This window comes from Moschus berezovskii, chromosome 2 (genome assembly GCF_049115385.1).
Source record: "Moschus berezovskii isolate FMDL1 chromosome 2, NW_MosBer_1.0, whole genome shotgun sequence".
Classification (NCBI taxonomy): domain Eukaryota; kingdom Metazoa; phylum Chordata; class Mammalia; order Artiodactyla; family Moschidae; genus Moschus; species Moschus berezovskii.
In genome coordinates, this window is record NC_142461.1 from 7,158,649 (window position 1) to 7,298,895 (window position 140,247).

At 46.7% G+C, this 140,247-nt stretch overlaps 7 protein-coding genes across 16 annotated transcripts in view; 3 read left to right on the forward strand and 4 right to left on the reverse strand.

The window, feature by feature from the left end:
- The window catches only part of ELOA (elongin A), a 16,602-nt gene extending 15,479 nt beyond the window's left edge, over positions 1 to 1,123 (forward strand). Inside the window, exon 11 of the mRNA XM_088843473.1 lies at positions 1 to 1,123. This exon is cut by the window's left edge and continues 1,279 nt beyond it. The gene's annotated coding sequence lies outside the window, so the exon portion shown is untranslated.
- Positions 1,124 to 9,477: 8,354 nt separating this feature from the next.
- On the forward strand, positions 9,478 to 16,853 carry PITHD1 (PITH domain containing 1). Of its 2 annotated transcripts, XM_055398415.2 has the most exons (6): positions 9,478 to 9,793; positions 10,443 to 10,486; positions 11,148 to 11,225; positions 14,305 to 14,409; positions 15,051 to 15,159; positions 15,921 to 16,853. In XM_055398415.2, the coding sequence occupies exons 1-6, from the start codon at positions 9,596 to 9,598 to the stop codon at positions 16,020 to 16,022; spliced, it is 636 nt and encodes a 211-aa protein (XP_055254390.1). In that variant the 5' UTR covers positions 9,478 to 9,595; the 3' UTR covers positions 16,023 to 16,853. The 2 variants fall into 2 exon arrangements, with proteins under 2 accessions (XP_055254390.1, XP_088699603.1); XM_088843477.1 differs by lacking the exon at positions 11,148 to 11,225.
- Positions 16,854 to 18,863: 2,010 nt separating this feature from the next.
- Positions 18,864 to 23,350, forward strand: LYPLA2 (lysophospholipase 2). The gene is made up of 10 exons (XM_055397686.2): positions 18,864 to 19,022; positions 20,485 to 20,588; positions 20,843 to 20,874; positions 20,968 to 21,033; positions 21,510 to 21,557; positions 21,645 to 21,715; positions 21,858 to 21,931; positions 22,009 to 22,110; positions 22,216 to 22,389; positions 22,469 to 23,350. Exons 2-10 carry the CDS (start codon positions 20,511 to 20,513, stop codon positions 22,517 to 22,519), a joined length of 696 nt encoding a protein of 231 aa, XP_055253661.2. The 5' UTR covers positions 18,864 to 19,022; positions 20,485 to 20,510; the 3' UTR covers positions 22,520 to 23,350.
- A 53-nt stretch (positions 23,351 to 23,403) lies between these two features.
- Positions 23,404 to 27,930, reverse strand: GALE (UDP-galactose-4-epimerase). 2 transcript variants are annotated; one of them, XM_055397682.2, is made up of 11 exons: positions 27,824 to 27,930; positions 26,020 to 26,229; positions 25,746 to 25,861; positions 25,544 to 25,657; positions 25,159 to 25,335; positions 24,771 to 24,884; positions 24,627 to 24,693; positions 24,449 to 24,534; positions 24,259 to 24,336; positions 23,931 to 24,045; positions 23,404 to 23,768 (listed from the first exon to the last, which is right to left on the reverse strand). In XM_055397682.2, the coding sequence occupies exons 2-11, from the start codon at positions 26,138 to 26,140 to the stop codon at positions 23,710 to 23,712; spliced, it is 1,047 nt and encodes a 348-aa protein (XP_055253657.2). In that variant the 5' UTR covers positions 26,141 to 26,229; positions 27,824 to 27,930; the 3' UTR covers positions 23,404 to 23,709. The 2 variants fall into 2 exon arrangements, with proteins under 2 accessions (XP_055253657.2, XP_088699608.1); XM_088843482.1 differs by lacking the exon at positions 24,259 to 24,336.
- A 1,218-nt stretch (positions 27,931 to 29,148) lies between these two features.
- On the reverse strand, positions 29,149 to 47,264 carry HMGCL (3-hydroxy-3-methylglutaryl-CoA lyase). 6 transcript variants are annotated; one of them, XM_055397685.2, is made up of 10 exons: positions 47,110 to 47,125; positions 43,154 to 43,237; positions 41,132 to 41,221; positions 40,893 to 41,000; positions 40,135 to 40,230; positions 38,037 to 38,185; positions 35,489 to 35,552; positions 32,230 to 32,418; positions 30,792 to 30,917; positions 29,149 to 29,803 (listed from the first exon to the last, which is right to left on the reverse strand). In XM_055397685.2, exons 4-10 carry the CDS (start codon positions 40,959 to 40,961, stop codon positions 29,702 to 29,704), a joined length of 795 nt encoding a protein of 264 aa, XP_055253660.1. In that variant the 5' UTR covers positions 40,962 to 41,000; positions 41,132 to 41,221; positions 43,154 to 43,237; positions 47,110 to 47,125; the 3' UTR covers positions 29,149 to 29,701. The 6 variants fall into 6 exon arrangements, with proteins under 6 accessions (XP_055253660.1, XP_055253658.1, XP_088699611.1 ...); XM_055397683.2 differs by lacking the exon at positions 41,132 to 41,221 and having other exon boundaries at positions 47,110 to 47,264; XM_088843485.1 differs by lacking the exons at positions 41,132 to 41,221; positions 47,110 to 47,125 and adding an exon at positions 47,063 to 47,081.
- Positions 47,265 to 57,197: 9,933 nt separating this feature from the next.
- FUCA1 (alpha-L-fucosidase 1) lies at positions 57,198 to 77,274 on the reverse strand. Its single transcript, XM_055398117.2, has 8 exons — positions 76,821 to 77,274; positions 68,869 to 69,003; positions 66,772 to 66,909; positions 64,155 to 64,260; positions 61,252 to 61,452; positions 59,972 to 60,156; positions 58,148 to 58,247; positions 57,198 to 57,966 (listed from the first exon to the last, which is right to left on the reverse strand). Exons 1-8 carry the CDS (start codon positions 77,213 to 77,215, stop codon positions 57,826 to 57,828), a joined length of 1,401 nt encoding a protein of 466 aa, XP_055254092.2. The 5' UTR covers positions 77,216 to 77,274; the 3' UTR covers positions 57,198 to 57,825.
- Positions 77,275 to 83,546: 6,272 nt separating this feature from the next.
- Positions 83,547 to 121,142, reverse strand: CNR2 (cannabinoid receptor 2). Of its 3 annotated transcripts, none has more exons than XM_088841691.1 (3): positions 120,984 to 121,141; positions 105,446 to 105,590; positions 83,547 to 86,144 (listed from the first exon to the last, which is right to left on the reverse strand). In XM_088841691.1, the coding sequence occupies exons 2-3, from the start codon at positions 105,446 to 105,448 to the stop codon at positions 85,014 to 85,016; spliced, it is 1,134 nt and encodes a 377-aa protein (XP_088697817.1). In that variant the 5' UTR covers positions 105,449 to 105,590; positions 120,984 to 121,141; the 3' UTR covers positions 83,547 to 85,013. The 3 variants fall into 3 exon arrangements, with proteins under 3 accessions (XP_088697817.1, XP_088697815.1, XP_088697819.1); XM_088841689.1 differs by lacking the exon at positions 105,446 to 105,590 and adding an exon at positions 112,312 to 112,714; XM_088841693.1 differs by lacking the exon at positions 105,446 to 105,590 and having other exon boundaries at positions 120,984 to 121,142.
- Between the last annotated feature and the right edge of the window lie 19,105 nt (positions 121,143 to 140,247).

Here is a 140,247-nt window from a genome sequence, read left to right on the forward strand (position 1 = left end):
CCTGGTAGAAGTAGATACTATAAATCAGAGTTGCCCATCCTTTAGAAATCTGAGAAGCAGATTGAGGGTGTGGTTAGTGTGGCAGCCCACAGAGCTTGGCAGTTGCTAGTCCCTTTGACAAGGTCACTCAAAGCTCAGAGTATGGAGCCCACTGTTTTTAACCATCCTGTAGACCTCAGGCTAATTCTGAAGATTGCAGAGCAACACAGCAAGAAGTCTGTGCAGCAAAAGCTGCATTGTTCAGTGTGCATTGCTGTGCAAGGTGCCTGAGGGACGTAAGTATTGCTGTGTTTTGATTTGCTGTATTTTTGAACTGGGTAAAAGCATTCTTTCTCTTGATCATATGTATTACCATTCCACCAGTCCCCCAGCCCGCTCCCCAAATGTGATCTAGGAAGCCTCTTCTTTAAAACCACATGAGCCCCTGGGTCAGGTGCCAGACATCTGTTGCCTGGGATAGCTTCCTCTCGGTGTCCACACCTTGAATTTGTCTCTGTACCTGTGTGTTGAAGTCTCTGCCACTGAAACCAGTTTTCGATATTTGATTCAGTTGTGTGTGATTTAACTTCCTTCATCAGTAGTCTTTGGGCAGTGAGGGAATAAAAGACACACCCCAACATCACTCCCCATCTTTGGATCGCCCCTGTTTACATAGAGCCAGATCTTCCTCCCGCCCCCTCTAAGAGTGTCTACATCAGGGATATGATGGGAAGGGTGAGGGAAGGGGAGAGATTGAGTTTCCAAATGACCGCCTCTCCTGGGTTGTTGAAGTGGCTGCAGAGCAGACACAAGTTGATGTTGAACCTTTGGTCTCATTTGTGAAAACTTGTGCAATTCCTTTTTTCTGTGCTACACTACACACACATCACCAAATTGCAAATTAACCCATTGTGATCCTTGGTGTAATGAACAGTTTCTTTGGGGCTTTTTCTTTCTTTGCGGGAAGTGGGAGGGAAAGGAGCAAGGAATTATCTTGCTCTTCATTTGTATTTTGGTCCCAAAATGTAAATACAATTTTCTATGTTACTTTTTTGTGGTAACTACCAAGATGAATATTTTAATTAGATAAGTTATATGAAAAGAAAGGAAAATTCCATGTCTAAATAAAAAAAAACCACCCATGTTCTGTTGTCTGTCTTCGTTCTCCCTTACTGTGTCAGAACGGTAGCCGGTCACAGTGTCTGGCTCCTGGGCTGGAGGCAGAGATCTTAATCCCTGGGCTGGGCCATAAAGGAGGCTGGATTTCTGCCTGTACTGTAGCACAGCTGTTCTGGGAAACGGGGACTCCCAGCGAGGAGAACCCTGTGAGCAAAGCAAGGCAACTCAGATAAAAATGAGCACTTAGTTTCAAAGCTCTTCGCTGGGGTGGGGAACCTGCATATTCAGTCACACAGCAAATACTTGTGTTGCCCCCACTCTGTCATTGCGTAAGACAGACACGGCCCTGCCTTCATGCAGCATTCATCTAGTAGGGAAGACAGTAATGAAATAACAACACAAATAGTTTGTGTTTTTCTTTATTCTGGCCACACCACACAGCTTGTAGGATCCCAGTTTCCTAGCCAGGGATTGAACCCAGCCCTTCAGCAGTTAAAAGTGCAGAGTCCCAATCACTGGACTGCCAGGGAATTCCCAAAATAATTGTTTAAAATAAAGATTTCTGGGCCCCACTCCAGAAACCTGAATTGGTCAGAAGTGTGATCTGGAAAAAGGTACTTTTTCATAGGCCTCCCTCAATGAGTTGAATGAGTAGCCTGGTTTGGGAATGCCTAGTACAGTGGGAGGACAATGCATGAACTTCAGAATAAGTCAGATTCAGGTTTAAATCCTGGCTCCACCACTCTAGCTTTGTGAAGTCTCTCTGAGCCTCAGTTTCCTCATCTATGAAATGGGAATAATGACACCTCACAGGAATTCTTACAAGGATTAAATGAGAGAAGTAGAGCTCAATAAATTTTAGTGTCCTTCATTCTCTCTAAATGTGGAATGAAAGGCAAAGTTTTGTTTCCAATTGACAGGAATTAAAGCTTTAGGGTCACAAGCTAAGCACTATTCTGAGGTCAGTCAGTCCTTGCTGATAACTGAAATCTTAGCCCCTGCTGCCCCAGATAGATTAGTTCAACTTCTCTGTTTTAGACTCCTATCTTCCAGGTCCCTTAAACCATAGCCCCTGCTGCTGCTGCTAAGTCACTTCAGTCGTGTCCGACTCTCTGTGACCCCATAGATGGAAGAAGCCCACCAGGCTCCCCCGTCCCTGGGATTCTCCAGGCAAGAATACTGGAGTGGGTTGCCATTTCCTTCTCCAATGCGTGAAAGTGAAGTCGCTCAGTTGTGTCTGACCCTTAGCGACCTCACGGACTGCAGCCTACCAGGCTCCTCCATCCATGGGATTTTCTAGGCAGGAGTACTGGAGTGGCTTGCCATTGCCTACTAACAACCACCAAAAAGGCAGACACTACCTAATTTCTTGTTATCTCAGGAATCACAAATACCAGGAATTTGGTGTAAGACAGAAATGGTGGAAACAGAAGGAAAATGAGCTATTAACCCAGCTCCACTTGATTATTTCCAGGTAGAAGGCAGGGTCCAGTGTTGCCACATCTTAGGAGTCTTAAAGACAGAAATCTAGATGTCTGTGTAAAATGTCCCAGTTTCTAAAACCCTGTGTCACAACTATATGCAATACTTTAGAAAACCTATATATAAGGTGGATAATTCTCCAGAAATACAACTTATCAAAATTGACCCCTTATAGAAATGACAAATCTAAACAGATTAATTACTATAGAATCAATAGAGAAAGTGGTTGCAGTGCTTGCCCAAGATGTCATAGGGGAATTCTTTTAGCCTTAAAGATCAGATAATACCAAGGCCACTTAAACTACTGCAAAGCAAAGAAAGAGAAGAACTTGGGGAACCTGGGGCTTAGCTATACTGTAGTACAGTAACAACTAAAATCCAAGTGATTCAAAACAACTAAGCTTTGGGGACTTCCCTGGTGGTCTGGTGCTTAAGAATCCACCTTGCAATACAGGGGATGCTGGTTGGATCCCTGGTCCGGGAACTAAGATCCCACGTGCCCTGGGGCAACTAAGCCCATGTGCTGCAACTACTGAAGACCTCGTAGACCTGGGTAGAGTAGCCAGTACATGCACCACAATGAAAGATCTTGGATGACACAATGAAGGTCCTATGTGCTGAAACTAAGATCTGAGGCAGAAAAATAAATATTAAAAAAAAGGTTGTTACTCAGTGTCTCTTAGGGAGGCCTTTCAAAGTAAGGGAGGAATACTGCACTGGACCCTAAGCTGTGTCCAGAAGATACATCCATCATTTCCATCATATTTCACTGGCTGCACCAGAACTCAAGGGTACAGGGAAGTTCAATCCATCCATACACCTTGATGCAGAGCACTGGAAATATTTGCTGACTCCAAAGGCAATCATAGAAGCCTGGACTCTCGGGTAATCCACAAGCCCGCCCAACTTTGGATCCCACACTTCTGAGCTTCAGCAGGTCAGGTAAGCTCTCTGTGTCTCAATATTCTCATCCAAAAATGAGGAAAATACACCGACCTTATGGAGCTATTGTATAATGATTTAATGAGATAAAAACATGTCAAGTGCTTAGCATAGGGCCTGGCACATAAAAAGAGCTCAAAGCATGTCAGCCAGGACATTGATGATGAATTGGGGAAGTACCCAACATGGAAGGACTTCCCACGTGGCGCAGTGGTAAAAGAATCCTGCCAATGCAGGAGACCATCCCTGGGTCAGGAAGATCTTCTGGAGGAGGAAATGGCAACCCACTCCAGTATCCTGGAAAATTCCATGGACAGAGGAGCCTGGCAGGGTACAGTCCATGGGGTCAGAAAGAGTTGGACACAACTTAGCAACCGAGCACACACACGTACACACACACACAACCAGACTTTCAGCTCAGCGCCCCTGCCTGGTTCAATGGGAAATTGCAATTGCTAAGCAGGGTGGATTTGGAGGAAACCAGCTGTCGGACACGACTGAAGTGACTTAGCAGCAGCAGCAGCAGCTGTTGCAGGGGTAGCCTAGCTCTGAATTGCCTTTTGCTCTGGCAAGCAGATTCTTTACCACTGGGCGACTGGGAAGCCTGAAAGTCTGGTTAGCAATAAGTAATCAACGCTATTTAACCTTTTCCTACCTAGCAGATGTTGTTTTGAACCTTCCTCATACATCATTTTATAAAGCCCTCATAATAAAACACTATAAAGTAGGCACTCTTATTATTCCCATTTTATAGACGAGATTTAAAGAAGCTAAGCGACTTGCCCAGCAGGCCATACCCAATATTTGTAGGACTGGGGCAAGAGTACAAATAAGGAAGGTTTGCAGCAGAACAGCTTCACAGTCAATGGGGTAGAGTAGCCAGTACAGCAGTGTGTCTGAGGTGCTGGCTGTGGATTTCAGTGCGATCATTTGCCCTCACATGTTCATTGTCTGGCTTTTGCTTCTACAGATGCTGCTTTGTATCTGATTCAGACAGACTGTGAACATATCTTTTTAAAATACCTTTAATTCTTCGTAAGGTATGATTTTGATAGATGACTGCAGATTTTCCTGTAGTTTGTCAAATTAATAAAGACCATATGACTTCTCAAAAAAAAGTTATAAATGGAACCAATAAGCTGTTAAATAAAATACAGCCTAGGGAATTCCCTGGCAGTCCATTGGTTAAGGCTCCAAGCTTTTACTGCTGCAGGCCCGGGTTTGATCCTTGGAAGGGGAACTAAGATCCCACAGACTGCATTTCCTGGCCCCAAACAGTCAAACAAACCAAAAATACAGCCTGTTCTGCTACCTTGACAAATAAATACCTTCATGATGACCTGGGGCCACATTTAGATTTCTGAGCCTTTGGAGCTCTGCACTAGAAGGTCATGGAATGGGAAAAGGCAAGGCCCTAGCCCCACCCCTCTGCTCATACCCCTAAATATGTCCTAATCGGTATGCTCACATTCTATTGTAGGGTTTCTAAATCGAAAAGGTCCATCAGGTATCCAGCACAGTGAATGATGAAAGAGTCACAGCATCACATCTCAGAATACTAGGGACCAGGAGAAGATCTTAAAAGCCTCCAGGGAGGAAATGAGGGAAATCCACACAAAGAATTAGAATGACACTGTATTTCTCAAAGCTAGGAGAAAACAGAATAATAGCTTCAAAATCTTGAGATTCCATCCTCATCCAAACTACCAATTAAATGTAAGGGAAGTTTAAAGACGTTTTCAGGGCTCACTTCCGATGTACGGTAGGAAATGGCAACCCACTCCAGTGTTCTTGCCTGGAGAATCCCAGGGATGGTGGAGCCTGGTGGGCTGCCGTCTATGGGGTCGCACAGAGTTGGACACGACTGAAGCAACTTGGCAGCACCAGCAGCAGCATGGCAGCCACCTACGAGAGGACCTCTAATAGGTTCTACCTCTTGGCATTTCCTCTCACACGAAACATGGCTGACCGACAGAACCATGGAATATTGCAGAACCAACAATATGTGAATTCTAAGGTTAGGTCACAAAAGACATTCTATTTTCTGTTCTGCCCTCTCCTGGATCACTTTGCTGTGGTGAAAGCCAGTCACCATGTCAAGAGGACACTCAAGCAGTCCTATGGAGGGGTCCACAGGAGGAACTGAGGTCTCGTGCCAACAGCCTGCACCAACTTGCCAGCCCTGCAAGTGTATCCTCCAGTCCCAGCCAAGCCTCCAGAAGACTTGAGTTTCACCAGAGAAGAGACAGACCCCCGCCCCCCGCCCACACCAAGCAAAGCCACTCCCAAGTTCCTGACTTGCAGAAATTGTGAGATGAAGGTCAGTTGTTGCCTTAAGATGAAATCTGGCAGTGATTTGTTACATAACACAAGGTGAACAGGGGTATACTGGGGGCAGGAGAGCAGGGAGCCACAGAATTTTGCAGTTCTTCCAATGAAAAGGTAAAGTCTATATCTCAACTCTTGAATTTGGATTTGGCCAATAAAACTTGTTTTGGCTGATGGAACGTTAACAAAAATGATAGAAGCCAGAGGTTATTGAATGCTTGTGTAATTGGCCCTTCCCTCCTGTGCTCCTGGAATTCAGTAACTGAAGCAATGTGAGTGAGCTCAGGTAGCCTGATGACCCCTGGCCGTCACCTCCGCTAACAGCTCCTTTCAAACAAGACATGTGAGTGAGGCCATTCCAAACTAATCAGCCCAGCCAACTTGCCCAGAGAACAACTGCCCTGGTGATCTGCCAGAACCATGAGAAACAGTAAGTGTTGCTGTTTAAAGCTTTTAGGTTTTGGGGTGATTTGTTACATAGTATAAGCTAACTGATACAACATGTTTACTTTATGTATACCTTTTTGTTTCCAGAAATCTAAGGAAGCTCAAAGCCCAGTTTCATCTCAAACTTATCTGATCTTGGGCAAATTAATTCACCTCTTTCAGCCTCAATTTTCCTCACCTTCAAACTGCAGAAAATACTGGGCAACACTCCCTATCTCTTAAAGATCATGTGACAAATAATTAAGGTGAACCACATGAACTACCCTGGTTGCTCAGCTGGTAAAGAATCTGCCTGCAATGTGGGACACCTGGGTTCAATCCCTGGGCTGGGAAGATCCCCTGGAGAAGGGAAAGGCTACCACCTACTCCAGTATCCTGGCCTGGAGAATCCCATGAACTATAGAGTCCATGGAGTCGCAGAGTCAAACACGACAGACTGACTTTCATTTCACATGAACTACATGGGCTTCCCAGGGGGCGCGTGTGGTAAAGAACCCAATATTCACTGGAAGGACTGATGCTGAAGCTCCAATACTTTGGCCACCTGATTTGAAGAGCTGATTGCTTGGAAAAGACCCTGATGCTGGGAAAGATTAAAGGCAGGAGGAGAAGTGGACAACAGAGGATGAGATGGTTGGTTGGTATCACCGACTCAATGGACATGAGTTTGAACAATCTCAGGGAGATGGTGAAGAACAGGGAAGCCTGGCGTGCTGCAGTTCATGGGGTCGCAAAGAGTCGGACACGACTTAGCAACTGAAGAGCAGCCAAGGCAGGAGATGGAAGAGACCTGGGTTTGATCCTTAGATTGGGAAGATCCCCTGAAGAAGGGCATGGCAACCCACTCCAGTATTCTTGCCTGGAGAATCCCCATGGATGGAGGAGCCTGGCGGGCTACAGTCCATGGAGTCATAAAGTGTCTGACATGAATGAAGCGACTTGACATACATGCATACAAACTACATAATGTGCTTAGCATGGCACCGGGTGCAGGAAAAATCAGCAAAGGATGACAGTGATGCAAATGACAGGAAAGAAGACAAAAATGGGTAGAAGGGCAGGGTAAGGCCTGGGTTAGTCCTGAAGGGGGACACAGTCTTTCCAAAGAAGGACTACTGAGTGTATCATTCAATTAAACAAGTAATTTGCTAAGTGTTTAGCACATGCTGGGCCCGATCCCTGAAATTGTAATGTAAAAGCAGGAATAGGTCATGACATTGAGCTATTCAAATGAGAACCAAGCTTGCCTGCTTCACAAAGAATTGAACTAGGACATCAAAATATTTCTGAATGGAACTTGACGAGATGGATATTTTGTGGCTGCCCTCAGTCTCGTCTGGATACTTCGGAGCCAGAAGTGAAGGGCAGGGGATATTCACAGTATCCCTTAACTGTCCCTGCCTCCTATCTTTCCCCGTCTCCACCAAGAAATAAGAACGCATTCTACCCCAAAACCAGAGTGACTCCCGCTCTAAACAGTGCTTTCCACTCTCGACTTCAACCTGAAACAGAGCAGGACTACAGTCCTTGCCCCGTGGCCATGTCCTCAGCCTGCCTTTTTTCTGTGGAAATAAACTTTAGCCAAAGAATAAGTTTAATCAGAGAAGTGAGAAAATGCAGAAACAAAGAACAGTCAGAGGAGGCCAAATAATAATAATGCAGTTGTGAAGCATATTCAAGGACCTTTTACTTCCTTCTCAGGGGCTATAGACAGTATTCTGAGCCATATCCTGTGAGCTGTCTTACAGATACTGAAACCTCCACCAGGTGGAAGAAGTTGATGACATGATGCCATGACATAGGTGGCCATAATTCCAAGAACTGGCCTCAGGAAATGCAAACAAACTGACTTCAGAATTGAAGATTAACTGTACCTAAAACAATCAAGATGACACTAGTTGGACCACCAATGACCAATCTGAAGATGACTGTCAGAGCTGACTGTGCTGTTTCTGCATGTAGCCCCCTCCCTCAGTCTAGAAAAACTCTGGCCCCTTAAGTGTCAGGGGAGCCGGGGAGTCAGTCTTTGGATGGGCATTTGCTAAAACCCCTCTGCCTTTCATTTCAGGCATCCAAAATAAAGCAAACTTTCCTTTCCACCAACCTATATAATGACTTCTGAGCAGCAATCAGCCGGACCTGGGTTCAGTAACAAACGCACAAGATGAAAAACATTTTAACTTGCACCTGAGTATACAAATCTGAAGCTGAAACAAAAGTTCCATAAACTGAGACTAAAATGTGTAATACAGTCTGAGTTTTAAATTCTATTCTATTTAGTTTTTAAAATGCTGGTCACAATCCTCCTAAACGGATCTGAAGACATTAATGGGTCATAACTAGCAGTTTGAAAAAACTGCTCTGAAATGTCCTATGAGGAGGGGACTTAAAGGTCATCTAGTCCAATCCTTTTGCTTCACAGAGGGTAAACTGAGACTCAGAGAGGTTAAATTAATTGCCCCAGGCCCCACAGCTGGTAAGTGGTAGAGCTTGGATTTGAACCAAGATTTGACTGGACTACTGAATTCTTACCATGTGTCAGCAACTGCGCTGAGTTCCTGAAGTGCAGTATTTCATTTAATGCTCACTGTGATCGTATGAAACAGATATTACTATTGCCACTTTACAGACGAGGAACGAAGTCTCAGGATGGGGAACGTGGCTTACTCAGACTGTAACACGGTCAATAACAGACTCGGGACTTGTTTCAGATTCAACTGTCCATAAAGCCTGTGGTCTCCAACGCGAAGCCCACTGTGAGGAAAGTGATCAAGTAGGTTCGTGAGCTCTAAGCGCCTAAGCCTGCACATGTCAGACAGTGATAACGTTGTGTTCCCTACTCTTCAGGGCCTTATCACTGCCATCACCAGCTCCTCCAAAAAACGCTGGTGGGTAAAATGAAAAGAGAAAACATTGTAGTCTAAGGAGGAGGAGGATTCAAAACCCGGTCTCACCATTTACTCGGAACACCAGCGTAATCTCTCTGCTTTTTTTTTTTTTTCCCCCCTCAAGTTTCCACATCTGTGAAGTTGGGAGAGCAATAGCATCCATCTTCAGGACTGAAAGAGTCAACGTGAACTTTTCCCAAGCTTGGGAAGCGCTTTAAGCGAACGTCCATCCTCTCCGAGCCCCGCCCTCTCCAAGCCCCGCCCTCTTCTTCCCACGCGCATGCGCCGCACAGGAGCGCCTTTTACGACGCGGCGGCAGCGGCGCGCTTGGCGGCCAGAGCGAAAAGAGCGAGTCTCGGGGAGCGGCGGCGGCTGCGGGGCCGAGGGGACGCGCGGGCCGTGGCGTCGCCATGTCGCACGGCCACAGCCACGGCGGGGGCGGCTGCCGCTGCGCCGCCGAACGGGAGGAGCCGCCAGAGCAGCGCGGCCTGGCCTACGGCCTGTACCTACGCATCGACCTGGAGCGGCTGCAGTGCCTCAACGAGAGCCGCGAGGGTAGCGGCCGCGGCGTTTTCAAGCCGTGGGAGGAGCGGACGGACCGCTCCAAGGTGGGCCTTCGGGGGCCTGGGCGGGCGGCCGAGGCAAGGCAGGGACCTGCGCGGGGCCTCAGGCCACCCGGCTCCTCTGTCAGCCTAGTTCCTGAAGTTAAAAATAACCGCGGCCCGATTGCCAGGCGCTTTCCCGTGCCCGTCTCCTTCCAGCCCTTTGAGAGGCGAACAGGGTTGAATCTCCCCATCTTGCAGGTCGGGGAACTGAAGCCCAGAGACGGGAAGGGGCGCTTTGCTTTTACACGGCCAGCGTGCAGTTCCAGGGATTAGGAGGGGGTTAGTGAGGGAGCATGTCCACGAGGGCGTGTTCCCTACCGTTTGACCACTGGTCCCGATGGCTGCCTGGTCAACCTAACCACCTGATGAAGACCAAAGACCAGTCTTTGGGAGATGAAGCACGTGATCCTATCTAGAGCATTTACCATTGTGGGCTTGCAGAGCCGTTTGAAAGCTGTGGACCGCAGAGGTACAGATCTTTGCACACAATTTCAGGAGACTAATAGGCCGTGGAATTTAGTCTGTGCTGGAGAACAGAGGGAGGTTGACTGTTTATTTGCATTGCACGCCAGTTGTAGAACAGGGTGGAAGACGCCTGAAATTGTGGGCGCTCAGCAAATGTTTGTTGCTTTCTCCTCCCTCTCCCCTCCAGTTTGTTGAAAGTGATGCAGATGAAGAGCTTCTGTTTAATATTCCGTAAGTATCTCCTTTGGAGAAGGCAATGGCAAGCCACTCCAGTACTCTTGCCTGGAAAATCCCATGGATGGAGGAGCCTGGTGGGCTGCAGTCCTTGGGGTGGCTAGGGGTCGGACACGACTGAACGACTTCACTTTCACTTTTCACTTTCACACATTGGAGAAGGAAATGGCAACCCACTCCAGTGTTCTTGCCTGGAGAATCCCAGGGACGGGGGAGCCTGGTGGGCTGTCGTCTATGGGGTCGCACAGTCAGACACGACTGAAGTGACTTAGCAGCAGCAGCAGTAGCAAGTATCTCCTTGGTGCTTGCCTTAGGCTAAATAGGCTGAACCCAGTTGCCTTATCAGGATTCGTTCAGTGGTTATATCGAAAGCACACATCTGTTTCTAGAAATGGGCTAAATTACTGAGGTGGGTGTGTGAGTAGGAAAGGATCAGAACTTTTCCTAGTGCAAAAAAGACACATGTGTTAAAACATAACTGAGAGGTCAAGGTAAATTTCCTAGAACCACAGAATGCCAGAGGCAGATAGGATCTTAGAAAAAGTCTGACACGGGCGTAAACTGAAGCCCAGAAAGGGGAAGGGCCTTGCCCAGGGTCACACAGCTCAGCAGAGACTCTAACGCAGGTTGACAACCCTCTTTTTTTGCATTCTGGCAGATTTACAGGCAATGTCAAGCTAAAAGGCATCATTATAATGGGAGAAGATGATGACTCACACCCCTCTGAGATGAGACTGTAAGTGGCAAGGGTCTTGGCCCTCAAGAAGCTCCTGTCCCTTTTTCTCTGGTCTCTGATAGCACTTTATTCCAGATTGGCAAAATTTTTTCTTTTTACTGGGTTAAATATCCCCTCCTCCTTTTAAAAAAAGTCGTATATTTGTTCTGCATCAGAATACACTAATCTCTTCCTGAATTAATGGCATTTTTAGATTAGGTATCTTTTGGACCAGCAGCTTGTCTCTCATCAAAGTACTTGTTGCGGCACCATTCATTCCAAGAGTGTCCTCTAAATGCCAACTGTTGATGACTTTGCAGTTTTCTTAATAACCCAGCTGCAGATCTCAAATTATCTTTAAGGATTCTACTCTTGGGATTAGCTTCGTTTTCCCTTACTGTTTCAGACAGTTACAATCTTTCTGTGTTTTGTTGAGATGGAATAACTCCATCTGAGTTTGCATGGCCTTTAGTTAGCAAAATTCAATATGTCTCTTGTAGCAGCTTCCCATGTGGCCTAGTGGTAAAGAATCTGCCTGCCAGTGCAGCAGATGCATTGGTTCAATCCCTGGGTTGGGAGGATCCCCCTACAGTAGCAAATGGCATCCCACTCCAGTATTCTTGCCTGGGAAATTCCACGGACAGAGGAGCCTGGTGGGATACAGTCCCTGGCGTCGCAGAGTCATCCAGGACTGAGCAGATGAGGTATATACACACGCATACCTCGTTATGACGCTGCATCGGTTGATACCAGAGCTAGTGCTCCCTTTCTGATAAGCTGCCTCATTTCAGTGCAGCCTTTCTAGAAGAAGGGGGACACCACTTGTACTGGAGAAACAAGTCAGAAGAACATTATACGAAAAGTTCTTCTGGAAAATCGATCAATTTAAGGGAAAGATTTAAGAAATGGACCTTATTTTAAGGGAATGAAGTAGGTTTGAGTTGATGCTATCTGAGACTCATTTACTTGGGAGATGGATTGGCTGGACAAGACGACATCCGTGCTGCATTCTGGTTAAGAGTGGGCTCTAGAATAAACTGAAGTTCAGATTCTGGCTATACCACTTACTAGCTGCATGACTTTGGGCAGTATACTTTTCTATATCTTGATTTTTTTTCATATATAAAATGGTAATAATAGTCTGAACCTCTTAAGATTGTGGAGAGAAATGAGCTGTAACATATAAAGAGCTTAGAAGAAATCTGGAAGGTAGTGTGTGCCCAGTTTTGTTTCTGGTGTGTGTGTATGGGGGTATTTTGGGAGCTCCATCACACAGCTTGTGGGATCTTAGTTCCCAGACCAGGGATTGAACCCATGCCTTCGGCAGTGAAAGCGCAGAATCCTAACCACTGGACCACCAGAGAATTCCCTAGTATGTCCCCAGTTTTGCATCCCTGGTACAAATACTTACATAGTCCTCCATTCTAAGTACTTTGTACTTTATTACATCTAAGATGATATTGATTATAAAATGCACCATTATTTTGTGAACCAATGATAAAGAAATACATAGCATCTGTTCAACTATGACATGTCATTGACACATCTAGAAAAGTTAAATTCAGACTTAAATCAGTGAAATTTGAACACAGACTAGTTGTTAGATGATATTAAAGAATTATTGCTAATTATTAAACTGTTAATTGTAAAATAGTATCATAGTTTTTTTAAGAAGTTCTTACTCTGTTATAAAGATATATACAAAAATATTTATGAGTGAAATGATACGTTTGGGATTACTTTAAAATATGGAGCGTAGGCATTTTCTTGGTGGTACAGTGGTTAAGAATTGGTACTTCCACTGCATGGGGCATGGGTCTGATCCCTGGTCAGGGAACTAAGATGCCCCCATGCCACTTAGTGAAGCCAAAAATAGTTGGAAAAAACAACAATAAGAAAAAAGCCCCACCAAAAAAACAATCATTTGACAGTTTACCCCTCCCCCCCAAAAAAGGATCAAGCACACACAAAATGGGGGTGATAGGCAAAATTGGCATAATGTTGGTTATTGAAACTTAGTAATAAGTATATGGAGATTCATTATATTTTTCTCTTTATTTTTGTGTATGTTTGAAACTTTCAGTAATAAAAATTTTTAACAAATGTGTCTCTTAAAATTGGTTCAGTTTAACATCCACATCAGCTGTATGGGATATGTACTATCACTATTCCCATTTTACAGATGAGGAGCTAAGAGAGAGGTTAAATCACTTGCCCAAAATTACACAGCTGATCAGTGACTCAGGCTTTAAACTTAGGAAGTCTGGCTTCTGAGCATTGCCTCCCATAATGCTGCTCATAAATGCTTACTGTTGGTAGTTGTACTATGCTGTGCATCATTCTTAGAAACACTTTGAAGCAAACATTTGCTTTCTTATATTACATGCATTTTGCTATAGCTGATATCTAGACCCATCCCATGTGTGTATGTTAATAAAACACTCTAGAGATAGGGGTGTATGGCTCAGTCTTTTATAATTTGTGAGTTATAGAGGAGACTGGTCTTTCTTAGATATGTCTTTGAAAAAAATTTGTTTTTCCTCATTATCAGTTTTACTTGACTTTCAAAAGCCCATTGTGAGTTGGTGGCCTTTTATACCCTTTGCAGAATGAAAATCCCTGGTTGTATTTTTTTAAGAATTGTAAGGTAACTCGGTATATAGGATAATTTAGGACAGAGAGAAAAGATTGAATGTTGGGTTACCTGATCTTATCTCTTCACTGTATTTAATATGTTTCTGCCAAAGTATTTTTTTTCCCCGTGAGTAAGCTGTTTTATTTAATGTCCTCAGCTTGGTCCGAATGTGCTGAGTTGCTTATTTTCTTCATGCATTTGCTGCCTGTGACCAGTTTGAGCTGTCTCTTTGTGTTTTGCTTCTCATGTGATCCTAACCCACTCAAAGATGTTATTGGCTTGTGTTGCAGTTCTCAGCTCTTTTCTTGCTGGGTTAAAGATATTTGTGTATAAATGCCAGTAAAATGTCATTTCCAAAATTTTTTCTCCTTTTGATAGAACTGAGGGGAGTCAGTAGGAAGTTTTGAGAACCTGAAAAATGTGATAATGCACATTTCTTGATTTTTCTCCCCTTTCCTTTCTCAGGTACAAGAACATTCCACAGATGTCCTTTGATGATACAGACAGGGAGCCAGATCAGACCTTTAGTCTGAACCGGGATCTTACAGGGGAATTAGAGTATGCTACAAAGTAAGCACTGGGCCTCTCTTCCACTCTCTGGCTTCTCCTGAGAATAGCAGGCATTCCCTGGTTTGCAGTGAGCATCTGTGCATTAGCGCTTACTGGGCTTTCAATATGGTTTTGGCCAGTCTTCTGCTGTCTTAGTATCAGAAACAAGTTAAAACAGTGGAGAGTCCTGATCCTAGGCTTGGTCACATTTTGGCAGAGTTTCAGTGCAAGCCACAGACTTGTTAACCTGGAATCAATAGACAGATCTGAATGAGCTCCTAGTGTGGTCTTAGGAAAGATGTTTTCAGAATTGTTCTTTGCATAGTGGGCTTACAGCAGCCAAGTTGCATGTGACCACATATCTCTTCACTGATTTCTCTCTTTTTTGAGTTTGCTTTCAAATCCCTGTGTAGCCACACAGTGGGGGTAGTATTGATTATTTTTTGTCCCTATTGCCTTGGACAAGATCTGGCCGACTTCAGTAAATGTTCACTGTATTAACTGCTTGTCCAGAGGAGAAGAATGAGACGTAAGACCCCAAGATTATGCTCTGACATTTGCCTGGGTTTTACCACAAGATGGAGCTGGAATTGACATTTTTTAACATGGTGATGAGCAGGCTCACTGACCTCTAATTGTCTTCTCTCTCCTTCATCCTCTAGAATTTCTCGTTTTTCAAATGTCTATCATCTCTCAATTCATATTTCAAAAAACTTTGGAGCCGATACCACAAAGGTCTTTTATATTGGCCTGAGAGGGGAATGGACTGAGGTAAGATGGGGTTGGAAATGTTCTTGCCCTTCCATGACGTGCACATGTGTGTTTGCAGCTGTAGGCTGTGTTAGTAGGAGCTTGAAGGAAAGGAAAAAGAGCAGGTGAGACATTGGTTCCTTTGAGTCTCTATAATATTTCATGGTTTCATCACTAAACTATCTCATCTGACAGGCTATAGGAATTTTAAGGGGGTTGTAGTAATACAGTTGATATCAATTTGGTTTTTCACCTTAAAATTCTTTCCTTGATTTAACATTGTTAATAACTTTTCTTGTTCTAGGCACCAGAGATAGGGTGATAAACAATATAGACAAGTTCTTCTTCTCATGGTGCCTCCATTATAGTGGAGAAATGAATCTTCTAAGTTACAGGGTGAATCATTGATTTGATCTTACCCAGGCTTCTCACGGGCTTCCCAGGTGGCTCAGTGGTAAAGAATCCACCTGCCAATGTAGGAGCTTCAGGAGACGTGAGTTCAATCCTTGAGTCGGGAAGATCCTCTGGAGGAGGAAATGGCAACCCACTCCAATATTCTTGCCTGGGAAATCCCATGGACAGAGGAGCCTGGTGGGATACAGTCCATAGGGCCTCAAAGAGTCAGATGCAACTGAGCACACGGTGCAGGCTTCTCAGGATAAAAAGCATCAGAACGGGGAAGAAATTAGAAGAGGATATCTAGAAATGATCCTGAGTAAGGACTGCTCCAGCGTGTGGTCTGGGAAGTGGCCAGCTGACCCAGCCTCTTAATTTTCTTGCAGCTTCGCCGACATGAGGTGACCATCTGCAATTACGAAGCATCAGCCAACCCAGCTGACCACAAGGTCCATCAGGTTACCCCACAGACACACTTTATTTCCTAAGGGCTGGCCAAGACTCCCACAGAGGTGTTGTGTTGGTGAAGAAGTATGACATCCTGTTGGGAAGGACAAAGAGAGATGGGGCTCCAAAGAGAGTTGGCTGCCACAGCCTCTGCCAAGCTTTGTCTTTGGGGCTTGCTGCAGAAACCTGGCCTATGGAAGACACCGCACCCCCAGGAAGGGTTGTGTGGGTGCCAGGGGACAATCGTGGTTCTCTAGAGCCCTACAGAAATTGGGTCTTGGGCTGGTCAGTACCTGGCAGCCGTGGATAATGCCTGCCTTCCCAGTTTATGTGGCCGTGGGATCCCAAGTGTCTTGTTGCTTTGTGGCAGGATTATTGTGTGACTTGTTTTTAAAATGGAAATTATTCCTGGGCTGCAGTAAACTTTCTGAAGCCTCAGCATTGTGTTTGTATTAACCATCAGGAGGGTCTCCAGCTAGAAATACTTGTCCCTGCTTGCTCCTTCTCCCTGTCATCTTTCAACATTCTTGTCAAGTTGCCCAGCTTGGAGTTGTCTGTCATGCACCAGTGTCCCATGTTATAGGTTGAAGAGCAGAAATCTCCTGATGTTGCTTAATAGCTTGGGACGGTCTTTTTTTCCTATTGCCCAGGTAAGCGATCTCAGGAGAGCATTGTTTCTGTGTTTGTGGGTATCCTGGTCGGGGTAGGATTGGGACTTTGATATGCTTCTCTTTGGGACATCCTTAATGTTTATCAGCTTTTAACTAGTGTTGTAAGCCCAATGGCAGAATTTGGAGATCTCAGTTCTTCTGTTCGTGGCTTTTTATTCACTGTGACTAATAAGCTTCCTAATAAATCCTTGCCACACTTAATGTTTGTATATTCTTTTGAGTTCTTGGTAGTAATTATGAAACCTTTGTTGAGAACTATGAAAGTTTGAAATCTGTTGTTATTTTGGACTAGGTAGATCATAAGTGCCACAGTTGTATCAACACTAGATTAGTGTCTCCAGGAAAGGTCAGGCCGCATTCTGTATAGTAGGGTAAAAACACTTGTATACCCACTAACCCACATTTTGTAAAGAAGCTGAGGTTAAAACCCTTACATTTCATTTCTCACATAAGGAAGTAACTTGTGGGGTGAAGTTTACAGAAAAAAGAACAGATTCTCGAGCTCATCAGAAGAAATGAGGGTGAAGAAATTAAGTGAGCAGCAGATAGTCTGAAAGTGGACCCAAGACTTTGGACTTAAGTTTTGAAAGTCAGTACAGCAGTTGGACTTAAGTATCTTAAAAGAGATTTGAAATAGTATTTCCTCCCTTGCAGAAAATAGAAACACTTGATAATGGGAATTGGTGTTGAATTTGATCCTCTTGAGAGAATTCTTCTGAATCGGCCCACACAGTTGTTAGCTTATTTCTCCAGCCTGTCCTGGGGAAAGTCTGCCACCACCAAGCCTGTCAAGCCTCAGAATTTCTAAATATGCATTCTGCAAAAAACCAGAATGCAAACATTATTCTTGATGCACTAAGGGTAGTACTCCCTCTGCCACAGGCTGTCTATGTCACTTGGGTCATTTGGAGATGAAAAAGAATGACTGTTTAATTTCGAGTAGGGGGAAAATAAAGTTAGAAATGTTAGAGCAGACTAGCCCTTCATTAATCTCACTAATTGAAGCACTAGTCATAGGTAGCCTCTGGGGCACGGCCTCTGAATTGGAGCTTCCCTTTGAAGAGTTTGCTCTAATTGCCACAGTGTCTCAAGTGATTGGGGTGCAGGAGGAATTGTTTATTTTTCCACAAGCAGACCCAACCAGGAGTCTGGGTGAAGGGACAGGTGTGCTGTCTTCATCCACTCATTCCCCCTTCCAGTCCTGGGTCCTTGGCCTGCTGTGGACCTCTGGACCAAAAGTTTTCCTGTTCAGGAAAACTCTGACCTGCTGAGCGCTTAAGACCAAAGCCCCTCTTAACTTGGGGAAAAGTGCTTTGCTGAGCTTCCAGATACTGTTTTCTTTGAGTTCAAAGAAAAACCAGCATCGATTACACTGGGCAAGTGAGTCCTGAGCTGCTGAGGGCTGACTCATTTCCTGTGTGTGGATGTCCACAGGCTCTGTCAGGGACATGGTCCTTCAACTCGGCTTGCCTCCCCTTCCAGCCTTTATGTGGGCCCTGCGTCCCACTCCATTTTACCGGTGCAACAAGGAGCAAAGAGTGACCTCAGTGGTCCCTAACTGAAACCCTTTTTGTTAACAACTGGAGCTTACCGACGGTGGTAGTTTGTGCACTGTCTGCATGCCCTAGCTTGCCGAGGGCAGAGCTAAGAGAACATTTACGATGCCTGACCAGTTGCCCCGGACACCGCTGATGGCAGTGTTTTTTTCCCAGGGTCCTTTTTAGAGTTATTAAGTCCTCACACTGATTTTTACACTGTATAAGGCATTTCCACACGACCTCATTTGAGCCCTAACAGCAAAGCTGTGAAGCAAGCAGGGTGGTTATTACCGCCGTTTTATAGCTCAGGAAGCAGGTGCAGAGGCAGCATTAGAGTAATCCTGAGACTGCTGTTTACTTCCCTCCCCTGAGCCTGTTTCCTTATCTTTAAAAGTAAGACCGGAAGACCAGACAGTCTCAAAGGGTCTTGTGAGCTGGAGTGTATGAGTCCATGCTCCTGGAATAGGACCCGTGGTGGGTACCCCAAGACCATAATAGATGGGAAGGTGGGAAACGACGCTTGAGAATGTCTTGGGTGGTGGCAGCAAGTGGGAATCACGGGTGCCTCGTCTAGACCCTGAGGAAACGCCGTGGCCTAGTCACGGAAGTCGTCCCACCGTAGCCAACATGGCAGCCCGCTTCCGAAGAGCCCCTGGTGCCCACTTCCGGGTTCCGGACCGCCGGCCGGGCCGCTTCCGGCAGCGCGATGGCCGGGTTCCCGGGACTCGAGCGGAAGTTCCGGCGGGGGCGGCCGAGGGGGGAAGAGAGTGTGTCTGTGCCGGAGAGAGAGGAGAGGGTCGCCCAGAGGTCTTGAGACCCCCAGGGAGTGGAGGTACCCTGGCCCGGGGCCGGCAGGCGGGGGAGGGCGCTGGGCTGGCCTCGGCCTCGCCGCGAGGGTCCTGGCGGGAGAGGAGGGGCCGCCGCAGCTTGAGGGGTGGGGGTGGGGAGCGAGGTGCGGAGAGGCGCCGGCCGGGCTTGGGGAGGTTCGGGGCAGACACGGGCAAGAAGGTGGGGTCCGGCTGTGATGAGAGGGGCTTCCGAGTCGGAAGGTGGAGAACCCCACTGTGGGGCGCGGTGGGGGAGCTCTCCAGGGTCAGAAGTGGAACGCCCCTGTGTGGGCAGAAGCGGGTCCGGGATCAGGATGCAAAATGTCACTATGCGGCGGGCGACCCTCGGTCAGAACAGAAGCGCCCATTGTGGGGAGTGGGAGACCCTGAATCAGGGGGGAAGTTTTCATTGTGGGGAGGAAGACCCCGGGTCGCGGCGGTTGTGGGGAGGGGAGGCACCACTCAGAGAAAGGACCTCGGGTGAGAGGTGGAAGTTGCTCAGTGGGGGAAGGAAGGGAATCCCAGCTTGGGGCAAAAGATGAATTCCTGTGTGGGAAGAGGGACCCCGGGGTCAGAGGTGAGGAGGGATCCTCCTGTGAAGAGGGCACTCGGGGGTCCGAGGGGGAAGGTGGAAGCCCTTTGGTAGGGTGGGAGGGGTGGACACAGCCAGGAAGGGTAGGCACTTAGGCTCCGGTAGCGGAAGCTTCCGGGGAGTTTGGAGGATGCTAAGGATGGGGAGGAGCCCGCCAGCTTGACATTCTTTTGTGTGTTTGGGAATCCCGGAGCGTGGTCGAGCTGGGGGTGGGGGGACCTGTTTGAGAGTGGTGGGCAGCAGCAGGTAGCCTCTTGCAGGAGGGGCGTGGAGGGCGTCATTTAGCGAGTGGGTGGTGGATCAGAGTTCGTGTGCCTCCTGGGGACACGAGCAGCCCCAGCTCTCAGAACGGTTGTGGAGGACTGGATGGGAAGGGAGTTGGACAAAATTGTGTGTGGGGTTGTGGGTAGGGGCTGGAAGCCTCTTTCCCTGGCATTTTTCTCCCTTTCATTTCCCAGTAGGGCTGGGAAAAGGGGATCGAGGGCTCTAGAGAAGGGAGGTGACTGTAGAATAGGGAGAGGAGGCTGTCACCTGCTGAGGCTGTCACCTGCTGAGGCCCCCACCTGCTGAGGGCTGTCGGGTGGTGGGGGAGAAGGCTGCAGGGAGCCCCTGGCTCCCCTCCCACCAGGGCTCCTGAGCCCAGCCTCTGCCCACCTCCAGCCAAGGTGGCTGTCTCTGCTGTTTTGCCCTGGAACGAAGTCACACTTTCTCCCAACTTGGTCCCAGGATTTTTTTGCCTGCCTTTCCTTTGTGTCCAGGAGCTAGAACTTAGGGTGCTTCAGGGGCTCATGGCCTGGGTTTGCGTTTCTGCTCCTGGGTCAGGATGCTCTCTGCTGCCTGGCCTTGCCCTTGACCGCTGCCCGGCATTTGCACAGGCCCCAGCCGTGGAGCCCTGCAGTGTATGTGCGGTAACACCATGTCTGTGCCCCTGCTCACCGACGCTGCCACCGTGTCTGGAGCTGAGCGGGAAACAGCTGCGGTAAGGGTCCTCTCCTACCCCATGCAGCCCCAAGGCTGCCTGGGGAACTGGCTGGAGTGGGTGTGGGGAGAATGGAGGTGGCAGTGATGAGAGGGGAGCAGCCCTGCAGCCGGGAGGCAGGGGGCTGCTCCCTCAGTGTCACCCCGCCCCCAGATCCTCGGGGGGTGAGGGAGGGGTGACCAAAAGTTGGAGGACAGAGTGAGAGCGATAGCAGGATATGACTGCCCTCTTCCCCATCTCCGACTCTCTTCCAGGTTATTTTTTTACATGGACTTGGAGACACAGGGTGAGTGAGCTGGGGAGGGGGTGTTTCCGGGGAGGCCCGCGCCTTCCTCCTGCCCTCTCCACATCAGTGCCTTTTCTCCCTTCCCTCCTACAGGCACAGCTGGGCTGACGCCCTCTCCACCATCCGGCTCCCTCACGTCAAGTACATCTGTCCCCATGCGTGAGTGTCACTGCAGCAAGGGAGGGGCTAAGGAAGGAGGGTGGTCCTGTGGTCCCAGGCCTCTTCTCTGCTGCCGGCTGCATGCTGGGGCCTGGGGCCCAGTGTGGTCCGAAGGGCCCTTTTCAGCCTTCATTCCTGTGGAATCCCCCAGGAACGGGGTCCAGCCCCAGCCCCCAACCCAGGGCCTCCTAGACCCGAGACTCCTAGGACCAGGACCCCCTGCCCCCTTCCCCAAGTACTCACCCACTGAGCTGGAGCCGTCACGCCGAGTGCTGGGCTCTGCTCCTCCATCACTACTGCCGATGCCCCAACCACAGCCTCCAGCCCCACGTGGCAGGTTGCCTGGCAACACCTTAAACACAGGCCCTGCCCGCTGGGAGGGTCCCCCAGGGGCCGCCCTGCCCCCTCCCGGGCTGTCTGCTGCGGCTGCCTCCTCGCTCCTGCATGTGACGGTCCTCCTTGCTGTCCCTCTGCAGGCCTCGGATCCCTGTGACACTCAACATGAAGATGGTGATGCCCTCCTGGTGAGCCTGGGGATGGGAACAGGAGCCAAGGGAGCTGCCCCGGGGCCAGCCCAGGTCTCCCAGTGGCTGCCAACTCCTCTACTCCAGGTTTGACCTGATGGGGCTGAGTCCAGATGCACCAGAAGACGAGGCTGGCATCAAGAAAGCAGCAGAGAATAGTAAGGCCCCAGCCCCTCCTCGGCATCTTCCCTCTCCCCCTTGGCCCCCCAGGAAAGTGCTGGGCAGAACCTCTTGTCTGGCTCCCTTCCTGGAGTCCCTCCAGCAGCTTTCTCCCCATCCGGTTATGCCCCCTCCCCCCAGTCAAGGCCTTGATTGAGCATGAGATGAAGAACGGGATCCCTGCCAATCGGATCGTCCTGGGAGGCTTTTCACAGGTGAGGGGAGAGGGGTGGGGTGGGTAATGGGTGCTGAGTGGTGCCCTTCGTGACCCCTCATTCTCTTCTTTCTCCAGGGTGGAGCTCTGTCCCTCTACACAGCCCTCACCTGCCCCCACCCTCTGGCTGGCATCGTGGCATTGAGCTGTTGGCTACCTCTGCATCGGGCCTTCCCCCAGGTGAGCGTCTCCACGACCCTGCTCCTGCCCTCTGTCTCCTCAGGGCTGGGGGGGATTGTGCCCAAGCCCTGGGCTTTGCCCTCTTAAGTCCTGTCTGGCGCACAGGCAGCCAACGGCAGTGCCAAGGACCTGACCATCCTTCAGTGCCATGGGGAGCTGGACCCCATGGTTCCTGTACGGTTTGGAGCCCTGACAGCTGAGAAGCTGCGATCTGTTGTCACACCTGCCAGGGTCCAGTTCAAGACGTATCCAGGTGTCATGCACAGCTCCTGTCCCCAGGTCAGTATGCAGGGGCTCCTTCCTCTCCCCGCCCTTCTCCCTCTGGCCAGGCGCATCTCACAGTCCTCCTCACCCCCAGGAGATGGCAGCTGTGAAGGAGTTTCTCGAGAAGCTGCTGCCTCCTGTCTAACCAGAGTTGCTGTCCCCCAGCACAGTCCCCCCGCTCATGGGGCGGGGGGACTTGGCACGTGTGGCACCATCTTGGATCTGAGCCGGTCGAGCCCCTTTCTCACCCTCCTGGACCCATCCCCTCTTCCCACAGGCCTCTGGGGCAGACAGGCCAAAGCCTGACCAGGCCCTCCTTCCTGGCTTCAGCCCCCTGGCTGTCTGCCACAGAGGGTGGGCTGCTTTCTTATCCCATTTCCCTGGAGGTGGGGGCCACCCCCCCGGCAGCAGTATTGGAGGGGCTGTAGGCAGCGGGAGAAAGGGGCCCAGCCGCTGACCCACTCACTCAGGACCTCACTCACTAGCCCCGCTTTGGGCCCCCTCCGGTGACCTCAGGGTTTGGCCCATGGGGCCCTCCCAGGCCCCACCTCCTTCCACCTCCCCCCAACTGATTCTGCCCAGATAATCGTGTGTCTCCTGCCTCCACTCCAGCTGCTTCTCAATCATGAATGTGTCCATGGCCCGACCCCTGGCTGCTGTGGGCTCCCTACCCCTGCGCAGGAGTGTGGGTGACGGGGCCAAGTCTTTCGAGGGGGCCTCCCCTCAGCCGTTCCAGTGTGGGGGCTGGGCCCTGCCTCCCCATTACCCTCCGCCCCCCGCGGGCCTGGAGCCTGCCGGGCTGGACTGGGGCTCAAGGTCTCCCCAAGCCGCTTCTCCCCACGCTGTCCCCACACTAGGTCTGGGGGGAGCTGGGGAGGAGTCTCATGTCTTGTCTTCTGTCTCCATGTGGTCTCGGGTGTTTTTCTTGTCATGTCCTGGATTCCGATAAAATTAAAAGAGATTGCTTCAACTCTCAGGCCTGGCCAATTCTATCCAAGGGGTAGAGTGTGACCATGTGCAAGTATCTGCTCCAGTGTATGAAAACTGTTTATTTTAAATACTTTGGGACGCTCCTTCATAGCAGTATAAATTAGTGCCTGGGAGGAGGGGCTTCTGTCTTACTCAGCCTTGGTGGTCTGCATGGGTTCCTGGCCTCTGTGGCACACAGACCCCTGATACCTGGTCAGTTGAGACCTTGGCCTCGTGCCCGGCGGGCTCAGTGGGCCCAGCTGGGGTCCGAGGTAGTGGAGCCTCTGGGGCACCCGGGTTCCTGCCAGAGGCTGGAGAGCAGGCAGTTGCTTCTTTCCCTTTTCTGGTCTGTGGGAGGCCAGGGTCTCAGGCCTGCGTGCCAAAGCCTGAAGGATTCTGCTTCTGCCAGCGCCATAGATCTTCACCTGGAACGGGACGAGGACCGTGCTCAGGGGCCACACTGAGTGCAGGGCCCGCAGCGTCTTGGGCAGCCCAGGATGGGCTAGCTTGGACCCCTTTCCTGGCCCCTGAGTCTCTCCCAGCGGTCAGGTAAGCACCAAGGGTCAGGGGTTAGGGCGAGCACTCACACATCCGGTCCAGCCCTAGGGCTGCTGACCAGCCCAGCTCCTTGAGGGCCAGGCTGGGGTTGGCATAACAGGCAGCCACATCGCCTTCACGCCGGGCCACCACCTTGTACGGGATCTGCAGGAGAGGGGGCAGTTGTAGCCTAGCTGAACCAGTCCCAGCATCACCCACCAAGTTGCTGACTAGCCCTCCAGAAATGGAGGTGTGGAGTAGGGTCTCGCTCTTAGGCATCAAGGCCTCAGGCAGGCTCGAGTAGACAGCGGGACTCGTGCCCATCAGGTATGTCAGTGCGAGGGGCTGGGGGTGGGGCAGGATGGGCTGCCAGCCTACCTTCTTCCCGGAGGCCTTCTCCATGGCCTGGACCATCTGTAGCACTGAATAGCCTGTGCCAGTGCCCAGGTTGTAGATCTGCCCAGGAAAGGAGGGCAGAGATTGTGGCGGGGGTGGACCGACTTCCCTCTGGGCCCCGTTGGTCCTGGTCTCTGTTTCCGGCTCCCCCACTTCTCCCTTCTCCCCTTACCCGGCAGCCACACTGTTCCTTCAGCTTCCTCAAGGCTGCGATGTGGCCCTTGGCCAGATCCACGACGTGGATGTAATCCCGGACACCTGCAGAGGAGGAAGTGGTTGCAGGGAGGGGTCTGTTCCAGCCTCTGTCCCACCTCAGCCTCCCTCGTGGCTGCTCCGGCTCCTGGGCTCACCTGTGCCATCCTCAGTGTCATAGTCGTTGCCAAAGACGTTCAGTACCTCCCGTCGCCCAATCGCCACCTGGGGTGGAGGTCTGGTTAGCTCTTCCCAGGCCCTCACCTGTGGAGCCCACCCCTTTCCTTTCCCTTCTCCCTTACCTGGGAGACGTAGGGCATGAGGTTATTGGGGATGCCCTGCGGATCCTCGCCGATGCAGCCTGAAGCATGGGCGCCTATGGGGTTGAAATACCGCAGCAGCACTGCATTCCAGGCCTGTGGGATGCAGGTCAGACAGAGGGGATTGGGGTGCAAGCTGTATGGCCCACCTGAATCCAGAGCTGCCTTCCCACCCCCCCACCTTGCTCATTCTCTGTCCTTAGAAAGGAGCAGGGGATCCAGCCCTCCCTGAAAGGCCTGAAGTCACCACCACTTCCTGAGCCCCAGCTTTGGCCTCAGGGAGGGTGGCTCAGGACCCCATCCTCGGGCTCGGGGCAGGCTGTGAGGGGCCCAAGAGCGGGGCCCAGGCTGAGGCAGAAGGGGCCCTTACCTTGTCTGCCTGGCACAGGTCCCGGATCATTTCCTCGATGAAGAACTTGGACTTGCCATAGGGGTTGGTACAGCCACCTGTGGGGTGGGCTTCGTCCAGGGGCAGGTACTGGGGGTTCCCGTACACGGTGGCTGAGCTGCTGAACACCAGGTTCTTCACCCCATGGGCCCTCATGATCTGCCCGCGGAGGAGAGGCGTCAGTGGCCCCTGCCTGCCCCCAGGTGGAGGGGGCCGAGGTGTGAGCTCTCGTTTATAGAAGGGGAGACTGTGGCTGAGAGCGGAAGACGTGTCCAGTGTGTGAGCCAGCTTGGGCTCTGCCACCGTGTTTGGTACTGCCTGCCCGGCTCGGGGCCCTCCCGGGGTCTGTCCCCGGTCCAGGTCTCACCTCCAGAAGCTGGATGGTTCCCGTCAGGTTGACTCTGTAATAATCCAGGGGCTTCTGCACTGACTCACCCACAGCCTTGAGCCCCGCAAAGTGGATGACTGCCATGAAACTGTGCTGCGGGGTGGCAAAGCTGGGATCAGATGTGGCTTACAGGCCCGGCCCTTGGAAGTGCCCACTGCTTGCCTTCCTGCCAAGTGCCCACCTTCTTAAAGAGACGTTGTAGAGCTGCCTGGTCCAAGATGTCCATCTCCTCAAACTCCACAGAGCGGCCTGTCAGCTCCTGAACCCGCCGCAGGCTCTCGGGCATGGAGCCCCCTCCTGGTTGGGCACACAGAGGCCATCAAAATCAGAGGCAATGGGGAGATGGGTTCCCAAGGGACTAGCCAGGCATACACGCCTTGGAGGTGGGTGTAGAATCCAGGGTTTCCCTTCCATCCCCCCTGGAGTCCCAGGCCCCCTCTCCCTGCCCCACTCACCACGAATGGCGTTATGGAAGTTGTCAATGACCATGGGCGAATAGCCCGCCTCCAGCAGCTCAAGGACAGTGTGGCTGCCAATGTAGCCAGCCCCACCTGTTACCAGCACCTTCTCTGCCATTATGCCCGGCTCAGGACAGAGACTCTGAAGTGGCTGAGGCTGTCTGCTCAGAGCCTCCTGGAAGCTGGCGTCCAAGGCAGTGGTGTGTCCTAGTTAATAGGGTGGGTCTGGAGTCAGCCCTGGTCCAAGGTGGAAGAGCATCACTTTCTGGCCTTAGGCCTTGGAGACCAGTTCTCTCTTGGCCCTAGTTTCCGTCTCTATAACATGGAGTTTATAACTGTATGAGCATGAGGTCATGTAAGGGTCAGATGAGGTGATTCTAAAGGCCCGACACACGTTATAGGTGGAGACGTTCTAGCCCTAATTGACCGGGGGCTGGGAAGATGGAACCTGAGTTTCCACACTGCTTCCCTGAGGCGTCTGGGGACTGGACAATTCTGGACAGAAGGAGACAAGGCAGCAGCACTGGACTCTCAAGAGCCCCGGAAGAGTTCTGTCTGCTCAGACCCAGACCTTCCCAGTCCCTCTGCCATCACTGGATACAAACCGGCTCCTTGGTTCACTGACCAACACCTCCTGGGGTAAGCAGCTCTCCCCGCCCCCCGCCCCCTCTCCCACAAAGGTCAACTGGGAGAGGCAGGAAATACAGCAGATGGCTTCAGGGTGGGTCCTCTGCCCGGCGGTCTGAGCCCAGCTCTGGGGTTGCAGCACTGTAGTCCTGGAGTGGGCCCCACCCCCACCCAGGTCGGTCAGGCTGGTTCGGGCAGTGCGGATGCCACTCCTGGCCTGGCGGTAAGAATCCCGCCTCATTCTAGGCGGCGCTCAACAGGGTGGTGTAGACGTGGCTTTGGCCCCAGATTTCACTGCCAGGTGTGCACCGCCGCCCTGAACAAACTCCGCGGGCAGAGACGGCGGGGGGATTGGCGGGGGAGGAAGTCCAGACACTGAGGCCTTTCATTGGCGCAGCCTGGCCCGCAGCCGCCTTCCTCCAAGCAGCCTTAATCCTGTTCTGGGTTCATACAGCTCCTAACCCACTAGACTGAACGCCCGCTGAGTGCCAGGCTCTGTATTGGGCACTTTTGCATTATCTCCCTGAATTCCTCCAACGTCCTAATGAGGCAGGTGTTATTACTGCCAGTTTACAGAGGATACTAAGGTCAGAGAGGTTAAGTAATTTGCGTAAGTCACACAGCCAGTGACGGCGGGTTTAGAATCTGGATCTAGTCCCGCCCCTCCCCAAACAGTTCGCCCCTTGCCCCCACTGGTTCCCGCCGGACTTTGCCCTAGACGTTGAAGCCGCCCCCGCCCCACCGAGCACCAAACAGTGTGCAGGCACCCCGAAAATGGTGGCGGGGGACCCCAGGGAGGCAGGAAGGCCGGTAAGGTTGCCCTCCCTCCGACACGTGGGGTGATCTTCGGTCAGCTGTCGCCTCAGTCTTCCCCATCCGTAAAATGGAGGGGAGGGGGCGCAGGGCCGTGAGCGCTCGAGTGCCCTAGAGTCTCAAGCTGGGGATTCGGGCGGTGGCTGGATGGGGGCAGAACTAGGAGTCCCCCCGGCCGGGAATGAATGAATCCTGGCCGCCCCAGCCAAGGCAGCGGGAGCTGGGAGCCGCGGGGGCGAGCCCGCCTAGGCGGAACTCTGCCCAGAACGCAGCCCGGACCCCCGAGACTCCCGTTCGCTCCCAGCGGACCACCCGGCCCCTCTCAAACCCGCTCGGCCCCACCCCCATCAGCCTCCCAAACCTGCTCCGCAGCACGCGCCCCGCGCAGTCTCGAACGGCGCCGCCTCCCGTGCTCCGTGACCGGTCCCTTTAAGAGCCGACGCTCCGCCCTGGACCCGCCCCCCGCACGCCCCCAAGAAACTTGTCTGTCGGGAGCCGGCAGTACGGGGAGCCGGGCGGACCAAGAGCGCCGCGGCTCCAGGACGCTTGCGCGGCACCGTCCGCAGAGGGCGGTACGGACCGGTGCCGGGACGGTGGGCGGAGGAGCGCGCGGTCGGCACCCCGGGCCCGGGAGACCTGGCGTGCCCCCGCTTCCCGATCCCTGGAAGCAGGCGCTGCGCCCCGGGAGATGCGGCTCGTCGGTGGCGCCCGGCAGCCATCCTGCAGCGGGAGCCACAGCCGAGCGCGGCGCGCAAGACCGCGGCTCCCCGCTCGCCCCCAGGTTTCCCACCTTTTGTCAGTAAGCCTGGCGTGAAGTAGATGGCTGCCTGGAACGGAGAGGCAGGAGGGGCAGCGCCGATGGAAGGGAGTGGGTCGGGGTCTCTCATAGGCTGCCCTTCTGGGAAATCTAGTTTTAAAAACCCGCCAAAGGGCTGGAGGGAGCCCTGAGACTAAAACACGAATTACAGCGCCGACTGCGCTCAGCCTTCACGCACACCGTGGCCCCCAACCTCGCGGAACGGTTTGCACCTTGCCTACCATAGTAGGCTAGAAAAGTGTTCTGTTTCTCTTTAAAATAAAGGGAGGGCTAAGGAATGGTGTGTATAAAGGCGTGACATACTGAATGAGGAGCTTCCCTGATGGCTCAGATGGTAAAGAATCTGCTTGCAATTCAGGAGACCCCAGTTCCATCCCTGGGTGGGGAATATTCTCCTGGAAAAGGATATGGCAACCCACTCCAGTATTCTTTCATGGACAGAGGAACCTGGTGGGCTGCAGTCCGTGGGGTCGCGGAGTCGGACACTAACATACATACTGAATGAGGAAACCCGAGCAGAGGAAGAAATGCACACAGGCGTCCCACAGCCTGGAGCGCCCTGGGCCTGCTGGAGTCCAGCAGGGATGCTGACTGGCCCCCAGGGCGCCTAGAGCTGCGCCTGCCCTGGCCCAGAGGACCTTGTGCCACAAACAGTCCTGGTCACAGAGCCAACAGCCTCAGAAACAACCTCTCCAGGGTTCCCTGGTCATGGCTGAGTAAGTCATTACCACCAATTTCCCCAATTCTCAGAAGGAGGAGAAAATTCAGGGGTTAATAAACTGAAGCCTACGTTTTCCTCTCAGAGGAAATGTAAAGATGCTTCCCCCCCGCCCCATGTATACACACATTGGCACAAGAGAACACTGGAATGGTTGTCATTAAACCTTTAATTACATAATCTGTTTTCAACAATCATGTTCAAAGTGGAGATTTTGCAGAGGTGCTGGAGTTGGCAGGTGGCCACCACAGCTGCTCAGCACCCACCCCTTCACCAAATGCCCTCTGCCGGCTGAGGGAAAAATTCCTCCAGGCCCCTTTGCCCTACAGAGTCACAGAACGATGGCCCTCAAGAATATGGCAGCAACGAGTTGTGGAGAGTGGCCAGCTGGCAGGATTCACCCAGAGTCTGAGACTTGAGGATCAACCTAGGCCAGAGAATTGGGTTCCCAAGAGCCCTTTCAACTCCTGGGCCTTTGAGTCCAGGTGGATGGAGACCTCCAGCTGCCCAAACTGCTCATTCATACTCAGGTCAGGCAGGGAGGGCCTGAAGCCAGGCAGCTCCTGTCCACCTCCTTCCTTCCAGGAGAGCCCCATGTGCAGAGCTGATGGTTGACTGCCTTCCCATGTCCACATGCCCATCATGATTCACCCACAGGAGTCCCTATTCCCACACTGGCCCCAGGGCTTCGGGAAGCAAGTGGCTCACAGTTTACAGGTAGCCTGAGCCACTTTGGAGTTGGTGGTTCTGTTCAGGGCTTGACAGATGAAGGCTCCGGCTTCCAGGAGCTTCTGGAGGTTCACACCCTTTGAGAAATAAGTCAGAGGATGCAGTTAAGTCACAACCTGCCCTCAATACCCAGGGAAACATCTGACTGGACAGAAAACCATGATGCTGAGAAAGTGAAGGTGAAGACAACCATGCTCCTGTTACTCTGATGGCGGGACACCGGTTGTCTCTGAGGTGGTGTCCTCCTGGCATGTGGGGTTCCCCTCTGACTGCCCTCAGTGTGTGACATGGTTTGAGGTGCTGCCACCCTGGAAGGGAGCTCAACAGTCCTGTTAGGTAGTCCAGGGTCTAGCACAGGCCAGGCCCACAGTGGTCAAATGCTGCGTATGAAGTAAGGGTGATGAGGCAGAGAAGTAGGGTTAGAAACACCAACTAGAAAGGCCACACTGAAAACTCTTTATATTAACAACAGCAGCTCCTATTCACTGCTGTGTACTGTTTGCTTAGCTCTGGGCTACATTTTCTTACTTATCCTATTGAGACAGGTGCTATTATTTATTCCCATTTCTTAGGCCCAAAGTGCTGAAGTCATCTGTCAGGTCACACAGCCTGTGAGTGGCTGGGCTAGGTTTTTGTCTGATCTTCAAGCACAGATGCTGTGGTGCTTCCCTCACTGACTCTGGCAGAGTCCTGGCAGGGGGAGGGGAGAGGTGCACGCAATTCTATTGCTCTCACTTTTTCCAGAGGAGAAAACAAAGATCCAGAGAGAACTGACTCACTTCAGGCCATGGCCTTGCCCCTTCCAGGGCTCTTTCCTTGCACCCTGGCGCTGCCGCGGATGGAAATCTCAAACCCACACCAAGGGCCTGGCCTTCTCATGGCCCCCATCGACCATACTCTGTTATCTCAAATCGAATGACAGAAAGGCCCTAGTCCCTTGGCACCCTTCCCGTCTTAACTGCACCACCACCACCACAAAAACCCGGAACAAACCCAGCAGCTCTGGCTTCAGGCAGAGCTGCGGTCAGTTCGGGGCCGTCACCACCAGGGGGCAGGCGGGCTTACCGTGTGAATGCCCAGGCCAGCCAGCATGTAGACCAGGTCCTCGGTGGCCAAGTTTCCCGACGCCCCCTGGGCATAGGGACAGCCTCCCAGTCCTGCCACGGAAGAGTCCACGACACTCACTCCCATCTGAAAACAAGTATGGAGGAACATGGCTGTCACTGGGGGGGGTCTGAGCCTACCAAGCCGGTCCTGGTAAACCTCCCTCTCAGTGGCTGCCTGAAATTCCACTCAAATTATTCATTCCTTCAGTTTATGAAAATCCCACTGGAAGAAATTGTTCCTCGTTTTGGTTCCTAAAACAGTGAGTCTTTTTTGCTACAGTTTCCTCTGCCAGAATCTCTCCTGCTTCATGGTTGACTCAACTTTTCTTCTCAGCCTAAAATCCGCCTCCTCAGAGACGCCCTTCCTGATCGCTCACCTAAAGTAACTCCTCCCAACTGCTGAGGTTTCAGACCCCCGTTGTTTTCCTGTGCTCGTTCACCCCCCGCTGCCCTGCACCCCACGTCAGGCCTCTGACCCCAAGGTCACTTCTCTGGATTGATCCCACTTCTCTCCATCAGTTCTCCCACTTTCCTAGATGACTGTATCATTTTCTCTCTCCTTAAGCCTCAACTCTGAGAAAATAAGACCCAGAAAGTCATAGAATCATCTGGCTTAAAGACATGAGCCTCAAGGAGGTAACATGAGAGAGAAAAATAGGTAAAAAAAAAAAAAGGCGGCCCAGCATTGCTCTACTAACCTAAACACTGCACTAGACTTCCTGCAGCAAGGCAGCCTGTGTTCAGACATGCAGAACTGTCTTTCTAAGGGACTCTTGGGCCATGGCACCCTTGTTCTGGGCCAACCCACAGGAAGCTAATCTCATGAGAAACTCAGTCTGAGGTCTTGGTCCAGTCTCTGGGCAAAGAGCATCAAAGGCGCTCTCCAAAGTGACCTGTGTCTGCTCCGTCCACCCCCCACTGGTGCACGCATGCGTACTCACAGCCCTGCATGCCGTGGTGGGGCCAGGGCACCCCAGTCCTCCCGACCCTGCCTTAGTCTTGTTTACAATGCAGTGCTGCCTGGTCACCCTTCCGCTTCCCTTTTTCAACTGCTCAGCTTCATGTCCTTCAAGCCTCGCCGAGGCCTTCTCTGGCGAATCCTCTCTGCCCACCCCCACCCCCAGCTGGGATGGGGACGGTCCTCAGTCCCCATGGCATTGTCACAGTGTGTTAGGATTATCACCTAACTCTCCACTGTCTCTCCTGATAGACAGATGCAGGCACTTTCAGGGCAGGGTGGTATGTCCATATCCACTGTGGCCAGCCCAGGGCCTGGCACACAGGTGTGGGCGCGCAGTGAAGGCTTGCTGAAAGAATAAATGAAACACAGCTGTCCTGCCGCCCTGCCCTTTGGGAGAATGGAGGTGTGCCTTTATCTGAGGACATGCCCTGATTACCTGAAGAGCTGTCAAGGTGTTGGCCAGGGCCTGGCCATAGGTGTCATGGCAGTGGACGGCCAGGGCTGTCACTGGCACCTCATGCAGGACAGCGGATAGCATGTCCTTCATGGCCCCAGGGGTGCCCACGCCGATGGTGTCCCCCAGGGAGATCTCATAGCAGCCCATGGAGTACAGCTTCTTGGTGACCTGGGGAGACAAGCAGGCTCTTGGAGGACCCAGGATTCCTCAAGCCGGGGTCCTCATCCTATGCAGAACATGTCCATGTCCGAGGCACCAAGCTCTCTTGGACCAGAGACTCCTTACAACTAACTGTGAGTGGGATTGACAATCCTCACTCTGCTTATCAGGAGATGGATGTGAGGGGCAGCGCTGGCCATCGGTGCAGGCCCCGGGCTCTAACTCCTGCGGCTTTCCCCCGAGGCTCTCAAACTCCAGCTGGTCCTTCCCTTACCACCTTCACACGTGGCGTCAGACCCAGGGAGGGGGGTGGGGGGGAATCAGAAGAACTGATTCCCTTCACGTGGCTCTATCTTTGGTAAGATGTGTGAAGTCAGGGGTCTGAAGTGCTAGTTCTATAAGAGGAGGACCTGACTATGAAAAATTCAGAAGCCCATCCCGTAAACCGCTAACGTCATGGCAGAACCAGAGTGGGATCTGCTCCACGAGGAGATGCTGCCCTCCGCTGCTCTAGGGAGAAGGGGGAGGAAGGATGTGATAGGGCCGAGGACGGAAACGATACTCGATGGTCTGCAAGATAAAGGAAACGGCGGGCCCCCTCCTCCACTGCCCACGCAGGCAGAGTGACAAGGAGCCCGTGGCAGCCGGTGGGCGGGAGAGGATGCAGCAAAGGCGGCGGGCGGCGGAGTGACGTGATGCCGAAGTAATGCCCCAGTCCTGCTGCTCACTGGCTGGGGAACCTTGGCAGCGGACCTCACTTTCCTGAACTTAAATCTCTGCTCCTGAAAAACGAGGACGAGCCTTTGGGGAGGACTGGGGGAACAGGAGGCTGAGGTCTGGACTGCAGCGACCACTCTCAGGAAGCAGTGGCTCCTGTTAACCACTGCTCGTTTCTGGCTGCTACCTGGTGTGCAGGAAGAGCGGGAGGGCACTGGAGGCAAACAGACAGGGGCTGCTTTCTCCATATGCAACTTGCATGGCAGGTCAGTCAGTGTCCAGTTTCCTTAACCATAAAATGGAGTAACAACAGCTCCAGACATGCAGGGTGGTCTGTTTGTTTGGTTTTGGCCACCCTGTGCCGCAGGCAGGATCTTAGTTCCCCAACCAGGGATCGAACCCCGGGCCCGTGGCACTGAGAGCATGGAGTTCTAACCAAGCGATTTCCTGCAGGGTGGCTTTGAGGACAAAATGAGACAAGCTCTTGGGCTGCTCGAACTGATTTCCCACCCTGTGTTCTTCTCAGTTCAGTTGCTCAGTCGTGTCCCGACTCTTTGTGACCCCCATGGACTGCAAGATGCCAGGCCTCCCTGTCCATCACCAACTCCCAGAGCTTGCTCAAACTCATGTCCATCAAATCGGTGATGCTATCCAACCATCTCATCCTCTGTCATTCCCTTCTCCTCCTGCCTTCAATCTTTCCCAGCAGCAGGGTCTTTTCCATTGAGTAAGTTCTTTGCATCAGGTGGCCAAAGTATTGGAGTTTCAGCTTCAGCATCAGTCCTTCCAATGAATATTCAGGACTGATCTCCTTTAGGATGGACTGGTTGGATCTCCTTGCAGTCCAAGGGACTCTCAAGAGTCTTCTCCAACACCACAGTTCAAAAACATCAATTTTTTGGCACTCAGCTTTCTTTATAGTCCAACTGTCATATGCATACATGACCACTGGAAAAACCATAGCCTTGACTAGATGGACCTTTGTTGGCAAAGTAATGTCTCTGCTTTTTAATATGCTGTCTAGGTTGGTCATAACTTTTCTTCCAAGGAGAAAGCATCTTTTAATTTCATGGCTGCAGTCACCATCTGCAGTGATTTTGGAGCCCCCCAAAATAAAGTCTCTCACTGTTTCCACTGTTTTCCCATCTATTTGCCATGAAGTGATGGGACTGAATGCCATGATCTTAGTTTTCTGAATGTTGAGTTTTAAGCCAACTTTTTTACTCTCCTCTCTCACTTTCATCAAAAGGCTCTTTAGTTCATCTTAGGTTTCTGCCATAAGGGTGGTATCATCTGCATATCTGAGGTTATAAATATTTTTCCTGGCAATCTTGATTCCAGCTTATGCTTCATCCAGCCTGGCATTTCGCATGATGTACTCTGTGTATAAGTTAAATAAGCAGGGTGTCAATATACAGCCTTGCTGTACTCCTTTCCCAATTTGGAACGAGTCTGTTGTTCCATGTCCAGTTATAACTGTTGCTTCTTGACCTGCATACAGATTTGTCAGGAGGCAGGTCAGGTGGTCTGGTATTCACATCTCTTGAAGAATTTCCCACAGTTGGTGGTGAGCTACACAAAAGCTTTGGCATAATCAATAAAGCAAAAGTATATGTTTTTCTGGAACTCTCTCGCTTTTCCAATGATCCAACAGATGTTGGCAATTTGATCTCTGGTTCCTCTGCCTTTTCTAAATCCAGATTGAAGATCTAGAAGTTCACAGTTCATGTACTGCTGAAGCCTGGCTTGGATAATTTTGAGCATGGCTTTACTAGTGTGTGAGATGAGTGCAATTGTGAGGCAGTTTGAGCATTCTTTGACATTGCCTTTCTTTGGGATTGGAGTGAAAACTGACCTTTTCCTGTCCTGTGGCCACTGCTGAGTTTTCCAAATTTGCTGACATATTGAGTGCAGCACTTTCATGGCATCATCTTTTAGGATTTGAAATAGCTCAACTGGGATTCCATCACCTCCAGTAGCTTTGTTCGTAGTGATGCTTCCTAAGGCCCACTTGACTTCGCATTCCAGGATGTCTCTCCAAACACAAGAAAGAAGCCCTCTGCAGAGGATCCTCACCTCAGTCATCACCTTCCACTGACCAGACTGGAAACTGAGTCAGAGGCTTCTGCTCTGGGGTACAGGGCAGGGGCTTCAGAGACTCCCTGTCAGGCTAGGAGGTGGCCCCCACTCACTGGGGTGAGTGCAGGGCTGTGCTCTCAGAGGGTCTTAAAGAAGGAGCTGAGTGAACAAATGAAATCAGTGACCCACAAGGAAAGGGTGGCGAGAAAAACCTGCACACACAGGGGCAGGCATGGAAGCCAAGCCTCGTGAACCCGCCCTCCCCTGCTGGACACACACACACCTCAGCGACTTTAGCCGGGGAGATCTTCCCTTCGTAGGGACATCCGAGCACACAGGAGACGTACCTGTGGGAAAACAGGGAGGGATGGTGTGAGCCTGGGCCCTCCGGCTAACAGCGCTGGGGTAGGCTGGCTGTTTGACACATCGCCCTGGTCAGCCCCACCCAAACCTGAGGCTGGGCAGGAGGGCGAGGGCCTGGGGCAAAGGCTAATTCCACGCTGGTGAGCCAGACGATGGCAGTGCCGCTCAGCGCCAGGAGGGGGCAGTGCAGCGCCACGCAGGGAAGGGAAGAAGCCAACCGGCCTGCGGGAGGAGGCCGATGATGCCCGAGTCTCAGGGGAGGCAGCCAGAGACCAGCCACCGGGAAGAAGGTAGAGAGGCTCGACGAGCAGCCAGCTGACCACACAGGGTGAGGAGAGCAGAACGTGGGCCCGGGTGGGGCTCCCCTCAGGAGAGGACCGAGGGTGCCTGAAACCAAAGCGGGCACAAGAGCTGGGCCGGCCCAAGGCCCGAGGGGTCAGCGGCCCCGGTGAGCTGCCAGGGGGCGCGCACACTCATTTCTTCAGCTGAGGTTTACTGAGCTGCCACGGTGCGCCAGGCACTGGAGAAGTGCAGTGAGCAAGGCCGAGAAGGTCCCCCCCGCCACGGAGCATAAGGCTTCAAGTGAGGGAGACAGATGATAACTCAGTGATCTAGCAGGGGAAGGAGGTAACCTCAGAAAGTGATGTGCCGTGAAGGAGAGACAAGGGAAGCGTGGCAGGAGCACCAGAGGCGGCCGACCGCAGCCAGGATGGCCGAGGAAGACCTCGGCGAGGAGGCGACACTGGAGCTGAGACGGCGGAGAGCCACATTCCAGGCAAAGAACCAATGCAGAGGCCCCAGGATGGAAGAGTTGTTTAGTCCCTCAGTCGTGTCTGACTCCTTGCGACCCCATGGAGTGTAGCCCGCCAGGCCTCTGTCCTTGGGATTCTCCAGGCAAGAACACTGGAGTGGGTGGTCATTTCCTTCTCCAGGGGATCTCCCTGACCCAGAGATTGAACCTGCAGGCAGATTCTTTACCACGGAGCCACCGGGGAAGTCTGATGAAAGAGTAGGTGTGTTCAAAACATACAACAGAAGACAGGAAAACTGCGGTGTGCGGAGCAGGGGGCAAAGAGGCACAACAGGGGGCTGGAGAGGAGGCCACCGGCCTGATCACGGGGTCTTGTTGAGCTGTGGTGAGGAGTCTGGATCTTGAGTGTAGATGGCTTCTGAGCCCACTCATCTCACTGAGGGAGAGGCTCCATCAAAATCTTCTAGACTCTAACAAATGGTGCTGCATATAAAGAGGCAGGATAAATGTTTGCTGGATAATTTCAGACTCAAACAACTCAGTGTATTTTGCCATCTTCATTCTCCTTACTCTCCAATCACTGCTGAGCGTGGAAAAGCTAAAAGAAATGCTGAGCAAAGAGCACAGACTTGGGATTCAGGCAGAGCGGACACGTCCTTGCTTTCCCATCCATCCGTCCGCCCATCGGTTTCTGAGCACCTGCTCTGTGCTAGGCCCAGAGCTGGAAGACAGCACACGCCAGGGACTGACGGGAGATGTGTGCCTGCCTTCACAGAGCACAGAGTCTTGGGGGAGGTGGGAGGCAGTGGAGAATGCAACAAGCAGTAAACGCTATGTCAGAGGACGTCCAGGGCACTCAGGCTCCACCTGAAGGAAGAGAAGCAAGCTTCTTGGAGAAACTGGCACCAGGAGAGGACCTGAAGGGGAGCAGGAGTGAGCCCTGACAAGTAGGATGCAGAAGGAAGGGTGGTCTGAGTCTACGGAAAGCACGTGCAAAGGCCCAGGGGCAGGAGAGAACTGGCCCATGTGGCAAATGGAAAGAAGTTCCCACCGGCTGAATGCAGTGTGCAGAGGAAACGGGGCCAGAGGGGAGACGTGAGCTGCAGAGAGTGGCTGGGGCTGAACTGTGCAGGGGCTTGTAACCCAGCTGAAAAGTCTACAGCAGATGAGCACCGACAGACTTTCAACCAGGCAGTGACAGTGATGTGATCGGACGCGCATTTTGGCTGTAGTTGGTTGTGACCTTACAGCAGACTCTTCATCCTTTTGGAGCCTCAGTTTCGTCATCTGGAAGTGGGGAACGTGCCCTCCGTGCTGGGTGACTGAGAAGCCACCATCAGATAGTGTGTGGACAATACCTGGCACTACTGCCATTAAAGATGTGATGCTGGAGACACCTCAGAGGCCGAGGGGGTTCCTCAGGGACGTGTGACGAGCTGGTGGTGGAGCCAGGGTATGCTGACCTCCACAAGCCCTGTTTAAGACCCTGTCCCGCTGGACTCGTGGGGTGAAAGGATCCAAAAATCAGGTTGGGAGAAAGCACTTGCCGGGATTTCTTCTGACCCCGTTTACTCGGGAAAAGACATCTGGGTGTGAAGCTCTGGCTCCCTGCACCCAGGATAAGAAGCCTGTGACGGAGATCGCTGGAGTCAGAGGCTGGCCCTGTTCCAGAATGCTCTGAGGAAAGGAGAGGCAGCGCCAGTGTGGTCAGACTCACCCCCGCACAGAGATATTGGCTGCCCGAGCTGCCTTCAAGATTTCGTCAAACCGCTGCAAACTCTCATCTATGGAGCAGTTGATGTTCTTCTTGGTGAAGAGCTCAGAGGCGGCTCCAAAGATGGCCACTTCCTTGGCTCCGGCAGCAACCTGCCAACAGCCAGGTGAATTCCTTTCAGCATTTTTCTCTTGAGGGAAGACCCACCCAGAGTGAATTTTATGACATATGAGTACTACTATAAGTTGAATTGTGTCCTTCTAACCCCCAGTACTATCCTGGAAAAGGTCAATCCTCAACCCAATTCCCAAAAAGGGTAGTACTAAAAGAATGTGTTAACCACTGGACAATTGCACTCATCTCCCATGCGAGGAAGGTCATGCTTAAAATTTTAAAATAGGCAGGAGAAACATCAATAACCTCAGATATGCGGATGAGACCACTCTAATGGCAGAAAGCGAAAAGGAACTAAAGAGCCTCTTGATGAGCATGAACGATAGTGAAAGAGCCAGCTTAAAACTAAATTAAAAAAAACTAAGATCATGGCATCCAGCCCCATTACTGAATGGAAAATAGAAGGGGAAAAGGTGGAAGTAGTGACAGATTTCCTCTACTTGGGCTCTAAAGTCACTGCGGATGGTGACTGCAGCCATGAAGTCCGAAGACGATTGCTTCTTGGCAGGAAAGCGATGACAGACCTAGACAGTGTGTTCAAAAGCAGAGACATTATTCTGTCAACAGAGGTCCGTATAGTCAAGGCTATGGTCTTCCCAGTGGTCATGTAAGGTTGTGAGAGCTGAACTGTAAAGAAGGCAGAGTGCCAAAGAACTGATGCCTTCAAACTGTGGTGCTGGAGAAGACTCCTGAAAGTCCCTTGGACAGCAACAAGATCAACCTTGAATACTGGAAGGACTGATGCTGAAGCTGAAGCTCCAGTATTTTGGTCATTTGATGCGAACAGTGGACTCACTGGAAAAGTCCCTGATGCTTGGAAAGATTGAGGGCAGAAGGAGAAGAGGGTATCAGAGGATGAGATGGCTGGAAGGCATCGCCTATGCAACAGACATGAACTTGGACAAACTTTAGGAGATGGTGAGGGTCAGGGAGGCCTGGTGTGCTGCAGCCCATGGGGTCGCAAAGAGTTGGACACGACCGGGTGACTGAACAACAACAACCCCCAGTGCCTCAGAATGTGACCCTATTTGATAGTAGGATCACTGCAGATAGATGTATGGAGTTAAGATGAAGTCATATTGGTCTCCACTCCATAAGAAGAAGGCGCCTGTGTGAAGACAGAGGAAAGGCCCGCAAAGGTACAGGCGGATACTGAAGTGATGCGCCCACAAGCTGAGAACACCGAGGACTGCTAATCATCACCAGAAACTAGCAGAGAGGCAGGGAAAGATGCCCTCTCAGAGTCCTTGGGAGGAACCTACTGCCACCGTGTGCGGCCTTCCAGCCTGCTGATTGGGAAAGAAAACATTTGTTCTCTTTCACCGAGTTTTTGGTATTGTGTAATGGCAGCCGTAGGAAATTAACAGTGAATCATATCCCAATAACAAAGAAGTCTTGGCCTTCCCCCAAGGACCCACACTGCTGCTGCCAGCACCACCCCCGGAAGTCCCTTTTGGCCTAAATTCAGAATCAACATCTCCAAAGAAATTCTCATCTGAAATGATAAAAAAAGTTAGCTACTAGCAACTACCTCTAAATCTTGTGGAGGGCTTGCTTACCTCTAAAGAGGAGACGGGCAACAGGAACAAGAGTGAACATTTATTAAGCATTCACCTTCTACCAGGCTCCTACTAAGCAATTTATGTGCATCCTGTCCTCTGAAATCCTCACAATGGTAGGTACTACCATTAACCTTATTTCATGGGCAGAACCTGAGGCTCAAAGGTTTAGTAGCTTGTTGAATCAGAGAGCTGAGAGTGGCGGGGCCAGGACAGCCCCCGGGTCTGTCTGACAATGCCCACCACCACTGGAGACAAGTCGTTCGGACAGAATCCTGGGGCAGAGACTGAGGCCCAGGGACAAGACAGGGGCCCATGCCATCCATCTCATTTCAGGGGCACTCCCCAACCAAAAATGAGTCTCTTACCGCTGCCTGGAAGCCTTTGAAGTTTGGGGTCAGGACTGGGTAGCTGATGCCAGGAAATTTCTGGATGCCTTTCAAGACTTCAGCATGGTCAGCCATCTGGGAGCCAAAGGAGACATTGCCAACTCACCACCAAGGCGGCAGAGAGCTCAGGGAGAGAAAGCCTTTTTAGCACAAGATCTCTGTTCTCCAGAACCCTTGGAGGAAAGAGGCCTTTTGCAGAGCTGAGTCTCCCCAAGGCTTTCACTACTTGTTTGACGGCTGATGAGCCAGAAGGCTCCCTGGCACAGGTGAGAACCCCAGTTTCTCCATGTGGCTAACACTGTCGACTCTACGTGAGCAGCGCCAGCAGCAATGATACGTCTAGCCACTGGCTGAGAACGTGCTCTGAGCCCGATGCTGGGCTCAGCTCTGTCACCTAACGCTCAGCTGGACCAGGATCTTTCTTCCCGTTTGACTGTCTCTGTGACGCAGTTGTCCAGCTTCCCCTTTTGACAAACACAGAAGCCACATCTCTAGACAGGCCTAGAGATTCTAGACTTCTAGAGCTAGAGACGTCACCTTGAACCTGGGGAGGGGAAGGCCTCACCAGGCAAGGCGGGGCACAGCCAAGACCAAGTCTTCTTCCCAAGTCACCCTCCTTTGCTGCACATGTTACTATGAAGCACTGAGAGCTCACAAAAGCGGAGACCTGGAAACCTACATTCCTGACCTCCACTTACTTCCAATGCATCTGAGATATGCCTGCAGGCTGGGCTCACCTGGGGAACCCATTTGGGAGACACGAAGCTGGTGGCTTCTACGACAGGGAGTCCTGCTTCGGAAAGCATGTCTATTAGCTTGATTTTCACTGGAGTAGGTACAATATTCTGTAATGCAGAGAGAAAATACCAGAAAAAGACAGGCTGACCAAGTCAGTCATGAAATGGTCTCAGAATGCAGTCAGTTCAAAGCTTTTTCTGCAGCACCCGCTTCACTATCTCAACTTTCAGACACTAACCTGAATTCACGTGCAATCCTGCCAACAGGTGCAGTACAGGCTTGTCTTCCAGTTCTACAGACAGCATTTTGCAGTGGAAGCAGTTTCTCACTTGAAAAGGAGTTAATACTTACAATGGAAACAATATTTTCCCGTCATATGGGCTTTGAAACTAAGGCTTTGTTACTTTATGACCCCATCAAGATCAGACTGAGACCAATGAGCCATGGCCTGAAAGGGCAGTGATGACTCACTCTCTGGGTCCTATGAGACGTGGCCTCCAACGGGCCTCACCTTCCTCCATGCATCTCAGTAACACAGCGTCTCATCCTCACATGCTCCACTACTTCTCTCTTTCCCTCCCACGCCATGTCGAGCTGCTCACCAGACTCTGTGGATTCCTATTTTCAAATCTTCCATCATTATCCCATGTAGATTACGCCATGGTCTTCCTCTCCCAATTCATCCCACACAGGAATCCGTCTAAAACACAGTCTCCATTATCTCACTCTCCTGCTCAAAAGCTTCCCCTAATTGCCTAGTCCTTACAAGACTGGGTCCAAAATCCTAAAACTCCCAAGTCCTTCTCACCAGCCCCTCCACACCCAATTTCTCTCCTGCTGCTTTAATTTAATCCATTCCACAAGTAACTTTCGAGAGCTCACCCTGTTCCAAGCAATGTGCGAGGAGCTACAGATAGAGTGGTGAGCAGAACAGACACACTCCTGCCCTCAGAGGGCTTACAACTTACTTTTACAACCAGCATTCACTATTAAAGGTAGGCTAAGCCCCTTGGACTGCAAGGGGATCCAACCAGTCCATTCTAAAGGAGATCAGTCCTGGGTGTTTACTGGAAGGACTGATGCTAAAGCTGAAACTCCAATACTTTGGCCACCTTATTCGATGAGTTGACTCACTGGAAAAGACTCTGATGCTGGGAGGGGTTGGGCGCGGGAGGAGACGGGGATGACAGAGAATGAGATGGCTGGATGGCATCACCGACTCGATGGACATGAGTTTGAGTGAACTCTGGGAGTTGGTGATGGACAGGGAGGCCTGGCGTGCTGTGATTCATGGGGTCACAAAGAGTCGGACACGACTGAGCGACTGAACTGAACTGAAGCATGCTTTAAAACTTTTTAAAGTTTTTTAATTTAAAATATAATTAACACATGATTATTTCAGAAAAACACGCCAAAAACAAAAGAAAACCACCCTAACACCTGCCAGAGATAACACTCTTAATACCCTGGTATGTAACTTTTTAGATCTGTGCAGTCCAGTACATTAGACATGAGCCATATGTGGTTATTTAAATTTAAACTAACTGAAACTACATTTTAAAAATTCAATTCCCCATACAAGCCACAATGCAAGTCCCTAACAGCCACATGTATCTAGTGGCTACAGTATGGGACAGCTCAAGTCTACAACATTTCCATCTTCATAGAAAGTTATATCACACAGCATTATTCTAAGATCCTTTTCTTAGAAGATGCTTCCACATATACACAAACTTTTTTGTTTATATATAAGATTAAATGTATATTAATATATAAATATGTATGTAATTATATATATACAGTATTGTATAATCTGCTTACATCACTTAATATATTCCTATATCATTAGCAGCTTCACAGTATTCCATTTTATGAAGTCACTAATGTATTTGATCTAATTTTCCTCATACTGAACATGTTGGTTATTTGCAACTGTCCTGCTGTTACACCAGGGTTGTAAGGGACATCCTCAAGCTAAATCTTTGCATGTGACCTTCATAACTTCCTTTGGCCAAATCCCCTGACATGTCATTGCTGGATCAGGCACACCCTCACCTTTCCTCCACACTCCTGCAGCACTTACCATCCACCCTGCCCCACAGGGCCTTGAGATGGACCAAGGGTCACAACACTTGGGGCTGAACTGTCACAGGTGCCTGCCTGGTCTCCCAGACAGGTCCAAAGTCGGGTATAGCTCTGCCCCCATGACATGGAATGCTCAATACCTGTAAAAACTCTTTTGGTTGATTTCCATGTTTACCTTTTCATTTTGTAGTCCGTCTCGAGGACCAACTTCCACAATTTTCACTCGCTTTGGGAAAGTACCCAAAGATGAGGTGCTGACCTTTGGTTTAAAAGAGGAAACAAAAAGTAACAGGAAGAGAGTGTCACAATTCTCCAGGGGGACAAATCGGCAAGAATGTATCCATCCTCTCACTAACACTGAGACTAGAAGCAATATTTCTCACCCTTTAATCCACATTTGCTCTGCTGGGAAAGGTTGGGGGCGGGAGGAGAAGGGGACGACGGAGAATGAGATGGCTGGATGGCATCACTGACTCTGTGGACATGAGTTTGAGTGTACTCCGGGAGTTGGTGATGGACAGGGAGGCCTGGCGTGCTGTGATTCATGGGGTCGCGGAGAGTCGGACACGACTGAGCGACTGAACTGAACTGAACTGACAAAAAGAACATTTCACTTAGGAACAGAGTAAGAGATTCATGCTCCGGGTACAGGACCATTTCCAACTCCCCTGAAGTGCAGACTCATTTCCAACCACCTGACAACTGGACATTTAGACTATTCTTTAAACAAACCTATTTGTACCTCTTAAACTTAGAAGTCCCCAAACAGAACTGTCTGATTTCTCCTAAAGCCCAGTTTGACTTGAACCCTCCCAGGGGGCTGCTAAACCCTCCCAGTGGTAAAGAACCCTGCCAATGCAGGAGACCTAAAAGACGTGGGTTTGATCCCTAGGTCAGGAAGATCCGCTGGAGAAGGAAATGGCACCCCACTCCAGTGTTCTTGTCTGGAGAATCCCATGGACAGAGGAGCCTGGTGGGCTACGGCCCGTAGGGTCGCACAGAGTTGGCCACGACTGAAGTGACTTGGCACACACGCCTGGGGCACAGCTGCCCCAGAGGAGGACGATTACCAAGTGTGGACAGGAGCAGTCTTGGACTTGGTGGGGCGGCAGGGATGGAAGAGGCTCTGTTCTGTTATCATCACAGGGTGGGTGGCGACAAGCGGAGTGAGTCTGAGAGGAGATGACACCTTCAGCATTTGAAGATATTTAAAAAACGGCCCGGAGTTTCCTCTGCATAAAGTCTGCCCTATACATGGTCTTCTATAGAAAATCTTCCCCTCCTCACCACCCAGTAATACGAGGTTTTCTCCTCCCTTTCCTCTATTGTTCGTAGTACTACTTATTACTGTTTAAGTTAATTTCATTTCACCAGGTTGAATCTGGATAAACACACTGCAGTGGGGCAAGGGGACAGGAGTACAGGCAATCTACCCGCCGGTGGTGGTTCAGTCGCTAAGCTGTGTCCTCACTCTCGCGACCCCACGGACTGTAGCCCGCTTGGCTTCTCAGTCCATGGGATTTTTCAGGCATGAGTACTGGAGTGGGTTGCCATTTTCTTCTCCAGAGGATCTTCCTGACCCAGGAATTGAACTCAGGTCTCCTGCACTGCAGGCAGATTCTTTACTGACTGAGCTATGAGGGAAGGCCGTAGCAATCCGCTAAGGATCCCCATTCCCGAAACCCTTCAGGAAGGAAATATTCCTGGCTATCAATCAGTCGGAAACTTGCCCAAACTGGCCTTGGTTTTAGCCAACAAAGCTTCCTAAAGGCTAAGGTGACGAGCCACAGAATTTCATGAAGTCAACAGGCTAGGCTGGAAGGTCCCTGCAAACTGAATCTCCCTCCAGTAGGGATGTTGAGCCTCTGCTGGTACATTACCCTAAAAGGATCCCACTGGAATGTAAGCTCCAAGAGGCAGGAACTCTGTTTTATTAACTGTTATATTTCCCTGAGGCCCTGAGACCTAACAGGGACTCAATAAATAACTGGTAAATGTTGTTGAAAGAATGTTAAGCTTGTTTCAAGTTCCTTTTATGAGAAAAGAATCAACTTGATTCTATAACACTTCTTCATAATAATTCTTCATATACATTTCACATTTATGAAGCATTTACTATGTTTTAGACATATAAAAGAGCCTTTTACACATTGACCCATATGATCCTCTCAATACCTTATTAGGTAGGAACTATTGAAGTCCCCATTTTACCATGAGAGATATGAAGTTCAAGAAGATTAAGTAATTTTCCCAAGGTCACATGGTTAGCTAGTTACTGAGCCCATATCTGACCCCAGCAGTGTGGATCTACAGTGCACGCTCTTAACCCATAGGCCACATTATCTCTGCCACCCTCTGGTCCCCCCAGTTTTATCTTGCCTGGGTTAAGTGCTAGTTGCTCAGTTGTGTCTGACTCTTTGCGACCGCATGGACTGTAGCCCACCAGGCTCCTCTGTCCATGGAGTTCTCCAGGCAAGAATAGCGGAGTGGGTTGTTCTTCAGGGGATCTTCCCAACCCAGGGACCAAACCCAGGTCTCTCACTTTGCAGGCACATCCTTTACAGTTTGAGCTACCCTGGGTTGCCTGGGTTAAACACCTAGTTAATTCCCTTTGTACTGTTCTGCATAGAAATAATTCCCTCTAACCACACAAATACTGAGCCACAGCCTCCTGAGCTATGGTATCTATCTCAACAGCTAATAATGACTAAAGTCCAGTGCCACAGCCATCAGCACCTTACAGCCATCAGCACTTCATTTAGTCCCTATATGATGCTGCTACTGCTGCTAAGTCGCTTCAGTATGATGAGGGACTATCATATATCACTCTCCCAACTCCATAGAAGAAGAAATGACCTCAGAAAACCCCCAAATCACACAGCTAGGAAGTGAGGAAGTCTGGACTTAACTGTCTGGTTCTGACATCAAATCTATGCTAGTAACCCCATGGAATGGCTACCACTACCATCTCATTACAATAGGAATTTTTTCAAACAACACTGACATTCATCATCTCATTTAATTTTCTTAACTTTTCATGCTGGACTTCATGGATTTATTTGCAATGAACAATTGGTGGGCCAGGGTGGTCTAGTAGACACTGAAGTGGCTTTTTGAGAGCCCCCTACCCACTTCCCCACTGCCAAGACAATGTAATTTTTACCACTACACAGTTTTAACTCCTAAACTCCAAGGCAACAACTGACTGATCACTTACTAAGAGCTAGAAAAATGTCAAATGCTTTAGTTCCATTTTCCTGAACCTTCAAACCAACCCTGAGGATTTTTTTTTTTCCATGTTAAAGGTCAATATGACTGGAATTTAGAGATTTGTCACTCAACCTAAAAAGTAGCTTCAGAACCGCTAGGGCATCACATCTTGAGCTTTAACCAACACAATGTATTCAACTCTTTACCCAGTTAGGTCTCCTACACTTTCCCTCCACTCACTGAGCATGGGAGAGAAGGTGGAACATCAGGATCGAATTGGTCCAAAGTACAACTCCAGGGGAATCACATCCAGCAACACGCGATCCAACTCCTGCTCAGCTAGCTGGGACCAAGTGTCCCCAAAAGCAAAAAGAACTAGAAATGGAGACGGACAGAGGGTAATGACCTAGCTTTTTCCACTCGAACTGGCAGGGTATTCTTGAGTATTCATGACTTTCATTAAGGAGGAACTTGAAGAAGTCTGAAGCTCTATGTAAGAAAGCTCTATGTAAGAGAAAGATGCCAGGGTCACCAAGAAGAGCCCTAGCCAGGGAATCCCCATCTCTGAGGTTCAGTTTCCCAAGCCTCTCAAGGGATCTGGGCGAGTCAGAGAGTGGAGTGTCCAAGACTTCAAAGACCGCCCAACTCTGGCCTAAAGAGCTTTCCGGCTTCACCTCTCAGAGAAATGGTATTGATTTTTTAAAAAATCTTTTGGTTGCGCAGAACTGCCCGTGGGATCTCAGTTCCCCTACCAGGGATCAAACCTGTGCACCTGCACTGGCTGCGCAGAGTCTTAACCCGCTGAACTACCAGGGAAGTCCTAGGCTCTGCCTCTCCGGGAGCAGCTGCTAGGGGCCAAGTCCTAGACCCTGACCCTCACGGTGCCTTCAAGACCGCCCCTGGGCGTGCCGGGGCACTTACAGCCCGGAGGGTCGCCAAGCCCACCAGCCTCCGCGGGAGCGCCTTCCTCACTGTCGCCATCTCCGCCCAGCTTCCACTGCGGCCGCTTCAGCGGAGTCCCACGTGACCACTGACGGCCGGGTAGGCATGGCCCCGCCCACGGGCGGGGCCTCTGGAGCGCCGTGGTGACGCCGCGCGCTGGCTCCGCCCCGAGCTTGTAGGCGTTTCTGTTCCGTCTCGGCCTTTTCGTTAGCCCTGGTTTCTGAGCGCCTTTTGTGTGCGAGGGCCAAGTGAGGACTCTATAAAGATGAACAAAAATTAACCACAGTCTCTGACTTAATGAGTTTTTGTAATCTGGGAGGTGCGGAAAGACAGATGTGAACAACCACACGCACAGCTGTAGAATTACCATCTGCAATACTGAGACCAAGCACTACTATTTTCCCACGCGCTGTTCTGACTTATTTGCCTGTATTAACTCATTCATCACGATCTTAAGGACTTAAATGCAGGAGGTCGACATCCTTCGATTACATACCTTGAAGAATAAACTTTACCCAGGTAAAGAGGATACAGGAAAAGCTTTTCAGACAGAGCACAGTGTATGCAAAGGCCCCGAGGCAAAGAAACTGAATGCTTAAGAGCGGTGTTTTTCAAAATAATATCAATTTAGTGGGTACTTTTAAAAAGCAACAAAATATCAGAGTGCCTTGTATAAGCAGGAAAGCTAAGTAATGCTTTACAAAGCTTCTGTTTGTTATTACAAAACAAACTGGGTTGCACTATAAAATACATTTCTTACTGTACGCTGCAATTAGAAATGTTTGAAAAGATTGTTTTAGAAAGATGAAAAGAAGGTCAGAATGACTAGAGAGCAGAGAAGAGGTCTTCCTACTCGGATGGGAGGTATTGGCAGGGACTATACCACAGGGCTTTGGCGAACTCCTTAATAACAGCTATCTTAATAGCAATGCATTGGATTTTAAGCAGGAAGATACACATTGTGCAAATAGGCACTGAGGCTACTGGGTGGGTTCACTGACTGGCATTCTTGGGAGAGGCAGAGAAGTCACTGTCCTTGTTTTCAAGGGACTCAGATTTTAGCTAAGGAGAAAACAAGACATAATAAGTGTTTTGTTATGTGTCCGCAGCCCCCCAAATCTCCTCCATCATAGCAGTTAGAGAACTGACAGAATCCTCAAGCCTGCAGCTAGACAGCTGAAAGTGAAAAGTGTTAGTCACTCAGTCCTGTCTGACTCTTTTCAACCCCAAGGACTGTAGCCTGCCAGTCTCCTCTATCCATGGAATTCTCCAGTCAAGAATACTGGAGTGGGTAGCCATTCCCTTCTCCAGGGGATCTTCCCCACCCAGGGATCAAACCTGGGTCTTGCATTGCCGGCAGATTCTTTACTGTCTGAGACCCCAAAGTACTAGATGGCATTTAAAATAAATATAACTTTCAAGACCTGTACACTGAAAACTACAAACCACTGCTGAAGAAGACATAAATAAATGAAAAGATATCTGTGTTCATGAATTGGAAGATTTAATATTGTTAAGGTGTCAATACTACCCAAAGGTGATCCACAGATTCACTGCAATCCCTGTTTAAATCCCAGTGATGATTTTAGCAGAAATAGAAAAAAAAATTCTACAATTCATAATCTCCTTGGACAGCAAGGAGATCAAACCAGTCAATCCTAAAGGAAATTAACACTGAATAACAACCTAGATAGCATATTAAAAAGCAGAGACATTACTTTGCCAACAAAGGTCTGTGTAGTCAAGGCTATGGTTTTTCCCGTGGTCATGTATGGATGTGAGAGTTGGACTGTGAAGAAAGCTGATCGCCAAGGAATTGATGCTTTTGAATTGTGGTGCTGGAGAAGACTCTTGAGAGTCCCTTGGACTGCAAGGAGATCCAACCAGTCCATTCTAAAGATCAATCCTGGGTGTTCATTGGAAGGACTGATGCTAAAGCTGAAACTCCAATACTTCGGCCACCTCATGCGACGAGTTGACTCACTGGAAAAGACTGATGCTCAGAGTGATTGGGGGCGGGAGGAGACGGGGACGACAGAGAGTGAGATGGCTGGATGGCATCACCGACTCGAAGGACATGAGTTTGAGTGAACTCCAGGAGTTGGTGAAGGACAGGGAGGCCTGGCGCGCTGTGATTCATGGGGTCGCAAAGAGTCGGACATGACTGAGCGACTGAACTAACTGAACTATAGTTGATTTACAATGCTGTATTAGTTTCAGGTATACAGCAAAATGAATCAGTAATATAGATACATCTACCAACTCTTTTTTTAGATTCTTTTCCCACATAGGTCATTACAGAGTATTGAGTTCCCTGTGCTATACAGTAGATACTTATTATCTATTTTATATATAGTAGTTTCTATAGATTCCTTATCTATGGTACATAAGCCACAAGGCAATACCATGCTGTACTGTCAAATCTCTTATGGATTTTGTACTATTAAGCTATATTTCAAAAAGTCTCATTTCAACCAGGGTTCTAGAAGGAGTGTTTGTGGGACATGAGTGAGGAAGAATCTTATTTTAATTCAAGATGGGAGAAAAAGAACAACTGGAAAACTCTAAGTAGAATGAAGGACAAGATAGAAGGTGGAAATTTGAATGACATAGGAAAAATATTACAATTGAGAGAGGATCATCCAATTAAAAAAAACAGGACAAGAAAACTGGCTCTTTGAGACCAATAAAACGGACAACATTATGTGACCATGTTGGTCACACAATAAAAAGCATGAATAAAACAAGAGGACAGAATGAAAGACATTGCATTGTGTAATGTGCAAGCTTATGGACAATAAATCTGAAAACTTTGTTGAAATGGAGTCCCTAGACTATTATAGCTTTAAAAAGTAGCTTGAAAATAAAAGAATCTTTACACCCACTAGGACGGCTATCATAAAATGGACAGATAATAAGTGCTGGCAGGGGTGTGGGGAAACTGGAACCTTCATTACATAACTAGTGGCAATGTATTATAAAAGGTGCAGCTGCTATGGAAGACAGTTTGGCAGTTCTTCAAAAGCAAAACATAAAATTAACATATGATCCAGCAATTCCAATCTTAGGGATATACCCAAGAGAACTGAAAAGTAGGAACTCAAAGAGAAAACTTGTTCATCAATGTTCTTAGCTAAGTTATTTACAATATTCTGAAGGTGTAAACAATTCAAATGTCCATCAACTGATGGATGGATAGGACCTCCTGGTGGTCCAGCGGTTAAGAGTCCACCTGCCAATGCAGGTTCTATCCCTGGTCTGGGAAGATTCCAAATGCTGCGGGGTGGACCAGGACTACTGAAGGCCATGAGCACTGGAGTCTGTGCTCCTCAACAAGAGAAATCACCACAGTGAGAATCCACACACTGCAACTAGAGAGTAGCCCTCACTTGCTGCAACTAGAGAAAGCCTGCACACAGCAACAAAGACCCAGTGCAGCCAAAAATAGATAAAAGCTGACGGGTGGATAAAGAGAATGTGGTGTATACGTATAATAGAATGTTGTGTGTGCTGAATGAGTGCTAAGTAGCTTCAGTCGTGTCTGACTCTTTGCGACCCCATGGACTGTAGCTTACTAGGCTCCTACGTCCGTGGGATTCTCCAGGCAAGAGTACTGGAGTGGGTTGACATTTCCTTCTCCAGGAGCTCTTCCCAACCCAGGGATCGAACCCGAGTCTCCCGCATTGTAGGCAGACGCTTTACCATCTGAGCCACCAGGGAAGCCCTAATAGAACATTTTCTCTGCTCTGCTTAGTTGCTCAGTCATGTATGACTTTTTGCGACCCCATGGACTGTAGCCTGCCAGGCTCCTCTCTCCATGGAGATTTTCCAGGCAAGAATATTGGATTGAGTTGCCATGCCCTCCTCTGGAGGATCTTCCTAACCCAGGAATTGAAACCAGGTCTCCCATATTGCAGGTGGATTGTTTACAGTCTAGGTTATTCAAACTTAAAAAGGAATGAAATTTTTATACATGCTACAACATGGGTAAATCTTGTAAATATTATGCTAAGTGAAACAAATATGACACCAAAGGACAAATATTGTATGCTTCCAATTATATAAATATTTATTTTATCATTTTTGGTTGTGCAGCATGTGGGATCTTAGTTCCTTGACCAGCTGTACTGCATGTCCCTTGGTGGCCACCATGGCAGGATTACCTACCATCAGAATATTCCCAGCCCATTAACAGGCTATGGGAGTCACTTTTATCAGCCTTCTAAGATAAACACAGTGAAAAAATAATTTGTCAGTTTAGGACTAGATGGCAGATGGGAGAAACTGGCCTCCCAAAGGAGCTGGCCTCCAGACATGCCTTGGGTCACAATCTTGTACGGAGTTTAATTCATTCTCCGCTGCAAACTGTCATGGCCTGGCCTGGCCTGGCCTGGTAATCTCAGCACTGAATTATTTGAGATGTTTGAATTGAAGACAGAGCCAAGGAGTTCAACTTACTCCTCTCCACTGAGAAAGATCCTCCACAGTGGACTTATTAAGGACACCTGACACAATCTGGAAGGTTGAGTTGGGAACACACCTTGAGCCTCCATTTTGTAAGGGGGTCCATCCAGGTGGCTGAACAGCAAACCATCCTGGCCTGTGACACTCCCCTGAGCTCTTCCACTGAAAGGAAACAGCACACCTCAGATCTCTATTTTGTAAGAAGTCCAATCTACTCATCTCCGTTGTAACCATTTCTGAAATCTGGAATCCTGTCCTACAGTGTGGATTTACTCCAGACTTTAAGATTGATCTAGGGACTTCCCTGGTGGGTCCAGTGGCTAAGACTCCAAGTTTCCGATGCAGGGGGCCTGGTTTGATTCCTGGTCAGGGAACTAGATCCCATATTCTGTAGAGATCACATATGCTGCACAAAAAAAAAAAAAAAAAAAAAAAAACTGCATGCTGCAATTAAGATCCAGAGCATATTAAAAAAAAAAAATGGCGGGGTAAGGGGGAGATGTGATCTAGAGTTGGAGACATAGTCTGGAGCTCAAGTTGGTATGGAGTTGGATCTTCTGGTCTCCATTGGAACTATCCTGGAATCAAGTCCAACATCTCGCATTTACTCATCACATTGCATGTAATCCTGACGACAGAGTTGGAACCCTTCTTTGGGATGAAATTTTTAAGAATTTGGATCTATTCATCTTCATTAGAATCATCCTGGAATCATGCTCCCCCAAGCATTCCAGAGGTTCAGTATCTACTGGAAGATTTACAAGGTGAGGACACACCTGTGGCCGTGACTTTGCTAGGAATTGGATGTGGTCTCAGATTCTCCCATCATGGTTTACTGGGGACCTTCCATACCATCAGGGAGACCATGGTGCCAAAGAGTCCAAAAGTTCCCAGGGGTCACCTGGAGCCATCTTGCTGCCCCTCCATCGTCTTCTTGGGAAAATGGTGGTTGAAAACTTAAGAGGCCAAAGTTGGAGCTCCAGCTGTTGAGTCTCTTGCACAACTTTTGTACATTGTGTTTTGGGTAATATTTTATATCTGTTAAGATGAACAGGTATTTTTCATTGTTTTCTAGTTTTTGTACTGTAGATGTGCAATTGCTTTTTACTGATGGATCCAATGATCTACTGAAGTATCTTATTCATTCTAATAACTTTTTTTCAGCCACATCTCACAGCTTGGTTCCAAATCAGGAAAGGAGTACATCAAAACTGTATATTGTCACCCTGCTTATTTAACTTCTATGCAGAGTACATCATGGGAAAAGCTGGGCTGGATGAAGTACAAGCTGGAATCAAGATTGCCGGGAGAAATATCAATAATCTCAGATATGCAGATGACACCACCTTTATGGCAGAAAGCAAAGAAGAACTAAAAAGCCTCTTGATGAAAGTGAAAGAGGAAAGTAAAAAGTTGGCTTAAAGCTCAACATTCAGAAAACCAAGATCATGGCATCTGGTCCCATCACTTCATGGAAACTAGATGGGAAACAGTGAGAGACTTTATTTTTTTGGGCTCCAAAATCACTGCAGATGGTGACTGCAGCCATGAAATTAAAAGACGCTTGCTCCTTGGAAGAAAAGTTATGACCAACCTAGATAGCATATTAAAAAGCAGAGATGTTACTTTGCCAACAAAGCTCCGTCTAGTCAAAGCTATGGAAAACCAAAAACTGGAAAAATCCAGTAGTCATGTAGGATGTGATTAAAGAAAGCTGAGGGCCGAAGAATTGATGCTTTTGAACTGTGGTGTTGGAGAAGACTCTTGAGTCCCTTGGACTGCGAGGAGATCCAACCAGTCAATCCTAAAGGAAACCAGTCCTGAATATTCATTCGAAAGACTGATGCTAAAGCTGAAACTCCAATAATTTGGCCACCTGATGTGAAGAACTGACTCACTGGAAAAGACCCTGATGCTGGGAAAGATTGAAGGCAGGAGAAGAAGGGAATGACAGAGGATGAGATGGTTGGATGCCATCACCAACTCAACAGGACATGAGTTTGAGTAAACTCCAGGAGTCGGTGATGAACAGGGAGGCCTGGCATGCTGCAGTCCATGAGGTTGCAAAGAGTTGGACACGAATGAGCGACTGAACTGAACTGAACTGAACAGAGCTTGTGGGATATTAGTTCCCCTATCAGGGGTAGAACCTGGGTTCCTGCAGTGAAAGCAACAAGTCCTAATGACTGTATCACCAGGGAATTTACCTAATTCTAATGATTTATTTGTATATATTCTTTGAAGTTTGCTATGTGAACAATCACATCATCCAAGAACAATGATTGTGTGGTTTCATTTTTTTCTGATTCTCAGATCTCTGTGTTTTTTTTTAAACTTGTTTTACTGCATCTATCAGGACCTTCCAACCCAAACAACACCGAATATTAACAGTGATACTTGGCACCCCATCTCACTCCTGGTTTACAACTTAAAGGTTCGTATGGTATTCATATTTTTCTATTTCTTCATTATTTAGTCTTGGTAGATGTTTTGTTTCTAGGAATTTGTCCACATTCATCTAAGTTATCCTATTTGCTGGCATACAGTTGTTCATAGTTCTTATAATTCTTCTGTAGAATTGGTAGTAATGTCCCCACTTTCATTTCTAATTTTAGTAATTTGGGTCTTCACCAATTCTTAGTACACTTGGCTACAAGCTTGTTAGTTCGATTTCTTAAAAAATAATCAATTTTTGGTTTTGTTGATTTTCTGTATTGTTTTTATATTTTTTTATTTTGTTTCAGTTCAGTTCAGTTCAGTCGCTCAGTCATGTCCGACTCTTTGCGACCCCATGAATCACAGCACACCAGGCCTCCCTGTCCATCACCAACTCCCGGAGTTCACTCAAACTCATGTCCATCGAGTCGGTGATGCCATCCAGCCATCTCTTTATCTCTTTACTGCTCTCATCTTTGTTTCCTTCTTTCTACTAACTGATTTTAGTTTGTTGTTTTTCTAGTTCCTTCCGTTCTACAGTTAGGTTATTGATTTGAAATCTTTCTTTTTTTGGAATGTGTTTATACCAATAAATTTCCTACTCAGCACTGCTTTTTCTGGGTCCTGTAAGTTTTGCTTCGTTGTTTTTGTCTTCTTTCATCTCTAAGTATTTTCTAATTTTCTTTGTGACCTCTTTGATAGAGTTACATTGTTTAAGAGTGCATTGTTTAATTTCCACAATTTTGTGAATTTTCCAGTTTTTCCTGTTATTGATATTGAACTTCATTTGTGGGTATGCTTAGTGATCAGTCGTGTCCGACTCTTTGTGACTCTGTGGACTATGGCCCACCAGGCTCCTCTGTCCATGGAATTTTCCAGGCAAGAATACTGGGGTTGGTTGCCATTTCCTCCTTCAGGGGATCTTCCCCTCCCAGGGATCAAACCCGAGTCTCCTGTGGCTCCTGCATTGACCAACAGATTCTTTATCACTGAGCCACCTGGGAAGCCCTGCAACTTCATTTAGTCGTGGTCATAGAAGATACTCTGAAAAATATGTGTTTAAAAAATCTATCGAGACCAATTCATGGCCAAATAGATGGTATTTTTTTTTCTATCTTGTTTCTGGTCCTCAGACTCAATAATTTCCACTGTCCTATTGCTATTCTTTCTTCTGCCTGATCAAATCTGCCCGTGAATTCCTTTAGTGAAATTTTCATTTCAGTATGTTACTTTTCAGCTCCAGAATTTTTGTTACATGTTCCTTTTATTGATATATTCATTTCACACAGACATCATTTTCTTTACTTTTCTGCACTTTCCTTTAGTGATTTGAGCATTTTAAAAACAGTTTTTTAAGTCTTTGTCTGGTATATCTGCCATCAGGTCTTTTTCAGCAAGTTTCTGTTGGTTTACTTTTTTCCTTTGAATGGGTCATACTTTCATGTTTCTTTGCATGTCTTGTGATTTTTGTTGTTGTTGAAAACTGGACATTTGAATCTAATAATGTGGCCACTCTGGAAACCCAGATTCTCTTCCTTCCCCAGGGCTTGCTTTTTTGTTGTTGTTGTTAGTGTTTTTGTTCATTGTTTTCCCCCTTTTTGATTGTTGTAGGTTCTCTCCATGCCAAGGACACGTCAAAGGTGTAAACTTAAGGTCTTCTCAGGCCTTTCCTGACTCTTCCCACAGGCAGACATGGTCATTTTCTAATATCTCCCATATAAGCAGTTGTTGGATTTCCTAACCTTTAATGTCTAGCTCCCAGAAGGGGGAGAAATGAAACTGGGGGTGGGGAATGAGCACCAGCCCTTTAAGTCCACTTTAAGTTACTTTAGCTACTGGAGGAGGGGTTTGCAAGAATGCAGAAGGTACAACAATGGTTTGTCCACCTCTCGCCTGTACCTCTGTGATCAAAAGCAGCAGTCAAGAGCACAAATCCCACCCCCCCACCCCCCCACCCCCGCCAAAGAGCACAAATCCCTGACATTTGGACGACAGAGTCCTTTTGCCCACCTTGATCGCATAGACTATATACAAGTTGTTCCAGGAACACACGCACAGCTGTGTACTCAATGATTAGGGATGAGGGATGGGTAGCTGAAACTGACCAGAATTAACCATAATTTACCATCCAGGTATTCCTCTGGAAGTTGCAAGCCTTCAGTAGCCTCCAGAGTTTCCAAATAGTTACATCATACAGATTCTGCCAGTATAATTGTTTTCTAGGTGGGGAAATAGATTCTTGGTGCTTCCTCTTTGCCATCTTCCTGGAACCCTCTCTAAAGCAATTTTTCTTAAAAGCTACATTTCATAAGTTTCAAGGCATAGCATTTTCATTATTATTCTAAGTACTTTCTAATTTTCTTGCGCTTTCTTTGATCAATAAGTATTTAAAAGTATTTTAAAATTTCTAAACATATTAGTTTTTCCTTCAAGTTTTTATGGTCCTTTAATTATGTTACAGACATATGATATAATCCTTATGATATTGCTTCTTTGGTATTCACATCTGTAAATGTTTCATATATGCTTGAGAAAAACAAATTTTCTGTAAATATAGGCTAAGGATTTCCAAATACATCTTGTAAATAAAAAAGAGAGAAAACTTTATTAGATCTATAACAATTAAAGAGACCGAGTGGATACATGCATGTGTTAAGTGCTGTGCTGCATTTGGTCATTCAGTCGTGTCCGACTCTCTGAGACCCCATGGACTATAGCCCGCCAGGCTCCTCTGCCCTTGGGATTCTTCAGACAAGAATACTGGAGTGGGTTGCCATGCCCTCCTCCAGAGGATCTTTCCAACTCAGGGATCAAGCCCAGGTCTCCCGCATTGCAGGTAGATTCTTTATCATCTGAGTCACTAGGGAAGTCCAAGAATACTGGAGTGGGTAGCCAATCCCTTCTCCAGGGCATCTTCCCAACCCAGGGTCACACCTGCATCTCTTACATCTGCTGCTTTGGCAGGTAGGTTCTTTACCATGGATGCCACCTGGTCAGCTCAAAAGAATGGGACTAGAAGTGAGGAACAGAAGAACCAAAGGGATTACGTTCTTTGCTCTGCATTTAGGAGACGTGGCAGGTACCCACCTTCTATTTTTCTTTTTAAACAGAAACATAAGGCTATAAGCAGTCCATATAGAAACTGGAAGAAGAAAGCTACAACGTGCTTTTTAGTAGAAAATGATTTGACATACACATGTATTTATTTGATTGTATTAAAGCAAGGCAGAATCATATTCATTTTCTTCATAGAATCCCTGTAAACAGACTGAATGTCAGAGCTCTTAGTTTGCTTTGGAAACTTCTAAAAGGCTTACTATTAGCAGTCTTGGAAGCATTTTCCTTCCCCTCAGGGCTCTCCTGCTCTTGGGGACGGATGGGGGTAGCTGGTGACAGCTGAAGCCAAATGAATAGCATATAGTGGAGTTTGCCAAATCCTTTTCAGCACCTCCCATAGGCAACAGGATGGCTTGGCTTATTCTTGAAGTCACTTGAATAAGCAATCAGGTTATGAAACAGAGGATGGAGGGAAGTTTCCATTGCAGATAATTCCCAATGTTAGGAATGGATGAGCTTAACTGTTCAGTCTCTTCTATTGATCAGAGAGAGAGATGCTAGCACTGGATCTCAGATCTTTGATCCTGTGAGACATCAGTGTAACGAAGTCCGTTCCATTTATTAAAATGTGTGGGAAAAGAGATTTCTGAGTAGAGAAGAGTTGTTTATTATAAAGATGGCAATGTGAGAGGAAAATCAAAGTGCAGGCGGTGTCCCTTTCTTCTTGAACTCCAATGATCACTTCACTCCTGTCAGCTTTATGGTCCAAGCAAACTCAGTTGGAAGAGCAGAGGGTGATAACTGGGTCAGGAACACACAGAGGCCTTTACCTGGATTTGGGGACCACTTCAGATCGTTTTGGATTCCCAGCATTGTTACCTGCAGAAAGCAAAAGGGAATGGGAAAAATACGAACGCACTGATGAGCACAGAATATGGTGGCAAACAACTACACTGGGCCAGCGCGGGGAGACCTGGGGGAGGAGGGAAGGGTTAGAGAAGGCCCGCCAGTTCCCTTACAAAGAGTTACATCTATGACGGGATTGACGGAGGCTCTTTACCTCTGTGGCTGAAGTAGTTATGGGGGATGTAAGGTTTAAGATTCCACTTTCTGGCCAGTGCAGTAAAATGGCATAAACAGCTAATCCTTTAGAGGTATACCTGGGAAAAAAGAAACATCGTTGTCAAAGATACCTGGCTTATTATCCTGCTACATGACCTTATACATTCCCCTTTCAATTATCTACCAATTTCAAGACCTTTAGTCTGTCACTGCTACTAGCAAGCAAATAACTCGAAACCAGTTAAGGTTTGGGCTTCCCTAGTGGCTGAGACAGTAAAGAATCTGCCTGCAATGCAGGAGACCCGAGTTTGATCCCTGAGTTGGGAAGACTCCCTGGAGGAGGGCATGGCAACCCACTCCACTATTCTTGTCTGGAGAATCCCATGGACAGAGGAGCCTGGTGGGCTACAGTCCATGGGGTCGCAGAGACGGACATGACTGAGCGACTAAACACAGCATGCATGGTTAAACTCTGTGGGAATAATGCAGCCCTGGAAGACTCTTTCTGGGTGGTATCTTCCCTTCCCTCTCTGTATGGGGTTCTAAGTTTTCTTAAAGCATTTTTTTAACTCTTAATACTAGTGACACATACTGAAGCCATCTTCCTCATTATTCATCTTTCTTCAACTTTAAATCCATATGAAAACATCTGAGGGTATAACAAGGGCAAGATCTGCAATGAAGACAAATTTGAGTTTCTTTTTAAAATTTAAAGTTTTTGGTCATCCCACATGGCTTTTGGGATCTTTAGTTCCCCGATCAGGGATCAAACCAAGGCCCATGGCAGTGAAAGCATCTAGTTCTATCCACTGGGCCATCAGGGAAATTCCCAAGACAAATCTGTTGTTCTGAGATTTCACCATGCTTAAAGAAAGTGAAAGTGTTAGTCACTCATTGTGTCCAACTCTTTGTGACCCCAGGGACTGTAGCCTGCCAGGCTCCCCTGTCTACGGAATTCTTCAGGCAAGAATACTTGAGTGGGTAGCCATTCCCTTCTCCAGGAGATCTTCCCAACCCTGGGTCTCCCTCAATGTGAGCAGGTTCTTTATTGTCTGAGCCACCAGGGAAGCCCATTCTTATAGAAGAGGGTGAAAAAAATCACTAAATAGAAACTCATCCAAAACAGAACCATGAATGTGTTTCTCCTGATGCAAAGCCCCCAGTTCTGTGTTATAACACTTGCAGAGGTCTTTCATTGAGCAGTTAGTATGTACCTGGCACTCTGCTGGGTACTTTACATATGTTATAGCTTATTTAATCCTCACATTCTAGGAAGTTAGGTATCATCACCCCATTTTTCAGTTGAAAATTTAAAAAAAAAAAAAACAAAAACTGAAGCCTGAGGTCAAATAACTAGATCCACAATACCAAGTATGAATCATGCCTTCTTCGCTTAGTAGCTTCGTAATTCTGGGCCAATGATTACTTCCCTGAACCTGCTTTCTCCTTGTAACCTGGGAATAGTGATATTATCCACTCAGTGAGATTGTTGAGGGCACCAAATAAGGGGAAAGAATTTAGGATGGAGTCTAGCACATGTGGGTGCTGTACAAATATTAGCTGTGACTTTTTAGGGGTTGAGCAAATTGACTGATACTTTGTAGCTCCTTCTTTCTTCACCAAGCCTACCACCTCCCTCACTAGTCAAAGATACCCTGGGGCCTCAAACATAAACCTGGGCACACAGTTAACATCGCAGAACAGCTTTTGTGTTTCCTGCAGATGAGTCCCAAGCCTGGCTTGCACTGCTGTGGACCCAAGGGGTTGTCAGCTCAGGAGGGGCCACCACTGTTCCCACCTGTAGCAGAAGAACCAGACTCACCACACAGAGTTCTTCTCGGATTGTACTCTCCACGGTTTGGAGGCATAGATAGCCTCTCCACTGATATTCAGCCACTTCCCAACAGCAAGCAGCCTTTCTTGGAAGATGGGAACGATCAGTCCATCTTCAGTTGGTCCGATGTTGAGAAGATAGTTGCCTCCCAGACTTACTGTCTGAACCAGTTCCTGGCGGTAGCAGAAAACAAGGAAATCCCAGCTCTGAATACCAAGTCTGACTGAATGCTTAAAACACACAGATGAAGAGAAGAAGAAGAATCGAGGCTGTTTTCCCTGTGTTTTGTGAATATCCTCTATCTTTTGGAAAAGACAATATATTTTTGTCATTTTCATAGCAGGATAGGCTTAATGAGAAAACTGAAAAATTCTACTACAAGGTTGAGAGATATATTAACTCAAATTCTAGGGAGTGATCATGGGCTCTTACCCGTGAGCTGGCACCTGCCATAGTGCCATATGCAGAGGGAAGTGTCATATATCAGAAGCACAGAGTGTCAGCCAGGGAGCTGAAAACAAAGTACTTGGCCTTGAAAGGATTCTGTGGAGCCAGCCAGAAAGAATACAGAGATTAGAGATGAGAGGTTTAGAGCAGGTGCTATGGAGACTCAGGGGTGGGGGTTGGGGGAAGGTGTGGAAGAGATCTGATGAATTTCAGGATACCCTAGGCTATATAAATGTGTATGTTGCCCCTTCAGGAAAACATGCTGTAAAGAGATATAGTTTTAAGATTTCTGGGGTGGGATGCGTGTGTGTGCTTACTGTGACCCCATACAGTAGCACTTCAAGGCAGTCCAGAAAAATTAAGGCTACATACAGAAAATTTTAAAAAGGAGGTTTTGTTAGAGTACCCCAAAGACACCACACCATTAACTTTTGACGTTTCCTTCTGGTCTTTTTCTTGTGCAGTTAATTCTACATAGTTGTGATACTACATAACTTGTCTTTTCATCAACCCTGTAAGCATTAATCCATATTACGTTTAGAAACATTTTCATGGTTAAGGAAAATCCCCAAATCTACTGAATTATTCCTTTATGGTTGTTAGGAATTGAAACAGCCCAATGTCAATCTGAAAATAATCCTGGGGAGAACACCCCTGTACAGAGGTCTTCAGTATTCAGACCTGTCTTCTTAGGACAAGTGTTATGAGTCTGTTCAATAACCCGAATGGGCTCTCACGGCCCATATGTCTATCCGGAGTGCTTCCACCACTCTCAGTAGAAGGCAGCCTGGGACTGCAGTTAACAAATAACCACCTCTTACCGAAATGATTGTGGATTCGCTTGCAATGTCAGCCATCTCCATGTCCCGACGGTAGCCCCAGGACCGCTGGTCTATGGAGGTGCACATCTCCCACTTGTGATGTGGCAAGGTCTCCGGCTGGAATTTGTCTTTACAGTTGTAGTACCCTCCATGGTGACAGGAACAGTTCTGACCCCATCGGTCATTTACTACGACCTCATCCTAAAGGAGGAAGGAGTGCGGAGGTCATCGGGGGTAAAACTGTCTAACTCAGTTTGATAAGGTAGGTGCCTGTTTGGAAGCAAGGAGCAGACTCAGCTGAGCACTGTGGTTCTCAACTGGGGGAGACTTAAAGGGCAAAATCTAGAGACATTTTTTGGTGGTCACAACTCAGGGTGGTGCTACTGCCTTCTAGTGGGTGGAGACCAAGGATTCTTCTAAACACATTACAAGAACTGGCCGTCAAGTGGTTAAGAATCCCCGCGTCCACCGCCAGTGGTCGGGCTTTGATCCCTGGTCGGGGAACTAAGATCCTGCATGGTCACATGGTGTGGGCAAAAAAAAAAAAAAAATCAGAAACATCTTACAACACAGAGAACTGTCCTTTCACAACAAAGAACATCCAACTCCAAATGTTATTTGCAGTTAACCCCAGTCTAGCAATATGTAATGTCAGAACTGGAAAGGCCTGTTTAGATTATCTAGTAAACCACTTATTCTATCAGAAGAGAAATGCAGAAGAGGAGAACTGCCCGAGACCACATTCCCAGGCAGAGTTTCTGAGAGCTGGGACTATGAATCTGGTACTTGAACCCAGCCCAGGATGCTTTCCACTATATAACCCTGGCTTTCTTTACCTAAGTAAGGCAAAGTCAGTAATCAAACATTCTTTTCCTTCCCTCAAGGTTTTGCTGAACTTTGAGAAATCTTTACACGGAATAACTTAATGTCAACGTTTAATACTACTGTGAGGCTCATACTGGGGTATCCAGAGTAAACACGTCACAGTTCTTGCCCTCAGAGATCTAGCAGCGACTAGCTGAGGAGACTCATGCGTGGACAGCTATGGTGTGACATCACATCAGCATCAGGGAATTCACCTCAACACCAGTTCAGGAGTGCTTCTTGGTTCTTCCAGGATAGAATAGAAATTGCCAGGAGGCAGATTTAGTTTACATTCCACCAGCACTGACTCTGTGTCTAACTGGGCCAAGGCCTGTTGCTGGAGTTGGGGACGTAGGAGTGAACAGACCCAAATTCTTGCCCTCACAAAGGTGATGCTTCAGTGAGGGAGACAGATAGCAACGAGGTAAATGATATGTTGGGCCAGGTAAGTGGTTAAGAGAAAGATAAGGCAAGGAAAGTCAGACAGCGTTGATGGGGGCATGCTGTGATTTTAGACAGGGTGGTGGGGAAGGTGTGACCTCCCAGAGAAGACCTGCAGAGAGGTCAGGAGTGGGAATTACAGACAGCAGAGGGGTAAGGATCAGGGTCTACTTCTCCTAAAAGTCATTTCCTAACATGAGTATACGACAACCCTCTTTCCTAACGCGTGAGAAAGCGCGCAGAACAAGAGAGGGTAGAATGCGGACTGCGGCGTCCCACCCGAGGATCCACATCTAAGCCACCCCAGCCGGGGAGCCATCGAGGAAGAACCACCAGACCTCGCCACTAGAGGGCCCCATGTGGCCCAAAAGTTCCAAAAAACCAGTCTGGATTTGCTTCCATTTGTCACATAAGATCTTTCTTCCCCCTTTCTGAATTTACTAATATTTAGCCAGTGACATCCTAAGAGGTTTATGAACCTACCCAGATAGCTCAGGTCAAACTGGTCTTAGACTTTTCTTTAAAATTAACAACAAAGCTAGAATCTGTAAAATTTTTGAAATTTTCTACAGTGAAGATGGTAGGCTAAGTTTCCTTCCAACTTCCTTAGAATTTGGATCTCAGGGAAAAGAAATTTCCCTATATGAGTTAAAACTACACAATCAACAGAGTAGCTGCTGCTACTGCTGCTGCTGCTAAGTCACTTCAGTCGTGTCCGATTCTGTGTGACCCCATGGACGGAAGCCCACCAGGCTCCCCCGTCCCTGGGATTCTTTAGGAAAGAACACTGGAGTGGGTTGCCATTTCCTTCTCCAATGTGTGAAAGTAAAAAGTGAAAGTGAAGTCTCTCAGTCGTGTCCGACCCTTAGCGACCCCATGGACTACAGCCTACCAGGCTCCTCCATTCATGGGATTTTCTAGGCAATAGTACTGGAGTGGCTTGCCATTGCCTTCTCCGCAGAGTAGCTGAGGTCATAGATATTCACATTATTTTATTCCTATCATGTAATAAGTTTTATATATTAATTTTTAGGTGGTTTTCTTATTTACAATGTTTGCTTAACAGTTTATTTTCTCTACGGTGGTCTGGGGCTTCTTTATACTATTTCTATCCTACTACTTAAATTTAAGAAGCTTGAAAACTAGCTTGTAAAAATCAAGAATTAAAGGTGAAAAACAAAGCTTAAAGGAAAACAGCTTAAAGACAGAAAAAGGGGCAAAAAAAAAAAGAATTAAAGGAGAAACCTTTAACATCCATCAAGTTCCCTCGTTCCTACCACACTTATATCAATATTGCTATTTATTTATTTACTTACACTTGAAGTCCTTATTGAATTTGTTACACTATTGTTTCTGGTTTTATATGCTGGCTTTTTAGCCTCAAGACACGTGGGATCTTAGCTCTCCGACCAGGGATCAAACCCGACCCCCCGCATTGGAAGGTGAAGGCAGTCTTAACCACTGGATGCCCACAGAAGTCCTGAGATTAGGATTTATTACTGTCACTGTTGTCTTTATGTTATTACTCCAGATCTTGGCTTCTCACGTTGTGCTTTATCATAACAGATAAATAAGAGAGAAGTCATATAATCACATACCTTAACTGGGCTATCATTGTAGAGCCAAGCAAGAAAACCCGTAGAGTTCCAGTAAGTATCAGGACATTCCCACTCTCCATCAGACCAAATCAAGTCAGGTTCATATCTGAGAGACACACAATTACAACAAAGTTTATCATCTTTGTTGAATGTGAATCCAGTCACAGTCAAGTCTGACAGATCTACCTCTGCCACACGTATTTAAAAATTTATTTCCTCCTATTTTGAAAGTACCACGGTGCAGAGAAAATGGAAAACTAAAGAGATGAAAATGACCTCACACACACACACACCCCTGAGCTAACACAACCAGTTTAATACACAGCATTTTGGTATATTTTTTCCCAATCTTTTTTTTTTCATGTCTTAAATTAAAAAGTAGAGCTGTAATCAGCATGGATATAATTTGATTTCCTTTCAGAAACTAATTCCAATGAAAAGAGTGGTGCTCTAGAACTACAGGATTACGGTTTCTGCTTTGAAGATGTGTTAAGAGCTCGAACTGTTCCATCAAATGCATTTTGGAGGCCAACTACCCAGAGCTTTGATCATAAAAATCCACTGAATTCACTCAAGCCGCAGTTGCATCTTTCCTGTGTCACTACTCTGAGCCCTGTGAGTGCATTTATACCCCTAAGGTAAGCAGTATACGTCCCACTTAAGAAAGCAAGAGTGTGCTGCTCAGTAACTTTGTTTTCAGTGCAAAGCTGGTAAGTAATAGGAGCTGGAACCCATATGCAAATCTGCCTGTTAGCCAGTCCTGCGCTGTACCCTGTGAACACCTAGGTCAGCAGGTTGAGTCCAGGAAAAAGGCTGCCTAAGAGGCGAGGGAAACACAGACGGTGTGTGTTTTACTGTGTACGAAAAATTGTAGTAGGCACTTTATACTCGTCAACCTCATTCATTCTCACAACACCCTGTGATGCATAAATAGGTAAAGAAACTGAGCTATAGAGAGACTGAGTAGTTTGTTCGAGGGTGTACAGTCAGTAAGAAAAAAAAAGAACTGGATTTCTGACTTGAAGCTTGTGCTGGTTGGTTTCTTACAACTGTACTATTTCCTTACAGCAGTCATCTGGAGGCAAGGAGTTTTTTAGTCTTTTGGTCTACAGTGAGCGTCCAAGCACAGACAGCTGCCTCTTAATCTTTAAAGGTCCACCATCCTCCTAAGAGCCCCCAGGAGCAAGAAGGGCAAATGCAGAATAAAACATGGTGAAGACCAGAGACAAACCCCAAAGTGAAAGTCATCATTTTTAAGGATAATTAAGAATAATAAGGCCACTATTATTCTGTACCAGGCATAGTGATAGAAACTTCATATATTATGCTGAGCCCTACTTAGAAGGCATTATTATCACTTTACAGAGTGAGAATCTGAGGCTCAGACGAGCAACCTGTTGAAGGCTTTTACGGGAGTTCCCTGGCGGGCCAGTGGTTAGGACTCTGCGCTCTCACTCCTGAAGGCCTGGGTTGTATCCCTCCATCCCTGGTCACGGAACTAAGATCCCACCAGCGGCACTGCTGGTATGGTCATTGTTGTTCAGTGGCTAAGTCATGTCTGACTCTTTATGACTCCATGGACTGCAGCACGCCAGGCTTCCCTGTCCTTCACTGTCTCCTGGAGTTTGCTCAGACTCATGTCTGTTGAGCTGGTGATGCCATCCAACCATCTCACCCTCTGTCGCCCCCTTCTCCTCTTGCCCTCAATCTTTCCCAGCTGCAGGGTCTTCCAATGAGTCAGCTCTTTGCAGCAGGTGGCCAAAGTATTGGAGCTTTAGCATCTGTCCTTCCAATGAATATTCAGTTGATTTCCTTTAGGATTGACTGGTTGGATCTCCTTGCTGTCCAAAGCACTCTCAAGAGTCTTCTCCAGCACCACAATTCGAAGGCATCAATTCTTTGGCATGCCTTCTTTACAGTCCAACTGTCACATCCATACATGACTACTGGAAAAACCATAGCTTTGACTAAATGGACCATTGCTGGCAAAGTAATGTCTCTGCTTTTTAATATGCTGTCTAGGTTGGTCATAACTTTTCTTCCAAGGAGCAAGCGTCTTTTACTTTCATGGCTGCAGTCATCACCTGCAGGGATTTTGGAGCCCAAGAAAATAAAGTCTGTCATTGTTTCCATTTTTTCCCCATCTATATACCATGAAGTGATGGGACCAGATGCCATGATCTTAGTTTTGTGAATGTTGAATTTTAAGCCAGCTTTTTCACAAGCTGCATGACACAGCCCCAAAAATGCTTGAGGGTAACAGGAACCAGGATTCAAATACAAATCTGCCAGATGCCAAACCCTCTATAGGGTCCATTAGACCATGTTGCCCTTCTCCAAGCTCCTGACAAAGAAAGTGGTATGGAAGGAGGTAACTGAGGTTTTGACTCACTGCCATTCTCAGTTTTGTTTCAGTTTATAAAGGCAGCATGACCATACTACGGAGGTTTTGAAAAGAAAAAATATACTTTGTCTTAACACAACGATGACTCATTACTATTTTGATGTCTTCTAGAGTGTTTTCATATCCCACCCTTGCCCCTTTCCCCTCAACAGTATAAGTAGCTCAGATGTCATTGATGAAAGTCATAACACTAAAACAATTTCTGTTTTGTACCTGTTAACAAGGTCATAGAGCTCTGGCATTGTTTTTGCATGGACGAAATACTGTGTTTTGAAGCCACCTTTCTTATCACGTAGGTAGAGAGGATGGAACCATTCTAAAAGTGAGTGATATAGTCCATAGCGTATGTTCCTTAAACAGAAAAAAGGACAGCAGCTGTCATTAAGCAAAGAAAAAATACTTTAAGAAAAATCAGTTGCCAGCATTTTTACATTTCAGTGAAATTTACCCATAGGGCATACATGGGTCAGGACCTACAGCCAGTTCCTTAAATTATCTTTTATGATTCACTTAAGCAAACTGATTGTCTTACTTCGTTTTTGATGATACAAATAACAAATTAGGCTTCCCAGGTGGCATTAGTGGTAAAGAACCCTTCTACCAATGCAGGACACTCAAGAGAGACAGGTTCTATCCCTGGGTCAGGAAGATTCCCTGGAGGAAGGCATGGCAATACCTGCTCCAGTATTCTTGCCTGGAGAATTCCATGGACAGAGGAGCCCGGCGGGCTACACTCCAAGGGATCACAAAGAGGTGGATACGACTGAAGCGACTTAGCAGACAACAAATTATTTTTATACATAAATTATCTTAACACTAAAATGTTATTTAAACCATCTTCTGTCTTTTAAGTCAATTATCTCAATAACACATAGTCCTATTAAAAAATGTTTTCTGTTAATCATCATACATATTGAAGAGATACTGGAAAATAGACACAAATATCAAGAATATCCAAAATCTCATCACCCAGAAAGAATCATTATTACCATTTTCTATGCAGTTGAAATTAATATAAGGTTTATATAACCTTATATAGGTTTATATAAAATTTACTAATAGTTCTTAATATATCTCAAACAAAATATGGTTAAGTTTACCTATTTTCATACACAATAAAGCTTGTTTTGAGTTAAGAGTAAATGTTTTGGAAACTTTATAATACAAGAAGTAAAGATAACATTGCAATGGCATAGATAAAGCAGAAAGAACTGAAGTTAAGAATTTCATCATGTGATTCAGGGACTAACTAGATACAGAGAAGGTGAAAATCAAGGATTTTAAGAGTCCAGATCTAATCAACATCTAATAAACTTTTATAGCGGGACTCTTAGCAGAGCACAGCATTGGGAAACTGAATGTTTCACAGGTGACATAAGTCAGCAAATGCTTTCTTAAATGACCAGATATCTGAGGCTCTGTAGGTCTTGCTCTCTCTACCCTGACTCTGCAATTACAGCTTGAAAGTAGCCAGAGACAATGCATAAATGAATGAACACAACTGCATTCCAATCAAAGTTTATTTATACGAATAGTCAGCTGGTCTACCCTTTAAATAGGACATCAAGTTTGCCAAATCACAACAGAGCTGAGTGGGCATGACACAAATACCACTTTTCCTCCTTACAGGCAAATATACTCAGAACAATAGGGTCCAAAATCAGACTCAGTTCAGTTCAGTCGCTCAGTCGTGTCCGACTCTTTGCGACCCCGTGAATCACAGCACGCCAGGCCTCCCTGTCCATCACCAGACTACCTGGGTTCAAATCCCACTTCTGCCCCTTCCCAGCTCTTTGATCTTGGGAAGTTACATCTTAAATGGCAGATATTAGAAAATATTGCCTAGAATCACGAGTGATGCCCTCCCTACCTTTTTGTTGCGTTAATTGCCCTCTTCAGCTCTCTCCTGATCTGCCACTCATCTAAACCTTCCACGAAAGCCTATAAAGCTTGACAAAGGTTGACAGCTAAGGAGGACACAAAGATGAGACACAATCCTGGCCTCCACCAGACCCTGGAAAAGGCCCTATGTTGGAAGGCTTCCCAGAAAGAATCCCCTGAAGAGCACAAGTGCAGCATTGTGGTCTATGCTGGGTATCCTTTACCTAACCAGAGAGGGCCGTGCACTTCTCTGATGCTGTCACTTTTGGTCGTATGAAAACTGCCAAGGTTCAAACACTGCCAAATTCAGGGCCTGAAGCCCTCCTATGTACTGGTTAAATGCAAACTAAGAAAACACAGAAGAGTAGAGAAGGCACGGGATACTGGATGGTTAGATCAAAAGCGATGATGGAGTCTGTGGACACGTACCTCTTCCGGATGGCTGTTCCCAACTCACCAACCAAATCACGATGGGGCCCCACATCCTTAGAGTTCCAGTTCCAAGACACAGGACTCGGCCAGTTTGTGTAGCCTTCATGATGCTTTGTCGTCAGGACTACATATCTGTGGACATTGAAACCATAAGAGCAAAGGAAGTGGGCAGTGGGCCACCTGCACCAACTTACCTGGTGCACCTGGGGCTTAAAATGGGTGAGGGCACTCAGCTACAGGAAATGTACAGCTGACCCTTGAACAATGTGGTGGTTAGGGGGTGGTTAGCAGGTGTCTGCTGACCCCTGTGCAGAAGAAAATCTATGTGTAACTCTTGACTTCGCCCTAAACTACTAACAGCCTACTCCTGACTGGAAGGCTTTCCAATAACATGAATGGTCGATTAACCCCCATTTTATATGTTATATGTATAATACGCTGAAGAGAAAATACATCATAGTACTGCACTGCATTTACTTTTTTATTTTACTGGAGTATAGTTGCTTTACAATGTTGTGTTAGTTGGAGACTGGGCATATGTACTGTATTGACTGATACCATAAGTTTACATTGTCTGTTTACAAGATGAACCACCTGTCAGTATCCACAGCAATATTGTCTTACATGATACAAAACACTGTAGACGTTATAGTTATTACTAATACTAAATATCAAAGCTGGAAAGCTAACGTGAAAAAGCAATTCATATTTATTTGTAGTTATAATGATCCATTCATTGATAATGAAGAAACAGCAACAAGATTGCTTTACAGTAGCCTAGTGCAATCAGTGGAGAAGGAAATGGCAACCCACTCCAGTATTCTTGCCTGGAGAATCCCAGGGATGGGGGAGCCTGGTGGGCTGCCGTCTATGGGGTCGCACAGAATCGGACACGACTGAAGCGACTTAGCAGCAGCAGCAGCAGCAGTGCAATCAACATGATTGCTTCGTGATAGCCTAGCTTATACACTGATGAATGAACCATTATCAAATTTTTATGGCATATGGTATTATACTCATATTCAAAATATGGGATGGGAAACATTGTTACATTTTTTAAAAAGTCACTTGAATGTGATGATAGGCTGAGGTTTTTTTTTTTATTTAATTGGAGGCTAAATACTTTACAATATTGTAGTGGTTTTTGACATGAATCAGCCATGGGTGTACGTGTGTTCCCCCTCCTGAACCCCCCTCCCACCTCTCTCCCCATCCTATCCCTCAGGATCATCCCAGTGCACCAGCCCTGAGCACCCTGTCTCATACATCGGTTGAGTTTTGCTGAATGTTTTAATTTTGTTTTAGGTTTGAAGGATTTGTTAACCAAAATAACCGCTGGTTACATACACAATAAAAAATTTCAATATTTAATAGATAATTTAACTTAATTACAACATACAGTCGTTAAAAGAAAAGAAAGAACAGATGTAACAGTGTGCATATCACCAAAATGGTCCACCAACCTATATCCAGACTTGAACATAGCTGGAAAGTCCCGAGTAACAGCAGCTTGGAGTCCCAGTTGGGAAAAGGGTCCCAGGCAGTGCGTCCACCCCACCAAGAGACTGCAAATTGCAGTTTGGGGGGCTCCTGCTGAGAGTCAATTCCTAGGCAGGTTGATAAGACGTCTAGGAGTCCCCAAGGAGAGAGGGTTCTGGAATTCTCAAGGAGGAGGAAAGGATAAACTTTTTTGTCTCTCTACATTCCTTAGGATTATATAACAATCATGTATCCTGCTTGAGGATAGCCTCTGGAAAAGACCTTCTGGCTAATCCTGTTATTTGAAAGTATAAATTATGGGAGTAGGTCTAGTGAGGTCTTTGCAACCTCTAGACATTGTTTTGATTCACTGTAATAACTAATTAAAGAGTATATAACTCCATGGCTAACACTAGCAAGCGGGTATTCTTTCTGCCCACTTCTGAGGCCTATGTCAGAAGCTTTCTCTATCTCCTTTATACTTTAATAAAACTTTATTACACAAAAGCTCTGAGCGATCAAGCCTCATCTCTGGCCCTGGATTGAATTCTTCTCCTCCGGAGGCCAAGAATCCCGGCGTCTCTTCTTTCAGCAACAACCTTTCACTGCTTAGAACCCCAGGACACAAACTTGTATCATCATCAGTTTGCACGCAGCTCTGGCTTTCCTTTAACTTTTACAACGCTGCTTATTTCACCTGGTGAGTCACAAGATTTTCCAGACCTCCAGGGGCTCAGGAAGTTCCAAGACCCACTCCCTCTCTTATCCAAGGTGCTGCTTGACTTGTTGGTAACAACTGGTGTGCTTACAGGTAGACATGTCGTCCAGGCAGGGTCCAGGCAAGATTAGAAGTCGGTCAGAGGCCTGCTGTCCTGCTTCTGAAGGCTGAACAAGACTACCTCCATTTTAATTACCCTAACAGTCTGATACATAGTTATTTAATTATGAGAGGGGACTGGAAGGGGGTGCATGCTGTATGGTAATATAATTCTTTGAAAGCAAAGCTTTAAAAAAGTAAAAAAAGATATTATTAATTTTATATTAAGTATCGCTTACTTTATGGTTTTTCCAGTGGTCATGGATGTGAGAGTTGGACTGTGAAGAAAGCTGAGCGCCGAAGAATTGATGCTTTTGAACTGTGGTGTTGAAGAAGACTCTTGAGAGCCCCTTGGACTGCAAGGAGATCTAACCAGTCCATTCTAAAGGAGATCAGCCCTGGGTGTTCATTGGAAGGACTGATGCTAAAGCTGAAACTCCAATACTTTGGCCACCTCATGCGAAGAGTTGACTAATTGGAAAAGACCCTGAGGCTGGGAGGAATTGGGGGCAGGAGGAGAAGGGGACGACAGAGAATGAGATGGCTGGATGGCATCACTGACTCGATGGACATGAGTTTGGGTGAACTCTGGGAGTTGGTGATGGACAGGGAGGCCTGGCGTGCTGCGATTCATGGGATTGCAAAGAGTTGGACATGACTGAGCAACTGAAGTGAACTGAAGTGACTTTATGCTTATGTAAGGATTGGCTATTTACTTCCATGCCAATCTTGCATGTGATGTCCTACAGATGAACACTTAGGCTGTGATGGCAATGATGACACAAAACGTTTCATACAGTTCTTGCCATTCAATTCTCAGATCTCATGAAGACACTTATCACTTACACAACAGATAAGTTTATTAGCTGTATGGCATAAGGATTATTTACTGTTCATTAAGTGGCAGTGGATCGTCATAAAGGTGTTCACGATGAGTACCCTGAGGAGGAAGTGGAGGGGTTGGTCTTGCTGTCTCAGGGGTGGCTGAGGTAGAAGAGGAGGAGGAGGTGGACAGGGAGGCAGGAGAGGCGGGCATTCAGGGTAACATTATAGAAACATCTCATATTTCTGTGTGACTGTTAGAACTCGCTTGCCAGTGCAGGAGATGCAAGTTCAATCCCTGGGTTGGGAGATCCCCTGGAGAAGGAGATGGCAACCCACTTCAGTAGTCTTGCCCAGAGAATTCCATTGGCAGAGAAGCCTGGGCTACAGTCCATGGGGTTGCAAAAGAGTTGGACACGACATAATGCCAAAATAATGACAAATATGATACCAATCCTTCTTCCACGTTTTGCTTTAGTTTCATATCATATCATAGAAGGGTCAATGTGGGAAAGGAAGTAAAAAGCTGTCTTGAATAATCAGAATCCTTCTGCCAGATTGTCTAATGTCAATCTGTTTTCTGGCACTGCTTCTTCTATGTCTTCTTCCTTATTGTCTGACAGTTGTTCAGAAGCACTTATCTCCATCAAATTGTCTTATGTTAGCTCCTGAAGTGTGAGGTCGCCAGCTCCTGAATTTTTCCAAGATCCCTATCTTGAAACCCTGCACCTCACCCTTCCTTCTCCCCCGCCCCATATCCACATCTCTTTCAAGATTTCCTTAATTGGCTCTGTTGTAAATCCTGTAAAGTCATGCACAACATCTGGACAGTTTTCTCCAGCAGGAATTTTATTGTTTTTGTACTTGATGGCTTTTTCTATAACAATGGCATCTTCAATGGTGTAATCCTTCCAGACTTTCATGATGCTATCTATATTGGGGTTCTCTTCCATTGTGTTGACAATCCTTTCCATTGAGTACAATGTGTAATGAGCCTTAAAGATCCTTGAAGTCCACCATGGGGATTTCCCTGGTGGTCCAGTGGTTAAGAATCCATAGTAAAATGCAGGAGATGCAGGTTCGATCTCTGGTCAGGGAACTAAGATCCCACGTTCCCTGGAGCAACAAAGCCTGCATGCCACAGCTGGAGAGTCCATCCGCTACAACTAAGACCCAATGTAACCAAATCAATCAATCACTTAATAAAAAAAGAAAATATCCTTATGACCCCTAGATCTTCAGGTTGAATTAGAGATGTTGTGTTTGGGCTAGACCACTTCAATGTCTTTGCTGCTAAACTCTCGGGGTTCTGGGTGGCTAGGGCATTGTCCAATATTAAAAGAACTTTAAAAGGCAGTTTCTCATTGGCAAGGTACTTCCTGACTTCAGGAACAAAGCATTGATGGAACCAATCCAGAAAAAGAGGTTTTGTTGTCCAGGCCTACTTGTTTTACAACCAAAAGACTGGCAGTTTATGTCATCTTTTCCCTTCAAGGCTCATTGATTAGTAGGTTTATAGAAAAGGACAGTCCTATTCATAAACCTGATTGCATTTGCACCAAACAGAAGAGTTGGCCAGTCCCTTCCTGCCTTAAATCCTGGTGCTTACTTCTCTTCCTCACTAATATATGTTCTTGGAGGCATTTCTCCTCCATTGGATGGCCCACTTTACTCTGTATTAAAAACCTGTTCAGGGGTTTCCCTGGTGGTAAAGTGGTTGAGACTCTGCACTTCTACTGCAGGGGGCACAGGTTCGATTCCTGGTTGGCCAGCTAAGATCTTGCATGCCACCGTGGGCCACCAAAAAACAAAAGGAAAAAAAAAGCAAAAATTGCCTAGGCAGAAATCCTTTCTCTTCAATGATTTTCTCAATGGCCTCTGTGAACTCATCTCCTGGTTGGTAGTAACTGCTTCTCCTGTTATCTTGACATTTAAAAAGCCAAACCTCTTTAAAAAATTATCAAACCAGCCTTTACCGGCATTAAATTCTCCAGCTTTAGAATCTTCACCTTCCTTTTGGTTTAAGTTGTTATGTAACAACTTCACTTTTTCTCAAGCATTTGAGAGTCTTTATGTACACCTTTCTTATAGCAATCCTGCACCCACATCAAAGCTGCATTTTCAATACAAGATAAAAAGATATTTTACAAGAAGTGCAAGGTTTTTCATATCTTATGGCATAGTTGCAATGACAGCTTTTTTTGTTTGTTTGTTTTTATGCTGGATTCATTTATGTTGGAAGGGCAGTGGGCAACTTAGCTGCAGACCTCAATCTATAATACATAACAAGCAATTCAACTTTTTCTTATAATGTTAATTTTCTCCGCTTCTTGGGAGCACTTCTGGCATCACTAGGGGAGCTTTGTATGGGTGTCATGGTGTTATTCAAGGTTTATGATATTGCACTAAACAAGATGAAAAATACTTGGGAACATGAGAGGTGGCTTTACTACGATAGGCAGTTTACCAGAGGGATGAGTGCTCATGTGAAGATGAGCATCACTTGGTGTTTTAAGTGGACACGACAGTTGAGCCCACCAACAGGACACCAATAGGAGGTGGCTACACAATTATGACAGTGGTACAGTATGTACTGTGATTAATTTTGTGCATTTTATGATTTAATATGGGCTTCCCAGGTGGCGGTATTGGTAAAGAATCCACCTACCAATGCAGGAGACCTAAGAGTAGAGCCTGGCGGGCTACAGTCCAGGGGGTCACAAACAGACATGACTCAGTGAATGAGCAGACACACATAAATGGTAAAATAAACTAGTATCTATATGTTTATGCATTCATGACATACTCTTTTCTTAATTTTTTATATTTCTGTGAGTTTTTTCAAATTATAACAAAGCTCCAAAAATTTTTCCAATACATTTATTGGAAACAACTTGCATATAAGTGGACCCATGAAGTTCAAACCTGTGTTGTGCAAGGGTCAACTGAACTTGTATGAGCGACTATATTAGTGATACCCGGGGAACTGCTTCAGTCACAACACCCCTTGGGTATTGTTCCAGAAATGGAAGCAAATTTGAGGAAGCCACAATCCTTAGTTCCCAGAAAAGCAGGAGACTAGGAAGGAAAGACGGAAGAAAGGAATACGTAAGGGAAAATATGTATACACTGGCTCTCCAGTTCTTGAGCCCTTCTGTGTATTAATGTTAAGCATTAAAAAACAAAAAAAACCAAGCCTTTGCCCTCAAGGAAAAAGAAATCTCTACTAAAAGAGCAGATGACAGAAAAGTAAGGTGTTTATCAAGCCCATATCAATTGCCTCTCATTTACAGAGATGACAAAAGGCCAAAAGAAAATGGGGAGAAAAGGCAAGTGTTGAAATAACAACCAAATCACTCAACATTTCATTTATTTTTTATGGTAGAAAAACAGTTGGTGCCCAAAGTGATAATTTAATCCCCGGCTGATGTGGGGAGCTCAGGATTTTAAGGGCAAGACAGTATTTCAGGCTCTATGGACCACAGCCTTCTCTGTGGCATATTCTTCTTCTACTTTTTAAAAACAGGTTTTTGAAAATGTAAAAATCCTTCTCAAGAAACTTACAAAAAACAGGTAGAGGACTGATCCCTCCAGTCATGGTTACAGACCCCTGGTGTGGTGGAAAGAACCTTCATCTTAGGGTCACGGGATCTGGAGTCTAGGACATTAGCTCCCTTCCTCTATTGGGCCAGTCATCTTGTCCATAATAAGCGCACTTGTCCTGGACAAAGGAATGTCTCCCAGATTTTAACTTCTTCATTTGAAAATTATGGATTTCTAAGGCTTCTGAAAAACAGTGAAGGCCTCCTCTGTTTTGTCAAGCCTTATATTCCCATGCCTTTAATTGCAAACACCAAATATCAGTTGTAATTTCTCTTTAGTACATGAGGACTTAAAGTCCAAGAGAAACTAAAAGCTGGAAGTCGTCTGAGACAAGATAATGGTGGAAGACTGCCCTAAGCCAGAGGCTGGGAAACCTACTTGCCTTCATTCTTACTCTCCTCCAAACCACTGCTCGCTCAGCCGCCAAGTTCATGATTGAAGCTGAGGGTCACCATTCCTTGACTTAATATCTGCAACATCCTGCCTTCAAGGATGACTCCTTCAGGACTCGCCCCAGCCTTCAACAGCCTTGGGAGTCCTTGCCTTCCCCCATCCAAGCTCTGCACTTTCAGTTCTCTGAACCATTCACATGCAAGCTGCAATGGTTCTCAAAACAATTTCATGAGCACTTTCTACATGCAAGGCATTGAGAAGAGCAGATGACACAGAGTCTATGTTGCTGCCCAAATACACTGGGCACCAGAACTTCCTTCCCTCTGGGACATATTAAAGCTGAAAGGAAGAACACAATTCCTGGGCATAGCCATGGAACGAGGCGTAAGGGAGGTAAAAGGCCTTGTTCAAGTCCACAGTTGAACTAGGATCAGACTCCCGACCTCTGGCTTAAGATCCTGGAACCTTGATTGTCTTGCTGACCCGCAGGGGACTGCCTTTAGGTATCACCTAGCTCAATCATCCCCCATATTCAGGTCTTTCCAAGTCCACGAAAGGCTTTCCAAGTCCACCTCAAACTTGAAATTAATTCCTTCTAATCCTCAAGCTTAAGATCCGGCGTGACACATACAATTCTGCATCCTTCGGGAGGCAAAACAGAGTACCCCAGACATCTGAGGTCACAGGGACACCTGTGTGATCCGGCAAGTCTCCTCGCCTCCTCCCCGCCCCCACCCCGCTCGATTCCCACCAGCCTAAGGCCCTCCCGGCGCTCGAGGGTCAGCCCTCGCCCGGGTAAGGGCGCCCCGCCCGCTCCCGCAGCGGCGTCACTCACTTGGCCCCGGCGGCCTTGAAGAGGTCAGCCCAGCTGTCGGGGTGGAAGAAGCGCGCCGTGAACCTTGGCCCGAAGTCGGCGTAGCTGAAATCGGGCGGGTAGTTCTCTTTCATGAAGCTCTCGTACTGTGGCAGCTTCTCGCCCTGCCAATGCCACCAGAACCACTCGCTGCCCCATGCGGGCACCGAGAACACGCCCCAGTGCACGAACACCCCGAATTTGGCTTCATCGAACCAGGCCGGCAGCGGCCGGGAGTCCAGACTCGGCCAGTCTGGCGTGTAGCGGCGCGGAGGGTCGGTGCAGCGCCGAGGGTCGGTGCAGCGCGGCGGCCGCACCGCTCCGAGCACCAGCTGCAGCAGAAGCAACAGCCCGGCGCCCACCACCCGCGACCTCATCGCTGGACGCGGCACAGCTGCCTCGGCGCCTCGCCGCCCCGCTCGTAACGCGCAGGTGCGGGGCGAGCGGCCCCGCCCACTCTGGCTCCTGATTGGCTTGGAAGGGAAAAGGGGGTGGGGCAACCCGGGCTGCTTGGCTACCGGGAATCTTTCCTCCGGGTGGGCGGGCGGTCCCTGCCGCCGCTCTGGCGCTCAAAGGGAGAAAGACAGGGAGTCGTTGATGGCCCTCAGGTGATCACTGATTGAAAACTTGAGAACAGAATTCACTGCCGGGTGAAATCGTGGGGGTGGGGGTGGGAGTGTAAAAGGTACGGTGTGTGCAGAGAACTTTGAGTGGTCCACTTTGATGTTACTGTTAGGAGCTATTTGTTGTTGCTGTTGTCGTGTCCGACTCTTTGCGACCCCATGGACTGCAGCACGCCAGGCCTCCCTGTCCATCACCAACTCCCGGAGTTTACTCAAACTCACGTCCAGTGAGTCGGTGATGCCGTCCAACCATCTCCTCTGTCGTCCCGTTCTCCTCATGCCTTCAATCTTTCCCAGCCTCAGGGTCTTTTCCAATAATTCAGTTCTTCGTATCAGGTGGCCAAAGTATTGGAGTTTCAGCTTCAACATCAGTCCTTCCAATGAACACCCAGGACTGATCTCCTTTAGGATGGACTGGTTGGATCTCCTTGCCATCCAAGGGACTCTCAAAGAGTCTTTTCCAACACCACAATTGGAAAGCATCAATTCTTTGGCGTTCAGCCTTCTTTATGGTCCAGCTCTCACATCCATACATGACTACTGGAAAAGTAATGTCTCTGCTTTTTAATATGCTGTCTAGGTTTCTCACAGCTTTTCTTCCAAGGAGCAAGCGTCTTAATTTCATGGCTGCAGTCACTGTCCGCAGTGATTTTTGGAGCCCAAGAAAATAAAGCCTATCGCTGTTTCTATTGCTTCCCCATCTATTTGCCATGAAGTGATGGGACCCAATGCTATGATCTTGGTTTTCTGAATGTTGAGTTTTAAGCCGTTTTTTTCACTCTCCTCTTTCACCTTCATCAAGAGGCTCATTAAGGGTGGTGTCATCTGCATATCTGAGGTTATTGATATTTCTCCTGGCAATCTTGATTCCAGCTTGTGCTTCATCTGGCCTGGCATTTTGCATGATATACTCTGCATATAGGTTAAATAAACAGGGGTAAGGGACTTTTAGAGTTGTACTATAGAAGAGAAAGGGTTTTCCAGGTGGCACAGTAGTATAAAAAGAATTTGCAGACCAATGCAGGAGAAGCAAGAGATGCGGGTTTGATCCCTGGGTGTGGAAGATCCCCTGAAGGAGGAAATGGCTGGAGTCCCTGAGATGGCAAAGAGTCAGACATGACTGAGTGACTGAACACACACACAGAAGAGAAAGACAGGAAGCAGGAATACCAGATGGAAGAGCATTGTCACAGAAATGCAGGAGCAGGAGGACGATGGGAGAAAGCATTATCAGGGGAGAGGTGGGAGGAAAGTGGGCGCTGGAAGAAGAAGAGCGGGTCCTGCCATCTCTGCCCTTACAATGCTTCCTCCCATCACCCTTCTGCCCCTCATTTCTGCCGGGGCTGTGACAGTGTTCTTCCATCTGGTATTCCTGCCTCCTGACTTTCTCTTCTATGTGTATGGTCAGTCGCTCAGTCGTGTCCGACTCTGCAATCCCACAGGTGTGACTATTTTGCCTAATATTTGTCTAGTACGTATGGAAGGGCCTTCCCTGGTGGCTCAGATGGTAAAGAGTCTGCCTGCAGTACCGGAGACTGGGGTACGATTCCAGGGTAGGGGAGGTCTCCTGGAGCAGGAAATGGCAACCCGCTCTAGTATTCTTGCCTGGGAAATCCCATGGATGGAGGAGCCTGGTGGGCTACAGTCCATGGGGTCGCAAAGAGCCAAACACAACTGAGCAGCTAACACACACGCACATGTCTTGAATTTGCTTTGGAACTTTTGAGGCAGTTCAAACAGCTTGACATCTACTTAGAAAAACAAGACCTATGCACAGGTGGACTCAAAGGAATCTTTTTAGAGTAATAGAGTGAGAAAATTGAGAGCCTCAGGCCCAAGTAATGCCTCTGTGAACCTTGTCTGACAGGAAGATCACCAGATTCTGCAACTAGTAGATGCTGTGCATATTCAGGTAGGCGGCGAGGACATCGGGTGTGGGAAGTCTAATGACCGCCCTGACTGCACAGTTGGTATCTCCGTATCAGTGAGAGAACTGCTGCAGGTTGGAGTTGGAAGGAACTCTGGAGTTCTTTGACGCCATCCTGTTCTTTACTCTTCTTCCCATTTTATGGAAGAGGAAACTGAGACCTAGACAGGGGATTGGAGTTGCCCAAAATCATGTAACCAGTTTGGATCCATGGTGGGACCAGAACCCAGGTCTCCAGGTGCAGAACCTGTGTCTCTCAAATGCTGCTTCTCTCTTGTACCCTAGGAGGTGCAAGAGAGCCTGTCAAAGCCTGTGTTGACAGAAGCCAGCACTTCCTCATTCTAGGAGCAATAAACAGAATGGCTGTTGCTCAGTGAACAGCCATTTTATCTTCTGTTACTTCCTTTGCAAGGTTATGTTGTAATATTGTCCACAACAGCAAGCCCAGACACTTAAACAAAACAACAACAAAACATTCGTACATGACTTCTAGTGATCATGGTGAGTAATGGTCTTTGATGCTACAGAGCTCATCTTTGGGAATATAAAATAGGACACCATGACCTTTATTCCTTCTTAGCCTCGTAGCCAAAACGTAAATCTGCAGGTGCAGGTGAGAGGCATTGTGACACTTTGGAAAACCTGGAAGCTGGAAACCTAGGTTTCTTGCATTAGACACAACCTTGTTGGGTCTCCTTGGGCAGGGCTGGTCCACTGCCTGGGCCCATTTCCTCATCCAAACAATGAGTTCTCAGTGATATCTGGGGCCCCCTTTCTCCCTTGCTCTCCCCCTCCATAAACTCTACTTTTTTACTTCAAGTAGAAATAGGGTGTGATTGTGAAAGGAGAGAGGAAGAAAATGTGGAAATGCGTTTAATTCAATGATTTTTAAACTCTATTCATTAAACAAATATTTACTGAGTATCAATTTATGCCAGGCACTTGGGCATTTTTTTGGCTAAAATGAGATAAGACCCCACCAATGAATAAAGAACAGCGTGTCCCAAGTTTAAGGAGTCACATATTCACCTTTAAAAAATGAGCCCATTTCTTTACATTACAAAAAGATAGGTATTTGAGTTAAAATAAAATCCTGTTTTCCTAAGTGCAATTAAAGCTTTTCAGAAGCAGTTCAGTGACACAGATATTGACCAGCTCCCTTAAGACTCTATAATGGTTCTTCAAGGAACCCTGGGAACCAAGACGTGAACATGGAGCTCATCTTGTGGGGGAAGACAAGCCCATGACTCCCACTTAACACAGTCCATAAGGTGGGGTGTATTAGGGGGTTGGGCTTTGTCCTTGGGGGCTGTACTGGGTGAAGAGTGTCCCCCAAAACTTCACGTCCATGCAAATCCTGTGAATGTTCCTTCTTTGGAGATGTAATTTGTTAAATTAAGATGAAGTTATGCCTTAGTCCAATGAATGGTGTCCTTAAAAAAAGACACCAAGATAAAAGACCTAATTGTAAGACTGGAAATAAATTAAATAGAAGAAAACATAGGCAGAACACTCTCTGACATAAATCATAGCCCTATTTTTTACAATCTGTCTCCTAAGGTAAAGGAAACAAAATCAAAAATAAATAGGATCTAATTAAACTTAAAAGCTTTTGCACAGCACAGAAAACCATCAGCAAAATGAAAAGACAACCTACTGAAGGGAGGAAATATTTGCAAATGATATGACTAATAAGGGGTTAATATCCCAAATGTATAAATAGTTCATACAATGCAATATAACAAAGCAACCTGATTGAAAAATGGTCAGAAGACCTGAATAGACATTTTCCCAAAGAAGACATACAGCCAACAGACAAATTTAAAGAAGCTCAACATCGCTAATCATTAGAAAAATGCTAATCAAAACTGCAATGAGATATCACCTCAATCTGGTCAGAATGCTGCTGCTGCTGCTGCTAAGTCGCTTCGGTCGTGTCCGACTCTGTGCGACCCCAATGGCTATCATCAAAAAGAACACAAGTAACAAATGATGATGAGGATGTGGAAAAAAGGGAATCCTTGTATACTGATGGTAGTAACATAAATTTGTGCAACCACTGTGGGAAACAGAATAGAGATTCCTCAAAAAACTAAAACTCATCTCTCACATGATTCAGCAGTTCCTCTCCTGGGCATATATCCGAAGAAGATGAAAACGCGAATCCAAAGAGATACATGAGCCCCAGTGTTCCTAGCAGCATTATTTACACTAACTGGAAGCAACCTAAATGCCCATCAACGGGTGAATGGATAAAGAGGCTGTGGAATGGAATACCACCCAGCCATGAAAAAGAATAAATCCCTGCCAGGTGCAACAACGTGGCTAGACCTGGAGGGTATTATGCTGAGTGAAATAAGCCAGACAGAGAAACATGAATAGTTCATGTATTATCACTTATGTGTGGAATCTCCAAAACAAAAACAAACAAAAATGAACATAACAAAACAAAAACAGACTCACAGACGTAGAGAACAAACTAGTAGATACTGGTTGTGGGGGGAGAATCGGGGAAGGACAAGAGGAGTTGGGGTTAAAAGGTGCGAACTACTAGGTATAAAATAAATAAGCTCCAAGGATATATTGTACAACACAGGGAATAGAGCCAATATTTATAATAAATTAATGGAATTTATTTGTCTAGAAAAATGTTGACTCATTGTTTTATACCTGAAACTAATGTATTAATAGCATTGGAAATCAGCTATATCTCAACTGAAAAAAAAAAGACACCCAGAAATAAAGAATGGGGAAAGGCCACGTGAAGAGAGAGGCAGAGGTGGGAGTTCAGTTGCCAAAAGCCAAGGGACACCAGGAGCTGCCAGAAGCTGGAAAACGCGAGGAAGTGTCCATGCGCTGGGGGCTTCCCAGGTGGCTCAGTGCTAAAGAATCCGCCTGCCAATATAAGAAATGCAGGTTTGAACCCTGGGTCAGGAAGATCCCCCAGAAAAGGAAATGGCAAACCACTCCAGTATTCTTGTCTGGGAAATCCCATGGACAGAGGAGCCTGGCGGGCTACAGTCCATGGGGATGGCAGAAGAATTGGACACAACTTAGCGACTAAACAACAACATCCTTCCCGTGAAACTTTGGAGACAGCATGGCCCTGTTGACACTCTGATTAGTTTCTAGAGTCCAGAACTGTGAAAGAATAAATTTCTGTTGTTATAAGCCACTCGGTTTGTGGAAAGTTGCTGCAGGAAGTTAATTTAGGGCACAAAATGAAGTATGTTGAGACGTAATGATAAGGTTGCAGCAATTTGCTGTTATGAAAATTTATTATTAGATTTATTAAGTCATATTATCACTTATACTTTATACATATTTGTCACTATTAGACTTATTATTATTGAAGCCTGATTATTATTTGTAGGCTTGTTTATTATTACTATCCAAATCAAGCAGAATTTGACTGAACTGGGCCAAGAAGTTAGTGGTAAAGAGGGTAGGCTTAGCAGCCAAACAGAACTGGGTTGAAAACCCCAGCTTTGGGTACATATCAGTAGTGTGATCTCAGTCAAGGGATTTTTGCCTCTTAGAGATTGTCCTCATCGGTAAATTGCGGCTACCAAACCCTCTTCATCAGATTATTGTGAGACTGAGATTCCTCACTTAAAAACACTTAGCCCAGGAACTTCCCTAGTGGTCCAGTGGCTAAGATTCTGCACACCCAATGCAGGGGTCCTGGATTCAAGCCCTGGTTAGGGAATTAGATTCCACATGCCGCAACTAAGAGCTCCCCAGTGCCACAATGGAGATGGAAGATCCTGTGTGTCTCAACTAAGACGCACCACAGCCAAATAATTTAAAATACATAAAAGCACCTAGCCCAGTGCCTGGCACATAGTAACATCTCAATAAATGCCAGTTAACTCATGACCAAAGCACATAGTAGGTCTACCCTACCTAAAGTTGCTCAAATAATCTCTCTTCCACGACATTGATGATTTCTTTCTTTGTACCACCATCAACTTTCTTTCTTCATTGGCTCTGTTCCCAGCAGAATGTAGAATGTGAGCCCCATTAGACAGGGGCAGAGTCTTATTTGTGGCTGGACATCCAGGATCTAGCACAGAGCCTGGCGTGTATTGGTGAGATGGTTGGATGAATGAATGAATGGCGAACACCCTGTCTTGTAAATATTAAATGAAGACACGCTTAATCAATACATTTCCTTTTATTCCATCTGTAGTCCCAAATAATTGCATCAGAATTCTTATGCATCCTCCTCACCATCAACAATTTCTCCTGCCTACTGCTTAAAGCCCCTTTGGTAGGAATCCAGCCTCCCTAATAATGTAAAACATGGGTATCCTGGGATCTTCAAAAGCATGGGGCTGAATCCTTGCTGGAGCTGATGGACTGTGGGACATCAGCCCTATGCCTGGCACATAGTAAGGGAATTTCCCCCTCCTCCCACTTGCTCTGTTTATTATTTATTATAGGGTTCAGGTGGTAAAGGAGACAAAGGGGCTGAATCGAGGGATGGCTGGGAACAATTTGGAGATTTATAAAAGCTTTGTGAATATCTTCCTTTTTCTTGGAGTTGGATTAGACTGGCACACTGCTTGCTTCCTTCCAGTGGTACCACCAAAAAGGACTTAGCAAGACCAACAGAATTCTCTGAAGATTCTGCATCTCAAGCAGTCCCAGCCTCCTCTGTATTCCCCAGGTCCCTAGGAGACACTGTGATTATGGGTGGAGATTATCAAGGTGTCAGAGAGGGCCACTGCCCTAATAATAAGATGTTCTGAACTGGAGGCTTGTCAGTTACCTCTGCAAGAGGTGGATTGACATCCTTGATCCTCCTCGCATTTTAGTTCTTGGCCCTCTGTGGGAAGGGTGACCTTCAGGTAGGGCCTTTCATAGCTCTAGAACCAAGGAGGCCCCTAACAATTAAGCAGGAAGAAGGGCTGGCCAGCCATCCCATCTGATATCCTGAGATCCCAGGAGAATGATCCATTCTTCCCAGATCTCCTCCAGGTCCCTCATTGCTGAGCGTGAAAGCTCCACCTGGCTCCTGGGGTCTCTGGAGAATTCAGGCACTAAGCTGTTTTATTGGAAAGGTGGTTCTGACCTGCGCTGAGCCTGGCCCAAGCCGCCTGCCTCCTGCCCACCTTGCCGCCTCTCACAGGGCCTGGCTACCCAACAGACTGTGATCAGGTCATGCAGACAGGCATGACCAGGATACCTTCCAGGGGTCAGTACCAACACTCAGTGGAAAGGGCTAAGTGTCCAGGCCTCTGGGGTTGGTTCAAGTCAGACGAGAGGATCAAGGCCACTCTTCCTCCTCCGGGGAGTGAAATGACTTCTGACTTGGCTGATTTCACACTGTGAAAGTGATCACATCAGTGACCAGAGCTCATCAGGCCAGGACAGCTCTCTGGAATCTAGTGATCACATCAGTGATCAGAGTTCATCAGGCCAGGACAGCTCTCTGGAATCTAGTGATCACATCAGTGATCAGAGCTCATCAGGCCAGGACAGCTCTCTGGAATCTAGTGATCACATCAGTGATCAGAGCTCATCAGGCCAGGACAGCTCTCTGGAATCTAGTGATCACATCAGTGATCAGAGCTCATCAGGCCAGGACAGCTCTCTGGAATCTAGTGATCACATCAGTGATCAGAGCTCATCAGGCCAGGAGAGCTCTCTGGAATCTAGCCCCGGGGTAGTTTTCACATCAGCTTCTGTCTCAGTGACTGAGGACCTGGGGATCTCTCCTCTGCCTTCCGGCCCGAGGCCCCTCACACACTTCTTCCAGCGGGCCAGGCGGTGGTGGGCAGAGGACCGGATCTCCCCACTCCGCAGGGCATAGATAATGGGGTTGACCATGGAGTTGACAAGGCACAGCAAGCAGCAGAAGGCAAAGACCTTCTTGACCTGGTCGCTTAGCTTGGCAGCCAGGCTGTAGACCATGAGGGCCAGTACCGGGAACCAGAATATGAAGAGCACAGCCAGGAGCATCCCCAGGGTCTTGGCCAACCGCACATCCAACCTCATCCGGGTCATTCCAGACAGGTGTCTGTCCCGGTGCTCAGACAAGCTGGCTACGTGCTGATGGGCCTTCCAGAGGACATGCGCGTAGGTGTAGATGATGCCTAAGAAGAGGGCGGCGATGAACAGGAGCCAGCCCAGCAGGTAGTCATTGGGGATCAGGGGGAAAAGCTCAGAGCAGGGCCTGGGACAGCAGGTCCATCCCATGAGGGGCAGGTAGGACACCAAGGCAGCGAGCACCCACATGATGCCCAGGGTCACCAGTGCCCTTCCACGGGTGAGTAGAGCTTTGTAGGTAGGCGGGTAGCGCAGACAGAGGTAGCGGTCGATGGCAGTCAGCAGCAGGCTGCCTAGGGAGGCTGTGAAGGTCAGAGTCACGCTGCCGATCTTCAGCAGGAAGACAGCTTTGGAATCCACGCCATCGAAGACGTGGAAATGTACAAAGCTGGAGGTAAACACCACACTGGCCAGAAAGTCGGCCCCAGCTAAGCTGCCAATGAACAGGTAGGAGGGCTTCTTGCGGAGCCGGTGTGAGGACACGATGAGGTAGAGAACAACCAGGTTCTCCAGGGCACTCAGCAGGCCCAGGAGGGTGCACAGCACCGCGACAGCGATCTTTTGGGGCCCGCTCAGGATCATATACTCCTTCATGGGGTTGAAATTCAAGCCATCGCTGGAGCCATTGGCTGCCCCTATCTTCAGGCATATCTCCATGGGGTGGGTCCCTGGGCTTCTGCCGGGCTTGCCAAGAAGTCTTTGCTGTAGCACAAGAAGAAGAAGAAGAGATGAATCTTTTTCAGTCAGTTCAATGACCTCACACGATCACTGACTCTAGCCAAACTCTTCACCCATGTGGATGGATCATGTTTGTTGCTCTCTGCGGCGTCCCTGGTGTCTGAAGGTAGAGAAGATGCCCACGATGCGGGAGACCTAGGTTCCATCCCTGGGTGGGGAAGATCCCCTGGAGAAGAGCAAGGCAACTCACTCCAGTATTCTTGCCTGGAGAATCCCATGGACAGAGGCGCCTGGCGGGCTATAGTCCACGGGGTCGCAAAGAGTCGGACACAATTTTGTGGCCCACACTTTCACTTTGTCACTTTCTATTTTACCCTTTCTCCATGCTAGTGAGGATGTACTAGGTCTGTACTGGTTGCCTTAGGAGAGGCATGTGGGAATTCAAGAAGCTGAAAAAGTGAAAAAAGTGAAGTCACTCAGTCGTGTCTGACTCTTTGCAACCCCATGGACTATAACCTACCAGACTCCTGTCCATGGGATTTTCCAGGCAAGGTTGCCATTGCCTTCTCCAGGGGATCTTCCCCACCCAAGGATCAAACCCAGGTCTGCCGCATTGCAGGCAGACGCTTTACCATCTGAGCCACCAGGAAAGTACATCAAGAAGCCAAGGTGGCCTGTAAACCATGTGATCTCACATATATGTGGAACTAATAAAACCCAAAAACTAATTCAAAGATACAGAGACTAGCTTGGTGGTTGCCAGAGGCAGGGATTGGTGGGAGGGTGGTGTGGATGAAATGCCTGAAGGTAGTCAAAGGTACAAGCTTTCAATTATAAAAAAGTCTCTTGGGAATAGTTACTAATACTGTGTTTGAAAGTTGCTAAGAGAATAGATCTTGAAATTCCTCATCATAAGAGAAAAATTGCAACTGTGTAATAAGGAAATGGCAACCTACTCTAGTACTCTTGCTTAGAAAATTCCATGGATGGAGGAGCCTGGTAGGCTGCAGTCCATGGGGTCACAAGGAGTTGGACACGACTGAGCGACTTCACTTTCACTTTTCAATGACTTATTACGGTGATCATTTCCCAATATGTACAAATATCAAATCATTATGTTGTATACCTGGAAATAGTATTATGTCACATGTGAATTATACCTCAATAAAGTAAAATAAGAAATAAAAGTGACCTGCAAGTTTTTTGGGGTTAAGCAAAAAACTACGCTAAAGACTTCATTTTGAAACTGAAAGGAGGGCTTCCCTGGTGGCTCAGGGGTAAAGAACCTGCCTGCCAATGCTGGAAACATGGATTCAATCCCTGATCTGGGAAGATCCCACATGCTGGGGAGCAGCTAAGCCTAAGGTCCACAACTAGAGCCTGTGCTCTAGAACCTGCGAACTACAACTGCTGAAGCCTGCATGCCCTAGAGCCCATGCTCTGCAACAAAAGAAGCCACCACAATGAAAAGCCCATGCACTGAAACTAGAGAGTAGCCCCATTCTCCACAACTAGAGAAAAGCCTGCAGAGCAATGAAGACCCAGAAAAGCCAAAAATAAAGTTATATTAAAAAAAACTGAAGGAAATAAAAACCAAGAAAAAATAGAATCCAGAGGATAAGGTGGAGGGTTTTTTGCATTTGTGTTTTATTTTGTTTGGTTTGCCAGTTTTGGTAAGTAAGATGCTGAAGGTTTAACAACTCAGAGTTGGACACGACTGAAGTGACTTAGCAGCAGCAGCAGCAGCAGCAGCAGGGATGGTTAGACAAGACTTGGGCTTCACACCAGTAGAAATGCCAGATAAAATATAGGAGTCTAGATAAATTTGAATGTCAGATAATGAATCATCTTTAGTATAAGTTTGTCCTAAGTATTGAGAAAAACAAATAGGGCATGTGAATATTGTAAGGGACATTATTAGAAAGCAAAATTCAAATTTCTCTAGAGGGATACACTCTCTTATCCAGGTCACACAAGATTTCCACATATAAAGGCCCAGGGAATTTGAGCTCATGATGCAGAATTACAAAATGCACATATAAATATGAAGAAGAGTTAGCAGAAATGTCATACAGTAGAATTAGACTTCCAAGAACTTCATATAATTCTTGGGTTTATGTTATAGAATATGTATATAAGCTTTTTCTTTTTCTTGCAGCACGAGATGTTAGTCCCTGGACCAGGGATCGAACACATACCTCCTGCACTGGAAGCATGGAATCTTAACCACTGGACTGCCAGGGAAATCTGAATATGTTTAATATGATTAAACAATAGGGAATCAAAACCATGATTACTTAGTGAGAGGCTAGGCACATTTGAAGAAGAATCAAGTAGAATTTCTGGAAGTGAAAAATGAAGTCATTGAAAATGGAAAGCCTTAAGAGGAGGTGAAAGAGCAGAAGAGACTAGCCAGCCAAAAAGCTCTGATCTAGAAAGTGGACCTGAGGAAACTTCTCAAAAGGCTGCACAAGGAGATAGAGAGATGGGAAATATGGAAGAATGGTTAAGAGACAGGAAAGATCAAAAGAAGAGGTTTAAAATATATCCAACTGGAGTTTCAGAAGAGAAGAATAGAAATTGGTGGTGGGCACTGGGGAGGTCATAGTCAAAGAGATGCTAGTGGAGAATTGCCCAGAATTCTCCTGGATGTGATTCCTCAGATTCAGAAATCACAGTGAACTTCGAGCAGGCTTTTGTTTTTTTTTTTAACTGTAGTTGATTTACAATGTTGTTAGTTCCAGGTGTACAACAAAGTGATTCAGTATATATAAATATATATATATATATATAATTTTTTCCAGATTCTTTTCCATTATAGGTTATTATAGGATATTGAATATAGCTACTTATGCTATACAATGAAAAAAGAAAAAAAAAAGTGCTGGTTGCTCAGTCCTGTGCTGATTCTTTGTGACCCCATGGACGGTAGCCTGCCAGGTTCCTCTGTCCATGGAATTCTCCAGGCAAGAATCCTGGACTGGGTTGCCATGCCCTTCTCCAGGAAATAAATAAATGAAAGTCAATGGTCTTTTATAAAAATAATATTATATTTATATATACATGCCTCTTCAGTTTCTTTTCTATTATAGGGGATTATAGGATATTGAATACAGTTCCCTGTGCTATACAGTAGCTCCTTGTTTATCCACTTTATATATAGTCATGTGTTGAGCAGAATTTTTAAAACAAATGAATTCCACATGCACATATATTGTAATAAAACTTCAGAATGCCAAAGACAAAGAGAAAAAACTAAAAACAATCAGAGATTAAAAAACACAATCCCTGCAAAGGAATCACAATGAAATTTAAAAGCAGATTGGCCATGAGCAATAATAATAGCCAGAAGATAGATGGCAAAAAGCTAGCTGTCACTCAAAATAATAGAGATAGAATTATTCACTAACAGACCTTCCCTGAAGGAAGTCTAAAGGAGATGCCATCAGAAGAAGGAAATTCTCCACAGAGGGAAGGACAGAAAGGCAAGAAGGAATTGTGACCAGATAAGTGGATAAATGCGTGAGTAAATAAAAACAAATGTCTGTATAAAGCCGTAATAATAAATAATAATAGTGACTGAGACTGACATGGAGGGTATGAAAGCAGTGCGAGCAAAATTGTGAACGACATAACACAAGCCGAGAGAGGAATAGAGCTGGAGCTTCATTCAGGAAGTGAGTAACGGTATTGAACCATGGTGTGGAGGAGACTCTTGATCGTCCCTTGGACGGCAAGGAGATCCAGTCAGTCCATCCCAAAGGAAATCAGTCCTGAGTGTTCATTGGAAGGACTGATGCTGAAGCTGAAGCTCCAATACTTTGGCCACCTGATGCAAAGAGCCGACTCATTGGAAAAGACCCTGATGATGGGAAAGATTGAAGGCAGGAGGAGAAGGGGACGACAGAGGGTGAGATGGTTGGATGGCATCACCGACTCAATGAACACGAATTTAAGCAAGCTTTGGGGGATGGCAAATGACAGAGAAGCCTGGAGAGCTGCAGTCCATGGGGTCGCAAAGAGGCGGACACAATTGAGTGACTGAACAATAACAAACAGAAATGATCTAATTTAGACTTTTAAAAATCAGGCATCAGGACTTCACTGGTGGTTCAGGGGTTAAGACTTCACCTTCCAGTGAAGGGGTGCAGGTCCAATCCCTTGTTGGGAAGCTAAGATCCCACAAGCTTCATGGGTCAAAAGGCCAGACATAAACCATAGAAGCAACATTGTAACAGATTCAATAAAGACTGTTTAAATGGTCCAATAAACTTTAAAAAAAAATCAGGCATCATCGTAGCAACTAAAAATTGGCACTTATCAAGAGCATTGCCAATGAATGATCAACAAAGGCATTCACCACCTGCCTCTACGGAGACTGAACCCCTGCTGCTACAGCTGTTGACCTTCAACACCCCCTGAGGGAGTTCAGGGTGGAGTGAGGCAGTCTGTGCTCCAGGGAATCTGGTGGGACAGGTCTTCAGATAGTTGGATTTTTTTAGGCCGGATTTTGTGATCTCAATCCTTGCATCTCCTCATATCTAGAGAAGCACTAAATCCCTTCATGGTGACATCAGATCCTCATAACGAACAAAAAACCTTTTGTAAAATGAGTGCTTCGTGGTATTGAACTCCCCCTTCTCCAGAACCTTATATATTAACTTTCCCCCACTGCCGCTTTGGAGAAGTCTCTCAGAGCTATTTGAGATGCTGCCTCCCAGGCTGCAGTCCTCATTTTGTCCCAAATAAAACTTAAATTGCAACTCTCAAGTTGTACACCTTTTTTAGTCAACAGTTACGCTGACCATGAAGGGACCCAGAGTGGACTTCCTTCCTTCAACTGGACTCCACAAGGAACCGGAGCTTTGGTACCAGCAGTGGCCCGTTGTGCCCATCCGCCTCCTGGGGGAGTGCAGACGAATTTAGGTAGGTCTCTCCTAGTTCTCAAATCTCCTGTGTTGGTTGAGATTCTGAGTTTTACTGGGCAGTGGAGGAGGTTACCTGCCCCCTCCCAGGAGGAGAGATACTGGCGGGGGGCCCGGGTGAAACAGCCAGGGCTACCAACTCGTGGTCTGGACACTGAGAGGGGTTTGGTTGGAAGATACTGAAATCCCCACCCAGGCAAAAGACACAGGGTGGGGGCTGGCTGAAAGCTGCCGGGGGAGTTACCCACCCAGTGAAAAGGTACTGGGGAGGGGGACTCGACTGAAGAAAAAATTAAGGAATACCCAGGGCTCAGCTAAAAGATGCTGAGGTTGCTCCGTTGTAGGTGACTGAATCGTCTTAGCTAAGTGGTTAATTAAGAGGCTGATCTGACACTTTTCCTCAATTCGACTGCCATTATAGACTTTGTCAGGATAAAAGTGAGGAGAATATATGAGAGATTTGCTCCAAAGAAAAGGGGCAAGACTCCTCCCGTTGCTTATGTTTTCTCAGGTGACTGAGAAATTTACGGGAGTGGTGGAGGCCTTGTCCTCATACCGTACAGTGGTCCTATAGGGAAACCCACTCGTTAATTAAAATACTTGTTCATCTGGGGGTCGCACATAAGAATTGGCCATTCAGTGACCTGAGCAGCCACGGTGGTCTTAGATTGCTGGAGGCAGAATCTAAGACGAGCTGAAACGAGTTTGGGGTGACTCCTGGAGGAATTAAGCTCACAAGCAGCAGATGGGCCCACTACACAAGTTCACTAGTGATTTTTATCCCTGACAAATTCAGCTTAAAATGGGAAACGGAATCTCTCAAAAATAGAAACAAAGGAGTGTCAGAAAGCCAGCCTCTGACTAACACTCCAGCCAGATTCATGTATGGAGCTCATGCTTGCAAGTACCTAGTTAATTGGAGAAATTATACTAAAAGAGATTTCAACCTAAAATGGCCAAATTGGGTTTTTTTTGATACTTCAAAATTGATATATTTGCGTGCACAATTAGAAAAGGCCAGCCATGCTTACTTTGGCTGATATCTAGAAGCTTCTAAAAGAGGAAATGATAGGAAACCAACAAGAAATTGCTTGAAACTGTATCAGAACTGAAAAAGGCTGCTAGCACTGACTCTGCCAGGTCTAGTGGAACTGGGAAGTCACGTTTGGCATTTACGCCATTTGGCTTTTGATTTCTGGGCATCTCTTTGTCTTTTGTTTCCGAGTGTGACTCCTGGCTGGTGAAGTTCTGGTTTGGTTTGGTTTGAGTGAGCAGACATCTAGTACATACTGGGAATTGCTCATTCTAAGGTTCCACACCTCACCTGGGAACCCCTTGGAAAAACATTTTTTTTTTTTTTTGACTGGTCAGTCTATAGCTATGACAAGAAAAATGGCCTAAAATATTAGATCTTTATTGACAATAGGATAGGAAAATGGACTAAAGATCCCTTTTGTCTAGGACTTCCTTCTGTAATTAACAGCCTGGGGCTGATCAAACTAAGACCCTTACTTCCCTAGAGGGACAATCCCTGCTGGGACCAATCTGCCCTTGTTATAAGGGCCAACTTGATCACTATCTGGTCTAAATTCTGGCTATAAAACTATGATCACAGAAAAATATTATTTTTGACAATGTCGTCACAATATCCTTTAGACTCCAGAGAAAGCTTGAAGAAAAAATTATCCTTTTAAGAATTCTCACCCTGAGGAAATAATTCCTCCTGTACCTTTAGACCAGAGCTCTCTGGATCACTCTAGACCATCTCTAATTCCTGAAACCAAAAGGAAAAAAAAGGGAACAAAGCATTTTAAAATCTTATTCCAACCTTTTTTTTTTTCATAACTAGTATTCATAACTGAGTTTGGAAATTAAGCAGAATATTTTCATTGTACCTAGGTTTAATATAAGTTAACTATTATTATATCTGTTACAAGTTTGTCAGCAAGGAAATTACCTTGAGTGAAGAAACTTCTAAAAAATGTTAAGAATAATTATTCTTTAGGAATGTCTGTCTAAAATAGTCTCTCCAGAGTGGGGTAACTTGAACTTCTAAGGGTTGTGCTAAATTAAGTGTTGGAAGTGTATTGAATAGCTAAGTCATTTCCAAATAAAATAAGATTTTGAAACATCTACTGCTGAACACTAATTTCCTCTTACAGAGAAACTAAAGATTGCTGGAATTAAAAATGAATGATGTTTGGGGCCATCCTAAAACGTTCTCTCTAAGAAAGCAAAGGCTTTAGAAATTATCACTGGTATTTATGCTTACCAACCTATAAAATGCTAATATAAAAGTCAGTTCTTGGTTGCTTAAGGGAAGTAGGAAGTGTGTTTTCAGTAAAGAAGGTATGAGGAATGTAATTGCATTTTGTGAAGGGAAAAGGAAGCAAGCCTGACTCACAGGTGGCTTTTTAGGATGGAGGAACACAGTAATGGGTGCTGCTACTGCTGCTGAGTCACTTCAGTCGTGTCCGACTCTGTGTGACCCCTTAGACGGAAGCCCACCAGGCTCCCCCGTCCCTGGGATTCTCCAGGCAAGAACACTGGAGTGGGTTGCCATTTCCTTCTCCAACGTGTGAAAGTGAAAAGTGAAAGTGAAGTCGCTCAGTCGTGTCCGACCCTTAGCGATCCAACAGACTGCAGCCTACCAGGCTCCTCCATCCATGGGATTTTCTAGGCAAGAGTACTGGAGTGGCTTGCCATTGCCTTCTCCGAGTAATGGGTGCAGAAAGGGATAAAGTTTGTGAAAAGTGAACCATGAGGAAAGAATTTTGTACCTAGTCAGGACTAAGTTTTCTTTATCTCTTAAATGATCTGTCCTAAAATCTTTCACAATGAGATGTAATCCTATCTGACTGAGTTCTAAACCTTTTTGATATTTGTTGACAAAACTTCCTAAATCATTCTAATAAAGATTTCTAGCTAAGTTCTGTATTCTTCAGAGGGCCCCTGAAACATCCCAAAGAGAGATATTACACTAATTTGGCTCATTTTGTATACAGAATTACATGGGGAATACTGTCAAGAGAGTAATGAGTCTCGGGTTATATTGTATGCTAAATGTTACGAATAGAAACTGTATGGAGTTCCTAAAATTCTGATGTGTTTGGGTAAAATGTTATCAGGCATAATTCTAGTTACTATCTCAATATTGTCATAGCATTAACCAAGTTTTGCCTCTTCAAGAAGATTTAGAAAAAGGACTTTTGAATAAATACCAGTTTCTGAACTGAGTAAGGAGTCTAATAGAAAACCTGATGACTTCACAAAGGTTAACAAAAGGACTGAATGAACTGGTGAATATGCTTATAACTTTTATGGTTTCTATCTGAAAAATTACTGATTTGAATCTGTGTTTTCCAGGTGTAATGGAAAAAAAAAAAACACCTTTCCCTCCAACTAATTATGGCAGTAGTTTGGTAAAATTATATTTTATAAACAAATTGAAACATTTATCTTTTCTCTCTGTCTGAACCCTCCAGAGACTGGAAGCGCTTCAGTTCAGTTCAGTTCAGTCGCTCAGTCGTGTCAGACTCTTTGTGACCCCATGAATCACAGCACGCCAGGCCTCCCTGTCCATCACCAACTCCCGGAGTTCACTCAAACTCATGTCCATCGAGTTGGTGATGCCATCCAGTCATCTCATTCTCTGTCGTCCCCTTCTCCTCCTGCCCCCAATCCCTCCCAGCATCAGAGTTTTTTCCGGTGAGTCAACTCATCACATGAGGTGGCCGAAGTATTGGAGTTTCAGCTTCAGCATCAGTCCTTCCAATGAACACCCAGGATTGATCTCCTTTAGAATGGACTGGTTGGATCTCCTTGCAGTCCAAGGGACTCTCAAGAGTCTTCTCCAACACCACAGTTCAAAAGCATCAATTCTTTGGCACTCAGCTTTCTTCACAGTCCAACTCTCACATCCATACATGACCACTGCAAAAACCATAGCCTTGACTAGATGGACCTTTGTTGGCAAAGTAATGTCTCTACTTTTTAATATGCTATCTAGGTTGGTCATAACTTTCCTTCCAAGGAGTAAGCATCTTTTAATTTCATGGCTGCAATCACCATCTGCAGTGATTTTGGAGCCCAAAAAATAAAATCTGACACTGTTTCCACTGTTTCCCCATCTATTTCCCATGAAGTGATGGGACCAGATGCCATGATCTTAGTTTTCTGAATGTTGAACTTCAAGCCAACTTTTTCACTGTCCTCTTTCACTTTCATCAAGAGGCTTTTGAGTTCCTCTTCACTTTCTGCCATAAGGGTGGTGTCATCTGCATATCTGAGGTTATTGATATTTCTCCCGGTAATCTTGATTCCAGCTTGTGCTTCTTCCAGCCCAGCGTTCCTCATGATGTACTCTGCATATAAGTTAAATAAGCAGGGTGACAATATACAGCTTTGATGTACTCCTTTTCTTATTTGGAACCAGTCTGTTGTTCCATGTCCAATTCTCACTGTTGCTTCTTGACCTGCATATAGGTTTCTCAAGACACAGGTCAGGCGGTCTGGTTTCCCATCTCTTTCAGAATTTTCCACAGTTTATTGTGATCCACACAGTCAAAGGCTTTGGTATTGTCAATAAAGCAGAAATAGATGTTTTTCTGGAACTCTCTTGCTTTCTCCATGATCCAGCGGATGTTGGCAATTTGATCTCTGGTTCCTCTACCTTTTCTAAAACCTGCTTGAACATCTGGAAGTTCACGGTTCACGTATTGCTGAAGCCTGGCTTGGAGAATTTTGAGCATGACTTTACTAGCATGTGAGATGAGTGCATTTTTTTTTTTTTTTTTGCAGTAGTTTGAGCATTCTATGGCATTGCCTTTCTTAGTTTCCAGTAACTTTATCAGATACGTTAGGAAGGTTATCTCAATAACAGGTACAGAAATCTCAAGGAATTTTGGAGACAGGAGGAATTTACATAGATCTGTTAGGCAAAATCTGTGATAAGCCTTTGGCGTGACTTTCCTAGCCCTGAAAGATTTTATTTTAAAAGTTCAGTCTGAGACTATAAAAGTCTCAGCAAAGCAAAAAAGTCTGTGATCAATTTTGGTTATATAAATCATGCCAAGTTTATTGAGACCAGACCTATATTACAAACATGTCTTAATTAGGTTATATTTGATAAAAATGATAGTGATTTTAGGGAGAAGGGGCTTCCATGGTGGCTCAGATGGTAAAGCGTCTGCCTGCAATGCGGGAGACCCAGGTTCAATCCCTGGGTCAGGAAGATCCCCTGCAGAAGGAAATGGCAACCCACTCCAGTACTCTTGCCTGAAAAATTCCATGGACAGAGGAGCCTGGGGGGCTACAGTCCATGGGATCACAGAGAGTCGCATACGACTGAGCGACTTCACTTTCTTTCTCTCTTTAGGAAGAAAGAGATGTTTCAATGAATGTTAAATCCCAGTTTGTTAATGGAGGTCTGTATCTACTAAGACTCATTTCCTGGATAGTTCTTTGTTGTTAGGGTATATTAATATAAAATTTAATTGAATTATTGAAGGACATTCTAGGGCTGTTTCTGAAGTTTATCTCAGTAATCTGTCTTTGGATGAAGATCAGATGCCTCACACATAACCTGCAACCAAGACTGGAGGAAGACATCATTTAAAGAACTCTCTCCAACATGGATGGAAGGCCCTTTCAAATCCATGGTATTCTTAACTAGCTCACGCTGATGCTCAAACAGAGGAAACTACACTACACTAGGACGAGAAGAGGACGACATCAGAGGTAGACAGCTTGCCCAAGATGCTGATCTGACTTGTGTGATCATTTATAATGTTTTCTTGATTCCTTGGACTTATGCCTGTCAATCAAATGTTTTCTATCATGGACATGATTCTATGCTAGTTTAAAACTCAATCCAATTGTTGGTTTGTGGCCAGTTACCTGTGCCTAGTATTTCTGGGTTACCTTGGTGGATTTCTGTTCTCTAGGGCTCTGATTGGATACCCCCTAGGAAATTTATTTTAGATTAGTGTTCCATCCTGTTCTACCTATTCATAATATTACTAGATGGGATCCTCTCACCTGGCCAATTAATAATACCTGCTCTGATGCTGGCCATAGATTTAAGTTTTCTCTTAGGGTCATTTAAACTCAATCAAGTGATGAGCTAAGTCTCAATAAAAAATTAACTTCTCATCTATTAAAAGGAAAACTCCCACAATTATGGGGAGGATGTACATGGTTAACACCAGGCTATGGTCATTTAAATTTAAAGGCTCCTCTATGTTGGGAATGGTTCAGTTCAGTTCATTTCAGTTCAGTCGCTCAGTCGTGTCCGACTCTCCGTGACCCCATAACTAAAAATGATCAACCTGGTAATTATGAGACAAGGCTGGGTGCTTTATGAACTATGCCTGTTATTACCCTTAAAGAGAGTGATTGGTGTGGAACTCAGTGGATTTGTGGCACTAATTTATGGCCTTGACATCTACAGGGATGATATGAAGGTGTTGCCTGGGATTCCTATGAATTTAAGGTCATACTTGTTAACAAATTAGAGGTAACCCCAACCAATCTATCATTGGTATGATCCCAGTGGGTCAAAGATCTGTATTCTACTAGTATGACCATTTAGCAGCTTGTGTGTGTGTGTGCCTTCAATAGGGTTGGAGGATGTAATTGATCATATCTAAGCCTTAACAACTTTCATAAGCTTTAAATGATAGTAATTGGGCTATTAGCCTATTGAATTCTGAGATCTCTGATGAGAAAGGAAGTGCTACACAACCTCAAGGTCTTACAGCATGTCAGGGAGATGTTGGTGCTATAATTCAAAGTGAATGCTGTATTTTCATACCTGATAAATCCTTTAATGTAACACATTTGATGACCCAAATGAAAATGCAATGACAGGAAATACTTTCTTGGACCACAACTAGAAGACAGGTGTCCAGAGATCTTTGACTATTAAGACCTAATCCATTAACAGCACATTTGAGTGTCTTATCAACAAACACCTTCTTCAGAACTGGGAACGAGCCTTCCTAGCAAAACAGGACAAAATGGTCATGAAATGCCCCCCAAAGTATGGTCAGATTTATGACCACAAGGGGGCCAGGTCAATTACAAATTGTCACTTACCAAGAGCATTGCCAATGAATGAACAAAAAAGGCATTTGCCACCTGCCTCTACAGAGATTGAGCCCCATGCTGCTATAGCTGTTGACCTTCAACAACCCCTGAGGGAGTTCAGGGTGGAGTGAGGCACTCTGTGCTCCAGGGAATCTGGTGGTACACGTCTTTAGAGAGTTGGATGTTTTTAGAAACAGATTTTATCAATTTTTACAATTTTAACAATTTTATCAATCCTTGTATCTCCTCATATCCAGAGAAGCACTAAATCCCTTCATGGTGACATCAGATCCTCATGACTAACAAAAACCCTTTTGTAAAATGAGTGCTCAATGGTATTGAACTCACGCTTCACCAAAACCTTATATATTGACTTTCCCCCACTGCTGCTTTGGAGCAGTCTCTCAGAGCTACCTGAGATGCTGCCTCCCAGGCTGTGGTCCTCATTTTGCCCCAAATAAAACTTAACTCACACTCTCAAGCTGTACGTCTTTTTTAGTCAACACCAGCAACACAGGAGAAAATGGTCATGAAATGGCCCCCAAAGTATGGTCGGATATATGACCACAAGGGGTCAACTACAAATTGGCACTTTCCAAAGGCACTGCCCTCCTGGTTTTTAGAAAAGGCATAGGAACCAGAGATCAATTTACCAACATCTGCTGGATCTTGGAAAAAGCAAGAGAGTTCCAGAAAAACATCTATTTCTGCTTTATTGATTATCCAAAGACTTTGACTGTGTGGAACACAATAAACTGTGAAAAATTCTGAAAAAGATGGGAATACCAGACCACCTGACCTGCCTCTTGAGAAACCTGTATGCAGGTCAGGAAGCAACAGTCAGAACTGTACATGGAACAACAGACTGGTTCCAAATAGGAAAAGGAGTACGTCAAGGCTGTATGTTGTCACCCTGCTTATTTAACTTATATGCAGAGTACATCATGAGGAACGCTGGGCTGGAAGAAGCACAAGCTGGAATCAAGATTGCCGGGAGAAATATCAATAACCTCAGATATGCAGATGACACCACCCTTATGGCAGAAAGTGAAGAGGAACTCAAAAGCCTCTTGATGAAAGTGAAAGAGGAGAGTGAAAAGGTTGCCTTAAAGCTCAACATTCAGAAAACTAAGATCATGGCATCTGGTCCCATCACTTCATGGGAAATAGATGGGGAAACAGTGGAAACAGTGTCAGACTTTATTTTTTTGGGCTCCAAAATCACTGCAGATGATGATTGCAGCCATGAAATTAAAAGATGCTTACTCCTTGGAAGTAAAGTTATGGCCAACCTAGGTAGCATATTAAAAAGCAGAGACGTTACTTTGCCAACAAAGGTCCATCTAGCCAAGGCTATGGTTTTTGCAGTGGTCATGTATGGATGTGAGAGTTGGACTGTGAAGAAAGCTGAGCGCCAAAGAATTGATGCTTTTGAACTGTGGTGTTGGAGAAGACTCTTGAGAGTCCCTTGGACTGCAAGGAGATCCAACCAGTCCATCCTAAAGGAGATCAATCCTGGGTGTTCATTGGAAGGACTGATGCTAAAGCTGAAACTCCAATACTTTGGCCACCTCGTGCAACAAGTTGACTCACTGGAAAAGACTGATGCTGGGAGGGATTGGGGGCAGGAGGAGAAGGGGACGACAGAGAATGAGATGGCTGGATGGCATCACCGACTCTATGGACATGAGTCTGAGTGAACTCCGGGAGTTGGTGATGGACAGGGAGGCCTGGCGTGCTGTGATTCATGGGGTCGCAAAGAGTCGGACACGACTGAGCGACTGAACTGAACTGAACTGAACTGAAAGGCACTGCCAATGAGAGAACAACAAAGGCATTGGCTACCCTCCTCTATGGAGACTGAACTTCATACTGCTGCAGCTGTTGACCTTTAACACCTCCTGAGGGAGTTCAGGGTGGAGTGAGGCACTCTGTACTCCAGGGAATCTGGTGGGACAGGTCTTTAGAGAGTTGGATGTTTTCAGGAATGGATTTTATGATCTCCATCCTTGCCTCTCCTCATATCTAGAGAAGCATTAAATTCCCTCACAGTGACATCAGATCCTCATGATTAACAAAAAACCTTTTGTAGAATGAGTACTTCATGGTATTCAACTGCCCCTTCACCAAAACTTTATATATTGAATTTCCGCCACTGCTGCTTCGGAGCAGATTCTCAGAGCTATCTGAGTTGCTGCCTCCCAGGCTGCAATCCTCATTTCCCCGCAAATAAAACTTAACTCGCAACTCTCAAGTTGTACATCTTTTTTTAGTCAACAAGCTAAACATCCAACTCATGAAATTAGACAAAAAGCAACAGCAGAAATACAGAGAAGGCGGAAGGCAGAAATAATAAAAGCAGAAACTGATGACACGGTAAAACAACGGGAAAGAAGCAGCCCTGACAAAGACCAAAACTAATTCTTTGAGAAGATCATAAAACAGACAGACCTCAGGTAAGATTCCTCAAGATAAAGAAGAGAGCCTCTGAAAAAGAAAAATATCAGGCATGAAAGAAAATGGTCAATTATCCTTTGAAAAGATGTTTAACCTCAACAGCATCCACAGAAAGGCAAGTTTCACTACCTTCAGTTCAGTTCAGTTCAGTTCAGTCGCTCAGTCGTGTCCGACTCTTTGTGACCCCATGAATCACAGCACGCCAGGCCTCCCTGTCCATCACCAACTCCCGGAGTTCACTCAAACTCATGTCCATCGGATCAGCCAAAAAATGAACCTGACCACACTGAGTGCTGGAGAGCTGTGGAGGGCGAATGTTCAGTGCTGTGATGGGGTGTGAGTTGGCGCAAACACTGTGGTGAGCAGTTTGCCAAAATCTAAGGAAGGTAAAGACAGCCACTGCCCTGGAATGCACCAATTCCGCGCCTGAAAATGTTCAAGGATGTTCGTTTCAGCATTTTTGAAATAGCAAAAACCCACCGCCAGCCACAAAAGTCCATCAATTGGAAAATGCATAGATAAATTATAGTACACGCCTACAAAGAACTACATAAAGCAGTAAAAAATGAACTAGAACTAAATGCATCAACAGTGGTAAATCTTACCAACACAACGTGGAGCCAGAAGTCCAATCCCTTTAGGAGAATGTAGAAGCTTTATAAAGCAGATAAAGGGAACTGGAAGATAATGGCAGAGGAACAGGAGAAGTAGGAGGGAGGGCAGGATATTTTCTGGACTAGACTAGAAATCAACACCTTGCCTGAGGCAAAGCGAAAAAGCGTGTTCCTCTCTGTAGATGTCTTGTGTATTCTTTACTGGCTGTTTTTCGGTCTTGAAACATTAAATAGTAAAACACTAAAAAGTAGAAATAATTGAAAAGTGGAAAAGTAGCTACATTGAAACACAATAGTATTTTATAACGTTTAAATATTTTACGTAACACTCAAAACAGAATTTATTATAATTTTTTGGCACCCATTTAAATATTGTTCCCCCAGTGAGACCCTACTTCTGGTCCTGTTAGAGGTTCTCAGAGGGTGGGAGGCAGGACAAGAGATGTCTGTGGCTTTCTGAGCAGTGGTTTCCTGGTGTGTCTGAGTGGGAAGACCTTAACCGCATTTTCATATCTTCCCTCACAATAATCTCCAGGGTAGGTATGCTTATGCTCACTTTGTAGAGGAAGAAGACTAGGAATGATAAACTCTTTGGGCAACCTGGACTCAATTTCCTTATTCATAAAATGTGAATAATGTTGGTGACCTCATTATAAAGATTTAGTGAATTAATACATAAAATAGGGGACTTTGCTTGTGATTCAGTGCTTAAGAATCTGCCTTGCAATGCAGGGGACGAAGGTTCGATTCCTGCCGAGGGGCAACTAAACCTGTACTGCAATGAAAGATCCTCTGTGCTGAAACTAAGACCCACTGCAGGCTAGTAAATAAATATTTTTAAAAAATACTTAGAGGAAGTAGAAGAAGCATAGAAGAGATCTCTATACTTTATTGAGCTGTTCCTAATTTGGAACCTGCTCAGGATGACCTAGTTATTTAAGTGTGAGAACTGGGGTTCACAGACTCAATGAACGTGAGTTTGAGCAGACTCCAGGAGATGGTGCTGGACAGGGAAGTCTGGAGTACTGTAGTCCATGGGCTCGCCAAGAGTTGGACACGACTGAGCGACTGAATTGAACTGGAGTTCCACTCCAGTTCTGTCTACACCGGTACCCTAAGTGTGGTTAATCTGATTGGAGATGTGCTTTGATTTCAAAGACCGTATGGAAGAAAGAAAGAAACACGGCTCATTAGTAATTTTTTAATATTAATTACCTGAGATGATAAATTGGGCTAAATAAAAACATTCACTTTGCCTGTTTCTTTTTATTGACTTAGTTTTTCCTGTGGCTCCTAGAACATTTAAAATGACAAGTGGCTCCTGGGACAGTGCCAGCCCATCCCATCGTGCTGTACTGTCTGGTGACAGCAAAGTCAGAAGTGTTCATTTGCAGCCGCCACTGGCAGCCCTAGTTGGACTCAACTGTTTGCCTAACCATCCTCAAATAGTTCTGCTCCAAACCCACAGCCCGTGCTTTGGAGTCTTAATCTCTGGCCCTCCTGGGAAGTCCTAGTTCTGCTTTTTCTACCCACCTTTGCCCCAGGGGTTCCTTTCCCGGCTCATTTTCCTTCTGGACTCATCTTTTATCTTGTGATGTCTTCCTTGAACCACAGTCACACGCCACTTTCCCAGACTTACTTTGTGTATATTATAACCTGCTCTGAATAACCAACCAACATGCTATGCAATTTAACTTCTACAAAATACCTTTTCTCCACCACCATCTAATGTAACCCATACAACCTCTGATAGAAAAATTGTGGTTATTGTTATTGCACAGATAATGGAGGCTCAGAGATGTTACTTGAAGGAGGACACACAGTTTGTCGAGGTCAGAGACTGAGCCTTCATTATTTCTGGGTCTTCGGTGCCTTGCTACATGGTGGATGCTCAAAAACTTCTTAATGAATGCAACCCATTTGGATGCAAAGGGGCTGTCTCCACCACAGTAGATCCCAAGTACGAGTGTGAAGGAAAAGTGGAGAATGTTGGGTAGGTTCTCATCCTAGCCTGACCTTATTCAAGATCCTAATGCCTCCATTTTCCCATTTCTCATCTGTAAAATGGGTTTTTGTGAGGATTTAAGTAAATTAATAAAACATATGGAAATGCTTATTATTATTATCTTCAAATGGGATAATTCAACCTGCTTGGTGAAGTTGTTCAGAATAATGTGCCTGGAGCATTGTAAGAGCTTAATAAGTGGCAGCTCTTATAATCCAGCGTTTGGGTTTTGTTTGTTTTTTAAAAATTTTTTAGAGAGCAGAATGCTTTTTACCATCAAAGGAACCTGTATTCATGTCAGGTAAAAGCTGAATTCATGTTACCTATGTCCTCTATTCCAGGAAGCCCAGATTTCTCTGTGGAGCCCTCAGGCTCCAAGGAACAGATAGAAAATCTCTCATTTAATACACCTGTATCATTTTACCATCAAGGAAACAGTCTAAGGCTGGGGATATAATTTTCTAAGGTCACCTGACAAGTCAGCACCAGAAGGGGAACTAGACTGCACGTCCATGTCCCCCAAGCCACAGTCAAAACCCTTGTGCTGTGTACGGAGAAGTGACCCTACCTGGAAAAGCTGGATAGGAGTGCTTCCCTGAGACTGATGCCCTTTGCTGAATATTGCCAAGGCCACCCGTGAGTGAGACCGGAAATGGTGCCAGCCGAGTTCTCAGCTCTTGATTGAATGAGTGAAGAGACGGTGTAAGCCTTTATCAGCTCCCACACACCCATTCTGCCACTGCTGGGTGCTTCCTCCCTGTGCCCCTGCAGCTCCAGTTCCATTTCCCTCCAGCTCTCTTCCCCTATTTCCCTTAGGAAACATCCCCTCGCCCCCATTAACGAATGGCTTACCCCACGCAGAGTCCAGCCTAGAAGGGGGATGCGCGGGTGGTGGCGGCCAGTATCCACGCCTCACTCAGGCTTGGTGTGGCCACCAGCCTATGGTTATTGTCCAAGTTAAGTAAGGGCAGGAAATGCAGACTTCTAGATGGAGGACCCAACAAGAAAACAGCTGACAACAGGATGCACAGAGCCACAGGAAACCCAGCTCCCTGTCTGCCTTCCCTCTGAGCAGATAGAAATCTCTTTTGGAGTCAGAGCTTCTGGCTTCTAGTCAAGCCTTCCTCCAGGGCGAAGACTGGTCTGAAAGCCCCCGACACAGAGAGACACTCAGTGCTTTGCTGCACTGCACCACTGTTCCCGTTCCACCTCTGCCATGGCTGGTCATGTGACTTTGGGCAAGTCCCTTCAACTTCCTGAGCCCCTCTTCCCATTTGTGAAATGACAATGACAAGACTGCTCCATTCTCCTTGGGAAAACCAAATTGGCTGACGATCCCCGCCACCACCCCCACCCCCACCCCGCCCATGGCTTTTTAACCATGTCCATGGGGAGGCTCTGATGGGGTTCCAGTTCTTTCAAAGTGTAGCAGAGGCTTCATGTCTGTGTGTTTGTTAGGAGGAGGAAGGGGTTCTTCTTTTTTTTTAAATCAGTTGTGTCAATGGAGTTCCAAATATGAGGTTTTGGTTTTCAAAACCATTTTATGACCTGACTTTGTACACATGTAATATTAAAAGAGAAACCACCTGATGCATGGCAGAAACCAACATAATATTGTAATTATCTTTCAATTAAAAATAATAAAGGGGAAAAAACCTGCAGTGGGTGTGCGGGACCTGGAGTTCTGACTCCTGCCGAGTGTCTGGGAAGAAAGCCTTGAGAGTCAGGAAGCTGCTCAGAAAAGATGCACCTGGGGGTTTTTCTGACCCGAACTGAAAGTATGAAGTGAAAGAACATCAATCACAGCTGGCTCCTCTGTACTGCTGTGCTGAAAGCCCAAAGGCACTGGAGGTCACAGGTGAGTGAGCCAGCCCTGGCCTTTTGATGGTAGCTGCTACCCCTGCAGTGAGAAGCTGAGATTGTAGGCTGGCAGCAATCTTTTTTTTTTTTTTAATGTCAGACCACACTCCACCACATGTGGGACCTTGGTTCCTTGATCAAGGATCGAACCCACACTCCCTGCATTGGAAGGCAGAGTCTTAATTTCTGGCCCACTGGGGAAGTCCAGGAACCATCATTTTTTATCTCTGACTGGGAATGGGGAGGCCTGGGTTCCAGTCCCTGTTCTGCTACTGAGTGACTTTGGGCAGGTCCTTTCTCCTATCTGGGTCTTTTCTCAACTTCAAAGCAAGTAGATTACTGGGTCACTTCTTAGGTCTCCTCTGGGAAACTCACCATGTTGGATCCCAGTATCACACAGGCTTGACAACCAGACCTCTCTGGATTCAACCAGCCCTGGACTCAATTCCAGCTCTGTACCTTGTGGGCTGTGTGATGTTGGGCAAGTTACTTCACCTTCCTGAGCCTCTGTTTCATTCATCTGTAAACCAGGAGAAACACTACCCATATCACATCACTGTGCAATCAAGCAATAGAAATTTACAAAATGTATGGTGACTTACAGTATGTGTCTAATGAAAGGCAGGAAATACTCAATAGAGTTAGTTTATGGAATTCTTACAGGATTCTGGGCTTGTTCCACTTTTGTCTGAGAACTTAGGCATCTAGAAAGTTCTTCAGGACTTCCCTGATGGTCCAGTGGTTAAGAATCTGCCTGCCAATGCAGGGGACACAGGTTCGATCCCCAGTCCAGGAAGATCCCACATGTTGTGGACAGCTAAGCCCATGGGCCACAACTACTGAGCCCGTGCTCTAGAGCCCCACGCTCCACAAGAGAAGTCACTACAATGAGAACCCCGAGCCCTGTGACAAAGTAGCCCCTGCTTGCTGCAACTAGAGAAAGCCCACGAGCAGCAATGAAGTGCAGCCAAAAATAAATAAATAAAATTTAAAAGAGAAAAGAAAGCTTTTCATTCATCCTTAGGGGACACTTTATACCATGAAGGCCAGACTATCTTTTTTTTAAAAAAAAAAAACCCAAAAAACAAAAACCAACCTTGTTTGAGCTGCATAAATGATCCATTACTAATAGATCAGAGTCAGGCTCTCTACTTGCTTCCCAGCTGGCTGGCCTCTTGGCACTGTACCCAACCATAGCAAGAGTGTCATGGGCCTTCCTTACCCCTTTCTTCTCCTAGCTTCCCTCTGTGCTTGGTAGTACTTGGTTGCCATTGCAACAAATTTTTCTGGAGTTTTGGACTGTGGGCTATATTCCTTTGCCCAAATCTTATTGAATTTTTCAGGCCCTATATCAACAGTCACCTCCTCTAGGAAGCATTCTCCGGTTTCTTCTTACTGGTCCACATGGATGAAACTCATTGAGTCCTACTGCAGGGATCACTGCCTGCCTTCCATTATTTGTGCCTATTCCTTGTATTGCTTCCTGGACTGTGAGTTTCTAATTTTGAGAATAGAATCTGGGTCAGGGAGCGGCAGCATCTTTGTATTCTATTCCCCCTTACACCAAAAAGAGTCTGCAGTAGATTCTTGGTGGAAATCTTCTCATGAAGGGCCTGAGCTAAGCAAAGCAGCCCTATGGAGATGGAACTCAGCCCACATAAACAAGGCAATTCGAGGGCCCCCAAGCCACCGCTCCATGTTCCAAAGCCACAGCAGATATTGCCCATTGCTCCCAGTCTTCCCGTGCCCTAAGCCTCACTGTCAGCTCCTCACCATAGTGCTTCTGGCCCACAGATCCAGACTTCCAGAAAGAGGCGGGGACCACAAGCAGCAGGTCAAAAGCAGAAAGTTAACTGGAAGGTTGGTAATTGTCCAGGCTCTTTAACCTTATAAACAGACCACCAGGATGGTCATTCCTGAAATGGATTTGGCGGTGGAAGTGGGACGGCATGTGGAGGAAGTAACTTACTATTTCTCCAATGATATGAATCGGAGGAGAAGGTTGTTGATGGGAGGCAGAGTATAGAAACTGCCCTAGGACTCCCCTGGGGGTCCAGTGGTTAAAGATCTGCCTGCCAATGCAGGGGACCTGGGTTCCATCCCTGGTCCGGGAAGATTCCACATGGCCTGGGACAACTAATCCACAACTACCGAGGCCCGAGTGCTGCAACTACTAAAGCCTGTGCCCTCTTGAGCCTGCACTCTGCAGCAAGAGAAGCCACGGCAACGAGAAACCCCTGCACTGTAATTAGAGAGTAGCCCCCACATGCTGAAAATAGAGAAAGCCCGTGAGCAGTGATGAAGACCCAGTGTAGCCAAAAATAAATATATATATATATATATTTTTTTTTTTTTAAAAAAGGAGAGATGCAAAGAGCTGCAAAGGGGTTATTTTCCAAGCTGATTTCTCTAGTATATTCCTCCTGGATTTCCAGCCCTTGAGCACAGTGCCCTGGTAAAAAGTAGGCTCTTATTATCTTAAAATCAACTTATCAAATGAGTGAATGTCTATTAGAAAAAAAGCAGGTTTCTTCAGATTCTCATGTTTCCTTTCCCCTCAGCTGCCAGGAAGCTCCGAGTTGAATGCAATACAGGCCAGCAGTGCTGGGTCATTCAGGACTGGCTCCTCATTTACTTCTTGGTCCTTTTAGTGGTTTCTAGGGCTTTGCTTCTATTTCCACTGCCCTAATTCATAACACAGGCTACCTCCAGTCCTTTTAGGAAAAAAATTGTAATTTACAGAATTAAATTGTAATTTACAGGGGCAAAACATTGTTGAGGTCTCCTCTATAATTCCTTTCTCAAGTGCCTGTTGGTTGTGGAAGAAACCCAGTTCCCTTGAGTCTGCTTTGTGGGGCTGAAGGATTCTCTCCCAACTCTGCTATCTACACACCAGTCATCATCCCCACCCAGGGGTCCACGGACTTACTTCCTGCTGTCTGGACACTCATTCTCCTTAGATCTTCCTTCCTTATCCATCTATATCATCTCCAGCCTCTCTCCCAGGAGGAATTGAGCTACATGAAGCCTGAGGCCTCTTTCCACTGTAGTGAAGGTTAAATATCAAGACTTTGGAATGAATCATAGGATTCAATCCCAGCTCTGCCACTGATGGGCTGTGTGGCAAGTTACTCAAACTCTCTGAGCCTCAGTTTCCTCATCTGTAACTGGGGAAATTAATACCTGCATTCTTTTTTAAAAACTGTTCACAAGTTTATTGCTGAGTTGCAAAAATGTTTCCCCTGTAATATCTGCATGCTTGACGTCCAGATGAGATAATTATTTAAAACGAGCAATAGCTTGGCTGCCTTACTGAAAGGTAGAGTGTGCGTATGATGTAGTAGAAAGAAAAGGATTCCAAGTTGGGAAGCAGATACTCAAGGTTTGAACCTGGCACTGAAAGTGAAAGAACGTGAAAGTGTTAGTTGCTCAATTGTGTCTGTCTCTTTGCAACCCCATGGACTCTAGCCCGCCAGGCTCCTCTGTCCATGGAATTCTCCAGACAAGAATACTGGACTGGGTTGCCTTGCCCTTCTCCAGGGGATCTTCCTAACCCAGGAATTGAACTCAGGTCTCCTGCATTGCAAGCATTTTCATTACCATCTGAGCTACCAAACCTTGCTCTGGGACTGGTTAGTTCTATGGAGAAGTCACTAACTCTGTGTTGCCCCTGAACTGCTGTATGAAAAAAAGATTGAAGGATAGTAGTGATAGGCCTTTGTATTGTACTACCACCCTCTCTTTGATATCTCATTTAAACCTGATCTTATTTTCTGAATTTTATAGATGAAGAAATTGGGGTCCAGTGATGCTAAGAGACTGGCTGGGGGTTCAGAAATCTGTGCTTTTATTCATTCCTCTGAAGACCCAGGGTCCTATCTTATTGTTTACATTCTTCACAGCTTCCAGACTATTCCTCAGCAAATTAACTGATCTGAAGTCTACCCACAGGACAATTTTGTTGAGTCTTTTCAATATCTTCTTTTCAACTACCTTCAGTTCAGTTCAGTTCATTTCAGTTGCTCAGTCATGTCCGACTCTGCGACCCCATGGACTGCAGCACGCCAGGCCTCCCTGTCCATCACCAACTCCCAAAGCTCACTCAAACTCATGTCCATTGAGTCAGTGATGCCATCCGACCATCTCATTCTCTGTCGTCCCCTTCTCCTCCCGCCTTCAACTACCTTACACTCCAGCAATTTCCCTTTCAGAGAATGGACTCATAAGGCCCACATTCAGAGTATATTTTACTTTGACAGTTTGCACCGCAGGGGCGGGCTCTTGACCATTATATGAGGCAGGTTTCCTTGAGCAAGTGGGTTCAGAGAGGGCAAGGCCTTTGCCCCCAGTTTACAGCAAGTGGCAGGCCAAGCCAGGACTTGAGCCTTTGTGATCTGACAAAGTCAAGTTGATAGAAGGACAGGATCTAATGCATGACTCTGCCCGGTGACGCCACTGGCAGTCTCTTGTCTTTAATCCCAGGGGCAGATCACACCTCTTTTTGTCTTTTTCCTCTTCTGACCGGTTTCACTCTGTCATGCCTCCATTGCTACCATTCTCTGGCCTAGATTTTAGTCCTGTCCCCATCAGCCTGGTGAAGTCCCGATCTCATCTCTTCACCCCAACAGATCTGCCAGACAGACTGGGAGCTAGCCCTGGCTCAGCTGACTATTAGCTTTGCGCCCTCAGGGAAAGTCACTTCCTTTGTTCACTTCTTGCCCTCAGTTTCCTCATCTGTAAAATGGGAATAACATATAGTGTGTATTTCTTCGGTGATGGTGAAGCAAGAGAACTAGCTGGGATAGCATCATGCTTAGTACAATGCCTGGCACAGAGTTCACCTGCCACCAATGGCAGGTTTTACATGTACCTGTAAGGTGTACACATACTGTAACTTTCTCTCTTTCTCAAGTTCTTTGTTAGTTGGCAGTGAATGGGATGACAGTGCCATGTCTGCTATGCCCTTGCGCTGTATGGGTGCAGAGGGGTGGTTCCTGGGAGACAGGAGCGAGAGGTGGGACAATGTTAAGAGAGCAGAGGGAGGAGATTCAATTTCCATTCAGGATTTTTGGAACTGAGTGAACGGGAAGCTGGGAATGTGCCTGGGAGCCTGGTGGGTTAGTAACCAGGCTGGGGCAAAGAGGTCAGCACAGGGACTCCCCTGGCGGTCTAGGGGCTAAGACTCCGCACCGCAATGAGGGTCGGAGGTCTTGTGTGCAACCACTAAGACCCGCGCAGGCAAATAAATATTTTTTTTAAAAAAGCAGCAGCAGCAGCCAGCACCCATCAGCCTGCGATTATGCGGAGAGCCCTGGGCTAATGAGACAGGAGCCTGGATTTCAGTCCAAATTTTGAGTAGAACTGTTGTGTAGCAGCCTCAGGCAAAACAGTTCCCTTCTCAGAGTGTCCATCTGCACCACCAGGTAAGATCTCCAAAGCCTTTTCATTTGGTTCTTTAGATTTGTGAGTTGTGCAATTAACCTCATGGGCTGGCGCAGGGCAGGGTGGAGGCGGAGAGTGGGTGAGGGGATTTGTCAGGTTGCAAAACAGCTCAAGTGAGAAAGCCTCGAGCAACAGTTCTCAAACTCTGTGGGCTCAGCACCCTTTGACCATCTTGAAAGTTGCCCAGATCCTCAAGGGCTTTCCTTGATACAGGTTACGTCTTTCAACAGTGACTGGTTAGAAACTAAAGCTGACAACTTAAAAATGATATTTAATCAACCTGTTCCATGTGAAAGAAGTAATGTGTTTTTAATGCCAATAATTTTGGGGGGCAGATCTCTTTGCTGTCTAGCAGCTGGATCTCATCTCTGCTTCTGCATTCAGCCTGTTGTGATATATCACTGTGGTTATAGTGTATGAGGAAAGGGAGTTTATCACCATCCCCCGGAGCTTCCTTTGCGGCAGGCACTACGTGGAGGCCTTTTACCTGCATGCCCTCTCTCCTTTATCCTGCCAACTCCTCTTGCGGATAGATTGTCTTATTTTCACTGTCTTAGACATCAGGAAAGTGAGGTTCAAGCTGGACGAATTTGCCCAAGGTCAGATGGCTTATAAGTGGCAGAGTCAGAACGCAAAGCCAGGATGCTATGTTCCCCTTGGTGCCGGAACCCATCCATGAAGACCAGGCTGGCCTGTCTGGAGTGGGGCGGAGGTCTTTCTCACACTCCAGGTAACAGTCTCTTCCCTGGTCTCCTTTGCCACCTCCCCTCCTCTGACTGCTTCCTCTCACACCACCGTTAGGGCCAGGGCACTGATAAGTCAGCTCCAAGAGGGCCAGGGCTCATTGTCCAGTTTGCTTCCTGCTGTGTCTTGGGGGCCTAGAACTCCCTGGCTCGTGGAAGCTGCTCAAGGAGCATTTGTCAGATGAATTGGTTGAAGGAGTTCTCTGACACTTGTGAAAATCCCCAAGGAGGGTTCCCTTCTTCAAGATGCTCAGAGCAGGGACTTCCCTGGGGATCCAGTGGCTAAGAAACCACCTTTCAACACAGGGGACGTGGGTTCCATCCCTGGTCTGGAGGATCCCACATGTGGGAAGATCCCACATGGGGGGCAGATATGCCCCCCAAAATTATCGACATTAAAAACACATTATCTCTTTCACATGTAACAGGTCGATTAAATATCATTTTAAAGTTGTCAGCAACGAAGTCTGTGAGCCGCTTCTACTGAGCCCGTGTACCTAGAGCCCCTGCCCCTCCATGCAGCAAAGGAAGCCACCGCAAACAGAAGCCCACACACCGCAACTAGAGAAATGAAGCTGAGCACAGCAGTGAAGACCCAGCACAGCCAAAAACAAATAAATACGGGAAAAGCCAAAAAAAAAATAATAATAATTCCCCGCATAGCTACAACCAATCCTTTTAAGGGGGAGAAAATGGACAATATATCAGCAAGAAGGGCATTCCTGGCTCAACATTTCAGAAGCGCCTTGCTAAGAACCTGTGGCAAAAAGACGTAGGAAAAACCTTTCAGAGCCTGACCTGCCTGCCTGGCACGCACCTGCCAGAGTGGGATCACAGGGTAGGGAGGACTGTACCTTAGTGATGGCGGACCGAGCACAGGGCTTTGCATGCAAACTCGGTCACTCCGCACAATGAGGTGTGCAGCGTGGTTCTGTTCTCAAGTCTCTCATTTACAGACAAGGAGACCGAAGCACATGGAGATAAAGTGACTTGCCTGAGGTCATACAGAGAGCAGAGCCCAACCGGAACGCCGGCCCAGGTCCATCAGCCTCATACCTCCTGCTCAGTGGGGTCTGGCACCTTTCTCCTGGGGACCTCCATCCTTGGGGGCCGGTGGTGGGGGGGAGCGGTTCTTCAAATACTGTAAGTACATAGCCTTCCCTGTTTGCCGCTTTAGCAGATCCCAGGGTTCAGAGACTCAAGAAGGGCTCCTTGGCAGGCTGTGTGAGCCGTGTCTCCGTTCTGGCCCCACAGGGAGCACCTCTGTGTTCAGCGCATCACTTTGATTCTGTGCTTTTCATCTCCAGGTTCATTTTTTCATTTAGTTTTGGCTACGTTGGGTCTTCATCGCAGTACACGGGCTCTCTAGTTGTGCACAGGCTCAATAGCTGTGGTGCACAGGTTTAGTTGCCCCAAGGCATGTGGAATCTTCCCTGACCAGGGATTGAACCCGTGTCTCCTGCAATGACAGGCAGATTCTTAACCACTGGACCACCAGGAAAGTCCCTATCCTCATCTTTATAGTAGGAGCTAAAGTTCTATCATTCTCTTTCAAAGAAAACTCGCTACTGAAAATTTTATGAATTCAATCATTAAGGCTTCCCTGGTGGCTCAGGTGGTAAAGAATCCACCTGCATTGCAGGAGACCCAGGTTCAATTGAACCCAGGTTCAATCCCTGGGTTGGGAAGACCCCCTGGAGAAAGGAATGGCAACCCACTCCAGTATTCTTTCCTGGAGAATCCCGTGGACAGAGGAGCCTGGTGGGCTATAGTCCATGGGGTCGCAAAGAGTCAGACACAACCTAGAGACTAAACCACCACCACCAATCATTACAGTGTAAATGCCTGGTAAGAGTGTATGGCTCCCCTTACCCTTGAGGGTACTTGCTGTTGGTGAAAGCTTGGTCAGGAATCACTGGGAAGCCTGGTGAGGGGAGTGGATGGGTTTGGGAGCATTGTTAAAACTGTTAATTACACCTGGAAGAAGCTGGTTACCCCTTCCACCTGTGAAGTGTTCTCTGTAGGTCAGGCAAGGCGTTGTAACCGGGGTGCAGAAAGGCCATTAAAATATGCTGAGGGCTCTTTACGGCAGTGGCTTCTGTGCATGACAGAGAGTGGGAAAAGGTTAACCACGTGTGGGAGCATTCTGAATCCCCCTGTGGTTTCTTTGCAGGCTGTTCTGCTTCTTCCTGGCTTGCTCAGATCCCAAAGGGTGGGGTCCCTCCCTAATCTTGATTCTGGTTGTTTCTAGGGTTGCAGCAGCCGGGGAGGGGGTTACAATGCAGGCTGGTCCTGGATCAGAGGCGGCCGTGGTGGGGCGATGATGCGGAGAGCCCTGGAGGCTCAGCCCTTGAAACACACCAGTGATCATGACAAAGATAGAAAGTAACACTGGACGAGTGCTTACTGTATGCTGTGGGCCAGACCTCGAGCTACACACTTTACACTTAACTTAGCACACACATTCTACAGGACAAGCCAGTGAGGGAACTGGAACAGCTTCCATTGTATAATCAAGGGAGCGGGCACCAGCAAAGAGGCTGAGTTGTCTGTAGGACTTCAGGCCACCAAGATCTGTGAGTGGTGACAGAGTGGCTAGAGGGTCACCAGGAAGGCTGGACAGGGGCTGGTGATAAATCAAACTCAGTGTGGGTACTCAAAGCCATGGAGAGATGAGGAGAGGCCAGCGATCCGGGAGTTAACCCTTATGGACACTCCAAGATAGCCCTTTCTGATACAGGGCGTTCATGTGTTTTGGGGAATCTGTCTGGCTTCTGGCCTCTGTGGCCATGAAGAGGAAAGCATGTTAGCATTTCTGGCCAGGGATCTGGGATCGGATTCAGCAAGACTGATTCCTTCAGTAACTTGAGAGGTAACCTGGATTTCTATCTCCTGCTTCTGTGAAAAGAGGTGATAAGCAGGTAAGAATCCACTCAGTATAAGAAGGGAATAGATAGAGGTTTAACAGACAGTCCTGTGTCACAGATGTGAGTTCTGATTCTGCCTTTTGTGAAATCTGTGGTCTCCTGCGCAAATTACCTCACCATCCTGAGCCTCAGTGTCCTCATCTGTAAAATGGGGATAATGAAATTATCTCCCCTCAGGGCTGCTGGTGAAGACTGAGTGGGGTGATGGTATGTACAAAATGCATAGCAATTTGCCTGACTGGCGCTTAATAAATCCTCATAAATGTTCGCTTTTTTGGGGGGAAGCGCTGTGCTGGGTCTTCGTTGCTATGTTCGGACTTTCTCTAGTTTCGGTGTGAAGGCTTCTTGTTGTGGTGGCTTCTCTTGTTGCGGAGCACAGAGTCTAGAGTGCAGGCTCAGTAGCTGTGGCACACGGGTTTAGCTGTCCAGACGAGGGATCGAACCCACCTTCCCGGCACTGGCAGGCAGATTCCTAACCTCTGGACCACCAGGGAAGTTCAGTATTAGCAATTAATGTTTACTGTTCTTGTGTGCATTTTCTCTGTCAGGTTACTTAAGGATCATATCCCAGATTTAAAGAGAGAAATAAAATAGAATGAGGTGATTGGACTATACCATCTGTTGTCTCTTCCACCTCAGGAACTCACAGAAATGTATAATTTTATAAACCCTAATGAGAATTATGTGGGCTGTCATAATTTTCTATGGTCCATGAATAAGGAAGTGTTTTAAGTCAAATGTACTATTTGTAATGTGTCTTATTTCCAAACTTTCCCTAACATTTATTTAACTTATATGCCTAATATGTAAAAACAAATTTTTACTTCTCCACACTTTACGGTGACATATGTGCTTGATTTACTTTAAATTAATGACTGAAGAAAATGCATGGTAGCTGAACAAATTTTAAAATGATGTTTTATGGAGGGACCAAATGGACATTAAAATAGACTGAAATGGGGAATTCCTTGGTTGTCCAGTGGTTATGACTTGGCACTCTTACTGCCAGGGGCCCCGGTTCAATCCCTAGTCCAAGAACTGAGATTCCAAAAGCCTCGAGGGATCATTTACAGGAGTTGAGGTTTTGCATTCTTGCATCTGATTGCTTAAAAAGCTGAATTGTAGCTTTTAAAAAGAATGCTATGCTTGTTGTGTGGCAAGATAAAATAGCTCTCAGGTCCCTATGTATAAGCACCTCTCTGCATATGCCTTGCAGGTACAGATCACTTTTCTGTGCAACACAGGAAAATAAAAAGCACATGCTATTTTTTCTTTTTAACCATCTTTGACATTCCATAACAGAATTTTGCTGGTAAGCCATGTAAGGAGTTTGATCAGATAAATGCAAATGATAAACCTGCAGGCAAGTCTGTGGAGAAGTCATCTTCCTTCTTCTGCTTCCTTGTTTGTTCAGCCTCAGAGTTCCCTTTGCTTCCTTTCTTTTTCTTTTTTTGAAAAATGTATTTATTTATTTGGCTGCATTGGGTCTGAGTTGCAGGACACTAGATCTTTGTTGCAGTGCACTGACCCTCCAGCTGTGGCAAGCTGGCTTACCGACCAGGGATCGAACCCCAGGTCCCCTGCACTACAAGGCAGCTTCTTCACCACTGGACCACCAGGGAAGTCCCTGATTCCTTTCTTTACTCTTTGGTTCATTGGAGGTATAAATTAAACAACATAAGATGAAGATCAGTGTTAAACCAGGTATTAGCCAAAGCCACTCTAGTGGTCAAAAGATGAACCACCTGGTTGGAAGTCATGAGAGTATCATTTGTTTGATCACCACTAAATATTGCCTTTGATTCTTCCATTTATTTTATTAAAAAATTTTTTTTTGGCTGTGTCATGTGGCTTGTGGGATCTTAGTTCCCCAACCTGGGATCGAACCTTGCTGAGTCCTAACCACTGGAATTCACAGTTCTTCCATTTATCTTAAGAAGTTCTCATTCTGAGAAAAATGTTTTTTAAATGGCAAAACAATTATTCACCATTTTTTTTTTAAATGGAAACATTCTAATAATGTGAACCTTCTGGAATATCTTCTTCCTTGTTGGGATGAGCTGGTGGAAAACAGTGGAAAGACAGACCCGGGCTTGACTCTTGTCTCTGCCATTTACCTGCTGCGTCTGAGCCTTGGCAGCCTCACGTGTCCAGTGGGTGTTATATGACGACTCAGAGACAGTCCATGGAGCCCCAGTCCCTGCTTTTGGCTTCGTCAGATTCCCCAGGATCCAGACAGATCCCTGGAGACCCATAAAGGATGGACTTGTTGTGTTCTGACAGAGGCAACACTGAACACAGCTGTGATTCTCAAAGAGGAACTTTGGAGTGGCCCCAACCCCCAGGAGAGGAAGCGGGGGGGAGCTTTGGTGGGAGACTCTGCCTCTGACTCGCTGGGTGAGCGGATCCGGGGCCTCCCCTCTGGGGGCGTCAGCAGGTGGGGGAGGAGAAGAGAAGCAGCAAAACCCACAGGATGCCCGACCCACCCACGCGGTCACCCGCTTGAATGGAATACTCACAGCTTTCTCTCCCATGCTGGGTGCGATGATGCTGGGGAGGCTCCTCCCTGCCTGACCTACCCCATCTATCTGCCCTGGTCTGCCAGTTTCTTTCCTTTGGGGGTCTTTGCTGCCTGAGTGTGGGGGCAGGACACCCTGCAGACCCTACCTCTCCAGAATGTGATGGGAAACGGAATAAAGGTCTTGTCCTTTTCTGCTGGAGCAGGGCTGACCCTGGGGCCCACCTTGCACCTTAGTGCTTAGGAGGCACTTTGCACATCTGTTCTCCTGTCTGATTCTCATCACAAGGTACCACAGTTCTGGATTCAGATAGACCTGGGTTTCGGTCTTTGCTTTGCCACGTGACCAGCCGTGTGAACTTGGGCAAGGCTTGATGCCTGAGTGAATTTCAGTTTCTCACCTCTCAAATGTGGGTAGAGATAGCATCTCCCCCACAGGCTGCTGTGAGAATTGACAGAGGTAAGACTGCTGGTCTAGCAGAGCTCCAGCATGTCGTACTAGAATGCTCAGTAAATGTTGCTGCTGTTGTTCAGTCGCTCAGTCCTGTCTGACTCTTTGTGACCCCATGGACTGCAGCACGCCAGGCTTCCCTGTCCTTCACCAACTCCCGGAGTTCACTCAAACTCATGTCCGTTGAGTTGGTGATGCCATCCAACCATCTCATCCTCTGTCGTCCCCTTCTCCTCTTGCCCTCAATCTTGCCCGGCATCAGGGTCTTTTCCAATGAGTTGGCTCTTCGCATCATGTGACTTCAGAAAACACACAAACACTCCTTTGAGTTGGTAATTCTACCATCAGTTCAGTTTAGTTCAGTCGCTTAGTCGTGTCCGACTCTCCATGACCCCATGAACCACAGCACGCCAGGCCTCCCTGTCCATCACCAACTCCCGGAGTTCACTCAAACTCATGGCCATCGAGTTGGTGATGCCATCCAGCCATCTCATTCTCTGTTGTCCCCGTCTCCTCCCACCCCCAATCCCTCCCAGCATCAGAGTCTTTTCCAGTGAGTCAACTCGTCGCATGAGGTGGCCAAAGTATTGCAGTTTCAGCTTTAGCATCAGTCCTTCCAATGAACACCCAGGATTGATCTCCTTTAGAATGGACTGGTTGGATTTCCTTGCAGTCCATGGGACTCTTAAGACTCTTCTCCAGCACCACAGTTCAAAAGCATCAATTCTTCGGCGCTCAGCTTTCTTCACAGTCCAACTCTCACATCCATACATGACCACGGGAAAAACCATAGCCTTGACTAGACGGACCTTGGTTGGCAAAGTAATGTCTCTGCTTTTTAATTTACTATCTAGGCTGGTCATAACTTTCCTTCCAAGGAGTAAGTGTCTTTTAATTTCATGGCTGCAATCAGCATCTGCAGTGATTTTGGAGCCCCAAAAATAAAGTCTGACACTGTCTCCACTGTTTCCCCATCTATTTCCCATGAAGTGATGGGACCAGATGCCATGATCTTCGTTTTCTGAATGCTGAGCTTCAAGCCAACCTTTTCACTCTCCTCTTTCACTTTCATCAAGAGGCCTTTGAGTTCCTCTTCACTTTCTGCCATAAGGGTGGTGTCATCTGCATATCTGAGGTTATTGATATTTCTCCCGGCAATCTTGATTCCACCTTGTGCTTCTTCCAGCCCAGCGTTCCTCATGATGTACTCTGCATATAAGTTAAATAAGCAGGGTGACAATATACAACCTTGACATACTCCTTTTCTTATTTGGAACCAGTCTGTTGTTCCATGTCCAGTTCTAACTGTTGCTTCCTGACCTACATACAGGTTTCTCAACAGGCAGGTCAGGTGATAGCTTCATTTTTAGAGTTGAAGAGATTGAGGTTTGCGAAGGTGATGTGACTCAGCCAAGGTTGTCTGACTAATCGGTGAGGAAGACTTGGGTCCTCCACAAGGTTCAGTGATCAAGAGCACAAGCTTTGGAGCCCACAGCACAGCACTTGACCCAGGCTCTTCTTCTCCTTGGCTGTGTGACCCTGAGTGAGTCCCCATTGCTCCTGAGGCTTGGTTTTCCTTCTCTGTAAGGTAAGGCAGCCTGTCTCCTTTCAAAGAGTGCCCTTGGTATCTCCCGGCTCAGGGACTTTTTGCAGGGGCAGGGGCAGAAAGCAAAAGCTGTTTGAAGAGAGCCCTTCTTCCTGTCCTTTGTTTAAAAAAAAAACCCCTAAGCTTGGTGATAAGGTTAAGCTGGTGTCCCACGGGTGGAGAGAGAAGAGCCGGCACCTGTGATCGAAAGCCAAGAAGAAAGGAGAGATGGCCCCACACAGGGAAGGCACCCGTGGTCACGAGTCCTGTGAGTGTTGGGGGCCTGGAAGTGCCTCGGGGAGATGGCAGGACCTCTGGGGGAAGTTGCCAGGTGGCATACCCTGGAGGGTGAACCCAAGACACAGGGCATTCGAGCCTTGGAAAGAATCTGGGCTCCAGGCATACTGGGGAAGGGAGGAGGGCTGGACTTCAGGGGATTGAGCCCCTCTGGACAAAGGGGTGTTCATCACAGGAGGAGCCCAGGCGGCTTCCCTCACTCTGTGCTCTGTAAGTGACCCTAAGAGTGAGGAGCAGGGGAGGGGATGGCTCAGTTCACGCTGAGGTCCACTTTCTGACTTGCGCAGTAGGATGGGGCTTGGAGTCCTATTGAATGTGCTTTAATAAGAATGAATAAAAGAACATTTCATGCACATCTGAGATCAGGGAGAAAGATGAAGAGACACGACGACATGAGGAGGGAAGAGAAAAGACTGGCACCCAGGGCTCTGCTCAGCTGAACCGGCTGTCATTTTCCACCTGTGTGTGTGCTGTGCTCAGTCACATCTGACTCCTCTGTCCATGGAACTTTCTAGGCAAGAAGGCTGGAGTGGGTTGCCATTCCCTTCCTCAGGGGATCTTCCTGACCCAGGGGTTGAACCCGGGTCTTCTGCGTTGAGGGCAGATTGTTTACCATCTGAGCCACCAGGGAAGCCCCTTTCCCACCTTAATCTGACCTTAACCCACCAAAGGGTAAAGGACGTGCATCATTGATAGAAACGGATGCTTGGGCTCAGGGCAGGGCAGGAACCATCCCTAGGTGAGCCAGAAGGTAGTTACAGAGCTGGGGCTAGCGTTGTCGGGGTGCCACCTCCCAGGGTCTCCCCCAGTTCCTCCGCAGCCCCTCCTCCTCCTCAGTCCTGGTTTCATGCCCTGAAGGTGCCTACATGCTGCCCCTTCCAGGGGAAAGCAGCCCCACAGCTTCATTCATCCTCATCTCTAACCCAGGGCCAGTGTGGATGGGGCGAAGGTCAGAATCTCCACCTCATCCACTCCCTGAGCCCAGCACACGTGCCCACCGCAGTGCCGGCATCATCTCATCAACCCTCCCACAAGCCTGTGAGTGATGGTCTCGGGTCTGAATTTCTCAGAAGAGGAAGCTCAGTGGGGGAGAAGCGGCGTGATTTGTCTGAGGCCGCCCGACTGGAGCGACTTAGCAGCAGCAGCAGGGTTAGTAGAGGCAGCGCTGGGTTAGTAGAGGCACACTCTGGCACTGACTCCGGGGTACACTTGTCAACCCTACTGTTCGCTGAGTGGAGCCAGCGAAGTGGGTCTCTGGCCTCCTGGGTCTAGCGTGGACCAGACCACACTCCACGACTGAGATGCCCCAGCCGGGCAAGCTGGTCTCTCTGTGTGTTTCCCCATCTGCACAATGGAGCAGGACTCACCAGATGATTTCCAGCATCTCTTCTGTCCCTAGGCTTTTGAGTTTTTTTTTCCTGGCCCATGATCTCCTATTTAAGCCTGCGCCTTGTAAGGCAGGAGAGCCTAGCGGCTAAAGTGTGCGGGGAGCCAGAATGCCTAAGTTCAAGCGCAGCGCTCTCATTTAATGTCCACGTGACTTCAGGTGAGTCACTGAGCCCCGTCCGTAAAGTGGGGAATGTCAGCAGCACCTGTGGTAGACCATTGTGAGGATTAAATAAAATTAAACCCCTAAAGGTCCTTAGAGCAGTCCCTGGCACACGGCGAGGCTCTCTGAGGCTGCGAGCATCACCGTGCGTCCTGACCTTGGTGGACACGGAGCTGAGAGCTGATTCTTGTCCTAGCTGAGAGGGTGAGGACCACACAGGCCGTGAGCCTTCCAGGGGCTAGTCCTGAAAAACTTCAGGAGTCCTCAGAAACATCAATCCTCTGGCCCCAGGCAGGCCTGCCCAGCTTCTTACCACCCTGGAGGGAAGGGGTACGGTGAGAACACAGGTTCTCTAGAATGAGGAAGAAGCCCTAAATAAAACAACAACAAAATCTACTCACGGTTGTCTGGTGGCTGAGCTCCCTGACCTTGCTGGATGTTGAATCCTGGTGGCCGTGCGTCTCAGGCCCGACCCTGTGTCCCAGGCAGAGCTCCTGGGGCTGCTCTCCTCAAACCAGCTTTCTCGCGCGTCTGGTTTCTCACAGATGAGTGAGTGTGGGGAGCTCTGGTCTTCCGTCCCTGTCACCACTTCCCCTCTGGGTTCCTGGTGCCACAGTGTTCTTGCCCTTGCAGTTGAATTGCTTCTCAGGGGGGATCTCTGGCCAGGGTTAGGATAGGCCCAGGGATCGTGGGATTTGGGTTCCAATCCAGCCTTGCTGTCATGATCTTAAGCAATTCACTTAACCTCCCTAAACCTTAGTTTCTTCATCTGTAAAATGGGGATCAAGTACCAGCCTTACACAGATCACCTAACAGGACATTCTATGCTAATGCTTCTTCCCCATCAGACCAGAGCTTTGAAACCCAACTGCCTTCAGGCACCAGGCAGATAACCGATGTAAATGGGTACAGGGTGCTGGTACAGGGCAAGAGGGACTGTGGGGAAAAGGGGGACCCATCTCTCAGCTCCAGGCAAGACTTGCCACCTGGGAATGCAGATCTAATTGCAGATCTAATTCCAAGCATTTGGAAGGTGTACCACATCTTTTAAGAGACACTAGAAATCGTGACTTTTACGTAGTGGCTGCCAGTTTTAGAATGTTGACCACAAAATCAAATCTTCTGAAAGTGCTAACTGGGTCAAATCAAACACCATTTTTAGTTTCTGTCTGCGGGACCATGGGCTCCCTGAGGGCAGGGAGTGTGTACCCAATGCCTAGTCCAGAACCTGATACAGTTCAAATGTTCCTCATACCTGTTATCAGATAGAATATTTAATGAGAGTCTACATCTCCCTAGGTATACACAGTATGATAAAGTTCTTGCCTTTCTGGGGTAATTGCCTTTGATGATCTCATTAGATCTTTTCACCTACTGCCCCTCACAATCCAGGCCCCAAGCGTTAGATCTGGCCAGATCTCTTTCAAGAAGGGAGATTTTGCCCCTGAGGTGGAGTCAATTCATGGTGATATTTGAGACCTGCACATGCTGAAAGATTATTGTTTCTTATCTGAAATTGAAATGTAACTGGCCATTCTATACTTTTATCTGGCAACTCTGCCCAGAGGGGACACCTGGCAATATCTGAAGATGTCATACTGGGCAGGGATCCTACTGACATCTAGTGGGTGAAGGCCAAGAATGCCACACACAACCTACAATGCTTGGGGCACAGGGATTATCCAGCACAGTTCAGTTCAGTCGCTCAGTTGTGTCCAACTCTGTGACCCCATGAACCGCAGCATGCCAGGCCTCCCTGTCCATCACCAACTCCCACAGCTTGTTCAAACTCATGTCCATTGAGTCGGTGATGCCATCCAACCATCTCATCCTCTGTCGTCCCCTTCTCCTCCTGCCCTCAATCTTTCCCAGCATCAGGGTCTTTTCAAATGAGTCAGCTCTTCATATAAGGTAGTCAAGGTATTGGAGTTTCAGCTTCAACATCAGTCTTTCCAATGAACACCCAGGACTGATCTCCTTGCAGTCCAAGGGATTCTCAAGAGTCTTCTCCAACACCACAGTTCAAAAGCATCAATTCTTCTGTGCTCAACTTTCTTCACAGTCCAACTCTCACATCCATACTCAACATGTCAATAGCACTGAGGTTGAGAAATGGCTCTAGACCCAGCCCAGGTCCCTTCTGAGCAAACCCCACTCTGGAAGGCCTTTCATTTGATAACTTATCCCTTGTGTGTGGGGGAGGCACTCCTAGGAGCAAGTAATTGACAGTAAGGATGAGAAGAGACACTGAGGTATTAAAAAAGAGGGAAAAAGAGACAGGATGTAGTTGGGATGTGGGGGCCACCTGCAGCCTCCACCAGACTTCTGTCTGCATGGGAATTGGGGAACTCCAGGGATGAGCTAGGAAAGATCCAGCAGATGCTGTCACAGCACTGACTCCTGGACCCCTGGCTTTGAGGAGACCCCATCAAGAAGAAGGGGGAGGTTGCCCTCCCCCCTGAATCCTGGCCCCCCCATTGCAGCCCAGAAAGTGGAAAAGCAGGCTGAAGGCAGGTCTGTGAGAAACGAATAATGAATGAAGAAAAGGAGGGAGCTAGTTTTGAGGCTAAGGTGGAAACAACACTGGGAATCCGGGTTCTGCCGCTACCTGGCTGTGTAACAAGTTACTTCCCTTGTCTGGCCCTTATTTCCCCACTTCTAAAATGAGAGGTACCATTTTTTCTAGATTCTACATGTAAGTGATATCATACGGTGTCTGTCCTTCTCTGTCGGGCTTTCCTCACTTAGGGTGATAACCCCCAGGTCCATCCATGTTGCAAGTGGCATTACTTCATTCTTTTTAATGGCTGAATAATATTCTCTTGTATGTATATTCCACATCTTCTCTATCCATTCTTCTGTCAATGGACATTTAGGTGGCTTCCATGTCTGGCTACTGTCAATAATGCTGCTATGAACATTGGAGTGCATGTATCCTTTAGAACCATGGTTTTCTCTGCATATATGCCCAGGAGTGGGATTTCTGGGTCATATGGTAGCACTAGTTTTAAAACACACATGTTGGCTGAGGACTTGGCAAAATACTCACGGGGACTTCTGTGAAGATTTTTAGAGCTCTTCTCTAAATTGTTTCTTTTTCTTCATTACTGTGCTCAATACTCTATTATAACCTAAACAGGAAAATTTGAAAAAGAATAGATATACGTTTGTGTGTAACGGAATCACTTTGCTATATACCTGAAACTAACACAACATTGTTAATCAACTATATTCTAAAATTAAAAAAAAAAGACAGGTGCTTGTACCATTTTCAGAGTCACCTTAAAGGATTTGCTAAAGCATAGACTGCTGGCCCACCCCACCCAAAGTTTCTGACTATGTATCCTGGGGTGAAGGCTGAGAATCTGAATTCCTGACAAACTCCCAGGTGTTGGTCCCAGGGGATGCTGTCGGTCTTTTTCCACACCTTGGGCACCACTGAACAGTGTCATGGGTAAGTGCCCTTCCTGCTCAGTCAGTCCAGGATGTCCGATCCCCCTGGGTACCATGGGCAGGGCTGGGAGGGCCCACACAAGAACTCCATTCTCTTTTCCCCAGGGAGGGCAAAGTGCACCTATGGAGGAGGTTCCAAGAGTTGGTTTTCTGTTCCTAGTGAATAACCAGCTTCACCAGCCCTTGTTCTGTGAGACGCTGCCATCTACTGGATGCATCTGCCCATAGCTGGGCCCAGAGCACTGCCATGTTTGGGGCCTGATTGAAAGAGGAAACTTCCCTCCAGTATTCTTGCCTGGAGAATCCCATGGACAGACGAGCCTGATGAGCTACAGTCCACGGGGCTGCAAAGGGTTGGACACGACTGAGGTGCCTTAGCACAGCACAGCACCTTCCCTGGGTGGTGTCTTTCCTACCAGGCCTCAGGGAAGCAGCCTTGGTAATGTCTAGGCCACCTGTCCTCTTTTGATGACTCAGTTTCCAATATACATGACACCTGAGTTAACCTGGGAAATGAAAACAAGATGCTCTGGTAAGCTTGTGGGATAACATGCTATCTCCAAACATTGCTGTTTTCTGCTTTAAAAATCCTGACATACAGTTATCTTCATTTATTAAATGGAAAAGGATTAGTGTACCTTTACAAATTTTTACTTTCAGCACCCTTTTAGTGCGAAGTTGCTTCAGTCAAGTCCGACTCTGTGACCCAGTGGACTGTAGCCTGCCCTGTCCCTCTGTCCATGGGATTCTCCAGGCAAGAATACTGGAGTGGGTCGCCATGCCCACCTCCAGGGGATCTTCCCAACCCAGGGATTGAACCTGTATCTCTTCCTTCATTGGCAGGCAGATTCTTTACCACTAGCGCCACCTGTGAAGTCCAGATGGTTGCACAGGGCATGCTTAAGACACAGTGGCTCACTTAATTAAACTGGGCAAAAATTTGATAGCAATGTTGGCAAGCCTGCTGTGAGACAGACACTCTTGTACACTTAATAAGCTCACTTAATAAGCAAGTATAAGCTGAAAGTAAGTGAAACTGTCTGACACAGTGGGGTGGTTTGAATGCAGGCTCTGGGACTTGGCTACACCTGGATTTAGATTCTGGTTTGGGGCAAATCTATGTTGCTTGGTCAAAGCACTTTTTCTGGTCTCGGTTTCTTCAACCAGGAATGAGGAACTTGGTCCCAGTCAATGTTTTCCAAAATTTATCTTCATCAGCATCTCCAGAAGAGCTTATTAAAGTACAGACACACTGTACAGATAGCCCATAGGCACATGAAATGATACTTATCGTCATTAATTATTCAGTTCAGTTCAGTCGCTCGGTTGTGTCCGACTCTTTGCGACCCCATGAATCACAGCACGCCAGGCCTCCCTGTCCATCATCCCGGAGTTCACTCAAACTCATGTCCATCGAGTCGGTGATGCCATCCAGCCATCTCATCCTCTGTCGTCCCCTTCTCCTCCTGCCCTCAATCCCTCCCAGCATCAGAGTCTTTTCCAATGAGTCAGCTCTTCGCATGAGGTGGCCAAAGTATTAGAGTTTCAGCTTTAGCACCAGTCCTTCCAATGAACACCCAGGATCGATCTCCTTTAGGATGGACTGGTTGGATCTCCTTGCAGTCCAAGGGACTCTCAAGAGTCCTCTCCAACACCACAGTTCAAAAGCATCAATTCTTCAGTGATCAGCTTTCTTCACAGTCCAACTCTCACATCCATACATGACCACTGGCATTAATTATTAGGGGAATGCAAATTAAAACTACAATGAGGTACCATCTCACTCCAGTCAAAATGGCCATCATTTAAAAGTCTACAAATGACAAATGCTGGAGAGGATATGGATAAAGGGAACCTTCCTACACTCTTGGTGGGAATGCAAGTTGGTACAACCACTATGGAAAATAATATGGAGGTTCCTCAGAAAACTTATAGTGACCGTATATCTAGCAATCCCACTCCTGGGCATATATCCAGACAAAACTCTAATTAAAAAAGATACATGCAGCCTCTATGTTCATAATAGCACTATTTACAATAGCCAAGATATGGAAACAAACTAAATGTCCATTGACAGATGAATGGATAAAGAAGTCAGTCAGTCAGTTCAGTTGCTCAGTCATGTCCGTCTCTTTGTGACCCCATGGACTGCAGCCTACCAGGCCTCCCTGTCCATCACCAACTCCCACAGCTTGTTCAAACTCATGTCCATTGAGTCAGTGATGCCATCCAACCATCTCATCCTCTGTCGTCCCCTTCTCCTCCCGCCTTCAATCTTTCCCAGCATCAGGGTCTTTTCCAAGGAGTCAGTTCTTCACATCAGGTGGTCAAAGTATTGGAGTTTCAGCTTCAGCACCAGTCCTTCCAAGTAACACTCGGGACTGATTTCCTTTAGGATGGACTTCGGTGAGGCAGGGGGTGGGTGGTGGGGGGGTGGGGTGGCGCTTAATATGAATCCTTAGGCAACATTGTCCTCAAGCTGTGCAGACCTTGGGGAAATTACTTCCTGTCTCTGGGCTTCCAGGAATGGCGAATACATTTTACCTTGAGGGCCAAGTCCGATATTTTGCTAATTGCTCCCTAGAGCATAATGTTGAGAAGGATTCTGAATCTAAGCTCAGGAGGAAGAAGTGTCGTGATCCACTAGTGAGGCTTCACTGGTGTAAGAGGGGCAGTGGTGGTTGGCATCTTTGGAATATAGTTCCTAAGGTTTGGGGGGTCATGGCCTCTTTAAGAATTTGATGGGCTGCAAGGCAAGTAGTGAAGTCACAATGGGGGCAGGCAGAGAACTGGGTGTAGTGTCAGAGAGTGCAGGCGTGTGGCTAGCTGGAGCGCCGGCCACGGGGAAAGGAGGCTGTAACTCTCAGCTGTGCTGACTGGTTTCTTTTTGGGCGATGTTTTGTTTTTTAAAAAAATTTATTTTATTTAATGAATGTATGTATTTTTGGCTGCGCTGGTCTTCTGGCTGCATACTGCCTTTCTCTAGTTGAGGTGAGCAAGGGCTACTCTCTAGTTACGGGCCACGGGCTCTCACTGCAGTGGGAAGCTTCTCTTGCTGTAGCGCACAGGCTCCAGCACTCAGGCTTCAGTAGCTGTGGCTCATGGGCTTAGTTGTCCCGAAGCAGGTGGGACCCTCGTTCCTGGACTAGGAATCGAACCTGCATTTGCAAGCGGACTCTTAACCCCTGGACCACCATGGAAGTCCTGCTCATTGTTCCTTGAAGGAGTGAGTTCAGTTGGGTGGCCAAACCACATGATTTTTCGAGAGATCTCTCAAATCTGGAATTCTTAGATTTTTTAAAATAATTAAACGTGTTTAAACAAACAGCATGTTTTTGGAGGGATCTATCCTGTGCGCCTCCAACTGACAACTTCTGCCTGAGGACCCTTCTGGTTCTGGCATTTCTATGTTGTCCCAACCTCTCCCTCTCTGGCCCGTCCTAGTGAGGATAGCCGATAACTTCTCATAGATGAATGCACACACATCCCCTCGCCGAGGGTAACTATTCTTCCCTTTTCTGAGGGATTTGTATTTCAAAAGAAGGGGGCATGTGACTCCACATCCATTCACAGTTATCCCTGAAATCCATCAGACCCCACCATGGCTATTTTTTGGGCCTTGTTTTTTTTTTTCTAATTATGAAAGTAAACAGAAGTCACAGACAAGGTTCACCTATGTGAAAGTTTAAAAAAGAGAGAAGCCGAATAAGATGTGTGGCATGCCTACTATTTTTGTAGATTAAAAATCACCTACAGTCATGCAACAACATATTTTACAAGGATACATTTAAAGTCAAGGGTACTTGGTGACCAAAGAGATACCCTAGAGGACTTCCCAGGTGGTCCAGTGGTTGAGAATCCACCTGCCCATGCAGGGGACATGGGTTGCATCCCTGGTTCTGGAACATTCCACGTGCCAATGGGAATTGCGTCAGCACTGCAACTACTGACCTGTGCACTCTAGAGCCCGTGCTCCACCACAGGAGAAGCCACCGCGAGGGGAAGCTTTCCAGTCACAAGAGTAGCCCTGCTCACTGCAACTAGAGAAAGCCTGAGCGGGCGACGAAGACCCAGCACAGCCACAAATAAATATAAAGAGGCACGTAAGAGAGGCTACCTGTAGTCATGGGGGGGGGGGCGCGGGGCGGCGCAGAAGGCATGGGAGGAAAGGGGATAAGAGAAATTCAACACGTCAGTCAGTCAGTTACCTGGGAGGAGAGTGTGGTAATGGTGAGCCATACACTGCTGGGGGCTGCTCAAGACAGGCAACTCACCCAAAGTCCTCCCTCAAAGGGTAAGAATGGTCATCACAGACATTTTGGGAATTTAAAATATATATAAGGGAGAAGACAAAAATGCCCCCTTCTGGTCCCACTGCAGGGAGCCAGGGAGACTTTCCTTGTTTGTTTGTTTGTTTTTAATATTTATGTATATTTATTTATGTATTTAGCTGTGCTGGGTCTGAGCTGCAGCATGCAGGATCTTTAGCTGCGTGGCGTGTGGGATCTAGTTCCCCGACCAGGGATCGAACCTCAGCCCCCCGCATTGGGAGCACGGACCACCAGGGAAGTCCGCTTTGCTAGCTTTTTTGTGTTCTCTCAGGCTCCACAGATCCAGGCCAGAGGTATTAGGGGCTCAGTGTGCCTTTTGGGGGCCTTGGGGACAGGATAGAGGCTGAAGAGATGAACTAGAGGGTCGGTCAATAGAGCCTGAGTTTGGAGTCAGACTTTGAGCTCCGGTGCCCAGGTGAAGCACATGGGTATTTCCACCGGCTCTCAGCCCAGCCCTAACAGAAACTATCGGCTCTATAAATAACAATGTCGACAGGGCCTGAGGGCAGATCTGAGACTGCCAGGCTCAGGAACCAGAAAGAGTTTAAGAATAGCTTTGGTTCGTCTCTCACCACTGGGCTCAGACAGCAGTGCAAACAAAGGCAAATGACATCTGGGCTCCCAACCAGGACCTGTGTGTGGCTGGCGTCTTCAATAGCAGAGGGCTGGATTTTCATTTTCCAGCTGGGTTCTGGCAGTGAGAAGCAACAGGCAGCACGGTGGTTAAGCAGTCCACTGCTTCTGGACTTTGAAGCAAATGGACCTATTCCTGATTCTGCCACTGAACGGCCGTGTGACCTTCATCAAGTTACGGAATTTCCCTGAACTTCAGTTTTCGCTCACACTAATGTGTGTGTGTGTTAGTCGCTCAGTTGTGTCTGACTCTTGGCGACCTGACTGTAGCCCACCAGACTCCCCTGTCCATGGAATTCTCCAGGCAAAAATACCAGAGTTGGTTGCCATTCCCTTCTTCAGGTGATCTTCCCGGCACAAGGATGGAATGCGGGTCTCCTGCATTGTAGGCAGATGATTTACTGTCTGAGCCACCAGGGAAGCCCTTTCCTTGTACTAATACCACCTATCAACTGTATGCAAAAAATGGAAAGCCATATATATATATCAGGAACAAGTGCAAACATAAGAGAAATAAGGTAGATACAGATGCTCTCACTAAGACTCTTTCCCAAACAAAACTGTAGATAGTCTCCCCTGAGTCCCCTTTTCAACTTGGCTTTAATGTTGGCCCCTAGCCTGCCTTAGGCCTGCCCAGCCCACTCCTAGCAAACAAGTAGGCTAAATCATCCTCCCATCATTGATATCCAATCAAATTGCTCATCGCCCAACTGTGATGTCTAGGTCCTTGGCCAGCCTTTGGCAAGAATCCCATTAGATCAGTTTAGCAAGAATCCACCTGCCCTCAAAGACTTTTCCTAGTAACTTTCTATCCATTGGCACCCCCTCCCTGCTCCTTGGCTTTAAATCCCCAGCTGCCTTTGCTGTACAGTGAATCCCCTATGTATGAACCTTCAAGCTGTGAACTTTCAAAGATACAAACATGCATCTGTTTCCAGCAAGGAACCAGAACCGGTGCCATCAACTGCAGCTTGCCCTCAGTCTCCTGTTGCTGAAGATCCTTCATCTCTACCATCTCCTACCTCCTCTCCCTTCTCCCGTCAGTAAATTTTCTTCCCTGTCCACTCGATGCCAGTCCCTGTATACCAGCTGTTGTACCGTACTACTGTACTTTTCAAGGTATCAGTTCAGTTCAGTCGCTCAGTCGAGTCCAACTCTCTGCGACCCCATGGACTGCAGCACGCCAGGCCTCCCTGTCCATCACCAACTCCTGGAGCTTACTCAAACTCATGTCCAGTGAGTCGGTGATGCCATCCAGCCATCTCATCCTCTGCCATCCCCTTCTCCGCCTGCCTTAATCTTTCCCAGCATCAGGGCAGCTCTTTGCATCAGGTGGCCAAAGTATTGGAGTTTCAGCTTCAATCTTTTAAGGTATTGTAAGATTAAAAATGTTTTCCTTATTTTGGTGTGTTTTTTAATGTATGCATTGCTTGTGTGCTGAGTATTATATGCCTATTACTGTACAGCACTACATAGCTGCTTGTGTTAGTTGGGTACCTAGGCTAACTGTTGGACTTATGAACAAATTGGACTTATGAACACACTCTCAGAATAGAACTTGTTTATGAGTAGGGAACTTAGTGTATTTGAAGTTGAGTCCCATCTCTCTCCTCTGCTGCAACATTCCTCTCACAATATTCCTGAACTAAATCTTCCTCACTGTTTTAACAAGAATCAGAATAATTGTTCTCCAATTTCCCCACTGGAACAAAAAATGTAAAAGTTAACTCAAGAGAAACCAGTGTCAGTAGCAAATCCTACATTCCCATCATAAACGTCATACTATCCCATGACGCCCAGTTCATACTATCGCATGAACGCCCAGTACTCAAGTATGTGTTGAATGAGTAAGTAAGGAGTGTCCCCAGGTTGGTAAAAAGAATGAGAGCCATAGTGTTTAAGAGCTGAGTTCTACTCGCTGCCTTAGCTCCAGGTGTGGGATGGTGTGTGGAGGAGTACCGAGAGTCAGGAGATCCGTGTCTGGCCCCTGGGCTTGCAGCCTCAGTCCCCTCATCTGTGAAACCAGCAGGCTGGTTTGGTAAAGAGCTAACTTTTTTTTTTTAACCGTAATCCATGAAAAATTCAGTTTACATTATGACCCTGTACATTTATAACATTTACACTCAGCCATAAAAAAGAATGAAATAATATCATTTGCAGCAACATGGATGGTCCTAAAACCTGTCATACTGAGTGAAGTAAGTAAGACAGAGAAAAACAAATGTCATATTATATCATTTGTACATGGGATCTAAAAAAAGGGTTATAAATGAAACTATTTACAAAACGGAAGTAGAGTCACAGATGTAGAAAACAAACTTATGGTTATGGGAGGTGGGGACAAGGTGGAAGGATACACTGGGCGATTGGAATCAACATATACACACTGCTATATATAAAATAGATGGCTAATAAGGACATACTGTTTATCACAGGGAACTCTACTCGATACTCTGAAATGATCTACATGGGAAAAGAAATCTAAAAAAGGGTGGAGAGAAGACAAAAGCAAGGGAGAAAGGGAAAGATATAAACAACTAAAGCAGAGTTCCAGAGAATAGTAAGAAGAGATTTTAAAAATAAATGTCTTCTTAAATGAACAATGTAAAGAAGTAGAGGAAAACTATAGAATGGGAAAGACTAGAGATCTCTTCAAGAAAGTTGAGGGCATCGAGGGAACATTCATGTAAGGATGGGCACGATAAAGGACAGAAATATTAAAGATTTAATAGGAGCAGAAGAGATTAAGAAGAGGTGGCAAGGATACACAGAACTATACAAAAGAGGTCTTGATGACTAGGATAACCACAATAGTGTGTGTGGTCACTCACCTATATCCAGACACCCTGGAGTGTGAAGTCAAGTGGGCCTTAGGAAGCATTACTATAAACAAAGCTAGTGGAAGTGATGGGATTCCAACTGAGCTATTTAAAATGCTAAAAGATGATGCTGCTAAAGTGCCACACTCAATATGCTAGCAAATTTGGAAAACTCAGCAATGACCACAGGACTGGAAAAGGTTAGTTTTCATTCCAATCCCAAAGAAGGACAGTGCCAAAGAATGTTCAAACTACTGAACAATTGTGCTCATTTCACATGCTAGTAACATTATGGTCAAAATCCTTAAAGCTAGGCTTCAACAGTATGTGAACTGAGAACTTCCATACGTACAAGTTGGGTTTAGAAAAAGCAGAGGAACCAGAGATCAAATTGCCAACATTTGTTGGAAGGACTGATGCTAAAGCTGAAACTCTAATACTTTGGCCACCTCATGCGACGAGCTGACTCATTGGAAAAGACCCTGATGCTGGGAGGGATTGGGCGCAGGAGGAGAAGGGGACGACAGGGGATGAGATGGTTGGATGCCATCACCGACTCGATGGACATGAGTTTGAGTAAGCTCTGGGAGTTGGTGATGGACAGGGACGCCTGGCATGCTGCGATTCATAGGGTCACAAAGAGTCAAACACGACTGAGCGACTGAACTGAACTGAGAGAAAGCAAGAGAATTCCAGAAAACATCTACTTCTGCTTCATTGACGAAGCTAAAGCCTTTGACTGTGTGGATCATAAGAAACTGCGAAAAATTCTTAGAGATGGGAATACCAGACCACCTTACCTGTCTCCTGAGAAACCTGTATGCTGGTCAAGAAGCAACAATTAGAACCTTACATGAAATAACCGACTGGTTCAAAATTGGGAAAGAAGTACTACAAGACTGTACATTGTCATCCTGCTTATTTAACTTCTATGCAGAGTACTTCACGTGAAATGCCAGGTTGGATAAATCACAGCTGGAATCAAGATTGCTGGGAGAAATATCAACAACTTCAGATACGCGGATGATCGCATTCTAATAGCAGAAAGCGAAGAGGAACTAAAGAGCCTCTTGATAAGGGTGAAAGAGGGGGAGTAAAAAAGCTGGCTTAAAAATCAACATTCAGAAAACTAAGATCATGGCATGTGTTCCCGTCACTTCATGGCAAATAGAAGGGGGAAAAATGGAAGCAGATTTTATTTTCTTAGGCTCCAATATCACTGCAGACAGTGACCGCAGCCTTGAAATTAAAAGATGCTTGCTCCTTGGAAGGAAAACTGTGACAAACCTAGACAGCATATTAAAAAGCAAAGACATCACTTTGCCGACAAAGATCCATATGCTCAAAGCTGTGGTTTTTCCCAGTAGTCATGTACTGATGTGAGCTGGACCATTAAGAAGGCTGAGTGCTGAAGAATTGATGCTTTTGAACTGTATTGTTGGAAAAGACTCTTAAGAGTCCCTTAGAAAGCAAGGAGATCAAACCAGTGAATCCTAAAAGAAATCAACCCTGAATATTCATTGGAAGGACTGATGCTGAAACTGAAACTCCAAAACTTTGGCCTCCTTATGCGAACAGCCGACTCATTTGAAAAGACCCTGATGCTGGGAAAGATTGAAGGCAAAAAGAGAAGAGGGCAGTGGAGGGTGAGATGGTTGGATGGCATCACCGACTCAGTGGCCATGAATTTGAGCAAGCTCCAGGAGATAGTGAAGGACAGGGAAGCCTGCCATATTGCAGTCCATGGGGTTCCAAAGAGTCAGACACAACTTGGCAGCTGAGCAACAGCAACAGGCAATGAAAATTAATTAAAAACAAAAAAGGTTAGCATTCAGGACACATCCATATTGACCCAGCTGACCTTCCTCCCGCTCCCCAGTATGCTTTAGTTCTGTGGGTCTTTCCAAGGGAAATAAAAGTGAATGATGCAAGATCATCTTAAACTGATCTAATCAGAGGCAGACATCTCTTCAGGACTTTTGTTTCCAGGAGCCCTGCTCTGGTGAAGAGTGTGTGAATTATGAGCTGCGTGGAGCTGAGGCTAAGCCAAGATCAGGTGAGGTTGTTGAATGTGCAGAGTGGACTCCTCTCTGAATTTGTGATACACAGATCCAAGTGACCACCATCCCTAATATTTCCTTCCCATGATTGAGTTTGCTGGTCAAAACATCATTACTTCATTTATTGGATAATTTGAGACTTGATATTTGTCTTTGAGATATTCCAAGTTTTCCATTAGCTTTTGTAGCAAGCATTAGTAAAAGAGAAAAACTGTACTTAAATAGTAATTTAATTATTTAAATAACCAACTATCCAAAAATAATAATATTTACATAGTGTATATAAAATTACATCAATTTCATGTAACAGTAATAATCTTTATTCTCTTTGAATCTACTCTGTTTTATTTTTAAAATGCTATTTGTAGCCAAAGACATACTTTTTAATCATCCATGAATGGGTCACAAACTGAAATCTGCAAACCCTTCTTAGACAATAAATTCTGGAGAGGGTGTGGAGAAAGGGGATACCTCTTGTACTGTTGGTGGGAATGCAAATTGATACAGCCACTGTGGAGAATAGTATGGAAGTTCCTTAAAAACTGACAACAGAACCACCATATGACCCAGCAAGTCCACCACTGGGCATATACCTAGAGAAAACCATAATTCAAAAAGACGCATGCGCCCCAGTATTCACTGCAGCACTGGGTACAATAGCCAGAATATGGAAGCACTTAAATGCCTCTCAACAGAGGAATGGATTAAGACAATGTGGCATACAGTGGAATGTTGCTCAGTCATAAAGAGGAACAAAATTGGGTCATTTGTAGATGTGGCTGGACCTAGACCCTGTCATACCAAGTGGAGTAAGTCAGAAAGAGAAAAACAAAGGTCATATATTAACACTTGGAATCTAGACAAATGGTGTAGGCGATCTTATTTGGAAAAAAGAAATAGAGACAGAGATGTACAGAGCCAACGTATGGACAGCAAGGGGGGAGAGGGGGCGGGATGAACTGGGAGACTGGGATCGACATACGTTCACTATTGATACTATGCACATAACAGACAGCTAACGAGAACTGACGCATAGCTCAGAGGACTCTGCTCAGGGCTGTGTGGTGATCTCAATGGGAAGGAAATCCGAAAAAGAGAGGATATATGTGCGTGTGTATATATATATAGCTGATTCATTGTGCTGTACAGTAGAAAGTAACACAACATTGTAAAGCAGTCATATTCCAATAAAACTTAAAACAACAGCAACAACAAACAACCCTTGTGAGAGGACCTCCTATCCAGGTCTGGAATTCTGACCTGCCTGCATATCAGAGCTTCCACTTCTGTGGTTAGGCTGTCATACCAGCCTGCAATGCCCTCTCCCTCTGCTTTTCAGTTTGGTCTTGACTCCTTCCCAGATGGCCCAGTGGTAAAGAACCTGCCTCCCAATGCAGGAGACACAAGAGACGCGGGTTTGATCCCTGGGTCAGGAAGATTGCCTGGTGAAGGAAATGGCAACCTGCTCCAGTATTTTTGCTGGGAAATCACATGGACAGAGGAGCCTGATGGGCTACAGTCCATGGGGTCACAAGAGTCAGACATGACTGAGCAGAGCACACCACCTTCTTCCAGGTCTAACCAAATCCTTCCCCCTGTAGATCTTCCCTGCTAGGTCACAAGTCCTGCTTCTCAACCTGCTTTTGTTTTTTTCATAAATGGTTGTATTTTTATTTGGCAATTAGCTGGTAGTTATGCTTATGTGTCTAGAACTGTGCTTGGGTCTATGGAGGAGTCAAAAAGGCAGAAGACTCATTCAGGGTCCAGGTGCTGACATGGAGGAATCAGCAAGACACAAGGAACGGGGGACGTGAGAAGGCAGCCTGTGTGTGTGGGGGTGGGGGTAATATCCTGCAGAAGTGGGTAGGTAAGAGAACCCGCTTTTCACTTCCCCTTTCAGGGAAGTGGAGGATGGGTGTGGAGAGTTAAGGCTGAGGACAGAATGAGCCCAAAGGCAGATGAGGAGCAGAAAGAACCCCTCCTTGAACAAACAGGAGGCGGCACCCGGAACCTCTGTGCAGGGGTCTAGGGAAGTGGGTCAGAGGGAAGCACTTCCTGCCGCCTGACTGGCTGGGCTTGGTGATGAAGCAACCTTAGGGGCAGCAAAGGCAGTTTCTACTCTGGGCAGATGCCGAAGTGTCCGACTGGCTGGACACTCCTGACTCAGGGTTGACTCAAGAAGCTGTCAATATATTTACCTTGAACCTTTGAAGAAAAGAAAGTTGACTAGGCTATTTCATGGTTTTGGGATTCTCTGGTGGCTCAGATGGTAAAGAATCCACCTGCAATGCAGGAGATGTAGGTTTGATCCCTGGGTCGGGAAGATCCCCTGGAAAAGGAAATGGCTACCCACTCCAGTATTCTTACCTGGAGAATTCCACGGACAGAGGAGCCTGGTGGGCTACCGTCCATTGGCTTTCAAACGTCGACAGGACTGAGCGACTTACACACACACACACACACACACACACGTTTCATGGTTTTAAATTGGAAACTGAGTAGCAATGAAGATTCTCTCCTTGACCAAACTCTGCTCAGGCTCCCTGGGACTTTTCAATTAGGCTTCAACTTTTGGATTTTCATGTTCATCTCTGTGCTGTCCAGTTTTAGCAAGAGTCCTGCTAGGTTGGTTTAGACAGAATCCCTCATCCTCTGTGTCCCATCTCCCTCCACATCTAATTGGATTCCTCATCCTCTGCCATCCCCAGGTGATATTTGGTCGCCCTGACCAGACTTCAGCAGGAATCCTGTTGGATCGGTTTAGCCAGAATCGCCATCCCCCTTACCCCTGATGTTTCCTCTTAGTAATTCTCCAGCCACTCACACTCCCCCTACCCCTTGGTGATAAATCCCTTCTTGCTCACTGTAAGGTGAGTGCAGAGAAAAGAGAGCGAGCTGGACAGTCAGGTAAGAAAAGGAAATTTACTAGAGGGAAAACAGAGGGGGACTGGCTCTTAAGGAGAACCTGCGTTCTCCCTTTCTGACGGAGTCCTTCTTATACCCCACCAATGAAAAATTCTCTGAAGGGATGGTCACGTAGCCTGAGGTCTGGAGTCTGGTGGTCTCGCAGCTTTGAGAAGATAGGCGCCAGTGAGATAACAGGATGCCGTTTGGGCAGTTTGGTCAGTCTCACAGATCACTGTGATTTATTCTTTGTTTTCCGAAGTCGACATGATGAGCCATCTTGTCAATGACACCCCATGTGGGCCCTATCACCCGTACGGTATTCAGAATTGCATCCAGTCTCTCTCCTGCAGCAAAAACCCATTGCAAAGACTTCCCTGGCAGTTCATTAGTTAAGAATCTGCCTGTCAGTGCCAGAGACACTGGTTCTATCCCTGTTCCAAGAAGATTCCACATGCCTTGGGGCAACTGAGCCCGTGCACCACAACTCCTGAAGCCCAAGCTCTAGAGCCTGGACTCCGGGATCCACAACAGGAAAAACCACCACAATAAGAAGCCCACACATTGCAACTAAAGAGTAGCCGCAATCACTGCAACTGCAGAAAACCTGCACATAGCAATGAAGACCTAACGCAGCAAAAACAAACAAACAAACAAACAACCAGTCCATGGCAGTGGTCCCTACACTGACCATGATGCCCGCCTCCCACCATAAATAAAGTCTCTTACCATCTTTAACACGTGTCATAAATAATTTTCCAGTAGCTTTCAGGACCCATGAGAAAATACGGAAAACAGTCCACAAGCAAAAGTTTGTGGGGAACACCTGGATGGTTGAAGAAGCAACAGTGGAGGTAAGACTGGATCGGGTTCAAGTTCTAGTTCTGCCTCATCCTGGCTGTGTGACCCAGAACAAGTTGGAGCCTTAGGTGCTTCTCCTATAACATTAGACGATGGGGTGGACCCCCCAGCTCTGACTTTCTGTAGGTACTTAGCAAGCGCTCATTGAATAAATGAAAAGAAAATAAAAACAACCTTCAAGTATTGAAGCCTCACTGTACACAGTTCTAGAGACATAAGCAGACAAATAAATACCTACCAACTAACTGACAGATGCTGATGCTGAAGCTGAAACTTCAATACTTTGGCCCCCTGACATGAAGAACTGACTCATTTGAAAAGACCCTGATGCTGGGAAAGATTGAAGGCAGAAGGAGAAAGGGATGACAGAGGATGAGACGGCTGGATGAAATTACCGACTCTAAGGACATGAGTTTGAGTAAGCTCCAGGAGTTGATGATGGACAGGGAAGCCTGGCAGACTTCAGTCCGTGGGGTCACAAAGAGTCAGACACAACTGAGCAACTGAACTTATCTGAACTGACAGATATAACCATCTAAGAAAAAAATAAAAACAGATTGAGAAGTGGGATGTGTGACCTAACAGGGAAGATCTATAGGAGAAGGAGTCAAGACATAGAACTAAACTTCAATAAATACGTTCTGATTTGTGAGAAAATCTCACAACACAGCAATAAGGATCATATATCCATATGACATTGTGTGTGAAAAGATAGCATAGTTTTCTCTAGGAAGGAGGGAGAAGGCACTCTATGATTTCGCTGAGATCAGGTCTACCATCCTTTGTGCCCTGGACTCAAATCTTCAAAGGGTCTTATAGGCCAGGAGGCAAATCTACTTTATTTCAGGATTTCCTTTCTCCTTGCTTCTATTTGTTTCTTCAAAGCACTCATCATTTGACATCCACTGTGTATTTGACTTAGTTTTTCATTTGTTTGTTTCTCTTCCCAAAAATGTAAACTCCACAAGGCAAGGATCTATGTCTATTTCAGTTCAGTTCAGTTCATTTCAGTCGCTCACTCGTGTCTGACTCTCCGCAACCCCATGAATAACAGCACGCCAGGCCTCCCTGTCCATCACCAACTCCCGGAGTACACTCAAACTCATGTCCACAGAGTAGATGATGCCATCCAGCCATCTCATTCTCTGTCGTCCCCTTCTCCTCCCGCCCCCAACCTTTCCCAGCATCAGAGTCTTTTCCAGTGAGTCAACTCGTCACATGAGGTGGTCAAAGTATTGGAGTTTCAGCTTTAGCATCAGTCCTTCCAATGAACACCCAGGATTGATCTCCTTTAGAATGGACTGGTTGGATCTCCTTGCAGTCCGAGGGACTCTCAAGATTCTTCTCCAGCACCACAGTTGAAAAGCATCAATTCTTCGGCGATCAGCCTTCTTCACAGTCCAACTCTCACATCCATACATGACCACGGGAAAAACCATAGCCTTGACTAGATGGACCTTTGTTGGCAAAGCAATGTCTCTGCTTTTTAATATGCTATCAAGGTTGGTCATAACTTTCCTTCCAAGGAGCAAGCGTCTTTTAATTTCATGGCTGCAATCAGCATCCGCAGTGATTTTGGAGCCCCAAAAAATAAAATCTGACACTGTTTCCACTGTTTTTCCATCTATTTCCCATGAAGTGATGGGACCAGATGCCATGATCTTAGTTTTCTGAATGTTGAGCTTCAAGTCAACCTTTTCACTCTCCTCTTTCACTTTCATTAAGAGGCTTTTGAGTTCCTCTTCACTTTCTGCCATAAGGGTGGTATCATCTGCCTATCTGAGGTTATTGATATTTCTCCCAGCAATCTTGATTCCAACTTGTGCTTCTTCCAGCCCAGCGTTCCTCATGATGTACTCTGCATATAAGTTAAATAAGCAGGGTGACAATATACAGCCTTGACATACTCCTTTTCCTATTTGGAACCAGTCTGTTATTCCATATAGTTTTGACTGTTGCTTCCTGACCTGCATACAGGTTTCTCAAGAGGCAGGTCAGGTGGTCTGGTATTCCCATCTCTTTCAGAATGTTCCACAGTTGATTGTGATCCACACAGTCAAAGGCTTTGGCATAGTCAATGAAGCAGAAATAGATGTTTTTATGGAACTCTCTTGCTTTCTCCATGATCCAGCGGATGTTGGCAATTTGATCTCTGGTTCCTCTGCCTTTTCTAAAACCTGCTTGAACATCTGGGAGTTCACGGTTCACATATTGCTGAAGCCTAGCTTGGAGAATTTTGAGCATGACTTTACTAGCATGTGAGATGAGTGCAATTGTGCGGTAGTTGGAGCATTCTTTGGCATTGCCTTTCTTTGGTTGGAATGAAGACTGACCTTTTCCAGTCCTGTCTATTTTGGTCCCTTCTATAAAACTAGACAGTGTGTTAAAAAGCAAAGACATCACTTTTCCAACAAAGGTCCGTATAGTCAAGGCTTTGGTCTTTCCAGTAGTCAGGTACAGATGTGAAAACTGGACGATAAAGAAGGCAGAGCACCGCAGAATTGATGCTTTTGAACTGTGGTGCTGGAAAAGACGTTTGAGAGTCTCTTGGACTGCAAGGAGATCAAAACAGTCAATCAAAAAGGAAATCAACACTGAATACTC

What these genes read in the sequence shown, in the direction of transcription:
- PITHD1 (XM_055398415.2), top strand. Translation starts at nt 9,596, where the DNA reads ATGTCGCACGGCCACAGCCACGGCGGGGGCGGCTGCCGCTGCGCCGCC. An exon ending in GAGCTTCTGTTTAATATTCC is followed by an intron (nt 10,487 to 11,147) that starts GTAAGTATCTCC and finishes GCATTCTGGCAG; the next exon opens with ATTTACAGGCAATGTCAAGC. An exon ending in GAATTAGAGTATGCTACAAA is followed by an intron (nt 14,410 to 15,050) that starts GTAAGCACTGGG and finishes TTCATCCTCTAG; the next exon opens with AATTTCTCGTTTTTCAAATG.
- LYPLA2 (XM_055397686.2), top strand. Translation starts at nt 20,511, where the DNA reads ATGTGCGGTAACACCATGTCTGTGCCCCTGCTCACCGACGCTGCCACC. An exon ending in AAGTACATCTGTCCCCATGC is followed by an intron (nt 21,034 to 21,509) that starts GTGAGTGTCACT and finishes GTCCCTCTGCAG; the next exon opens with GCCTCGGATCCCTGTGACAC. An exon ending in AAGATGGTGATGCCCTCCTG is followed by an intron (nt 21,558 to 21,644) that starts GTGAGCCTGGGG and finishes CCTCTACTCCAG; the next exon opens with GTTTGACCTGATGGGGCTGA.
- GALE (XM_055397682.2), bottom strand. Translation starts at nt 26,140, where the DNA reads ATGGCAGAGAAGGTGCTGGTAACAGGTGGGGCTGGCTACATTGGCAGC. An exon ending in TACAACGTCTCTTTAAGAAG is followed by an intron (nt 25,658 to 25,745) that starts GTGGGCACTTGG and finishes GCCACCCCGCAG; the next exon opens with CACAGTTTCATGGCAGTCAT. An exon ending in ACCTGTGCCAGGCAGACAAG is followed by an intron (nt 24,885 to 25,158) that starts GTAAGGGCCCCT and finishes TGCATCCCACAG; the next exon opens with GCCTGGAATGCAGTGCTGCT.
- HMGCL (XM_055397683.2), bottom strand. Translation starts at nt 47,169, where the DNA reads ATGGCGACAGTGAGGAAGGCGCTCCCGCGGAGGCTGGTGGGCTTGGCG. An exon ending in ACGGACTACAAAATGAAAAG is followed by an intron (nt 41,001 to 43,153) that starts GTAAACATGGAA and finishes TCTGCATTACAG; the next exon opens with AATATTGTACCTACTCCAGT. An exon ending in CTCCCAAATGGGTTCCCCAG is followed by an intron (nt 40,231 to 40,892) that starts GTGAGCCCAGCC and finishes TTTGGCTCCCAG; the next exon opens with ATGGCTGACCATGCTGAAGT.
- FUCA1 (XM_055398117.2), bottom strand. Translation starts at nt 77,215, where the DNA reads ATGAGGTCGCGGGTGGTGGGCGCCGGGCTGTTGCTTCTGCTGCAGCTG. An exon ending in TTCAAGGCCGCCGGGGCCAA is followed by an intron (nt 69,004 to 76,820) that starts GTGAGTGACGCC and finishes CAATGTCCACAG; the next exon opens with ATATGTAGTCCTGACGACAA. An exon ending in GGAACAGCCATCCGGAAGAG is followed by an intron (nt 66,910 to 68,868) that starts GTACGTGTCCAC and finishes TTTCTGTTTAAG; the next exon opens with GAACATACGCTATGGACTAT.
- CNR2 (XM_088841689.1), bottom strand. Translation starts at nt 112,356, where the DNA reads ATGGAGGTCCCCAGGAGAAAGGTGCCAGACCCCACTGAGCAGGAG. An exon ending in CAGACCCCACTGAGCAGGAG is followed by an intron (nt 86,145 to 112,311) that starts GTATGAGGCTGA and finishes CTTGTGCTACAG; the next exon opens with CAAAGACTTCTTGGCAAGCC.